Source organism: Podarcis melisellensis (genome assembly GCF_964234715.1).
Source record: "Podarcis melisellensis genome assembly, chromosome: 8".
Taxonomy (NCBI): Eukaryota; Metazoa; Chordata; class Lepidosauria; order Squamata; family Lacertidae; genus Podarcis; species Podarcis melisellensis.
In genome coordinates this window covers 55,584,466-55,725,183 of record NC_138540.1, presented here as the reverse complement: position 1 = coordinate 55,725,183, position 140,718 = coordinate 55,584,466, and the positions used below count along the sequence as shown (strand labels likewise).

At 46.3% G+C, this 140,718-nt stretch overlaps 6 protein-coding genes and 1 pseudogene across 11 annotated transcripts; 5 read left to right on the top strand and 2 right to left on the bottom strand.

Annotated features, from left to right (window-relative positions):
* The first annotated feature begins 8,820 nt into the window (after positions 1–8,820).
* Positions 8,821–45,927, top strand: DOK4 (docking protein 4). 3 transcript variants are annotated; one of them, XM_081922725.1, is made up of 8 exons: positions 8,821–9,213; positions 28,313–28,420; positions 30,548–30,662; positions 30,820–30,939; positions 31,729–31,918; positions 37,434–37,575; positions 38,892–39,015; positions 42,771–45,927. In XM_081922725.1, the coding sequence occupies exons 1-8, from the start codon at positions 9,148–9,150 to the stop codon at positions 42,842–42,844; spliced, it is 939 nt and encodes a 312-aa protein (XP_081778851.1). In that variant the 5' UTR covers positions 8,821–9,147; the 3' UTR covers positions 42,845–45,927. The 3 variants fall into 3 exon arrangements, with proteins under 3 accessions (XP_081778851.1, XP_081778850.1, XP_081778849.1); XM_081922724.1 differs by having other exon boundaries at positions 8,823–9,213; positions 37,437–37,575; positions 42,797–45,927; XM_081922723.1 differs by having other exon boundaries at positions 8,823–9,213; positions 42,797–45,927.
* Positions 45,928–48,203: 2,276 nt separating this feature from the next.
* COQ9 (coenzyme Q9) lies at positions 48,204–61,686 on the bottom strand. Its single transcript, XM_081922726.1, has 9 exons — positions 61,535–61,686; positions 59,823–59,994; positions 59,214–59,349; positions 58,372–58,514; positions 58,070–58,154; positions 56,320–56,424; positions 53,297–53,452; positions 50,053–50,106; positions 48,204–48,862 (listed from the first exon to the last, which is right to left on the bottom strand). The coding sequence occupies exons 1-9, from the start codon at positions 61,593–61,595 to the stop codon at positions 48,827–48,829; spliced, it is 948 nt and encodes a 315-aa protein (XP_081778852.1). The 5' UTR covers positions 61,596–61,686; the 3' UTR covers positions 48,204–48,826.
* A 535-nt stretch (positions 61,687–62,221) lies between these two features.
* CIAPIN1 (cytokine induced apoptosis inhibitor 1) lies at positions 62,222–71,298 on the top strand. The gene is made up of 9 exons (XM_081922715.1): positions 62,222–62,380; positions 64,290–64,465; positions 65,061–65,213; positions 66,175–66,251; positions 66,645–66,807; positions 67,557–67,630; positions 67,863–67,978; positions 69,016–69,085; positions 70,628–71,298. Exons 2-9 carry the CDS (start codon positions 64,309–64,311, stop codon positions 70,736–70,738), a joined length of 921 nt encoding a protein of 306 aa, XP_081778841.1. The 5' UTR covers positions 62,222–62,380; positions 64,290–64,308; the 3' UTR covers positions 70,739–71,298.
* A 144-nt stretch (positions 71,299–71,442) lies between these two features.
* Positions 71,443–74,082, top strand: LOC309376414 (protein S100-A6 pseudogene; annotated as a pseudogene). Its single transcript has one exon. The product of its transcript is annotated as a protein S100-A6 pseudogene (transcript).
* A 3,253-nt stretch (positions 74,083–77,335) lies between these two features.
* Positions 77,336–85,786, top strand: LOC309375893 (C-signal-like). Of its 2 annotated transcripts, XM_081921825.1 has the most exons (6): positions 77,353–77,647; positions 79,930–79,981; positions 82,852–83,039; positions 83,353–83,511; positions 84,042–84,152; positions 85,540–85,786. In XM_081921825.1, the coding sequence occupies exons 1-6, from the start codon at positions 77,501–77,503 to the stop codon at positions 85,651–85,653; spliced, it is 771 nt and encodes a 256-aa protein (XP_081777951.1). In that variant the 5' UTR covers positions 77,353–77,500; the 3' UTR covers positions 85,654–85,786. The 2 variants fall into 2 exon arrangements, with proteins under 2 accessions (XP_081777952.1, XP_081777951.1); XM_081921826.1 differs by lacking the exons at positions 84,042–84,152; positions 85,540–85,786 and adding an exon at positions 83,640–83,712 and having other exon boundaries at positions 77,336–77,647; positions 83,353–83,606.
* A 1,554-nt stretch (positions 85,787–87,340) lies between these two features.
* Positions 87,341–92,426, bottom strand: TMEM170A (transmembrane protein 170A). 2 transcript variants are annotated; one of them, XM_081921828.1, is made up of 3 exons: positions 92,203–92,426; positions 91,321–91,428; positions 87,341–90,115 (listed from the first exon to the last, which is right to left on the bottom strand). In XM_081921828.1, the coding sequence occupies exons 1-3, from the start codon at positions 92,348–92,350 to the stop codon at positions 89,985–89,987; spliced, it is 387 nt and encodes a 128-aa protein (XP_081777954.1). In that variant the 5' UTR covers positions 92,351–92,426; the 3' UTR covers positions 87,341–89,984. The 2 variants fall into 2 exon arrangements, with proteins under 2 accessions (XP_081777954.1, XP_081777953.1); XM_081921827.1 differs by having other exon boundaries at positions 91,321–91,491; positions 92,203–92,415.
* A 593-nt stretch (positions 92,427–93,019) lies between these two features.
* On the top strand, positions 93,020–109,565 carry CFDP1 (craniofacial development protein 1). Its single transcript, XM_081921824.1, has 7 exons — positions 93,020–93,177; positions 94,622–94,733; positions 95,202–95,433; positions 96,920–97,026; positions 100,712–100,813; positions 107,406–107,564; positions 108,839–109,565. The coding sequence occupies exons 1-7, from the start codon at positions 93,123–93,125 to the stop codon at positions 108,927–108,929; spliced, it is 858 nt and encodes a 285-aa protein (XP_081777950.1). The 5' UTR covers positions 93,020–93,122; the 3' UTR covers positions 108,930–109,565.
* Positions 109,566–140,718: the final 31,153 nt, after the last annotated feature.

The window sequence follows — 140,718 nt, the reverse complement described above, 5'->3', positions numbered from 1 at the left end:
TCTGAAATTGTCTAATCCTTCTTTACAGCTGTCAAAGTTGGCCGTAGCAGATTCCATTGTGTGTGTGTGTTTGTGTATGTGCGCGTGACAAAGGCCTTCCTTTTCTCTGTCCTGAATCCTCCAGCTAGGGATGTTCTGACTGAATAAGGCTCCTCACGCCACCCCACACAGCCCCTCCAACGCCTGGACGACTTTTTGTTTCTGGGCCTGGTGATTTGGCTCTCTGCAGGCATTCCATCTGGCAAGGCAAATCCCTTTTTTTTTCTTTAGAGGGCGAGTTTCCAACCACAAGTGTCCTTAGTTTCCCGAACGCTGTGTGGGGCCCTGGCTGCTCACTACTAGACACTGCTGTTTTGGACGGCTGCCGGTGGCTCTTGCAAGAGATGCCTTTCCAGCATTCCTCCTCTCCGGAGCCGAACAATGAAATCAGGAGCTCTGACCTCATTGCTTTCCTGCTCACTTTTGGATCAGTGCAAGTTGGTTTGGGGGAGGTCAGTGTCAGAAAATGCCCCCTTTTGAGGCATTGCCCTGTGATAATTTGTAGGATGTTGTGCTATGAATATTTTATTTTATCAAATGATTGCATTTATATCCCAAAGGGCTTAAGGTGGCATACATGGTTCCCCCCCCCCCTCCTCATTTAATCCCCACAACAACCCTGTGAGGTAGGTTAGGCTGTGAGACCGTAACTGGTCCCAAGATTACACCCACTTAGTGGCCAAGTGGGGATTTGAACCCATATCTCTCCCACGTCCCAGTCTGACACTTTAACCACTACACCACACTGGCTCTCTCATGAGTAAAGTTTCCCCACATATGATCCAAGTGATCTTACAGGTATACTGTACAGTACAGTGACAGGCAGTCTTTCAGGTAACTTGGTGACCATTATGGTGGATCAATGAATGGGTGAAGGGCTGATTCTGACAAGCGCTTGCACTCCACTTTCTCTGCATATGGTTCTGCTAAGCGTGATTTAATGAGTCTAGGATTCAGCTCACAAGACCACACAGACAAACGCTGGAAGGAGAAAACACATTATGACATTAACATTGCTGTGTGCATACTTGCAGAAACCAGGCAGGAAAAGTCATTGCACAAATATGAACCATTACTCGGGAGCCTGAGGGATTCCAGTCAGGGGGGATTGACTGGAAAGAGAGCTGGAGTAGCCTTTGCACTGGCAGGGCTGATGGGAGTTGTAGTCTGTAAAATCTGGAATGGCACTGTTTGGGGGAAAACTGGATGAGAGTGATGGAAGAGCACTCCTTTCCGCTTGACAAGAGCCCCCCATTTTATCTATCTCCCTGGGTCCCACCCCATAGCTATCCAAATTGATTGCCACTTTTAAAAGAGAACAACCTGGATGCTGGGAAAAATTAAGTTCTAGGCACCAGCAACAACTAGCATAGGAGTCATCTTGGAGTCAGATTTCTTTAGAGTTCAGCCCAGACAGAGCTGAGGAAATCTTTCACTGTTAGGTTCCAGCATAAGATCTTAAGAAGGTCTGCCACAGAGTCTGAAAAGTCCACTGTGGTTTTCATCTGATTTCTCAAAAAGAGCTTTTGGTTATGGCTAAAGCTGTGGTTTGCTGGCATGCAGGGCTCAGGATGCTTTCAGAGAAGTGAGCATTGGGACCTTCTTGTTCCTCTCTGCCATCTCTTCCCTTTTCGCCTTGCCTGTACCTCCACGATCACACTGTCCCTGCTCCGCATTTCTCACATCCTGCCATCTCTGTGCTGCTACTGTACCTTAGGTGTAGACACCCAGCTGCTTCTGTGTAGTACCTGCTGGGTTCCAGCTCCTATGTACATGGTTGGAATTAAGGAGCAGGGTGTTGCTCTGCACCACAGAGCCCCACCCACAATTAGGGTTTGCGGTGTTATTGCAGGAACTGATGGAAGTGGTCTCTTGACCTATGATTTGGGTCCAAACATATTTTGGGCTGGCAAACTATCTATCTATCTGTCATCTATCTATCGCATTTATAGCCCACCTTTCTCGCCAAGGAGCTCAAGGTGGTGTCCATGGTTCTCCCCCTCCTATTCAATCCCCACAACAACCTTGTGAGGTAGGTGAGGTTGAGAGGCAGCGACTGGCCCAGGGTCACCCAGGGAGCTCCATGGCCAAGTGGGGATTTAATCCCTGGTCTCCCAGATCCTAATCTGTCACTCTAACCACTACACCACACTGATTCTCATTATAAGTCAGGCTGTATTTGCACCTTTTGAGTTTTGAACGAGGGGCAGCAAATAAGGAGCTAGGAGCCTGCATCAACCTTGTCTGCTTGCAGGGGTATAACGAAATTCTTCCCTTCCATTTCTCCACCCCTCCTCCATTGGCAGAGAATTTTGCTAACAAATCAGAGCCAGGAGTAAACTCCCCTCCTCCCCTCCGCTAATGTTCTTGCTGCTCTTGTCAAATAGGTGTGCAATCTTGCTGTGTGACTGTCAGAGACACCTGTGGTGCTTGCAACTTCACTCTTGACACCAGTCAAACTCCCCCTAATGCTGTTTCTCCTCCTCTTCTTTTGTTAAATTAATCTGTCCTGTTTGTTTTCTTTCTATAAAGAGTTATCGCCCATTTATAAGGAGCCCCTCATTTAGTGGCCAGTGGCTAGTGAGAATCACCTTCAGGGAAGTGTGGAAATGTTTTAATTTCCTTTTCTTCTTTTAAAAAGTGGTTTAACAACCAATCCCTCTTAAAAAGAACTTTGGGAATTGTAGCCCTGGGAGGGGGAGGGGAGTCTCCTCACAATTCTCAGCATCCTTAATAAATCACCTCTCCCAAAATTCTTTGGGGGAAGCCATGCCTGTTGGAAGTGGTATTGTAGCGCTCTAAATGTCTGGTGTGGTTGTGGTCTAAGACAGGGAAGACCTGAGTTCAGTTCCTCACTCTGGGATGAAACGGACCTGGAGCCAGTTACTCTCTCCTAACCTCAAGGCTGTACCAACCATTACGCAGAGTGAGGCAGACACCTCAGGGGCCTGTATGGTGCAGTGATTAGAATGTCTTGTGGACAAGGGAGACCCGGGTTCAAATCCCTTTGAGCTCCTTGGAGAAAAAGAGAGCATATAAATGCAATGAATAAATAATAATAAATAAATGGTGGGAGGCAAAGCAGCAGCGACTTTTCCCATACATATGGATCACGGCCATGCCCTCAGTTGGAGGTCAAAGCTGTGCCTACCTCACCTCACACCCCCTAAGCTAGCTGGCTACTCTTGGATCATGTCCTGTCACCACAAGTTTGAAGTAAGTTTTAAGATTTTGTCTTCGAAATGCATCTGGGTACCATTTTATCTTTTGCCTCAGGCATCAAAATATCCTGGTTGGACCAGCCCAGTCTAGAGTACCTTGTAAGGTTGTTCTGGGGGATAAAATGGGGTAGATGGGGGTGGGGGAGAACTGTGTATGCCAGCCTTGGAGGAGGTGGTGGCATATAAGTGTGATAAATAAGGCCGCCACCATCCACACTGCCGTTTCTGCTCTAGACTGGTTTGGGTTTCCACACTTAACTTCCTGTGCAGACTAGGCTTTCTCTAGGAGAGATTTGAATGACTCCTTTCATGGAGAAGCTTGACCACTAATCACTCTCCATTTTTAGCAGGGATTTCAGGATGTGTGGGTCTCTGGGCATTTCCTATCTCTGTGGCTTTGTGTGGCTATCAGTTTTTATCACAACACGGCTGTGCTAGCTGGACCCCCTCTTTGTAAACTGGCCTTCCGCAGCCTAGTGCCTTTCCCTACGTTTTGAACTACAGCTCCCACCAGGTTGTGGGGAGGCTTTTTTAAATAAGAGGAGGGTGTTTGTTTGTTGTATGTGCAAGAGAACATACTGCTGTGTTCATTTTTTAAGCTAAGAGAGGGAGTCAGGCAGGTTTTTCCACCGAACAATTTTCTTCCCATCCTGTGTATGGAGTGAGGAGTGGATAAGTCAATTCATGGAATCATCGAGTTGGAAGGGACCCCCAAAGGTAATCCAGTCCAACTCACTGTTATGCAGGAATCACTGACAGGTGGTCATCCAACCTCTGTTTAAAAACCTCTAAGGAAGGAGAGTCCACCACTTTCCAAGGTCATTTGTTCCATTGTTGACAGCTCTTCCCATCAGAAACTCCATCCAAAGGTTTAAATTTACTCCCCAAGAGGGATCCTTTTAGCAAGTGCATATTTTACTCCTCTTCAGCTTTTAAGCAGACAGTGGAAGGGGGTAGAGGCAGGGGGACGAAGCTACCAGGGAGCAGGACTGGACTATTTTATTTATTTTTACTTGTTGCTGAGTTGGCCCTCGTCTACAGTGGTAAAGGTAAAGGTACCCCTGCCCATACGGGCCAGTCGTGACCGACTCTGGGGCCGGGAGCCAGCGCTGTCCGGAGACACTTCCGGGTCACATGGCCAGCGTGACGAAGCTGCTCTGGCGAGCCAGCACCAGCGCAGCACACGGAAACACCGTTTACCTTCCCGCTATAAGCGGTACCTATTTATCTACTTGCACTTAAAGGTGCTTTCGAACTGCTAGATGGGCAGGAGCTGGGACCGAAAGACGGGAGCTCACCCCGCCGTGGGAATTCGAACCGCCAACCATGCGATCGGCAAGTCCTAGGCGCTGAGGTTTTACCCACAGCGCCACCCGCATCCCCTTCATCTACAGTGGTACCTCTGGTTAAGTACTTAATTCGTTCCGGAGGTCCGTTCTTAACCTGAAACTGTTCTTAACTTGAGGTACCAATTTAGCTAATGGGGCCTGCCACTGCCGCCACACCGCCAAGGCACAATTTCTGTTCTCATTCTTCAGCAAAGTTATTAACCTGAGGTACTATTTCTGGGTTAGTGGAGTCTGTAACCTGAAGCGTATGTAACCCGAGGTACCACTGTATTCCACATTAGGGACCTGGGTCCTCTGAGATGGAAAAGAATGCTGTCAACAAGGGTGGAGAGGGAATAGGGTGGCACTGGCATGGAAACCACCATCCCTGCCCTCGCAACAGGAACCCCCATGTGGCTGGAAGAAGGCCCTGACACTACTGTGTTCCCTCTTAATGGCCTGAGATGGCTAAGAATATTTGGGTGCTTCCAGATTGGGCTTGGATTTGCAAAGGAGACTGAGATGTTGCAAGCGGGCAAATTTGCAACAGGTGTTTGTTTGTTCCCCCCCAGAAAGGATTTGTCTGGATTAAGCAGGTGGGGAATACAGGCTGGCATTTTGATGCCAACAATGATGTCTGGACATTGCAAAACACTTCCATGCATTTAGAGCTCCCTTCCCACAAGAAGCATGCTTTATGGTTATGACTGCCCAGAACTGGAAGAGCAGAGTGGTGTTCTTGTCCCTTTTGTTCCATCCTCCCTCTTAAGCCTAAACCCTTTGAAACAGACCCTGCCTGGTAAGCTACAGGGGGGTGAGGGTGAGGTTGAGGGTTAGGGTTAGGCAGTAAGTTCTTCCCATATGGAAGGAGTGGTACTGCCTTGTTGTTATTATTTGGTTGGTTTTGTTAATTATAAAAATATATTTTCAAAAATGGAGAGTAAATATAAGGAAAGGAAATGATATATGGAACAACATAGCAAAGCAAAACAAGCAAAATACAAAAAAACCCTCTATAGTACAATGAATAAATTAAAGAGAAAATATTGCCATTTACATTGTTATTACAGAAATGTAAAAATAAGACCTACCTCCCAGTAAGTTTGTTTTCCTCATTGCTAAGTGTTGCATTGCTCTCATTTGTAAGTTTTATCATTAAGACAATTAAATGTATTTTAACAGTGTGCCTGAACATAGCCAGGTGAATTTTGCCTGTTTTCTTGTTTGTTTGCAGGGGAGGGGGGTATTGCTTTCTCAGGAGGTGGCATGCTGCCTGTTTGTTTTGGGGGGGAGGGTTGTCTAAACTGTTTTGCCTTTTTGTGAATAGTTTGTGGATAGTTTTACTCAATTCCATGAGCAAGCTTTTGTCTTTGTGACTTGGGAGGCCCCCACAGTCTCCATTTTGTGCTGGTGCCCAGGGTGGTTTCTGCTTTTGCCAAATGTGCACCCCAGAAACAATGGCGAACCCATGGTATATTCTGCTACATGCCCTTGTCATGCTAAAGGCTGAGAGTTCCTGCCGTTTGCTTAAAGTGATGCTAGAGGAATTGCCAGATGATTTTGCAAACATCCTCTCTGTTTCTTTCCCCTTCCATCTTGGTATATTTTTATCAGGCTGTTGCAGTGGAAGGGTGCAGAGCCAATAGTCCATTGATGCAGTTGAAACACCTGCAGGTTTTGTTTCCTCTTCTCTTTGAACTGTTTCCATCCCGCTAAATGAACTTGTAACTCAGAACTGGTGCCTGAGCTTGCACATTTCCTCCTCCCTCCTAGTCCATTTTCCTTCTGTGATGTGTCTCTTTGGAATATAAGCCTGAGTACAGGAACCTTCTTGTTTTACTGAGCTGTAAGCCACTGTAGGAGTGGCTAAAGAGTGGGGTAAAAGTTCTTTAAATAAATAGTAGGATAAGGTGGCCTGCTTTTCCCTTCCGTTTGCAATAAGGAGGTGTGATTTCAAAGTTTCCCGGAGGGTGGAATGAAGCATTTGTGCAAACTGGGTGGGGATTCTGTGCAGCCACTGCAGAGATGGTTGTTATCCGTAGAATAAACCTTGTTGTTTCGCATTTATGCTGTCTTCTGCTCGCAAATGGCAATATTTCAGGAGTGGTTTGCCTAAAGCCACACAGTGACTGTTTCATGGCTGAGATGAGATTGGCAAGAAGGCCCTTGCAGATCCTTGAAAAGGTCAGCAGGCCTAGGGAGGAAGCGGAGGCATCTCAGCTCCTTCTGGTGGAGCCCTAAGGTCCTTGCTGCCTCCTGGTGTAAATTTGCATTCTTAAAAAACAAACCCAAATCAGCCAGGGAGCCACCCTGCATGTTGCTGAATTACAGTTCTTAGTCGCTGGCCCTGCTGTCCAGGGCTGATGGGAGTTCAGAGTCCAACAGCATCTAGAAGGCTCCAGGTTAGCCACCGCTGCCTTGTAGGTTCACTGTTAGGACAAACAAGAAACAGCAGTGCTGCTTGCTTTGAGCTGGGGGTGGGTGGGCTCAGGCCAGGAAATAAATCCAACATCAAGCACAATCCGCACAGATCTGCCCACACATCCTTGGCGTCCAGGACTGTGTCTGTACTGGAGCCAGCAATAAAATTCCAGCACCCAGCGCGACATCCTGGGGCTTAGCGATTCAGGGTGGTCATTGTGGTCTCTCTGTGTGTTTGTGTGTGACCTCAGAGCCCCACCTTTCTGAGTGGCCAGCAATGTTTCCGTTGCTTATCAGACGGGAATCCTAACGTGTCTGTGCGATGTGCCTGTCCATGAAATGGGAAGGCTGACTCAGCAAGCCGGCGAGTCCTGTGCATTTCCTGCCTAAGGCTTAGCTGCCGACTCAGCTGTAGGTTGAGCGGTTCGGAAACAAAGAGCAGCAACAAAGTGCAAAGCTTTTGCTGGAGTTTGCTGGTCAGAAGAGAAGGTGTGCAACAAAACTGGAGACGTAAAAAAGCCCTGCAGGATCAGATGAAAGGCCCATTTAGTCCAGCATTCTTTCTCACAGTGCCTGACCAGATGCCCATTAGGGGAAACCTGCAAGTAGGATTTGAGCACATGAGCATCCTGGGATTTACCGTATTTTTTGCACCATAACACTCACTTTTTTCCTCCTAGAAAGTAAGGGGAAATGTCTGTGCGTGTTATGGAGCGAATGCCTGCGGGTGGCGGGGGGGATCTGCTGCGGTCGTGAGCAGAGGATCCATGGTTCCCCTTCCTTCCCTCCTCCGTGGTTACAAAGCATGGATCCACATGGATCCTCAGGATTTTTGCATTGGGCTACTCCAAACTCACTGTCAGATCACATGTCTGTGGCCACAGCATGAACCACAAAAAGCATATATCCACTATTTCGTTTAGAATATTTTTTTATGGTCTGGTGCGTGTTATAGAGCGAAAAATACGGTAGTTGATGGGCCTGGTAAAAGTAGTGGGAGTTTCAACTTTCAATTGTAAAGCCTTCTAATGTCCTGCTTATAATCTGCTTCAAATTGGGTCTAGCCCATACCAGGGATGGGGAACCTGTGGCCCCCCAGGTGTTGCTCGACTCTAACACCCACCATTAGCTGGACCAGCAAGACCAATCATAAGGAAGGATAGGAGTTGTAGTCTAACAGCATCTGGAATTGTGGAATTTTTTTAATGGTATAATTTGGGGCAGGGGAGGGGGGGCACTTGGGAGGACTTCACCCCAACTGACAGCTCAGGCACGTGACAACTGAGCAGTGTCTGTGCTTCAGATTGCTGTTGGCAACCTGGCCATGGGAGACCTGGCTCCCAGGAGAGTAGAAAGCAGCAGTGTAGCAAGCAAAATAGGTTTGCCCCTAAGAAGCAGCTGTCTTGTGTGAATGTGGCTACAGAAGACAGCAGCATTCTGCTGGAACCTGCTTCCCAATTCACATTCAAAGGCTCGTCTGGTCAGGCAGAATTAAAAACTCAAAACAAGTAGAAGAATCCCTTTTAATTGCACCTTTTGAAATTATAGACTTCTCCCTCCCTCCCTCTCTCTCTCTCTCTCTCTCTCTCTCTCTCTCTCTCTCTCTCTCTCTCTCTCTCTTTTTCTGAAAATGCATTCTTGCCTGATTCCCAAGCTCAGTGCAAGCATCTCCTTTGTGAATTTAGGATCAAAGTATCTCGTGGGTTAAAAGCTGGACCGTTCCAATTTTTTTCTCTCAATTGACTGCACAAGCCACCTTGGATTCTCCTGAATGGTTTAGCCGAGGTGGAGGGGGGGGAGGAGGGGAGAGGACAGGAAAGAGGGAGGGGGAAAGCGGAGCAAGAGAAAGATGTCACAATCTCTCATCTATCTGTCATTTTTATTTTTCAGCAGCCGGAGAGGAGCTCCCGACTAGAACAATGCTGGAGAGGAAGGGAGGGGAGAGGGCCGGAGTGGCAGCCAAAGTCTGAAAACAGGTGAACAGCAGTGGCGGCAGCAGCAGCGAAGGAAGAGTGGAGGGGAAGGAAGAGATTTGTCACCGCTGCTGCGGGGGAGGCGAGCCAGCCCCACCGGGAAGAGCCTCCTCCTCCTCCTCTCGGCTGCGCGGAGGTGGATCCTGGCTGGGCAGCAGCTGAGCCATGGCTACGAATTTCAACGACATTGTCAAACAGGGATACGTGAAAATGAAGAGCAGGAAATTGGGGGTAAGTGCCGGCAGATGCCGTCTTGTTGTTTCCGAGTGGGCTCTGGCTGGCTGGCGTCCTTTGTAGGCATGCGGGCAGGTGCAAATTGCGCAAAAAAAACCCGGTGCTTTTGTGTGGAAGAATTCTGGCTAGAGCAGCATAGCTCTCTCGCTCTCTCTCTGCCTCTCCTCTAGGCATCCCTCCTGCATGGACCTTCCTCCCTACAGGCTCTGCCTGAGTCCTGGCAACAGAGGTGCCAGTTGCTGGTCATTTCTGGCATTGCCTTGGTGGATGTGGCATCCCCAGAGTTGATGGATTGGGTGGGTTTTGTGAGGGCTTGGGTGGGTGGTGGTCTGCATTTTGTGCCATGGGGATTTCCTTTCCAGCTTGACAGCTGGTTGCAGATCTTGAAGCCGATAAAAGAAACAGCAACTCTTTGCCTTTGTGTGCGTGTGGATATAGTATGAATTGACTCTGCCTGGTTCCAGTGGACAGGTTGTGTTCTCCTGTTTCAGATGCTTCTGTGGCACTCCCTTCCCCAGAGACTCCTCTGAGCCTGTGGCTGAGCAGCTTATGCAAGTGCAGTTAGAATTCTTTTTCTCTCAGCTGGGTTTTGGTCGCTGGGCAAAATCAGCACAATCAGCAGCAGGGCTTCATTATTTATTTTTTGCTTTGATTGTTTTTGGTGTTTGGTTTGTTTTTTTTTTTAAGCTGTGTGATTTTAGCTTACATTTTTAACCATTTTGCTCCTGCCTTTGGAAAGAGGAGGGCTAGGATTCAGCAGGGGTGGGGAGAGGGAAATTGTTGGAAAGAGGCACTGAGGTTTTCCTCATTCCATCTGGACTGCTTAGCTGCAGAGTCATGTTGTGGATACTTTCTCCATGGTCACCTCTGGCCCATATGAGGAGGACCAACTCGGACACTGGGTCTGGCTCTTCCTTTGAGCACAGCCACCCCCAGCAAGATTTCTCTCCCCTTCTCTCAAGGGTTCTTGCTGCAGACCTAGACTTGCTCCAGGCACGGTTGCATCTATGGATCTTGGCTTCTAGGGTGTGTCTTTCCTGGGCCTCTGAGATATCCCTGCTTGCAACAGGGGCATCTTGAACACACAACAAGCATTGATCGCCCCTTTCTCTTTTCCAGCCATATTCTATTGGCAGGGTGACTAAACTCCACACTAGAGATTTCTGGATTGCACATAAAAGAAATCCACATTTCCTCCTCGGAATAAATATTTTCTGAAGGGGCATTGAACTGATCCTCTGTATGCAGCATGAAGGATTTCTTTACTTGGATTTTGAAATATGGTTACGAGAAGGATTCTTTTGAAGCACCTTTCTCCAGCCTTGGGTCCCCAGATGTTGTGCGCATCCTCTCATCCCTGACCGCTGGCATGATGGGAGTTGGTACCCAACAACATCTGTAGAGATCAAGGCTGGGGAGAAGACTGCAAGGATGAAGAAAGCCTGGGAGTGGATTTCCAAAGGACAGAAGTTGTCGGACAGGAGGCACCTGGGTTTGGTGGCCTTGGGCAAGCCTCTCTGTTTCAAGTTTTCCATCTCTCATTTTGGCAGCCTACAACTGAAGGTTATTGTGAGGGTTAATAGTAGTTGTTGCCTGCTGTGAGCCTTGGAGGATAATGATCCACTTATGGGTGTGTTTCTGTTTAATGACAGGATTGCTGTGTAGGCCTCCACTGGGTGTCCTGGCCAGTCCCAGCTATTGCATCACAATCTCTCCCAGGGAGCATCTTGGGGCTGAACCTGTGAAACTTTGATGTGCAGTTATGCATGCATGTACATTTGTGTGTAAATGTTTTGCTTCCACGAAGCTTTTAAAACAAGCGGGGTAGGCATGTAGCTTCAAATGTTGTAGAACTTGCATCATCGCTGACCGTTGTCCATGCTCACCATGAGAGCCAGTGTGGCATAGTGGTGCTGGACTATGACCTAGGAGACCAGGGTTCAAATTCTCACTCAGCCATGAATCGTAGCTGTGATCGTAGGCCGGTCATGATCTCTTAGCCTAACCTACCTCACAGGACTGTTGTGAAGATACCACGGTGGCGGTGGAGAACTGTGTATGCCACCTTGAGCTCCTTAGAGGAACGTTGGGGTAGAAATGTACAAATAAATAAAACATGGCTGATGGGAATTGAGAGTCCCTCAGACCTGCTTCTCCATCCTTGCTTTAAAACATGCTGTTGTCATCTCATTGATACCCTCCTCCTCTTCTTCGTTTGCCTTTATTCTGCATGCTGTTGTGGTAAAAGAACCAGGATGGGTGTGTATCCTGAGTCTTATGACTCTGTTCCATTGGAGTACTGATTCTTGGAATGGACTGGGTCCCTTAAAATAAAGAGGCACCTTTCAGTAAAGGCAGAAAGAACAGATTTGAGACTGAGCTGCTGCTCCATATAGAAGACTCTGCCTAAGGCTAATCGTTGCAGAAGCAACATGAGAGCCCTGTTCTTTTGTAGCACCCGTGGAGAGCCTTGCCTTGAATAAGGTCAGCACTTGCATCATAAGGACACAAGACAAGCCTGCTGGATCAGGCCCATCTCTTCCAGCATCCTCTTCTCACAGTGGCCAACCAGATGCCTGTGGGAAGCCTGCAGGCCGGACATGAGTACAACGGCACTCTGCCCTCCTGCGATTCCCAGCAACTGGTATTCACAGGCACAGTGCCTCCAACAGTGGAGGTTAAACATAGCCATCGTGGCTCATAGCCATCGATAGCCTTCTCCTACATGTATCTGCCCAATCCTCTTTTAAAGCCATCTAAGTTTGTGGCCATCACTGACTCTCATGGGGGTGAATTCCATGGTTTAGCTCTGCGCTGTGTGAAGGACTTTCCTTTATGTGCCCTGAATCTTCCAGCATTCAGCTTCATTGGATATCTATCAACGCTAACCTCCCCTGTATTGAGTGAGGAAGGTCTGTTTGAGACTTTCCTTGAGTTTGCTTGAATGCAAGTAGAACCCTCTATCAGATGGGAGATCTATGATAAAACTGGGCTGCCTGTCCCATGGCGGAGTCCGCTTGCATTCAGCCACAGTGAGTAAAAAGTCCTCTGCAGACCTTCCTTTTTTTAAAAAAAAAATTTTTTTTTATTAATTTTCAATACAAAGATACATATAATACCACATCACAGTTTATCACAAATTTTCTCTTTTGGAATTCCTTCAGCTTCTCTGCCAATCATCCGTATTTAATATTTAGTTACGCATTTCCTAAATTTAATATTGCCTTTTAATATACCCTCCCAGACTTATTATCTTTTTTATAATACTCCTCAAATGACCTTCCATGTGCAACACATGGAAAAATCTATGACTGATGGGGGGCTGAGGGTGTGAGGGCTGTGCATGTGTCCCTGCCCCTCTCCACACTTGGAAGATTTTCATGCATTGCAGGAGAGCTGTGTTTAGAAATTATTTGTTGCCATGTAGGTGCAAGGAGAGCGGGGAAGGTGTCGTGCAAACTGGGCACCAGACTCAAGGGAGGCCAACAAAGCCTTCATGTACATACCCATCTCGGCTTAAGCCCGGCGAGTACCATGTGTGATTCCACACTCAACCCCTTACCAAATTTAAGATATATTCCTAGAATTGTAGAGTTGGAAGGGATCACGAGTGTCATCTAGCCCAACCTCCTCTGGGCAACCTCTTTTTGTCCAACGTGGGGCTCAAACCCACAACCCTGTTGTGAGAGCCTCAAGCTCTACCGACTGAGCCATTCTATATTGCTGCCTCCTGTGTTCTTACTGGCTTTAAAGGGGGTTAGAAAAATTTGTGACTACTGGCCATGGTGGCTGTGTTTGTAGCTTTGCTGTCAGGGGCAGGATGCTGGGAATAGCAAGTGGGTCCTCAGGCTCTGCTTGTGAGCTTCCCATAAGCATCCGGTTGGCCACTGTGATTATGCTGGACCAGATAAACCTTTGGCCGAATCCACCAGGGCTCTTCTTGTGTTCTCAGATGGCCCTATAATAGTGGTGGTGAAACTACGGCACGCGTGCCAGAGGGGGCACTCAGAGCCCTCTCTGTGGGCATGTGCACCATTGCCTCAGCACAGAGCCGGCAGAAAGCAAGGGTGGCGTGTCGAGTTCTCAGCTCACCTTGGGCAGCCAGAGAGCCATGTGAGTGGTAGGTCAGCACAGGAAACTGCACAGACGGAGCGGGATGCGAGGTTGGGGCTTTACATTGGCCAGGGCCAATGGAAGGTGCCAGGAAGGGGAGGATGGCACTGCTGGTTCCAGCGCCAGATAGCCAAGCAGAGCTGCCTCCGCCCCATCCTCATCGCCCCTCACCCTGCACCAGGGCTCTGGACCCCACCAGCCCTGCTGCGCCATGGTCATCTCCCACTTGCTGAAGTATTTCTTCACCAAACTCAGCCACAACCAAGTGCAATGGGACACCCTGTGCTAGCACGTGGGGCAGCCCCAAGGCCTTTTCAGGGAACGACAGCACAATGGAAGGGGGGCACCTCTCTGCACGTGCTCAGAGGACCATATCGAGAATGTTTGCTTCCCCGGGCTGGAGTTTAAAAGCAGGGAATTCCTGTCAATGCGGTGATCTTGTGAAAATCAAAATGAAATCCTTAAAGTGTGGAATTCCTTACCAAATAATTTTAAATCAGTGAAAGTGCTTGGGATTGTTTCATTGTATCATTGAAAGCTCTGTTATTTTGTTTTTCTTTTAAGACAAAAGATGTATGAGTTGTTTTTTCTAAACTAAAACCTCAGTATTCAGGTTAAATTGCTGTGTTGGCTCTTTGCAATAAAGAAGCGGGTTTTGGGTTGCAGTTTGGGCACTCGGTCTCTAAAAGGTTCGCCATCACTGCCCTATAAAGGCCTTCTCAGTGGCTGCTCCTAGATTATGGAGCACCTTGCCTCATGAAGTCTAATTCTCCTCCCCTCCCTGCCAAGTTTTTTGTTGTCCACAAAACAACAAAATATCTTTGTAGCATGTGGCACATCAAGTTTTTATGTTCAGGTCCTGATACTGCCTCCTTGGCTGCTTTGTTTTATATTGGTGGTGGTGGTGTGTTTGTATGTTTTAATGAAACTGCAACTCAAATGTTGTAAGCTGCACTGAGTGGTGGCTTTGCCATGAGGAGAGCAGGACAGAAATATTTTAAGAAAGGAATTTAGTAAAATAGCCAGCTTAGTGTAGGGAGGAAGATCTGCTGATGGTTGTATTCAACCTCCAGGTTCAGAAGCCTCTTAGTACCAGCTGCCGTGAACCAGCAAAAGGAGAAGGATGTTGCCTTCAGACCTTGTTTGGGGCTTCCTGGAGGTGTCTGGTTGGCCAATCTAGGGGAGACTGGCCCATTAGAACACCCCACCAACTACACCTAGCTCCCACCTGCTTGCTGTCTCAGTTACAACCAGTTTGAGAGTGCCTGCCAACTTCTTCTCCTCCGTCTCTGTGTTAAACCTTGTAAAACTCAGCAGGAAGGTGACAAAACTAGAATCAGTTGCCTCCGGCACCACCTACTTTTGGCCTCCCTGCCTTCTGCCCTACCAGTCCCACCATTGGACTTAGATGGACCATTGGGTCTGGTTCCACACGGCTCCTCTTGCCTCCATCTGTTTTCCTAGTTTGGCAAGGCTTTCTGGAGAGCACCTGCTCTGGAAGAGCGTCTGCGGACCAGTGTACTTGTGCTTGGACATCCCTCCTCTCCCCACCCTTGCTTGAAGGATGCCAAGTTGGCCAGGACTCTGTTTGCCTGCCAGCTGGAAGTGGCTACGCTAGGCTCACTTGGCATCAGAGCGCAGCGTTTTCCATCACAGCCCAGCTCCGGTTTGCGCAGCTCCTCTCCGGGGAGCCCGTTGAGAACGGTGGCATGGCCCAGGGCCCTGTTGCCAAAGCAGCACCCTCCCTCCTCCCTGACTCTTGCATGACTTCTCCGAAAGCCCCGCTCTGCTCCAGCAGCCTCCGTGCCCCCGAGGGCTCTGCTCCAATTTGAGGACATTTAAATTGGAGCTCTGGCTTCAGGCAGGGGACGTGGAAGTTTGTTGACTGCACAGAGAGGGGAGGAGGTATCTCTGCCTCTACCTTTCGTGGCTGTAGCGGCTTCTTTTTCCTTATTAAATAGGGAGGTGGGGGCTGTAGGAGAGTTCACAGTCTAGAACTAATGAGTGGGTCAGTGGGGGAATTTCGGATAATGATTGGGTATTGCTGTAGGGTCTAGAGTAGCTATCTTTGTCTTGAAGGTGACTGGGAGTAGCTGCAGAGACCACATAACACTGGTTCTGAAAGACCTACATTGGCTCCCGGTACGTTTCCGACCACAATTCCAAGTATTGGTGCTGACCTTGAAAGCCCTAAACAGCTTTGGCCTACTGCACCTGAAGGAACATCTCCACCCCCATCGTTCAGCCCGGACACTGAGGTACAGAACCGAGGGGCTTCTGACAATTCCCTCACCGTGAGAAGTGCGGTTACAAGGAACCATACAGAGGGCCTTATTGATAGTGGTGCCCTCCCTGCGGAACGCCCTCCCATCAGATGTCAGGGAAATAAACAACTATCTGACTTTTAGAAGACATCTGACAGCAGCCCTGTTTAGGGAAGCTTTTAGTGACTAATGTTTTATCGCTTTATTGTTATTATTATCATTTATTCTGTTGTGAGCTGCCCAGAGTGGCTGGGGAAACCCAGCCAGATGGGTGGGGTAAAGGTAAAGGGACCCCTGACCAATAGGTCCAGTTGTGACTGACTCTGGAGTACAGCTTCCGGGTCATGTGGCCAGCATGACTAAGCCGCTTCTGGCGAACCAGAGCAGCGCACGGAAATGCCGTTTACCTGGAGCGGTACCTATTTATCTACTTGCACTTTGACGTGCTTTTGAACTACTAGGTTGGCAGGGACCGAGCAACGGGAGCTCACCCCGTCGCAGGGATTCGAACTGCCAACCTTCTGATCATCAAGTCCTAGCCTCTGTGGTTTAAACCACAGCGCCACCCACATCTATTATTATTATTATTATTATTATTAAAGGCCCTCTGTGTTCATCCCTCTGAGAGCTGCATGCTGCCAGTCTCTCTCTCTCTCTCTCTCTCTCTCTCTCTCTCTCTCTCTCTCTCTCTCTCTCTCTCTCTCTCATATGTACAGCACCCACTTTCCACACATGTAGACAACACTCATGTATGCAGGCACGCATCAAACAGGCTCTCTCTCCTCCTCAATCTCGCCCCACCATCATCATTTGTATGCCGCTTTCCAACGAATTAATCATATAATCATTAATCATTAATCCAAGAGCTTTAAATCATATATATAATCAATCTATACAACAGCTGCGGCAAAACATGTCTCTCCCGCATCGGTCTCTACAAGCCACAGCAGGCCATGCACAGCCCTCTAACCGCTTGCCCTCACCCCCAAAGGCGCACTCCTCTGTCGTCTCCCGAGACAAGACAGATGCCAACCAACCAACCTAGCAACATTGTGTAAAGCTGTACAAAAAAGCTAACCTAATTTATAAGCTTAAAATTAAATAGGAGAGAGAATAATGTCCAACAAAGAAATAAAATGATATTAAAATCACTGTTCAGAAATAATCCACATAATCTCACAGCAGTTAGCTTGTACACATTGCATGGTAGCCACGCACCTTACTGGTGGCAGCCTTCCCGACACACTTGGCACACACAGAATCATTGAATCGTGGAGTTGGAAGGATCCCAAGGAGTCATCTAGTCCAGTCCTCTGCAGTGCAGGAGTCACAACTAAAGATTCCCTGACAGGAAACCTTCCAACCTCTTTTTTTTTTTTTAACCTCCAGTCCATCACCTTCCGAGAGAGCCTGTTCCACTGTCAGTTTATTCTGTCAGAAAGTTATTCTATATAACATACACACCGGCTACCCATGCAAGCCATGTACACAGGCACACAGCACACACTCACTCATAAATAACACACCCCACACACAGGCATGCGCCACCTCTCCTCTCAGTGCTGTGAAGTGGTGCTTAGCTGTGTGGAGAGGTTTAAATCTTTGCTTTCAGGCCATCACCATGATGAGGAGACTCTAGTGTAATGGATAGCCTTGCTGGAGCTTCACACACATCCCACAGTATCTGTTGTTGTTGTCTGAGAGTGGAACCTCTGAAACACACAGGAAAATATATATTAAAACTAAAATAAGCATTTAATAAATTCCTTATATATTCACCTGTGATGTTACAAGTGCTGACTAGGAGGCCTGACTTTCAACATTGCATCTCTCAGTAACAGTAAAGAGGCTGGGGGGAAGATTTTCTTAGGAAAAACATTTATATTGACTGCCAGAACTAAATAAGAATGATGCATTTACTGCATGATAAAAAGATTGTCTGATCACTGAAAAGTTCTTCAGAAACGATGCATGAAAATGTCAAGGCCTGATACTCACAGCCATATTACTTCAGGGCTTTTCTTCTTCGTCTCTGCAGACCTATGAATTGGCCTGACTTGCCCAAGGCAACCTTCATGCATGAGCAAGTATTTGACCCTGGTGTGCCTGGGGCTGATGGGAATTGTAGTTTCAAATAGCTAGTGGACACCAGGTTGGTGAAGGCTGCACTAGCCCTTAAGATCCACTGCAATATCTACTTTATTTCTTATTACAGTGGTAACTCAGGTTAAGAACTTAATTCGTTCTGGAGGTCTGTTCTTAACCTAAAACTGTTCTTAACCTGAAGCACCACTTTAGCTAATGAGACCTCCTGCTGCTGCTGCACTGCTGCCACACAATTTCTGTTCTCATCCTGAAGCAAAGTACTACAAAGTACCCAAGGTACTATTTCTGGGTTAGCGGAGTCTGTAACCTGAAGCGTCTGTAACCCGAGGTACCACTGTACATGATGATGTGCTCTTCAATGAGCACAATTCAGCCCTCTTGTTTCTGGCAGCCCCCAACGACAAAGCCTTTTGGTTTACCTGCCAGAGCCCTGGTGGGTGGAATCCTTGTTCAGGAACAAATCCAGACGGGAAATGGTGGCTTATGACTTGGAGCCAAATACTTAAGCGCACCTCTTGAACGCTACCTTCATATACAAGTACGCATCCATATCTGAGTCACTGCAGATCAGGGTTTCTAACATAGGGAGCTAAAACTGGCCAGCGAATACGGGGGGAGGTCCCGCCAGGCACACAAGGCTTGGGGCGTCAGCCTGAAGCCCGGGGCGCGCTGTGGAGCACGCCCCGTGCTTCGGGCAGATGTCCGCAAGCCTTGCGCGCCCAGCAGGAGGTCCCGCCGGACTCGCAAGGCTTGCAGGCAGCAGCCTGTTCTGGGGACTGGGGTCGGGGGAAGCTTGGGCTTCCCCCGCGCCAGCCCCGCGCCAGCCCCGCGCCTGGGGGGGAAATAATTTTTTTTCTTTATTTCCCCACCAAAAAATCTAGGTGCGTCCTATGGGGCGGTGCGTCCTATGGGGCGAAAAATATGGTAGTTCATAAGTTCACTGGTAACAATTAATGGATACCAGCTGGAAATACGGTAACAGGCAAACGTTGCAGTCTCAAAGCTTTTAGCTGTGTTTACTAAATACAAGTAAAGCAAAGCAAGCTAAATTTGATTGTTCTTAAGGGCTTCAGAAAGTTTTCCAGTGTTGATTGAAAATTTTCCTATGCATATTGTCATATACAAATTTCTCAGACTTGCATAGGGAAATTCAATTCCCCCGCTAAAAAAATCTGCATTCCTGCCTTTGAGGGAATGAATGGAGACTGTTGTCCAAATATCTACATAATGTCTTTTGTTGGGGGTTTGAAATCTGCGTTCCCTCCGCCCCCAATTCCTCCATGCAACTTTTTGTCAGTGAATATGGCTGTGGAAAGAAGGCTGGGATTCATTAAAAGAAAATGTGTGCATGTACATCTGGATTTGGGGGGGGGGGGGACAGAACAGGCATGCATGGACACCAAGATAGGAACGGAGGCCCTTGCCATGCCTGCTCTTCATTCTGGTTATTGCAATCCATATCTGTGTAGGCCATAGCTGGCCCCGGGCATTTTTCTGCCTGAGACAAAGGGCATGATGCCTCCCTGCCCCACTTTCCATATACAGAAGCCCACTGGACAGGCTGTTAAATCTTATTTATTTCAATTAATTTTTATTAGTTTTCAGAAAGTTCAGTTGCAGCATATTATCAAACAAACAAGCAAACGGTAATAATAAATAATAACCAGATCAGATACCCTGTATCGTGCCAAGGGAAATTTATCACAGCATTCAGGTTACATTCCATCTCTAAATGTTATTAGCCACATTCGTTCATAAACAGGAGGAGATTCTTGACCGTATTGCTCCTTACCTGAGAAAGAGATATTAAAAGTCGGACCAAAATCATCCTTCTTACTTAGGCCCTCCTGGTGATTCACATCTCTGGTGGGGAATGTGCTGAAGCACAATTCTGGCCTGTAGATTTCAGGGAACTACTGTAAAACAAAATCTTAATGTTGTTCCAACCTCCCAATTGGCACTTTTTTGATGGAGGCTAACCTAAACTTGATTATACAATTATTATTGATGGCAGCTAGAATGACTTGTGCACTTTAAAATTAATTGGATGGTCATACTTAACAAACATAATTGCGCCTATATGCCTCACTTGTGCATTGGCCAAAAAAGAGGAAATAATTCTCTGCAAAAAAGGGGCATAATGGGAATCAGATTTACATAACATTTGCATATGTTGACTTGCATGCACAGATTAATAGCAGGTGGCATGGAGGGGCAGCTTGACCTTTGGGTGGCTGTGTCGCTGCTGCTTCCTGGGAGGTAGAAGGGGGAGGCAAGCACTTCCCTTCCTCTACCTCCTCTTAAGCAGCCACGGCATGGCCGCCCAGAGGTCAGGTGACATAGATACACATTTAGGAATAATGTCTATAATTTAAATAGTAATGCAGTACATCTCACTGTAATGTAGAAGACACTGACCCAGTGTCCAATATGTCTGATGTCCAGGGAATGATTGTATAGTAGGACACATGGCCACCTTCAAAGGGACGGACTCCTCCACTGTACAGGGGGCAGCAGATACAGTGGTACCTCTGGTTAAGAACTTAATTTGTTCTGGAGGTCCATTCTTAACCTGAAACTGTTCTTAACCTGAGGTACCACTTTAGCTAATGGGGCCTCCTGCTGCCGCCTCACCGCCGCTGCACAATTTCTGTTCTCACCCTGAAGCAAAGTTCCTAACCCGAGGTACTATTTCTGGAGTCTGTAACCTGAAGTGTATGTAACCTGAAGCATCTGTAACCCGAGGTACCACTGTATAGCTTAGGAGCTACAGTAGGGCAGGCTACGTTGCGCACACAGCTGCACCCTCCAGGAGAGGAGACCAACAAGGGGGCTCAGGAGGAATGGCCAGTAAATGGTCGCTCTTCCCCCTGACCTCCTAGCATTGGCTGTCTTAAGTTACCACAGCCAGTGTGGTGTAGTGGTTAAGAGCAGTAGACTCGTAATCTGGTGAACCGCGTTCGCGTCTCCGCTCCTCCACATGCAGCTGCTGGGTGACCTTGGGCCAGTCACACTTCTTGAAGTCTGTCAGCCCCACTCATTTCACAGAATGTTTGTTGTAGGGGAGAAAGGGAAAGGAGAATGTTAGCCACTTTGAGACTCCTTCGGGTAGTGATAAAGCGGGATATCAAATCCAAACTCCTCTTCTTCTTCTTCTTCTTCTTCTTCTTCTTCTTCTTCTTCTTCTTCTTCTTCTTACCAACGGTAAGGCTGGCCCTGATCACAAATGAATGCATCAGTGTTTTCTTTTTGCAAGGCATCATTTGGCAGAGATAGCTATTTGCATCCATCTCTTTTTTTTAGGGGAAGGAAACCTAACATGGGGCTCCAGCCCCACATCATCCTCTTCTGCCCACCTAGCAGACAAGAAAATAGCCCTTGGTGTTCCAAACTTTATCTCTTGCTGCAACCCTCAAAAACTGTATTTCTTTATGAATAGCAGTCCAATCAAGTATTTTTTTTTAATTTAATCTCATTGGTTTCAACAAGACAGAGAGCTAAGCATGTGCTGTTTTACAGGAGGGATTCAGCTGCATAATGGGAATTTAGGTTTGCACAATTAAAGGGGATTAAAGCTTCCTGATGGAACAAATCCACTTAAGAAGAAGAAGAAAATGGGCAGGGGAAAACACTAAAAAAAAGCTGCAGGGGGAGATAATTATGGACATGGGAAGTCATCTGATGTCCCTGCAAACAAATTGGAACTAATGCTCCAGAAAGAGTGGGCATCATATTGTTGCTGCTGCTGCTGTTGTTGTTAATAATAATAATAATAATAATAATAATAATAATAATAATAATAATAATTTATTGCATTTATATACCGCCCTATACCCTCAGGGCAGTTCACAGGATAAGGATGGTTCTATGATGGTAGGGAAGAGAGAGAGCAGAGTCTGATTTTGGACCACCCTCCACATTAGCTTTATTTAGATAACAGGTGAAAAGGAACCACTAGCACCATGAACACCTCCCTCGTTCTCTTAGAATGGCAAATGGTGCCCAACTGAGAGGTGACAGAACTGAGTTTCCAGTGAGTTCTGGCTAAAAATAAGCCCTGCTTGCAACATTGTGGTGGGGATTAAGTGAGGAGCAGGGAGAACCATGTATGGCACCTCAAGTTCCTTGCAGAAAACGGTGGGTCGGGAATGCGATAAATACCGTATTTTTCACCCTATAGGATGCACTTTTTCCCCTCCAAAAATGAAGGGGAAATGTGTGTGTGTCCTATGGGGTGAATGCAGGCTTTCGCTGAAGCCTGGAGAGCGAGAGGGGTCGGTGCGCACAGACCCCTCTCGCTCTCCAGGCTTTGCGGACCTCTCCGCAAGCAGCGGGAGCCCGTCGCTGGGCTCCTGCCACTTGAGGAGAGTTGCCTGCATGCTGAAGCCTGTGCGCACTGAGCTCAGTGCGTCCAGGCTTCGCGCACCTCTCCGCAAGCAGCAGGAGCCCGTCGCTGGGCTTCCGCTGCTTGCGGAGAGTTGCCTGCATGCTGAAGCCTCCGCGCGCTGAGCTCAGCGCGTCCAGGCTTCGCACACCTCTCCGCAAGCAGCAGGAGCCGGCGCTGGGCTCCCACGGCTTGCAGAGAGCTGCCTGTTTGGGGGCTGGGGTTGGGGGAAGCTCGGGCTTCCCCCGCTCCAGCCCCACGCCTGGGGGAAAAATATTTTTCCCCCTTTATTTCCCCCCCCTAAAAACTAGTTGCGCCTTATGGGACGGTGCGTCCTATAGGGCGAAAAATACTGTAAATACTAAATAAATAAATATTAAACTGCGAACCTGCCCGGGAGGCTGAGTGTGAGAGTCTTGCATTCTGAGGCAAGAAAGACCAGGAAATAGCCAGAGCTGCTCAGCTTCCTGCATGGCCCTGTCCACATCATGCTCCTTTGTGGTGATGATCTGTGGGGGGGGGGGGGACTTTGCCTGTAGCCCCTCCAAGCCTCACAGGCAGCGAGTGCTATAGGCTTTGAAGCCCCTGTCTGGGCCTGCCTCCCTTAGGCCGCTCCGTGGTGGAGACGCTTCCTTTGAAGAGCAGGCCCTCCTTTGAAAGCGTCAGGGATGTTCTGGAGGTGGGCCGCATGAAACGTGCATTCAGGAAGCCATGCTACGTGCCGAGCAGGCGCTGGGCTCCCAGGGGGCTCGTTAGGTATCTGCCAGAACAGCAGAGGAGCATTGCTCTCCCCTCTTCAAGGCAGCCCATTGAAGGCAGCCATTTTGCACAGGGCTTCCTCCCCGCGGAAGACGCCGTTGGCTCACATCCGCCATGGTCCCCCTGCTCCGGAATGTTTTGGTCAGCCAAAATGTCTACAGCTCCACTGCGGAGAGTAGTTGGGGCGGAGGCATTTTCCTTGTCAAGAATCCAGGCCAGCCAATGTGAGGTGGTGCATAATTAATGTATGGAATTAATTGCCTCAAGTAGTAAGTAGCCTCTGCCTGAGGGCCAGTCCAAGCATTGTGAGGCTCCCTCATCTGCACCGCAAAAAGGTAGTACAGTCGTACCTCGGGTTGAAGTTGTTTCAGGTTGAGCGCTTTCAGGTTGTGCTCCATGGTGACCTGGAAGTAACGGAACACGTTACTTCTGGGTTTCGCCGCTCGCACATGCACAGATGGTCAAAATGACGTCACGCGCATGCGCAGATGCAACGAATCGCGACCCGTGCACACACAGACGTGGGGTGCGTTCGCTTCTGGATGCGAATGGGGCTCCGGAACAGATCCGCTTCATATCCAGAGGTACCACTGTCATATTACTTTTCTGGGAGAAAATGCTTCTTCACGAGGCGCATCATTAAACTACGGAACTCCCTCCCACTGGAGGCAGTGATTGCCACCAGCCTAGATGGCTTTGAGGATCAGAAGAATTCATGAAGGAGAGGGCTATCGATAACTGCTAGCCACAATGGCTGTGCTCTGCCTCCACAGTCAGAGACGGCAGTGCTCTGAATGCCAGTTGCTGAGAGGGCTCTTGTGCTCAGATCCTTCTCGCAGGTTTCCCACAGGCATCTGTTTGGCCACCGTGAGAGCAAGATAGTGGACTTTGTGGGCCATTGGTCTGATTCAGCAGGCTCTTCTTATGTTGCCTAATGCATTTGCTTGGTTTAAAGCAGGGTATGAGCGTCATTCCTGTTCCTCCCCCTCCACCCCCTTTTGCCTGGCGCTGCCGTTGCTGGAGGAGACAGATCCCCATTAGCCTGCCTCTTAAACTGCAGGAGAGCTGGGACTGTGCACTGTATAAATTCATGCTAATAACACAAGAGAAGGAAGGTGGGAGGTGGGAGAAAAGAGGCCAGCACTGAGCAAGGAGGCGGGCAAGGCCAGACTGCCTTTCCCACCCTGCAAATCGTGTGGTGAGTTGAGTCTGGGCAGGATCAGGTGTGCAGCAAAGGGCCCAGGAACCACCCAGGGCAGGTGACCCGCTAGATGGAAATGGGAAAGGGGGTGGGTGAGGCCCTCTGAGGTGCCCACACCACTGCTGCAGGCCGTCACTGCTCCTTCTGCTGGTAATTAAGTGGCGGCGCTGTAATTAACACTGGTGTTGTGACAGGTAGGGGAGTCCCAAGGGAGGCAGGAGGGCAGGAAGGGAGCTGTTAGGCAGGAGCTGTTTTTCCTTCTCTGCCCCCCCCCCAGCTGCTGGGAAGGACTTGCTCATTTGGAGGCAGCCCCTTCCTTCCTCTCTCTCTCTCCCAGAAGAGCAGCAGCATTGCTGTGCTGGTGCAGAGAGAAAATGGGATTCGTCGTCGGCACAGCAGCGATTTCCCCAGCGTTCGGATACGCCGCTGCAGAGATGGAAAGGGCTTCTTGCTCTGGTTGCATCGCTGGCTCCCATTAGCTGTTGGGGATGATGGTACAGGAGGCCAATTTGGGGGACTTCACCTGCTTGTAGGACCTCTCAAATATGCTGGATCGTTGGCCGGCCACTCTCCTTCCCTGGCTGCATGCTCTGGGCCACATCACTGCTCTGTGGAATGAGATCTGAGGTGTAAAATGCAGCAGAGCCCACAAATGCTCTGCCCAGGAATACTCAGAGTCATAACAGTAATTAAAATAGCAGGCAACACACCTTTGAGAGCCTTTCTCTTAACCTTGAGCGACTGCAACCAACCCCACAGCCCCAGGGCTCTGGTTGTTGGTTCACTGGGCAGATGGGCCCCTGGCATCCCTTGTTAGAAATTGATCACTGATCATACTGCTCTCTCCATGGTGTGGACTGGCAAGCAGGCAAAGGCCCTGTCCAGGACAGAGTTGCTAGTACAGGCTGTCATCCTTTCCCTGGAGGGCCGCCATTTACTCAAAGATGGCATTGTTTGCTGTTCAGCATGACTGTGCCCATGCAGGTTAACTTGCCTGACTTTGTGGTGTCGGTTAAAGAAAAAGTCATGTGTGAGTAGAGGCCAAACAGAGATTCTTGAGCTGCTCCAGAGTCTCTGCCCAGGCCTGTAGGTTTGCCTTAGCTTGGCAAAATTGCACATAATAAATGCAGAATGGGATGGTGGCCACTGAATTCCACTATCCAATAATTTCAAGCCACCTCCCACCATTGGAAGCTATTTTGGCATACATACATACATACATGCATGCATACGTACGTACGTACTACTACTACTACTACTACTACTACTACTTAGTGATGTCATGGCATGCTTTTCCCAACCTCAATGCTTCCAGATGTTGTTCTAATACAGGTCCCATCAGCCGCAGCCAGCATGACCGTGGGAGTTGATGGGAGTTGTGGTCCAAAACATCTGGAGGCCACCAGGCTGGGGGAGGCTGAATTAGATGGTCCAAGGAAGACATTGAGGGAGGAAAGACAGCACTGGGAGGTCTGAACATCTGGCGATGTCTACATCCACACTTAACCAGGAGTCTGATCTTAGAGGGGCATTTTTAGTGAATGCTGGTGTCCCAAGCCATGCACCTTACACGGGAGCTGCCTTTGAAGAAAGTGGAAACATATTTGGGGGCAAAGTGTGGCTGCCAGAGGTGCTGGCTACAGCAAGTTGATCAAATCACATTATAATTCCAGTCTTAGTCCTGGTCAGCTACATTAAATTGAGCCTGGGAAACAAATTAATAACCAATGTGTTCTTGTTGTTTTGAAAATGCTTTCCCATTTAAAACAAAAACACCCCAGGTTGCTTACATCCTATAGTCTTGGCCTTTATTGTATGTCTCCCTCCATGCAAAGTCCACTTCAGGGGTCCCTTTCTAAGTCCCCATCAGATGTGAACAGTGATGGTGTTCATAATTTGAACAGCTTTCATAGGGCTGCTTGCCTGACTCTGTTGTGGCTTTTTGCATTTTGACAGCAAGAAAATCTGATTTCAGCTTCTGCTGGGCACTGCTTCTGCTTTGTTTTCATAATTTTAGTAATGTTTAATTTTACAATTTTACTGAATATTCATTTATTGCATGTTTCAAAGGTGACCCTGACTCTGTATTTAAAAGAAGTATAAATGCTATGACTAAATTCACAAAGTCTGCAGCAGCCACCTCAGTATATCTTTGCGAGGAATCTTTGCAGACGCACACAGTTTTGGTAGGACAGCTCTCCAGAGCTGTGCCTCTCAGTCTTCTCTCTGCTGAGTCCAGCTCCTTGCTGTTGTCTCGTGTGTGGGATGACTGTTCCCTTTATTCCTTCCTCCGGCTCCTAGGCCCCAGTCTAATTAGTCTGCATCTGCCATCTGCTGACTTGGAGACTTGAACCACTGGCGATCTGTATCCAGCCATCGTTCACCGGGGTTGTCCTTTGTTGTGAGCTCTGCCTCAGGGTCTGCTGTCCCCCAGGACAAACCTTCAGAGCCCCTTCCTGTTGGGAATGAGGCTTCTCCTGGGTTCACGACTTCCTCCAGAGCCTTTGTTGTCTTCCCTCTTCTTCCACACTGGCTGACCTTCGTCCTTATCTCCACACTCGCCCAGCCTGAGCATCACCTCTTCCTCCCTCACCCACCTTGCCTCTGAAACATCTCTTCTTCCCCTTTCTCCAGATGGACAGTAATGCTTTCAATGCAGGCCTCAGAGGCTTAGGCTGCATGTGCACCAATTAGGTAAAGCACTATGATACCACTTTAAACCATCATGGCTCCCCCCCAAAGAATTCTGGGAAGCGTAGTTTGTTAAGCGGCTGAGAGTTCTTAGGAGATCCTTATTCCTTTTCTAGAGCAACAATTCCTAGAGTTTCCTGGGAAGAAGACGTATTGATTATTAAACCATGCTGAGTACAGTGGTACCTCGGGTTAAGTACTTAATTTGTTCCGGAGGTCCGTTCTTAACCTGAAACTGTTCTTAACCTGAAGCACCACTTTAGCTAATGGGGCCTCCCGCTGCTGCTGCTGCCGCGCCGCTGCCGCACAATTTCTGTTCTCATCCTGAAGCAAAGTGCTTAACCTGAGGTACTATTTCTGGGTTAGAGGAGTCTGTAACCTGAAGCATATGTAACCTGAAGCATATGTAACCTGAGGTACCACTGTACTGTAACACTGTGGAAAGGAATAGGGGTCTCCTAAGGATTCTGGGAGCTGTCATTTGTTAAGGGTGCTGAAAAATGTTGGGAAACCTTTCTTTCCCTCCCAAAGTTACAATTCCCAAAGTTTCCTAGGAAAACTGTTAAACCACTCTGAACATTATTTTCAGGAGAGGTTAAATTCCAGAGTCCACTAGAGGATGGTGCAGTGCACTGTGTTATTTTGCTTTTTTGGCAGGGTGTGTGGAAGATTTGGTGGTATTCATTCTCCGTGCATTGTTACTTCATCTATTTGACAGCTTTTGGAAATATTTGACTGATCAGTGAACTAGTTTTAATCTAGCAAATGCCAGCACTGATTTTGGGTGCCCTCAGGCTGTTACAATGCCTTCAACAATAAACCAGCTCTGTTTGTTACAGGAACAATCTGCAGCGGAGAGGTGGTCGGTCATAAAATGTATTGTCTGTATCTTCTGCAGTCTGCGACTAGTTTCTCATTATGGAGTTAACTAGTACTAGATGCAATTGCAACAATATTCACTTTATTGGGTATCAATGGGTTGCATGAGACCCCCAAAGGCATCTTTTTATTGCACGTTCATGATGATTTGTGATCACGATGCTATCAGGGCAGTCACACGTGACCCCACTTTCAATACTCTTTGCTCCAGCAAATGTTTTGGGGCAAAGATCCTGCTTCATTTCCAATCGGAGCATATGCTGTATTTTCCTGTTGAAATCCCATAATCGTCTGGACCAGAGAGGTTCTTGGTTTGCGGGTGGGGGTTGTCCTGCTTTTGTTCAGCTGTAGCCCCTCAGGGTGGCAATAATGCAGATGTACTGGGAAAGTATTGCAGAACGTCTACATAAGAGAATAAATGCGCCACATGCCCTATTGTGTTGATAATATGTTGCTGAACACAACCACAATAAAACTCTAATGATACTTTAGAGGTAAAATGGAGGAGAGGCTGATGCCTCTTCCTCCCTGTGAGGTAGGTTAGCTGAGGGCTGAGAGACTGTCATTGGTCCAAGATCACCCAGCACAGGGAGGGTTGGGCTGATTCACTTGTGTTCTTTGTAGGTGGGTGTTTAATTCTTTGGGTGAGCAGGCCCCCTTCCCCTGTGTTTACTTTCCTTCCTTCCTTCTCCCTCCCAGATTTACCGGCGTTGTTGGCTTGTCTTCCGCAAATCTTCCAGCAAAGGCCCTCAGCGGCTGGAGAAATATCCGGACGAGAAGTCGGTGTGTTTGCGAGGATGTCCAAAGGTTAGCCCCAGTTCCTGATGTGATGGTGCTGTTGCTTCTTCATGGGGGGGACAGGGGCTGGATAGAGCCTTGTGGGGGGAGGGATAGCTAATACCGCAGAAGATAGAATCAGGATTCAGGATGGCCTTAATGGATTGAAGAATTGGCCCAAACTAACACTACGAATTTCAATAGGGCAAATGTGAGGTTCTATGCTTAGGCAGAAATAATCAGATGCACAAATACAAGATGAGGGACACCTGCTTGCCAGTAGTACATGTGAAAAGGAGCTAGGGGTCTTAGTAGAGCACAAGCTTAACATCAGTCAACAGTATGATGCAGCAGCAAAAAAAAGCTAGTCTAGACTGCATCTAGTAAGAGTACTGTTCTATTTCGCCCTGGTTAGACCCCACCTGAAGTTCTGTGTCCAGTTTTGGGCACCACAATTTAAGAAGGATATTGGCAAACTAGAACATGTGTGGAAGAAGGCGACCAGGAAGCTCAAGGGTCTGGAAATCAAGCCTTAGGAGGAGCCATTAAAGGAGATGGGGATGTTTAGCCTGTAGAAGTGGAGACTGAGAGGTGATAGGATGCCCATCACCAAACATCTAAAGGTCTGTCGCATGGAAGATGGAGCAAGCTTGCTTTCTGCTGCTCCAGAGGGTAGAACCCAAACCAATGGATTCAAATGACAAGAAAATGAGGTTCTGACTATGCTTTAGGAAGAACGTTTTGACGGTAAGAGCTGTTTGACAGTGGGATTGACTGCTTTGGAAGGTAGTAGACTCTCTTTCATTGGAAGTTTGTAAGCAGGGTTTAGGTGACAGGGATTCTTGAGCTGTGCTTTCTGCACTGCAGGGAGTTGGACTGGATGACCTTTGGGCTCCCCTCCAACTCTACAGTTCTGTGATTCTCAGTCAGCATCTCGTACTTTCCTCTATTGGGGAGGCTGAGGGGTGGGCAACCTCCTACGCAGAGCCAGCTTGCAGTTTGCCTGCTCTAGTGATGAAGATTGGCCACCGTTTCCTAGTTCAGCGACATTCTCATTATCCTTAAATGCTTCCCCAGGGCACTCTTGTGGTCGGTGTGACATTGCGTGCTGGAAAAAACCGTCCCTGCCCAAGGGAGTCATTGTGGCAAAAATAAACCTGTTTATGTTCTAGAAGCAGAACACAGTCCTCCTGCTTGGGTTCTCTCGCTGGCCATCCTTTCCACTCTTTCACCCAACCTCCTGGGCCTTCCTCTCCTCACCACCTTAGTCACCCAATGCAAGACCCAATTCCACCACTCATATGCCCCACTGCCCATCTCAGTGCTCTCAGGCTCCTGGAAAATGGAGATGAACAGCCAGGGCACCTGCCCCGCCCTCTGGACCAACAAATGCCCCTCCCCTCAACAATGACAGCCTTCTCTCTTTACGGAGGTCGAGGCTGCTTGAGACACTTCTGAGTTGGCGTATCCCACCTCTTTAAGGGGGATTGCTGTCTCAGAGTCCTCTGTCCAGAGAGTCTCTTTCCCAACCACCAGCATAAATGAGTAACTTCTGGAATTGCTGGTGAACGAAGCCACCCTCCCCATTGGCTTCTCCCTACAAAACAGCTTTTGCTCTCCCATCTAAGCTGCTCCACAACTCCCTGTGCAGGAGTTGGGAAGTATTCTTTTGAACATTGGGGTGGGCAACATTTTTCAGGCCGAAGGCAAGTTTTTGGGGTCCCCAAGTCAGTGGTGGGGCCAGAGACAAAAAAAGAGGATGGAGCAAAACTTGCAGTTTGGAAAGTGCTGGGGAATTGCATTGAAAAGTGCACCACACATTCCAGCATTGTGTACGTCAGAGGTCTATATGTGCTTGCACGTACACACACACACCCTCCAGCTAGCTAGCTAAGCAAGAGGCATTATCACAGTTCAAGAACAAATTCCCAGCCAGGCAAAATCACTCTAGGAGGGTGTGAAGCAGGAGCAGGGGGCTAGGGAGACTCCTGAAGGCTTTATATTGAGTGGCCACATTGAGACCTGGGCCCAAGCTACCCAAGCATGGAGCTGCCCCAATGTTCTTGGGTCGAGAGCCAGGGATCCCTTTCCTCTTCTCTGCAGACGAAGGTGGGCTGTAGGGAGGTGCTCCCCTTAAGGCGTGTGGCTCTCCTGCAGGTCACTGAGATAAGCAACGTGAAATGCATCACGAGGCTACCAAAGGAGACTAAGCGGCAGGCCGTGGCCATCATCTTCACCGACGACTCGGCTCGGACATTCACCTGTGAATCTGGTAGGAGCCCCGCTGTGGGATTTATGAGGGTGTTTGTGAGCTGCAGCATGCGGGCGCATTCTACGAGGCTGCAATCCACTGGCAAGTGTATGTGTGTTGTGTTGAACTGAATGGCAACGGGACTGAATGCTGGACACTAACGCTTCCCATCTTGCAGAGCTGGAGGCTGAGGAGTGGTACAAAACTCTGTCCATCGAGTGCCTGGGGGCACGGCTCAACGACATCAGCCTGGGAGAGCCAGATCTGCTGGCACCTGGAGTGCAGTGTGAGCAGACAGGTAAGGGGGCAGGCTGTCCTGAATTTGCTATGGTGGTAGAGTGGCCAGGGAATGAGGGTGGTGGAAGGACTGACTGGAGAAACAAATGGCCTGTTATTATTTATTGATCTTATTAGCCGTTCTTTTTTTCTCTCTTTTTTTTTTTTACCAAAAGTAACTTGAAGCAATAAAGACATAACTCATACTTTGAAACCAGCCTAAAATGAAACAGAGGAAGATCTAAAACTCATCCACATTTTTTTAAAGGCAGGACTGAAAAATCTCACCTGCCGTAGGAGGCCCCAGATAGCCAAAAGTCTGGGGGGAAAGAAATGTATTTACCTGGTGCCTAAAGCTATGCAATGGTGCCACCAGGTGAGTCCCTCTTGGGAGAGCATTCCACAAGCAGGGAGCCAGGCGTGGCAGTGCAGAGGGCAGCTCCTTGAGATGGACATCGCAGGCACTGCTGCCCAGGGCAAGAGCAGCAATACCTGGAGGAAGCCCTGGACACTGAGCCAGGGCATGGGGACGCAGCGAACAGCAGCTCTGTCGAAGTGTGAGACAGAGGCGGTGTTGGGGTTTAAGCTGCAGACTGTGGCCAGGGAGTACATGGCGAGGCTACAGCTAGGCTTAGGAGGCAGCTAATTGGAGCCACAAACATCCAGCCCAAGAGGTGGCAGACTGGTGAGTTTTGCTGTTGCTCAAGCAAAATCTTGGGAAGGAGACAGATTGGAGGGTGCCAAAGGGGTGGTGTGAAGGAGAGAAAGTGCCAGCAAGCCTGGCTCAGCAGCGCCCCTTTCTCCCCTGCAGATCGCTTCAACGTCTTCCTCCTGCCCTGCCCCAACCTGGACATCTACGGCGAGTGCAAGTTGCAGATCACACACGAGAACATTTACCTCTGGGACATGCACAACCCCCGCGTCAAGCTCGTCTCCTGGCCCCTGTGCTCGCTGCGACGCTACGGGCGAGATGCCACGCGGTTCACCTTTGAGGCTGGCCGGTATGCATGCAGGGACGTGTGACCCAGAGGGCTTGCAGTGCTGTGCTGGTTGTGGGAGTGTGTGTGTTCTGAAACTTGGGAATAATTTAAAGTATCAGTCAAGCTCTGCACAGTGGCCATAACCACTGAGAATTGGCGCTGTGAAGCACATCACATTAGATGACCTAGGGTCATCCACAATATTTCAGCTTAACCTACCTGTAAGGAAAAATGTCGAGATTTTTGTGAAAGAGGCGGGATTTATTATTTATTTGTTTCTTTTCAAGGTTTGTACCCCATGCCTTAGCAAAAAGAGGCTCTCAGAATTGCTTGCAGATCAACAAAATGCAAGGCTTTTGCAATCTGAAAGGCAGGATACAAAAGTAAAGAGTGCTGGGGAGGGAGAAGGGGGGAAAAAATCCAGGCACCACTCCTTACAAAGTTCTTATAATGACCTGCTGAGACTGAAACCGGTCAGAAATGGATATAAGGTGGTAGCAGTTATAAAAATGAGGCAGACAGCGGATTGTTACCACATGTAGTTCTCTGGAGCTGCTAAGGGCATGCTTATTTCAGTTAGTGTTGTTGCTGGGCTTTGCAACTGGGTGGGACTGATGAGACACATGAGAGATGCAATCCAAAACATCTGGATTGGGGAAGGCTGCTTTGGGGCCTAAAAGAAACCCAAAGAGCAGTCCTCTCTCTCCCTTCAACTTGCCTCCACCCACTAGGCCACTGCCGCTGGAAAGGGAAGGGAATTGGCCACAGGGAAGGCTGGAGGGCGCTGAGGGGCTGGTTGGGCAGCATTCGGAGTGGGTTAGGTCTTCCCATGATTTCAGCTTTCCCCAAGGATTTTCTGAGAGGGAAATCCCCCAAACACTGAATCTATTCCAAATGCATTTTCCAAGCTGATGTTTTCCACATGGATATTTTGCGGGCACATAATCAAGATCTCCATAAAGCCTCGGGAGAGGCTGGCAGGACTTACTGTACTAAAAGGAAAGCAGGGGGAAAAGGAAGAAGTCAAGTCTATGTGGATTTCCACCCACCCACCCAAGTGCATAGTGAAGGCTGGTCCATTTGGATGAATGGGGCATTGCCTCAGCAACCTCCATCTCCCGTCAGCCAGTCCCCACCTGCCTGCCTCCTTACCTGCACAGAGCTACAATTTCCAGAGTTCCTTGCGAAGAGGGGTTGACCATTAATCCATTCCGAGAACTGTAGCTCTGTGAGGGGAATAGAGGTTCCCTAAAAGATGGACAGATGGACGGCATGCGGACCAGCCCTGTGTCCCTGTGTGTGCTGGGCATACCCACTGCAACCATCCACCCTGGACTTCCCACGATGAACAGGAAGGTCGGAAGAGAAGTTCTCTGTGGTCTTGGATGAACACACTGAAGTCTCGCCACAACCTGGAAGCCCACCTTGAAAAGCCTTCTAAGCACATACATCCAAACACACATAGCCCCTTCAGAACTTCCTGATGCTTCAGGGTTAGGGTTAGGGGTGCTTCAGGTCAGGGGTGCAGTGGGCACACTCCACTCCCCAAGTTGTGCCTCACATGTGCTTTCTGAATGCATGTAGAGAAGACTTGCTCTTCCACATCCCCTCCACTCCCTTGGCCATGCCAATTGACTGGATGGTGTGGCAGAAGATCCAGGTTTAAGCCCTGGCTTCTCTAATTGGGATGGGAAAGATCTGAAACACAAGAAAGCTGTTGCCAGTAAGTGCCAGCAATACTGATCTAGACGGGGCCAATGTGTAAAGCAGATTCCTATGTCCCCCAAGCCCCGTATGGACTTTGCTTCCCAGAGGTGCTCTGTGCAGCCAGACAGGAATCCATATGGATGGATTTTCACATGCAGTGATTGTGGGTTGGGGCAGGGGGAACAGCCCTGCAGTCCCCACTACAGCCATGCAATGAAGCCCAGTTGTTTGCTCATCTCGCTCCATGGCAGGATTTTAAACCCCAAAAAGCCTTTTCCCAGAAACACTCGGACTTTTCCCTACCTTGTGAACTTTGCAAATTGATTTAGACCATCCCAGTCTGCACCTCTTAGCGACTCCAGCTAATTACCATCTACAAAGGAAAGAAATTTGATCTTTCCCTTTTATCCCAGACCTTCACTGACTCATTATGCCTGGCTTTTATAGAGAGATTAGAGGAACTCTTCCAACAAGCCCCGTCCCACCCTGCTCTGAGGCTGTGGAACAGCCTGTTCTGACAATAAAGCTGTTTGTTTCTTTGGCAGGGTAGTGGGGGAGAAGGGGAATAACCCACCCACTATACCATAAGGATGAAAAACTCCCAAGCCAGGCAGAGGTCCCATTCACCTCTTTCTTTCCCGCTGTGGGAGGATCTCAGATCTTTGCCATAGAGGGATAATTCACAACCCATTCAAAAGATTTCTCCAGGTGCAATACTGTTGCATCAGAGTGCCTCCAGACTGTTGGGACTTTGCAGCAGAGGCATAGTGTGGGTGGGGGCTGCGGCCCCGGGCACAATTTTGTGAGGGGGCGCAAGCAGGCTCCCCCACAGCAGGCTCCTTCATTAGAGCCTGGTTCAGAGTGAGAAGGAACTGTGCCTTAGCTGCAGCACTTATTCCTGGCCATAGCTCAGTGGGGAGGAGAGCAGGAGACTAGACGGCAATGCTGCCATCCACCCTCCTCGGCCATGGTGCGCCTTGTGCCCAGAGCAGTACGGGCACATGCTCCATGACTGCTTTGCAGGAAGGAATCGAGTACATACCAGAACTATAGGTTTGCATGTTTAAAATGCATTAAAGTGTTCCGCCACCCTAGCACAACAAATCCACTTAAAAAGGGGGGGGGCATAAGAAAATCAAAGCAGCCTGGAGGATCAGGCCAATGGCCCATCTAGTCCAGCATCCTGTTCCCACAGTGGCCAACCAGATGCCTGTGAGAAACCCACAAGCAGGATTTGTGCACAAGAGCCCTCTTCCCTCCTAAGTTTCCAGCAGCTGGTATCAGACATGCAGCCGTTAACAGTGGAGGAAGTCCACCATTGTGGCTAGTAGCCACTGATAGCCTTTTCTGCCGTGAATTTGTCCAATTCCCTTTTAAAGCCACCAAAATTGGTGGCCATTACTGCCTCCTGCAGGAGTGAGTTCCATAGTTTAACACTGTGAAGACGTAGTTTGTTTTATCTGCTGCGGATCTGGATGTCCATGAATTCTAGTGTTATGAGACAGGAAGGAAAACTTTTCTCTACTCACTTTCTCCATGCCATGCATAATTTTATAAACGTCTGTCTGGTCAAAAACAGTCTTAGCACTGTTTGGAAAGTGATGGGGAAGTGCATTGAATAGTGTGGGGAGAATGGATGACTACTGGAAAGGCGTGTAAAAACCCCACAAGCAAGTCAGAATGAATATTCATTTTCATATAACCTCGCCGCAAACAAATCAGAAGGAAAGCTCAAAAAAGGTTCGATATAATCTAATCTCTAAATAAGCTTTGTGCAAGCAAATTGGGATGAGTGCTCAATAAAGAGGTTGTCTGGAGAGGCCTTCAGACTCCCTGGGCACCTTTGGGCAAATGCTAGGCTGCAGTTCTTTGCACATACAGCTCAGTGGAGCTGTTTGCCTCAGAGCAAGCCATACTCTGTGCCGATGTCAATGCTAATCATGCTTAGCCCAAGCCACACAATTTGCAAATCTGCTTCTAATCATATTTGCAAACGGTTGTTTGATGCTGATTATGGTTAGGGAAGATGCTGGGGCAGATGTAGTGCTAACTATAGTTAGCTCCGAAACAGAAGAGGAGCAATGCTTTCACAAGAGGGGGCAGGGTCAAAGGAGCAACTGAGTGAGCCTTCAAGATTCTCCCAGTCTCCCAGCCTTGGTGGAAACTGCACCAGGCTCAAAAAAGGGTGGACTCTACTATCACCAGTCTATATAAACAACCCCAAATCAACTTCATAAAATAATTTCAGCTGTCCTTGGGTCTTCAAATAGCCTGTGGCCCATTTTGCATGAAACATTCAGCCAAGCCATGGTTTAGTATGGATGAGCAAAGGTGTGGACTTCTACAAAGGAGATTGCAGCCAGATTGTTGGTTCCTCCCCGGCCATTTTTGCTGCTGCTGCATTGCACCAAACCATTGTTGGATTAGCCTGTCTGAGTTCAAGGTTGTGTTGTCTGAACACACACTTGTGGTTTAGCTCTCTCTGGCCAAACTATGAGCTGTAACCAAAGTTTGCCGTGTGGTTTACAGCTCGTTTGTCGGGGAGAACTGGAACTGAGCCAAGATTCGGACAATATGCTAAGCAAAACCATGGTTTAGCTTAGTTTAGCTTGGCAGCAGAATGACCAAGGAGGAGCTGAGTAGGTGCAATTTCCTATCTGAGAGCCTGCCCGTTTGCGCAATCTATCGTCTGGCTTCTAAGTCCGAGTTCTAAGAAGTAACAACAAATGAATTGTTTTAGTTACAGTTTCAGAAAGCACTGAGCAGTGTTTGCTATGGGACTGTGTTTGGATTACAGTGGATGTAGGGTGGCCTTGTGTCCTAATTTAAAGGACAGTCCTCTGTTTAGAAACATCCTCTACTTGCATGACTACCTGGTCCAAGCCCAGTTTTATGATGAGAGAACCCGAGAGACCAGTAAGCCCCTGGTCTGCAGACTAAGCAGATCACCAGGTCACTGTCTTCTACAGTAGGGTGAGATGAAATATATTTCTGCTTAATTCTACCTTTGCATGTAAAAGTTAGTATGTGCCATTCCTGTGGCCTCTTTTCTGGGGGTGCATTAGTGGGCACCTTCGTTGCAGCCTGTGTGTGTTACACAGGGTCACAACTCCATGCTCCACACACTTGTCATATGGGTAAGGAATGGATTGTAGCCCTGTCAGAGTTGATGAGCTGGTGGAAGCAGGCAGGCGTGGACCAGTTGCTTGGGCTCAGAAGGCACTTTGTAGGAAGGACCTTTTGGTTGCAGGCACCGAACTTCAGCAGAGCACAGGAGAGCTCTGGCAAACTACCACAGTCTCACAAGCCCTTAAAGCGCATCCCTTTGGCTCCTTCCATACTTGAAATCTTTCTATTCTGCCTGGTCATTACAAGAACTCTGTAACTAAGAAATAGCTCCTAAGTGTTTTTCCTCCTCCCTCCCAATCCTCCTTCCTTTTGTGCCATGTCTTTTTGATTGCAAGCCTGAAAACAGAGCCTCTCTTAGCACTGGCATTTGTAAGCAGCTCCGCAATCCTTTTCCATCTGAAGAGTGGGATTAAAAAAAACTGTAAGCAAACACAAAAACAAAACAAAAAAACAAAATGTATTTGTGAAGCTCTTGTACTGGATTTTTAAGTGGGGCAGAGAGAAAGGGATGTAAGCATACATGTTTGTGAAGTCCATGCAGGAGTGAGGTGTAAACGGTGCAAGTGTGAGTTCGGGAGACAGGACAACTACAGTATGAACAGCACCAATGGGGTGGAAGCAGCCGGTATGAGGTTTGTGCACCCCTTCACTGGGGTCCCGCTTTTGACCTCTTGCTCTCTGTCGCCGCCCTTTTGCTTAGCAGGATGTGTGACGCCGGCGAAGGCCTGTATACCTTTCAGACCCAGGAGGGTGAGCAGATCTACCAGAGGGTGCACAGCGCCACCTTAGCCATTGCTGAACAGCACAAGCGCGTCCTTCTGGAGATGGAGAAGAATGTGAGGGTGAGCTCATGGCTGGAGGGGAGGTGGATGTGGGATGTAGGGGGCTTTCATTGCCTCTAGCCATCCCTTGGCACGGGGGATATGGAAGTGGGTGTCTCCAAAACAGCTGGTGCTTTGCAAGAACAGACCTGTACACATTCAGCATGCTGCAGCACAGAGGCAAGTGTGAAAGGGAGGTTGGTTGGTTGGGTTGTTTTATTTTGGAGCATTTGTGCTTGCCCCTTGGCCACACAGGCTCCCAGAGCAGTTTCTGTGCATTCCCTACCCATGTGCTTAACAAGCTAAAAGAATGAAGGGAAAGGAAGAGGAAGAGGAAATTCCAAATCAGAAATTCAGGCACCAATTTCTAAACAGTTCCAGGAACTGGATGAAAGCTGATGGAACAAGCCACCTTCTTCCCATCTCTCCCCACTGAGGCAGCTTGGTGGAATGGCTGCCCCCTGGTGACCGTTGAAGGGAGAGGAGGCCTGGTGGGGCTAGTGGCTGGCCTGAGCTCTGCTTCCCAGCTCTCCGCTGCAGGAATGGTTGCCCCCAGGCGGCAGTTGAGGGGATACCTGGAGAGATTCCTTGACTCTTGTGACACCTTTAAAACATCAGCCCAAATACTTAAGTTCAGTTAGTCCACATTCACCGCATGCATTAAAGCAGTATCCTGCCTCTCTAAACAGCTGCAGTTTGTTGAGGGTGCTGAGAATTGTTAGGAGACCCTTATTCCCCTCTCAGAGCTACAATTCCCAGACAGTTCCTTTGAACAGGGATCGATTGTTAAACTACTCTGAGAATTATAGCTCTGGGAGGGGATCACGGATGTCCTAGCAACTCTCTTCCCTTTTTACAAACTACAGCTCTCAGACTTCTTGTGGGAGGAGCCATGGCAGTTTAAAGCTGTCCCGTAGTGCCTTAAATGACTTTGCCAGCCTGGTGCCCTCCAGATGTAAAAGGTAAAGGGACCCCTGGACTACAAATCCCATGAGCTGGTCAAATTGCAGTCCAAAACAACTGGAGGGGCCAGCTTGGCAAGACTGTGCCCCCACCCCTGGGGTCTCGTGAGGTTTTGAGAGGGGCGGCACCTTTCCATTTTGCCTCAGGCAGCGAAACGGGATGGGCTGTCCCTGCACAAAACATATGAAAGATAATTGGGTTCTGGACCACCTTCCAGACCCCAGTAATTTGTTCCAGCTTCCACCCCCTGCCAATGTTGGCCGTATTATTATCTCAACTCTTCCCAGACTGCAGCATTCCTTACCTGCCATTCTATCTCTCCCCTGTGCACAACTCTGATTCCTAAAATCTATACTCCCCCTCCTCTTTTCCAGCTGTTGAACAAGGGCACAGAGCATTACTCTTACCCCTGCACACCAACCACCATGTTGCCACGCAGCGCCTACTGGCACCACATCACCGGCTCGCAGAACATTGCCGAATCCTCAAACTACAGTGGTGAGTTTCTGCTCTATAGTGGGGGGGCGAATCTAGGCTTCCCACAGAATTCAGTTGTCCTGTTGTCTCCCACCCCCACCCCCAAAATCTGTAGGCACTTGTGTGTTTCTGGAAAGTGTAGGCTTTGGGGTGGGGGTGCAGGGAGTCAGCTGTTTCTCCTTATCTCTTCCCCACCCATCCCCAAAAGAAAATCTCCCAAAATCCAGCTCCTGCATTGGCTCCAACAAGGAGCCAGTGTGGTGCAGTGGTTAAGAGCGGTAGTCTTGTAATCTGGGGATCCGGGTTCGCGTCTCCGCTCCTCCACATGCAGCTGCTGGGTGACCTTGGGCCAGTCACACTTCTTTGAAGTTTCTCAGCCCCACTCACCTCACAGAGTGTTTGTCGTGGGGGAGGAAGGGAAAGGAGAATGTTAGCCGCTTTGAGACTCCTTAAAGGGAGTGAAAGGTGGGATATCAAATCCAAACTCTTCTTCTTCTTCACCTTGTTACATTATGTCTCTGTTCTGTGACCCTAAAGATTCGCAGGGTGTGCTAACAGAGCTGCAGCTGGTGTTCAGGGTTTGCGATTCAAATTTGGTACAGTGGCTTCCGGGTGTGTGTGTGTTTGTGTGTGTGTGTAGATTAAAATGGATTTGCAGGCCAGATCCAGCCTTTCGGCTGCCAACTGGTGATCCCTGGATTAAAGCTGCCCCTTTTTAAAAAGTTAAGATCTCGCTTTCTCGAGATCTTACAAAATCGCTGGTGGTTGGAGTTTCACTTTTTTGAAAAGGGCTCTACATGTGTCATGTTGAATCAGAGCCTGCTTCCCTTGCTTTCAAGGAACTTACCGTATTTTTTGCTCCATAACACTCACTTTTTTCCTCCTAGAAAGTAAGGAGAAATGTCTGTGCGTGTTATGGAGCGAATGCCTACGGATGGTGGGGGGATCTGCTGCAGTCGTGAGCAGAGGATCCATGGTTCCCCTTCCTTCCCTCCTCCGTGGCTCGCTTTGAAACAGCAAAGCGGGAGAAGAGCCGCTGAGTGGGGAGGAGAGAGGGACAGAGAGCCTGCTTGCTTTAAAGGAGCAAAGAGGAGAGGAGCCTTCTCCCCTTATACCCCTCTTCTGCATTATTAGCAGCATCCTTCTCCACACACCCCACGTGTGCTCCTTGTCCCTTGAGTGCTTTTCCTTCCCTCCCCACTTAAAACGTGGTTACAAAGCACGGATCCACATGGATCCTCAGAAGTTTTGCATTGGGATACCCCAAACTCACCGTCAGATCACATGTCTGTGGCCACAGCATGAACCACAAAAATCATACATCCACTGTTTCGTTTAGAATAATTTTTTTCTTGTTTTCCACCTCTAAAAACTATGTGCGTGTTATGGTCAGGTGCGTGTTATAGAGCAAAAAATACGGTAACTTCTTTCCTCCAGGGCTCTTCATCATGCAAAACAGCACAATAATTTTGCTTCTGGTGGTGATCTGGAGTAGATCCTGAAATCTGTAATGCTGAGCTTGGACCTTTTTGTAAATAGGTTTTCACTGAAAGGCAGCTTTGCTCTAATCATCCTGCACCTTTTAAAACTTTAATGGTATTAACTGGTGCCATTTTTAAAATTAGCTCTGATTAACATTTTTAATGTTATTTGGGTTCTTTTATGTTAATCACTCTGGCTCCCTTTCGGTGGAAGGGCAGGATATGAAGCTAAGAAAGCAGAGAGGTAAAATAAGGCTGCAATCTTGGTTGACCTGTGGCCTTCCAGATGTTCCTAGCATACAATGCACATCATCCCTAACTATTGTCTAGGGTGGCTTTGGGGGCTGATGGGAGTTCAGCAACCCCAAAAAAGACACAGGCTGCCTACCCTGGCCACACAGGTGTACCTGGGAATAAGTCCTGCCAGACTGTGAATGGCTCACCTCAGTGGAGACATATAGGATTGTACACTAAGCCATGTTTCTTATTTAAGTCATTTGTAGCCTGCTTAGTATCAATAGATATGAAAGCAGTTCCAAGTATAAGTATGCAACGGACACAATTTCAACAATTTAAGAAAAAAAGATAATTGAAGAGCATAGATAAACAATACAGCATAGTATCCATTCATTGATTCATTTCATTTGTCGTTCTGAGTTGCTCAAGGTTGGCATACATGGTTCTCTGCCTCCTCATTTAATCTCCCAACAAGAACCCTGTGAGGTAGGTCAGGCTGAGGGAAGACGGTGGCTGGCTCAAGGTCACCCAGTGACTTTCATGGCCAAATGAGATTTTTCTGGATTTAGGATGCCTCTACATATCAGAAAGCTGACAGGGCAACCCTCATTTAATGTCATGTTTTGATGCTGCTCTGCCGTCAGTTACGTTAGATATTGTATTGGCATCTTAAAACACCATGGCCACAATCCAAAGAAAGTTAAGCACTTTTAAGCCCTATTGATTTGCACAGGGGGCCTTGAGCTCATCTCTCAATCTCTCTCTCTCTCTCTCTCTTGAAATCAATGGGACTGAAAAAAAGTGCTTAAACTTTGGCAAGATTGTGCCCAGTGGATTTGTGTCTTTATTTGGGATGTTTCTGTGCCGTCCTTCAGCCAAAACGGTGCTCTATCTTGTGGGTCGATTCATCTATGACATACTGTAGTGCTTCTCTAGCCCACAATTCCCTGGACAGTTTTGCAAGTGTACACCATAATTCTTTTAGAATATTAGAATACACCAACAAAAAGGAATCAAAGATGGCCTGTGTTTAAAACTCCCATCAGCCCCATCTAGCATGGCTGAAACAGTCGGAGGGCACCAGGTTGACTAAGGCTGGTTAAAATGACAATATAATGAGTAATCATAAAAATTGAAAGTTATGCAGCACATGCAGAAGCATTCTGAATGCCTCAGATCCACTGAAATGAATGAACCTAAGTTAAGTCACCCCTGCTAATTTGACTGGGTCTCCTCTGAATAGGACTAACATTATCTGCATCTCAGATACTTTTGCAATGAGCCTGTAAGATAAGCCAATATTCATGGCAGAGCTGAGATTCAAGCCAGGGGCTTCCGGGGTCACAGCTTACGCTATGCCAAATAGCCTGACCTGTCAGTCAAATTGAAACCCCTGTGTCAGAACATACATGGGTTTGTTGATCAGATTCACTTCCATCATCATTTGCTGTACAAATCTAGGGCACAACTTGCACCTGGAATGCTTTGTGCGGTTCTGGTAGCCTCATCTGAAAGAGGATGTTGCAGAGTTTTAGAAAATGAACAGACAGAGAAGGGCAACTAACATGATGAAGGGAATGGAGCAACTCATCTATGAGGAAAGTTTACAATATTTGGGGCTTTCTTTTAGTAAAGGCAAAAGATGAGTAGCGAAGGGAGCAAGTGTGAAAAAGTGGACAAAGGGAAACTGAATGTTAAAAGAACTTCTTCACATAGCTCATAGTTAACCTCTGGAACTCACTCCCACAGGAGGCAGTGATGGCCACCAACTTAGATGGCTTTAAAGGAGCACTGGGCACATTCGTGGAGGAGAAGGCTATTGATGCTACTAGTTGCGATAGCTATGCTCTGCCTCCAGTCAGAGGCAGCGATGCTTCTGCATCCCAGTTGCTGCAAGCCACAGGAGAGGAAAGTGCTCCTGTCTTTGAATCCTGCTTGCTGGCTTCACACAGATCAGCCGCTGTGAGGACAGGATGCTGGACTAGACGGGCTGTGGGCCTGATCCAGCAGGCTCTTCTCATGTCCTTCTTCTTAACACCAATGCATTTCTCCAAACAGAGACGAGGTCTGCTCTCTGCCCACAGGTGACTCGTACTCGGGGCCCCAGGCCAGCTCAGAGACTGACCTCTTGAACCGTTTCATCTTGTTGAAGCCAAATGCTCCCAAAAGCGGGAAGAACGACAGCAAGGACTCCAGCTCGGCTTCACAGTGATGCAGCCCTGGGTGGAGGGAGAGACCCGGGCAGAGGGCCAGCTCAGCCCACAAGTGCTGTTGCTCAGCACCGAAGATTTTGTGGTCCAGTGCCTGCTCCCGCCTTTCCGGAAAGGGTTTGGGGACAGCTTTTCAGCTACGGGGGGAGAGTCCGACATTTGCACAGAGGCTGCCCCCATGGAGGATGTTCATAGCAGAGGATCTGAGCCCTGTCAGCCTGGAAGAAACTTCAGCCAAGCAGGCAAACTCCTACCAGGCACTGGATGGAAGGAAGAGCCTGGATGTGAGGGGGAGGACTAGCTATATATTGTTAAAACTATTTTAAATATATAATATTGCTTGTGCATATTCTATATATCAAGAGATTCCCCCACCCCCCACAGGAATGCACACTTCTTCGCCATCCTGGTGAGTTTTTTAAACGGACGGCCAGGTGGGTTGCCCTTTCCCTCTCTTCCGTTGGGACCGTGGCTACGAGTCCAAAGGGGAGAACTTTCAGGCGGACAGAAAAGAAGTCTTCCCGAATGGTAGCCAAAGCACCAGGTTGTGCAGCAGAGGAAAAAAGCCACATGGGTTTCCTTGCGGGGGCAGGTGGGGCTTGTTGCTGCTGACCCAGGACTTTCTGCAGAACAGCCTGGCAAAACCTTCTCTCGCTGGACTTCGGGAGGCCAGAAAACAACCCTTCCGTGCCACAGTCCTTTTGCTGGCGACAGAAGTGTTTGTCCCTGAAAAAAATAATGATTTCATAGAATTGTGGAGTTTGAAGGGGACCACCCCCGAGGATCATCTAGTCCAACCCCCTATGATCTTTGGGAAGATTTGCAGAGCTTAGTTTCCACTTCTTTGAAAGGCTGACCACACACAGTTGACCTTTGTGGCAATGTCTCATGAGAAGGAGCTGCCACTTTCCTTTCCAGGTTGTGACTTCTGCACAAGCGTCCTTCCGAGGGAGGCACAGGTGTGCTCTCTCTCTCTCTATCTCTCTATCTCAGTGTGGGCTGCTTGCTTGGAGCAGGCAAGGCCCGGAAGGTCTGCACTGGGCAGGCAGTGATGGTGTTTCACTCAGACTGTGCGCAGGTCGGCTGTTCCTTGTGGATATTTATTGACAGCTCATTGCCTGCAAGGGGTGGGCTCACCATCCTTTTCTAACGTGGGTGCTAGATTATAGAACTATACGCACAAGCCTCCCCCAGACAAGGGCAGTTCCCAATGGATGTTTGCGGGTGGTGGGGCTGAAATGATTTGGGGCTGCCTTGTTTACCATTGGCTTGTCTTTGCTACATTCCACTAGGAAAGCTTCTCTGGCCCTTAGTTCCACCCCCAGTGATCTGCCCCAGTCGTCACCAACCCAGTGCCCTCCAGATTATTTGGACTACCAACCTCCATCAGGCTGTGCTAACTGGGCCTGATGGAAGTTGTAGTGAAGGCTGGCCTGCCCACAAAGCAAAGTTAAGCTTTCTGGTAGGTTTTACATCCTAAGGGGCCCCACCCTCCACACAACCTGCCCCCCACCAAGTGTTCTCTACAAAATGGAAATCAGTTCAAATCTTCACTTGACTGGCTGCAGACAATCAAATGGTCGTCAAGGCCTTTGCTTTCCCAAGGCTCCCCTCACCCACCCACTGGGGGAAGCAGCTCCTTTCTCTGTCCTGGAAACAGCAGCAGTAGCATTGAAGGTGGGCAGCCATGGGGTTGCCAACTTTTCGACTAGCCCTTGCTGTTCTGCCCTGGATAGCAACTTGATCTGCAGGCCTTAGCTCGTGATGGTGCTTCCGTCAAGGTTTTAAAGTGCTTCACCTGCTGACATCTCTGGAGCAGGCTGCTGACAGGAGCGCACGAGGTCAGTTGGCAACCCGATTTCCCGTCCTGCAATCCTGCCGTTCAAAAGGCCCAATGCCAACCTCTGGAACAGAGTTTATTCTTTACCTCCCCAACTCTTTTGTCCCTAGTATTTCCCAACTACCCCCAACCCCTCAAAAAAACCACCTACCTGCCCTGGCCCAGTTAGAAATTCTAAGCGGAATTAGTGAAACACTTTCACAGAGTGGCTGGTTTTATTCCTATGCTGAATTTTTTTAAAGAAGCAATTGATTTTCTAGTTTTACTATTTATTGAATAACTTTGAGAAGGGCTATCTTCTTTTTATTGTAGTACAAACCTTGGTATTGTGTTGTTTTGTGTTGTTGTTGGGTTCCCCTCCCCCCACCTGCCACCCTGTTTAAATAGCACTGGAGTTAACATCTTACAATCTTGTGCTCTGCGTGTGTAAATAACTGTATTTTTGGATCTTGTCTGTACCTGAAAGTGGGAGAGATCTCCCAGGACACCTGTGAATTGGACCAGCAAATGTCCAAGCAGCCATGCTTCAACATTACTCCCAATTCAAAGTAGGCCAAAGTACCAGTAGGGCGTGGAAGTTGGATGAGAGACCCACAAAACTTGGGATCACTGGAGATATTCGCCTGTAGTAGCGATATGTCCTGGAAGCCTTCTAACCCAGAGCTCAGTTTTGTTGGTAAAAGCTATTCCCAGTGACTGGCCCATTACATAGGAAACTGCCTTTTACTGAGTCCATCTAACTCAGAATTGTCAACACTGGCTGGCAGCAGCACTCTTAAGCTTTCAGGTGGGAGACATTCCAAGCCTATCAGGTACTTCTGGACTAAAACTCCTTAGTCAAGCTGGCTGAGGCTGATGGGAGAAAGATTAACAGCAGGAGGCTCCCTGGCTGTAGCTTTTTCTAAGCATAGTTCTCCTTGAGATTTGCTGGATTCCTAACCTCAGTACAGTTTGGGGTCCTTTCTCTTGTGAGAATGCATTTTCATTTGATTCCAGTGGTTTGGGTCCTCCTCTCTGGAGCAGCAGAAAACAAGCTTGTTCTGTCTTCCATGGGACAGCCCTTTAGATATTCTGAACCCCAATCCAGAGCCCCTCACTCACCTCCCTCCTTTTATCTGTCTCCTGCTCTCTTTTATGTCTGCTCACTTCTTCCAAAATAGCATCCCTCTCTTCATGCTGGGAAAGTGCTTTGCAAAAAACCATTGCCAGCATAGAGAATGTGTTCCATATGTGCAGAGGAGCTACTGAGTTCAGAGGTGGGGAAACTTTTTTTCTCTTTTTTTACCCCAAGGGCCACATTCCGTTCTGGGCAACCATCCCGAGGGCCACATGCCAGCATTGGGCAGGACCAGAGGCAAAATAGAGCAACGAATGAAAAAGTTTACCTTAATAAAGAACACTAGTTCCTACACAGTCTGTCTTCCATTCGGGTAACCAAAAGACACCATCAATGTTCAAGGGGACATTCCAGCTAGGCAAAAACACTCAGGGTGAGATGCAGAGTCAATGAGGGAAGTGGACTGGGGAGAGTCCAGAAGGCCAGGTAGAGAGATGTGATGATCATGGAGCTATACAGAACCCAGATCCTAATTATTAGCAAATTACACACATCACATGTCTTGCAAGTTGAGGAGATGCATGGATGCATGTTTATGAATGGGGGAGAGAAAATGTCTGCCCCCAACCAGCCCACTTTTGCCTTTTGTCCTGCCCACTCTCAGTGTGTGTGTCTCCCAATTATTCCCCACAGAAATGAGCCCTTAACCCCCAAAATGTTCCCCACCCATGGTTTAAACTAGCCTTTCCCAAACCTGGAACTCTCCAGACGTTTTGGACTACAACTCCCATCAGCTCCAGCTTTATATGACCACACTGGCTGATGGGAATTGCAGTCTAAAGCATACAGGGGGCAGCAGCTTGGCGAAGGCAGGCCTGTTTCATTGCCAAGCCGTTCGTATCACAGAGGCACCTTGCAGATACTTAGGAAACAGCCCTGTCCTCCTGCCACAGGCCACATTGGCCCTCTACTGGGCAACTCCTCTCCCATAGAATTTGGGCATGTAAATCTGAAGACCCAACTCTGCTGGCCCTTTTCCTCTTGGAAAAGCCTTGGGAGGGGCAGCCAAAACAGCCCGACCTTTCCAGCATGAGGAGTCTGGAGTAGCAGGGAGCCAAGGGGGAAGAATGGCAGAGCCAGGCAGCTCTGTTAATGGACTGTCAGTAGGGGGGCGGGGTGCAGTTATCCCATAAATGAGTTAGTATCCTATGGAGGAGGATGTGGCATGAAGGCTGGGACATGCAAATGCTTGGACAGGCTGTGAATGGAGAAGAGGTTGGCTCAGGATTATTAGATGCACAGATTGTGGGGAGGGGGCGTGCGGACGTGGGGGTTGCCAAACATGTTTTGGTTGTTTTGTTTTTTAAAATGGAACTGCTTGGTCAATAAACAAACATTACTCCCTATTCCAGTCTCAGATTATTATTATCATCATCATACAATTATACCATATTTACTCAAATGTAATGCACACCTTTTTTGGCCAGATTACGTCGTGAAAATTAGGGTGTTCATTAGATTCGATGGCGCATTGTATTATACAATAGACGATAACAGTTTAGAGAGAATGATACAATGGGGTGTGAATGAGAGGGTGTTGACCCTTTGAAACCATACAGTTGCTTCAGTTTCTCAAGGACAAAAGGATGCCGAGACCCTAGCACCTCAGCCCCTCTTAAATGTCTGGCTAAGACGGATTGACTTGTGTCTCTGTTATGAGTTGGCTATGAAATCACTGTGATGGTTTTGCTTGATGAGCTCCAGGATTGTATTGTTAATTGTCTAGAATTTCCAGCCTTAAAAATGTGACACTCATTAGAGCTGGGAAGGGACACAGAACCAGAAACAGCTTTGGTTTGAATCAGAATGCAGGGAGATAGAAGTTTTTTTAACCAGGCTTGAAGAGGCCTGTGAGCTCTTGGGATTTTATTTTATTGATTAGATGTATATCCCATCCTTCCTCCAAGGAGCTCAAAGTGGCATTGTTCCCCTCACATCCCCAACAATTCCCCCACAACAACCCTGTGAGGTAGGCTAGGCCAAGAAACAGTGACTGGCCGAAGGCCACCCAATGAGCTTCATGACGGAGTAGAAAAAGAAAAGCACTGACTCAAGTAATATTAAGCCTTGAGTCCAACACAACTAGATTAACATAACCGGCAGCTGAATTGCCTCCCTTGATGTTCAAAGTGACTTGAGGCAACATTCTGTGACAGCTCGTTCACTCACGCAGGGCATGAAAATGTGTGTGCATGTATCAGTCCTTCCCAAAATAGCAAAACTTGCATTTGTTGTACCATTACTGTGGATCTCAGATGATACTATTTATGCCAAAAGACTGAATGAATCTCAGGATGAAGAAGCTGCAAACTGTTACACAGAAGGCTGTTTGAATTTTTATTATTATTAATTTACAGACATGTCAGTGTCCAGGAACAGAGAAAATTATGCATTTGCAATAGAACTCTGATGGCTATTCGATAGCTGGGCTTTCAAGCTACAGTTGCCATCAGCTTTCATGCAAATAGTCCTGGAAGAGAACTGAAAGCAGTGACAAAACATCAACAGAAGCCTACAGTGATGATGTGATCCTTCCTGAGCAGAAATGTATTGAGAGTTGGAGCAGAACCACTAAATTTGGCACCGTGCTGGCCATGTCTCCCAATGATGCAGCAACCTCTGAGTCAGACACATAGATAGCAAATGTGGGGGTGAATGAAAGCAAGACACTTTTGGTTACCAACTTTCATTCACATAATCTTCTAAAAATGGACCCTCCCTAATTATTAGTTTTTGCTGACTGGGTCAAGCATCAGGAGTGGCATCATCACCAGAAAACCAGGTTGTGACATTTACACAGCCCAGGAAAAAAGGTTATCATGCTAGGCTGACAACCTTTAATGTATGTTTAATAGTACTAGAAAAATTGTGGAAACAGTTTAAACTTCTTGCGATGGGATTCCTCCTCTTTTTGGATCTTGGAACTCCCTCTCCCAACTCTTCCATCTTATCGACGTTGGTTCAGTCCTGTGAGATTCCGTATCTGTTTGGTTCACAAATAATATGTCATTAAATATAAGGCCAATGAGAAAATTACTTGCTGCAAACAGGCAGCATAGGAATATGCCACTGCTCCTTATGACTGGGAAAATTAACTCTAGCAAGCTGTGGTTTTCAAATGGTGTTACAGGGAAGGAATCCCTCAGTGAGAATAAGATCAATAAGGTGAGCAAACTTTTCTGAAAAAAAAGCTTGCCCCCACCCCTTCACAATATTTCTCTGAAACATGCACCATGTGTTTCAGGGCATGTTCCCATTCACTTAGGATGGTAATAGGCCTGGTCAGTATTCTGGAGGACATGAACATGTTGCCCCAAAACATACACCAGAACCCTGCATAACACACACAGGTTGCTTGGCAGGAAAGTGGACTGGGAAGATAAAAATGTGAAGGCAACAGCTTTCAAGGAAGGGCATCGGGCAGCAACAGATTATAGAGAGAATTCCTACACTTCTTGTGGTTGCTCACTAACTAAGCAATTTAACATTTTATTCTGGATTCGTTTAACAAAATGTATATGCTGCTGGATTTGTAAAAAACCTCTAAGTGGTTTAACAATATATAAAACAAAACACTGAAATTATCCGTAAAAACAGTTATTTAAAATATAATTAAAATCAACTATAGCAAAAAATAAAAAATATATGTCGATATTCTACATGGCTGAACAGGCTTACCTAAACAAACATGTTTTATGCAGGCACTGAAGAGTATAGGGAAGGTGCCTGCCTAATACAAATAGGCAGGGAATTCCAAAGTTTAGGTGCTGCCACACTAAAAAACCAATTTCTTACAAATGCAGCTCAAGTATTATGTGGCCTCTGTAACAGTTCCAGTTCTGCAGATTGAAGCAGCTGAGTAAGCATATATGAGTAAGGCAATCCTGCAAGTAATTTGATCCCAAGCTGGCTTTATATACCTCTGCTGTTTGAAGGATTCTTGAGTAATGAAAAACATTGTGCACCAACGCATCCATACAGATTAATCTGGGAAATTCTGCAAGTAAGACTACCTCGCAGATCCTCTCTTTTTAATAATAATAAAAAAAAACCATGCAAGCAACCATTTCCTTTTGCATTCCTCCACATCCATTATTGCATCAATAATTTCCCAGGGGGGGAGCTGTTTGGTATGCAACAACCTGAGGAAATCCTGTGTCTGGCATTACTTACAGTGACAGCAGCACCCATCAGTCCCTGGACAAGGGCTTCTCCTGTTGCCTGCACCTAGGAAACAAAACGCAAGCACTGAAATATTGTGCTTTGTGCTGGTTTTGCATTGGTGGACCAGCCCAATATGGAAAGGCTGTAGCTCAGTGGCAGAGCATATCTGCTTTGCATGTAGAGTGAGCCATGTTCAGTTTCTGACAGGGCTGAGAAATAGTCCTGTCTGACTCAGCATAAGGCTGCTTCCTAAGAGTTATTCTACAGTGATAAAGCTGACAGCAAGTACATGCTATTTGGCCGGCAGTATCTGTAGAAACCTGAAACGGCACTACAGTGACATGCAATCTTAGGATCTCAGCGGGATCCAAAGACCTGCACGTATACAGCAAACACCAGGCACAATTGGAACAAACGCAATTGATTAACATCACAGCAGCAGCTCCAACACTAACAAAAGACTTGCTTAGAAATCTCCAGGAAGATTTTCTAAGCAAATTAGTCCGATTTAATTCAGAGACCAATAAAGTGCATCGCATTGAGTGCCACTTCTTCTCCTTAATGTGAATAATTAACTTACATTCTCCACCAGGGCCTGTATGAGAGCGAAGCATTGCAAAGTTATGAGAAGCTGCACAGATGGATTGACTGCAACTATGTGGGTGATAATATAATGGTTCTTTGCAATGCTATCACCACAGCACGTAGGCAGGGCCTAGTATGTGCCACCAGAGCCCTTTTCATATGTTGCACAGATGGGGGTAGTGCTAGACTTTGCCCGGCAATCTGTGTACCTGTCTGAAAAAAGGTTCCGACTTTGTCAGCAAAATGCTGCATGTTTTTAATGCAGGGGTTAGAATCTTTGGCCATTTCCCCCCAAACTACACCCACATGCCCCCTCACATCTGATATCCTATGCAATGTCAGGTGCAGGTAGGTAGAGACCTGGCTGCCAATGCACATTAAGGAGTCTTAAAATGCACTCCTAATTGGAAGGCAAAGCAGGTTTCAGCTCAGCCAAAGGGGGACCTACGACCTGGCGGCTGCTTAATTACATGTGACCCTCCAAACACTGCAGGTTTACTCTTGTTCTCTTTGCCATCCCTCTGGGTAACACTTCCCCATATATGTCAGGTGTATGTGTGTGGGAGAGAGACAGAGAGAAAGAGACAGTGTGTGCCCGGGGAAAATACCATAAATGGGACACAGCCAAAATAGAAAGAGCAATGAAAAGGGTGAGGGAGAAAAAGACTGTGACAAACAATTAGTTCCAACCTGTGTTAATGGAGGGGGTGGGAAACAGAAGAAAGCTGAAACAGAGATGGAGGAGAGAGGGGGAGACCTATTAAATCCTGTAATGCTGCAAATTCCACCCACTTTGGCTCTGGCCCCCAACAAACTAGCCCTGAGGAAATGCACCCTCAGCAAACAGGATAATTGTTCCCTAACCCTGGACTATGGGATGGGGAACTGGTGGACTGGGCTTGGTCTGCCAGAGCTTCTTCATCTGTGCATCCCAGACTCCAGGGTCTCTCTTCTCACTTTAAGTCTCTCACATTCCCCTTGCTGCAATGTAGTCACAGCCACAAGGTGAACCAGATAGACAGGACAAGAGCCCTGCAGGCAGGCAGACAGGCAGGCAGGCAGGCAGGCAGGCAGGCAGGCAGGCAGGCACACCAACAAAATGAGACACCTGAGAATAATGACTAGACTGGAACAGCTTTCCAAAAGGCACTCTAGCTATAGCACTCTGTTGCCATGCCTCTGACCTCACATGCATGTCTACCACTCTCTCTCTCTCCTCCATCTCTCTTGCTCTCACCATGATCAAACTGCAGCCACGAGAAAAAATGAGGGAGATGGAAAGAGAAGGCAGAGAGAGCTGGAGGCAGGGAGATAGGTACACAGGGAATTCTCATAAGATAACAGCATGTGGAGATTGAAGCAGTGCCATCTGAGGAGAAGTGCCTGCCTGCCTCCAGCACTCTCATCTTTCTGATGGATTGCGGAGAGGAGAATGAGAGAGAAACTTCAGGTAGGCTTTGGCCCATCCACTTTAGCTGCCACCATGAGTTTATATACAAGAATGGTTGTATCCACCTATGTTTTACTTAGAGCTGAAATTAATAGACTCTAGTTAGTCACTTCCATTAATTTCAATGAGTCTACCCAAACCTGTCATAGGACCTCAGGACTGTGCACATGTTCTTGTGGTACACCCAGGAAAGATTGAGGATTCTGGAGGCTAGATTGGTGCACTGGGCAGAGGAGTGTGAGCCAACAGCCAACAAAATGGTTGGTTTGGGGCTATCAAAGGCACAGTTCTCTTCCCCACACCCATCTCCCCAAATCTGAATCAATGAAAACTTGCTTCTAGAATTCCCAGTAGCTCTACACAGAACACTGTGTGACAGCAGCTAAGCATTAAATCTCCTAAATTAGACTAAGAATACAATTTAGCATTCATAAGATGTAACAATCAATTAAAAAGATATTCTGAACCCAAATCCTAATTATTTGCAAAATATGTGCATCCTAAATATTTAGAGGTATGTGAATGGATGGATGTGTGAATAGTTGTATGTTTGCAAATGGGGGAGATGCATGAACGGATGTTTACGAATGGGGCAGAGGCAAAAAAAGGCGCCTTCTGTTAGCCCACTTCTGACTCTTGTCCTCCCCACTTTCCCCTCAAGCGAATGACTCCTTAACCCCATAAAAGTTCCCCACCTATGGCTTAAACTGGCCTTTTCCCAACCTGGTGCCCTACAGAAGCTATGGATTACAACTCCCATCAGCTCCAGCATTATATGACCAAGCTGGCTGGGGTTTATGAGCATTGTCCAGTGGTACCTTGGGTTAAGGACTTAATTTGTTCCTGAGGTCCGTTCTTAACCTGAAACTTAACCTGAAACTGTTCTTAACCTGAAGCACCACTTTAGCTAATGGGACCTCATGCTGCTGCCACGCCCCCGGAGCAAGATTTCTGTTCTCATCCTGAAGCAAAGTTCTTAACCTGATGTACTATTTCTGGGTTAGCGAAGTCTGTAACCTGAAGCATATGCAACCTGAAGCGTATGTAACCCGAGGTACCACTGTAGTCCAAAAAAATGGAGGAAAGCAGGTTGGGGAAGGCTGGCTTTAACAGTCAGGTGAAGTTACTTCTTGGGTTTAAACACACACATATGAAAGTATGACCAAAGCTACAGTTCACATGTGCCACAGAAGACTGTGCTGTTTATAAATGGATTACCTGCTTAGCTGTGTGTCCCATGTTCATGGCATCAGCTATTCTGTTTTGTAAGAAGGACCAAGTCTCCTCAAAGTCAGGAGAGGAGTCCTGAATCATCACTAGCTCTGTAGTGTTGTAAATGCCAGCAAGCACTGCTCGACGAGTGTACCAGTTTATCTGTAAGGGTAGAAACCAAGAGACAAAGTTACATGAGTTCCTGTAAGAAATTAAGACTTCACAGGCTATACCAATTTGAAATTATCCCATCCATGACCAGTAGTAGCACTTGAACCTTGCATTATTATTTTTAAACCTAGATTTCTGTGACAAGTGAACCCAAATTATTCACCAAGAATTGCTGGATTCTGCAATGAGCTCTTTTGGAAGATGCCCAGAGTGGCTACTACTACTACTACTACTACTACTACTACACAGCAAATGTAGAGCTGTGTGATTATTTTGCACTGAAGCATCACTCCTTCCTAGGACTGACAGATGAAAGATTCTAGTATGTAAATGGAACCCAGCAGATTTTCATGGGTCTCTATTGCACAGCCCATTTATTTCTACAGACTACTGGATCACAGCCCAGTGCAAAATCTCTCTATTCACCATCCTAGATTTAAAAACACCACCAACCACCACTGCTGAGCTGAAAAACAAACCGGCCTTGCTCCACGTTAGCCTAGTAACTAGTCCCAAAGCACGAAGTTCAGTCAAACTAGCTGGTAAACCAGCCGCATGAAACCCCATGGACAATAAATGTTGAAGGTGTCACAATATTCTGTCTTTTTATTGCAACATACAAGGACTACAATACTATGTCCATTTATATGGAAACATATTGCATTGAACTTGGTGGTACTTACTTTTGTATACATGTGTTCAGGATTTCACTTAAACAATTAAACAACCCTCTGAAAATAATTCGGCACATACCTTCTAGTAGAACAGAAATTTTGCCCAAGAAATCACCCCAGTACCTGTCTATCAAGCATGTAAACCAGGGATTAACATAAAAAACACAAAAAGGACAGTCGGGATCCTCCAGATCAGCAAAGTAGAGATTATTATTGAACCAGCATCTGTTTGGGGCATTAATCAGTTCACAGGTTACATAAAACTATGTTAGGCACACCACAGCTGAGAACCAATTACTATATCATTCAGCCTGTCGAAACTTCAAAAAACATGTCACTCAAAATCCATTATAACAAACGACATTCTCCTATTTATTTTTATCATTTCTCGAACTGTCGTTAACCAAAGTGGAAAATTGGATTCTTTTGCAACTACCTAATGAACATATCTGGTGCCATCCACAATAGTTGCAATGAAGTCCTGCCAGCAACGCAAAGGCACTTTTCCAGTTTCCAAGAAAGCTCGGGGGGAGGGGGGAGGGAGAGAGAAGAAAATTAAGCACTATTTGTAAGGCTGAATATTTTAACAAGTTCATCCACAATTTGCATACTCCAAAAAGAACCTTAGTTTCCTGGTGTGAGCACTGTCTTTTATTTGGCTTTCTGGTTTATTCCTTTAATTTGTCTGTGTGCTACTTATTTGTCACTGCAGTGGCTGCTATTTTATCCTCACACAAGTTTATTAAAGTCATTCATTAACAAGACCCACTAAGCTTTTCCTACCCCTTACTTATGTAAATGCAATAGGTCAAGTAATTCATTAATTACTTTAATTAAGATATAATTTACTTTGCTATTATTTCCTGCCAGAAAGTTGATGGCTCTCATAAGCCCTGGGTATTTTTAGGGAGCTGCTTACGAGTTTTCAAAGAACATCCATCACTTTCTGTTGTCCCGGCTGGAGGTGGGATACTGAGCAGCAGAACTGTGGCAAATGGCCAGTTCAACTCTCTGTGTGTGTCACTTAAATAAATACATTCCACTTTGTTTCTTTCTATAAAAGGAAAACAATATTATAATTAAAAAACCTTACACAGTACTGTCAGCTAATATTCTGACAGTTTCAAATATATCCAGTTCTAGAAGTGCTGTCTGCTTTGATTTGGTCGTTTTAGTTTGCATTATTATGTTTCTTTTAATAGTTTTTATAAGGCTTTAATTTCTCACCTTAGGTATCTTCAAGAAAAGTGATATATAAACATTGTAACTTAAGTCTGGTTTTTGTTTTAATTTGCTGACAGCATAACTGGGCACCCCACTAAGCAGAGGGCCAGTGAGAGCCCAGTCACCCATTTTTATCCTTACCTGCCCAGACACACTTGGATGAGCTGCATATTTAATTTTAGCTTATGCAAACTGACGATATGTACAAGGTGCTTGCAACTCTATGCCCAACTGCATGGCCTCTTGAGCCCTGCCCTTGTTGCTTTATTAAAACTAGCAGAGGGGATCTGATTAGCTGGGTGTGATTAATGAGCAGCAGCAGTGCAGCCACTTCTAAAGAAGCCAGCTCTCGACCTGCTGGTTTAGTCTGAGCTAACTACCAACCAATAACAAATACCCACTTTAAAGGAAGGTAGTGGAGAGTTGTGGCAGTGCAGGTGCAGGCACCCTTGGCTTATATGGATTATCTAGTCCTGTTTCAATCTGGGTTCAGGTCTGGTCATGGGACTGAACTGGCCTTAGTCACCCTGATGGATGATCTTTATCGAGAACAGAACAAAGGGAGTGCAACTTTGCTCCTTCTCAATCTTGCTGCAGCTTTTGATACCATCGACCATGGTATCATCCTAGATCAGCTCCATGGTATGAGGGGGCCCTGTGTTACAACAGTTCTGATCCTACCTACAGGGCTTTTTGGACCCTTGGGGCTTAAGAGTTGTATCCTCCTTGTGTCCTCCTTTTTCAGCAAGTGACTGTTGCTAATGCAATAAAGAGGGACCATCATACCCCCAAGCTCTTTGGAAACCAAAATCCTGAAAGCCTTTTAGCACCGCAAGTGTTTGAACTGCATAATTTTCCCAAGCACAGCCCAGAATGTATTTATCATGCAAGGCAGAACATTTCAAGCTTTCCTGTTGCTCCCCAAAGTCCTATCAACATCTGTGTCTTGCTCAGACTTACATTGGTGGACTGGTCTCCTGCGTAGTGCCACATGTCATCCACCATGCTCGTCAGGAGGTTTAGGCTGGCTGGGATATTGTGCGGCAGCAGCAACACACTAATAGCCTAGGGAGGAGGAACAGCCAGATAAATTAATGAGGCAAGGAGAAACACTCTTCACCCACACTTTCCTCCCCCCTTTTCTATACACCTTGTTTTCATCTGCAGCAGGAGTAATCCAACATCATGTTTTTGGAAGTCTAATCAACCTTAGATAGCATAGCCAATGGTCAGGGGTGAGGGGAGCAACATCTGGAGGGCACCATGTTGGCTATCCCTGCTATACAAGTCTTCCCAGTACTGATTCATTGCCATTTCTGCATACATCATAGCTTCAACTCCACTGCCTGTGCCCATCTTATGGGACAGAAAACATTGGTAATGCTTTTTATTACCGTAAAAACCTAGCAATGGCAGCCACCAGAGCCCTAAAGCAATTCACAGAGAAATCCAGTTCAAACTTTGATACCAGGAGCAATCTAACTCAAGCTTGAGTTTCGTATCATACTTGAATAGGAAAAATAAATTCTGGATATGTTTGCTATTTTGTGATTCCAAGAAGATGACTGCTACTAAAGACCCTTAGGATCTGAAAAAGTGAAAGGAATTGCTTCCCCACCCCGCACTCCGGTCAGGTTACCATCTCTTACCCTAATCAACAGGACAGCACTGTTGACTGGATAAACAGAGAGAGGTATAAGCAGCTGGGGAAAGAGATGAGGACAGAGAGTGAAGAAAGAGCCATTGAGAATGGAGGGGGCCCTCTTTCCATCCTCTGGACCCCCTGGAAAGCTCAATAAACCTGCTGTACCTGGAACTGAGTGTGGAGAGTGGAACTGAATGGGACACAGCTATGGGCAGCCTGAGAAAGTATCATCCACCTTGGACCCACGCAGAAATCTGATCCGCTGGTCGATTTAATCCGGCCCCCGTGGCAGTATATGTCCTGGGGTAAAATCCTTAAAAAAGCTCAACTTTGGTCGGCCCTCACACATGTTCATTTCATCAAATCTGGCCCTCTTTGAAAAAAGTTTGGGCACCCCTGGTGATGTCTGCTGTTTTCAGGAACTCTTCTCATAGTAAGACTTTGGTGGGTAAGCTGAGTTTGTTTGGTCCTTGGATGAGAACTCGGAGGCTGAGAGAGGAGAGTGTGTCAGAAGGGAAATGAATTGATACTGATTTTTATATATTAGAATCTTAATTAATGTAACATTTTTATATGTAACTGTATTTTTTTGAAATATTTTGTTTATGATGTCGCTTCAGTTTTCTGTACACCACTTAGAAATATTTTAAATATTTCTAAGTGGTAAATGAATTAAATAATCAATCACTCTTCCTTTAAGGAATTTGGGGTGACAATGACAACAGCAAGGGTGATCTGCAACTCAATGTTGTAGCATATCCCTGCCCTCCATAACAAGTGCTTCTGTTCAAGGTTCCATCCATCCTAGAATAGCAGCCTAGTAGTGCTACTCATGCCTCAAGGGGGAGAGGCACAGCTGTTCAGGAAGGGAGAAGGGGGGAAGACACATTCTTTCCCCTCCACTCTTCCAATACCTCCCTAATATGTGGAAATTCCTACTTTAATGTCAACCACCTGGCTTCCCAGGGAATTATAAGAAATATACCAATTCTGCTATACAAAGCAATGAACATAGGTGACACTAAGGGATATCCCATGTTTTCAAAAATAATGTTAGGTTTGTACCTGGGGCCATTTTTCAATATATGGAATCAACATTCGCAGCCTGGCCTCCAAAGCATCCTTCAGAAACTGGTCTGTCTTCTTCTTCCTTTAAAAGGAAAAGAGCATTTATTGTGATTTTATTCTTCAATCAAAAATTGGTAGCAAGATGCATTAGGGAAACTACCTCACAAGTGCCCTCCTTGTGACCAGATTCCACGGTTAGGCTTTCTGTGGCAACATACAATTGTCACCTGTTGTGTTTCTGCCTGAAATGGTGGCACAATAACTAACCTCCCACAGCAGCTGCGGTGACCAGTACTCACTCTGCTTGACCGAGCTGCACCAGTTTGTGTTGCTCCTCTAAAAGTTCAGTCAGCTTGGAGTTACACTGTGCAACAAAGTGCAGGATCAGTTCGCTGCCATCATTGTGAAAGAGCCCTGCTGCAGCAACAGAGAGACCCAGTGACTAAAAGGAAGAAGGGAAACAGGTTGAACAGGTAAATTACCCAGGAGCCAGAAAGCAGGCAATACTGTTCTACAGCCTGTTTGGTACAAGCATTCCAAGCAAAGCAACAATACTGTGGCCAACCCTGTCGTTCTACATTATGGCCCTATCTCATGTGCAGAGTAGCTTTCATGCTGCTGTTAAAACTCAGGCAGTTCTGCTCTACACTGTGTTTTTAAGGATCCTACAGCTAATCCCTCTGCATTGCAATGATATCATCCAAAAACATCCTCCAAATTACTGTTTTCCATCTGCAGAAAGTAGAAACAGATTCCTAGAATGTAGGAGCCCTCAAGGCAAGATTTACGTCATGTCTTGCATGTGCTTTGTGGGTAAAGACCCATTGTGGTCAACAAACTTTTTATATGGGTTAATTGCAATGGCTCCCCACCAGGCAACTCTCAGAGTTATAGCTCTGCAAAATTTTAAGTTCTTCGTCGCAAACCTCTCAGCACCCACATAAAATAAGAATTGTTCTGGGACCACCACAACAGTTAAAAGCTTACTAAGGCTGTAATTCTAACTCCTCTTACTTGAGTTTAAGCCCTACTGAATCCACCAGAATTTACTTCTGAGTAGACATGGTTAGCATTGCTGTGTTTAGCACCTCATGCAGATGCTCCCTGCACCTCTTAGCACATCAGTCCTCTTGATATCTACCTTGGCTCCCTCTGCAATAGCATCTGCTGTCCAGCCATGAGTGGGGACAAACTCCAGAGCTGCTGTCAGGATTTGATGCTGCAGCTGTTCCTCACTTTCATAGCCCTCTGATTCTTCACCTCCCTGATCCGTGTAACTAGGAGAATAAAAATACAAAGTCACGCCCTCAAATACCAAAGAGTCTCCCATTTTGGTCTTCCATATCGCTTTTCCATTGCCTTCATAATTCCTGCCAACTTAAAAGCTGCCCCCAGTTTCCTTTGCTCAAACTTTTGCTTGTTCAGTGTACACAATGCTAGTCTGTTAACATTTACAAGGGCATTGATGCCTCCTCTGATAAATCCAGGGATCTGCTCATCACAAGATCAGTATGGATTTTGTGGGGGCAGTAAAAGAAGACACACTGCAATGCTGCTCACGTCATCCTGGGATTACAGGCATGGGAAGGAGATGCCAGCTTCAAAAGAACACATAGGAACATGCCTCCCCAGGGATGCAGTAATATCACGTTCTGCTTGCAATACAAAGCATTACACCAGAACTGGTTCTGAGTTTGTGGGAAATGAGATCTCTCAGAGCTTTAAGTGGTGGTGGGAGAATGCAGGTTACCTGGGGTGTAAGTGTGGATGCTCTTGATCATGCTGCTCCCCCACTGGCTCTGACTCCAAATGCTGCTGGGTGGAAGACTGTGGGGGCTGTTGTTTCTGCTCATCTGATGCTCTCCGCAGCACAGCTGCAGACTGAATGGCACGTTGCACTGGGTATAGCTGGCGCCTGAAGACTGAAACAGAAACCAGTTCAGTAAGACAAACTATTGTCTTTATTAACCACATCAACTTCATTTTTGAAGTACAGTTATAAAAATTTAGAATCAAAGCAACCCAATGAGACTAGCCAATGAGATAGGAATGCCTGGTACCAAGAGAGAATGGCTTATTCAAGGCTACCTTCTAAATTTGCAAGGATGAGCAAGGATTTGGACCTAGACTAAGCCTGTATATGCTCTAGTCCTCTCAAAAGGGCTGGGTTCTGCTTGTACAATACATCACTGATACTTCAAATAAGTATTACCTTTGAAAGCCTCTGTCCTAACATGCCAAAAGAAGTTAGCCAATGCAAGTGGCATGTTAGCCAATAATTGCCCCATACCCAGATTACACTGGCAATTATCTATATGTTTGTCAGTCCAGGCAAATATGCTTTTTCTTTTATTGTTGCAGAAGGACAAATTTCTGTTCAGTGAAATTGAACAAGTGAATGTGCTGAGCTGCTTTATGCCACTGCAAAAGTCTGGGTTAAACAAATAATCATTTGATTGTAAGTATGCAAGAAACTTGGTTGGTTAGCTTTGTTGGCACGTCCATCAGGCTCCTTCAGTGTAAGTTCCTGCTCCTTGGTGAACAGATCAGTAGACATTTGGATAATGCATATATGTAGACACAGATATTCATCTGAAGCCATACTCCAAGTAATCAAATTAAAGCTGGTATTTGCATCATAGACCCTTTAGAATGTCAGGATTAAACTTGCCCAGGAAGTCAAAACCTTACCCTTCCTCCAAATTCAAGAGGAGTGTGAGGAATGGCTGCAGTAAACTTGGGGAATTGCATCCTGCACACCTTGATGAAGTGGTGTGTTAGACTAGAGCTGTGTTCAAATCCCCACTCAGCTATGAAGCCCACTGGGTGATCTTGGGGGCCAGTCACTACTTCACAGGGTTGTTGTGGGGATTTGAATGAGGAGGGGAAGAAAACCATGCATGCCACCTTAAGCTCCTTTGGGGGGAGGGGAAGTGGGATATAATTGCAACAAATAAATATGAATAAATGAAACAAATAATAGCGGTAACAATAATAATATTTTAAATGGCCCAAGTTTAGCTATGGCTTAGCGTTCAAACCAGGTGTAAAGAGGTTGAAAGCAACTAAATGATTTATCATTTTGATTGTACATGATTAATAATAATAAATACATGAGCAACAAACACCAGCCTGACAAGGGTTGAGTTTCGGAGGGTTCAGAAATCCCGGTGGCTCTTTCCCTTCCCTGAGCGTTATTTAACACAACAGCGTATAATGATTGCATGAACTGCGCAAATGAGCCACAATTAATCGCCTCCCCGGCCCCTCAAGGCGAGTTCAGGGGCGTCCTTGCCCCTTGGGTGCCACTTGCCCTTCGCCTCACCTTTCCCCGCCCCGCCCCACAAACCCCGCTCAGGCCCCGGCCGCAGGCTCCGTTTCCCGGGCGCAGAGGGGGTGGGGGGGTCGGCAGGTGGCCCCCTCCCTTTCTCGCCCTCACGCGCCGCCCGAGCTGCTCCTCACCCGCCTGGCAGCGTAGCAGCCCCCAACTCGCTCGCCTCAGACTCGCCGCGGCCGCCGCCATCTTTACAGTGGGCCAGAGAGCAATGAGAAGCGCCTTGGAGTGGGAAGCTCGAAGGGCCAGTCGCCATCTTTGGGGAGGGCAAACAGGCAGTGGGAGGAACCGCCCCCGCTGGCAGGCTTCAAAGAGAGAGAAGCAGGAGCTGTAGTATAGAGTTGTCTTTATAAGCCACACTTCCGGGCTTTATTGGCTTTCCGCAGCAACTCACATTGCAGATTATAGCTGCGTTGCATCACAGACAGATCATCTCTTTGAGAGACTTTTTATTTTTACAATCAAGAGGCGTATAAATTTATGAAGTAAATAAATATGCCTAGGAATAGCGTGGCACCACAATGCTCCCTTAGAACGCAAGAAGCTACCTGTTACCCCCCCCCCCGATAATTGTGGAATTCCAGCTCCCAGATCACCCAGCCCAAGCAATGACCAGGGGCGATTAAAAAAACACCCCACACTCATGACTCAGAGAATCACGGACAATGGCGACTTTTGGAAAAGTCAGACTTGTGTTCCTCTTCTATCCCCCGCCCCAACTCTTCTATCTCTATGTTTCACAAATGTCCGCCCCTTGCCCGCCATCTTTGGAACGGGCAAAGGGGCGTCAGGAGCCGCTCTTTAATTGCTCACCGCCATCTTTGCAAAGGGCAGCTGAAGTGGGGGGCGGGTTTAGCTGAGGGCCGATCGAGAGCTCGTGACGAGTCGGGAAAGGTCCGTCCCGAGCGGCTGGAAAGGGGAGGCGGCCCGCTGCTGCCGAGCTCGCGGCTCCGGGAAGGAAAGCGGGAAAGGCGGTACGTGACGAGAGGCGGGCGGGGAGGGGCAGCCTGGGCATGTTCCCTTCCCCTCCTGCGCTTGAAATGAGCGAGGGTCTTCCTCGCTGCCCTTGGGTCGCCTTTAGACCTTTGCCTAACGGAAGGCGGGGGTCGTCGTCGCCCGTCATCCCGGCCCAGAGAGACGCACGCGCGAATTGCCCCGAGGCCGCCCATCTCCCCGGCGCCTGGGCGGCTTGTGACGTCACGTTGGCCCTTTCCTGTTTGGTGGAGGAGGAAAGAGAAGCCGGGGGGCCTTGAAGGAGCTCGAGGTGCCATGTACACGGCTCTCTCCCCCCCCCCCATTTAAATCCCCACAACAACCCTGTGAAGTAGGCCTGGCTGAGAGACTGGCCGTGCCAAGGTCAGGTCAGTCTGTGGCAGGGTCAGGATATGAACTTGGGTCATTCAGCTTCTAGTCCAGCATTTGCTAAGCTGGCCCCCTTCCAGGTGTTTGGGACTCCTGCTGAGGCTGATGGGTGTTATAGTCCCACATGCCTGGATGGGGCCAGGTTGGCGGACTGCTCCAATACTTTTATCAGCTGTGCTGCTCTTCAGTTGCTGCCACCTCCTCACTAAGTAACTTCATATATCCCCATCCTCTTTGGTTCACCAGAGAGCGTCCTTCAGTTTCTTCTTGGGATTATATCTTTTCCCTCCTGCCTACCTAGTCATTGAATTTAATTGCAGCCTTACTCACCATAATAATTGTTGCTTAGCCCAAAGCATACTCAAGTTCAGGCGCCAGGCTACAAAGTTCTTGCGATGGCCAGCTGGAATGCAGCCATTTGAGGAAAAGGAACCCAAAGTTGCTGGTCTTTTCAACAGAGGCAATAGAGAAACCTCACAAAGGTGGTCTTTCTGCAGCAGCAATGGAGAGGCCCTACAGTCGCAGCCCTCCCTTCATAGAACTGCAGAGGGTAGGTGATAGCTGAGAGAGGAACCTCATAGACAGGCCCTGCAGGTCTTTTTGAAAAAAGGCATCACCTTCCCAGTTTGTATAAAAGTCTCTTGCTTTTCGAGTTGAGTAGCTTAGTTTCCGTGTGGTAAGGATGCTTTGTTTGAAGCTGGCCACAGCTGAAGGTGCAGAAAGTGAGCAAAAAGCTTTGAGATGGATCTTTAAAGAGATGTGTTTGATTGAACTCTTTACCAGGCCCAATTACTTTCAGCAAAAAGGGGAGAACCTTGGTAGAAATGGAAGACCCTGATCAGTTGATGTGCAGACATGGTCTCACTACTTGCTAGAAACTGATTCTAGACTTCTTATTACTCCATTTTCATTGGTTGCTTAAGATCTGCTTATCTGTAGTCGAGACAAAATTTTAAAATTCCTTCTGATAGCACCTTAGAGACCAACCAAGTTTGTTATTGGTATGAGCTTTCGTGTACACGCACATGTTTTAAAACTCTTATCTGTACTGTTTGGGGGAGAGTAGTGCCTTCTACAGATCTGTGGTTCAAATGTGTGCAGATGAGATAAGAATAAAGAAATGGCCTCGGTCCAGTATATCTGAAGGAGCGTCTCCACCCCCACCATTCTACCCAGACACTGAGGTCCAGCACCGAGGGCCTTCTGGCAATTCCCTCACTGTGAGAAGCCAAGTTACATTGAACCAGGCAGAGGGCCTTCCCGGTAGTGGCACCCACCCAGTGGAATGCCCTCCCACCAGATGTCAAAGAGAACAACAACTACCAGACTTGATGCTACCCCTGTATTCTCTAGATCTTGGTAACAGTGCTGTTTGGGGAAACTGGCTGACACGTTCTCTTTAGAGAATGCTGTCAATATTAACAACCAGGAAATCTCCAGAAATTCCTGTTAATTTAAGTCTCTGTTCCTTGGCGCTTAATATATTGCACTTTGTCAACAGTTGTTTTTTGTTTCTTTCAGGTTCTGCATTGTTTCAGACATGGCGGCTCATGGGATCTCCATGGGCCAGCAAGTGGCAGTGATTTGGGATATGCACTCTCCTGCTGAAGCTCTGCAAAGTTTTGTGCAGAACATCCAGGCTGCTGTTGGAGTTGAGGGTCATGTATCCATAGAAAATATCAACCAGCTGCTCCAATGTAAGTGTTGAAAAAGTATTTGTTGCTGTGTTTGGTTTTAAGGTCTCATCGTAGCACTGAACCAATACATGTTGGACATCATAGAGTGTTGTGTGTAGAGAAGGAAACAGCACTGAGCTGCTTGTTAAGTCACTAACAGCCTGAGAAAAGCCCTTACTACTCATGTGCCATGGCGAAGTTGCTAAACAAGGATGGGGCAGTGACTGCTGTCTCTTTGCCTGTCTGTCAGGCTGCTTGTGACACACAGCAATGACATCCTGTACAACATGGGAAGATTTTGTGGCCATGCAAAGGATGTTATACTTTTTTTAGTGTACCTGGGTTTTTGCCATACAATATGTGAATTGCCTAAGTGGCCTGATTCTGATTGCAGCATGCAGAGGCAAGGAGACAGCCAGAATAACACATTGCAGCCTTGTGTGTAGCAATCTCAAGAAATCTAGAAGTTCTGTTCAGTGACTGACTCAATAAGAGTTTTCCAAGATTACCACTTAAAATGGCTTTGAAAAAATACTGCTTTAGGTCATGGTGTAAAACCCCATCAGTTATGACGGTATGTAGAGAGATAATGTGTGCTCTTCCTTTAACTCTTCAGCATCCCATAAGGAATCCAGTTTTGATGTGGTTCTGTCAGGCCTGTTACCTGGCAGCTTGACTGTGCATAGTGCAGAAGTATTGGCTGAAATAGCTCGGATAGTCAAGCCAGGGGGCCGTGTCCTTCTGAAGGAAGTAGTGACGACAGAAACAGGTAAGGGGGTACCTTTTCTCTTACCTCTGGACCGTGGGTGTCAAACATTAATTTGACTGATGGGGCTCTGTTGAGTTTATTTTTATTTTTATTCATTTTTTTCTTTTAACTTTTTATTTGGAAATGCTTTTTATTGGTTTTTGTGAATACATATTAATAACAAAATTCTTTATATAATCAATCCATGAGATTCTCTGAAACTCGTGACTTCCCCCCATCCCTAACATGGGTCCTAATAACATTTTTTTTTACCAATCTACATAATATATTCTCCATATTTTTCATTACTATAAGTTATGCATAAACCTCATTGCTTTACAAGTGATTCTTAATGTCCAGCTTACAATGTTCTCTTAGGTAAATTATTAATTTTTCCCATTCTTTTTTAAAGTCCTTATCCTCTTGATTCCTGAGTCTCCTGGTTAGTTTTGCCCGCGGCTTCGTTGAATTTAAGCTGCAATAGCTTAGAACTTGTCTACACCTGAGCATGTCAGATGGTCACGGCAGAGTTGATTTAACCAGATGTTGATACAGCATCTGTAACTGAATATTACTGGGTATCAGTGGAAGCACTGCTGGAAGTTGTGCGTTCTTGAGTTAAGTTATACCACATTCAAGCCGGGGCCAATATTCCTGCTTGTGGTGCAAGAGAACAAGATATTTAAACAAGTTAATTCAGTGATTGACCTAATAATCACTTCCTTATGCTAATTAAGATCAGCTAGAGGGCTTTAGGGATTCAGTTACTGGGAGATTGCTAGAAATAGCCCATTTATATTAGTGAGGGCCAGAGCCCACTATATTTCCTAATTAATTGAATTGATGTCTGGCAGTTCCTAAAGTGATTCAGGAAATGCAAAGAATGAGGCCTGTGGGACACTCTTCTGTGGGACAGTCATACTTTGAGCACTGCACATAGTTGATTATGGATGCTGTTTCCTCCTTGTCCTACACCTCCCAGGTAACAACAATGGGCTCAAGACAATCCCCAAGCTACCTGCAGCTTTGACACTCTCAGGGCTGGTGGAAATAAAGGAGGTACGTATGTGGATATTGAGACTTCTATAGATCATATATTCCAGAAAACCTAACTGTGCACAATATATTTGGAGACAACAAAGCTTTGGGTTTCCCTAGGGAGCAAGCAAAAGTAGCCTTGAAAATGTTTGCTTTGGGTGGCATTCACTGCTAGTCCTACTCAGAGTATACATAGTAAAATCAATGGGCATGGCTAACTAAGGGTCATTGATTTCAGTGGGTCTATACTTAAGAAGGACTTAGTTGAATACTACCATTAGGTTTCTTTGGATGAGGTTTCTACAAAGGGGAAACATATTGTGTGGGTATCATGGTGCTAATGTGCCATTCCTTCTGGGTACTCTGGGATGGATTTGACACCAGGCTAATACTTTGCTTTGTCTTGTTTTTTAGTTACAGAAAGAGCCCTTAACCTCTGAACAAATCCAATCTCTTCAGGAACATCTGGGGTTCCAGTGCAATGAAATTTATTCTGTTCAGATGGAAGGCAAGAAACCCAACTTTGAAGTGGGATCTTCAAGTCAACTCAAAATTTCTTTTGTCAAGAAAGAGAGAGGTGAATAGGGATCTCTCCTCTTCACAGCGTAATCTTAGGAAATACATTCACTTGTCCATAGAATGTGAATTCACTCCGTTCTTTAGAAGTCAATATAATAATCAAGGTGGTTACTGACACATGGTCTTTGAAAGCAATGCTCTTTACCCTCTAGCTTATAAGCGTAGTGTCTGTTGGTAGCCTTCATTTCAGCCTCCAAAGCAAATTGCTAAACTAATGATGAACACGTTCACATTGCTTTATATTAGGGTGTGGAATCTACATTCCATTGGCCAGAGTGGTTTGTGGCTTAATTTCAGCCAGCCTTCTAGGTCTCTTGCCCATCATTTGTTCAGTGGGGAGCAATTAAGGGAAAAACAAGCCTTTATGTTGAGCACCCCTTTCTCTGTAAGAGGATCTGCAAGAAAATCAAAGCAGAAAGTACAATATCTCAGCTGTGGCAGCCGTATTTTATCATGACAGCGTCTCACAGAACTTCACAGAGTGATGTGCTTCAGAGCACAGTATAATGTGTTTTCATTGTCATGCCACCAGGTTAGAGGGCCACGTAAATATTTTATATCTGTATTGGGAGCAGACCTTATATTGGATGCATTATAAGAGATTTTCCATAGTTAGATCTGAAAATACGCTGAGGTGCTCTCTAACAAAGTTTGAGCTAAAAGGTCCCAAGAATGGATGAGACAAAACATGTGCTAGGACCCCACTGTTGTTCTGTTCTCTATAATTCCTTATTCTATTCTCCTTAGAAAAGCCGGCTGTGGATCCCATGGCTGCAAAGCTCTGGACTCTTTCTGCCAATGATATGGACGATGATGATGCAGTGAGTATGAAAATCACCAAATGCAAGCAAAGGAATGCCCTTATTTTATACATTTCTCTGTGTTCTGACGGCTATGCCAGTGCCACATTATTTCTGCTGTTTTGTTCTGAGATATCTCTAGGACTGTGCAGAAGCACACCTGGAACAAACCTTCCAAAATGGGGACTGTCTTAATGGAGAGGGAAACATCTTAGTTTCATATGGATCATGGTCTTCTTCTTCTTCTTTCCAGGATCTTCTGGATTCAGACGAGCTTTTGGACCCTGAGGATTTGAAAAAGCCAGATCCAGCTTCCCTTAAAGCCCCTTCCTGTAAGGACTCTGGAAAGAAGAAAGCGTGTAAGAACTGGTGAGTACTGAAATACAGTGGTAGCTCAGTTTTCGAACATAATTGGTTCTGGAAGACAGTTCGAGTTCCGAAACATTCGAAAACCGAAACCTCAATAGCCCACAGCTATGCCTCTGGATCTTTCACGCAGCGGAAGCCGCATAGCATTTTCGACTTCCGAGGCTTGTTCGAAAACCAAAGCATTTACTTCTGAGTTTTTGGCATTCGAAAACTGAAGCCTTTCACTTCTGAGACCTTCGAAAACAGAGGTACATGGACATTCTGGCCCTAAGATGAATTTGATTCCATGGTCATAGGCCCAGCAGCTGGTTACTTTCAAGAGAAATGACTTTTTTGTGACATGAACAAATGTTTGTGATGCTGCAAACAAGCTGCCCGAATTGCATGTGGGTTTTTTCAGGTTTAGATGTTGTTCTTTTTGTTTTGTTTTTATAAGATTTGCTTTGTATTAACTAGTAGGGATGTTTGATTTATTTATTATGTTTACAAACTTTCTGAACTTTATTGCTTGAGATCAGTTATGCAACTCGTGCATCTGAAATAAGATAGTGGGGCATGGGGGAGAATCAGCAAAATATAGTCTTGGGGAAAATCCAGGTAAGGAATGAAGAGAGTGAACTGCAAGCTTATGTACATCAACTTGGAAATGAGTCCACATGGAAATAATGGTACATAAGGTCAGTTTGTTGGAAATGTAGTTTCTCCTAAGTTTGAAATCTAGGCCAGGAGCTGGAATTCTTCAACTAAATTTATTTTATTGAATTTATATACAGCCCTATGCCTGGAGGTCCCTAAATAATAGGGAAGATCTTGGAATTTGCATTTCTCAGTGTTCTGTACTGTTTGTAGCAGTTAAGATACTCTTTGCTACACAGCACCACTATGATCAGATTGGAGAGAAATAAGAACTAGCATGTCTGGAGACACTCTAAGGAAGAATAAGCCACCCACTGCCTGCTTGCAAACTGTTATATAATGATTTCTTCATTAAATAAATAGATTTATGTGTAGATTTACAAAGCCTCTCCCTTCTGCAGTACCTGTGGTCTTGCTGAAGAGCTAGAGCAGAAGAAGAACAACATACAGCCCAAATCCGCATGTGGCAATGTAAGGATGTACATTTACTTGCTAATCAAAACACTGGATTTATATCTAGGTCGGAGGTGGGCAACCTTTTCACTCTGCTGTCCCTTTGGTCCCCCATCATGGCAGCCCCTTTTCATCCTGGCAGGCTGCCCTCCTCCCAGTCACTTGACAGTCAGCATGGTCAGCTTGGATTGGCTAGATTCCCTGACTGCCAGCTCCAGACTGTAGCTGATCCTAGCGGGGCTTGAAGCCACTGCAAGTCAGCTGGTTGCTGCTGTATTCGAGACCCGCATTCAGCAGAGATCAGCTACACTCCAGAGCACCCACATGTGCTTTCCGCCATTTGCAAATGCAGAGCAAAGCACGGTGATTTCTGATAGCTTGTGTACATGGCAAATTAGTTACCGTATTTTTCGTCCCATAAGACGCTCCGTCCCATAGGACGCACCTAATTTTGGGGGGGAGAAATAAAGGAATTCCCCCCCTTTTATTTCCCCCCCAAAAGCAGGTCGGGGAAACTGAACCGGGTCGAGGAACAGCGGGATGGCGGCGCTGCGCCTCCCTGCTGTCCCCTGAGCTCGTGGGGCTGGCCGATGTCTGCTCGGCGAGAGGGGCGCTCTGCTTCAGGGCGCCCCGGGCGGCAGGCTGCTATCCGCAGCGTGGGGAGCCCTGCGGGGAACTCCTGCAGGGCTCCCCACGCTGCGGATATCTGCCCGGCGCGAGGGGCGCCCTGCTTCAGGGTGTGCTGCGCGCCGGGCGGCAGGCTGCTATCCGCAGCGTGGGGAGCCCTGCGGGGACCTCCCGCGGGGCTGCTTAGGCTGCGGATGTGTTCCCAAAGCGCCAGACGCCCTGAAAGCAGAGCGCCCGACGCTCCGGGAAGTAGGCTGCTATCCGCAGCCTAAACAGCCCTGCGGGAACTCCCACAGGGCTGCCTAGGCTGCAGATGTCTTCCTGAAGCCTGGAGAGCGAGAGGGGTCGGTGCGCACCGACCCCTCTCGCTCTCCAAGCTTCAGCGAAAGCCTGCATTCGCCCCATAGGACACACCCAGATTTCCCCTTCATTTTTGGAGGGGAAAAAGTGTGTCCTATTGGGCGAAAAATACGGTAAGTATGTTCACCATAGGTCTACATGAAGGGTATATACAGTTTCTAACACAGAAGAGAAAGCTATAGAATAATTTGTCATGTGAAGAAGCGTTGTGAAAGATTAGTGTAAAAATGTAACTCCTATTTTGCCTGTTCCCCAAGTCATGTGGACTGTTCCCTAAATAGCCTTTGGTTCAAATTTGTTCAACTGCTATGTTTGAGGTGGAATGAGAATTATCCTGGAGGATTATATGCAGCCACTAAAATATTTTTTCCACTTGGGGGTGGGGGAAATGTGGTGCATTGAGCCTCAATACTGACTGACTTTGTCTCGTTAAGGTCAATTCTTCCCCTCACCCCTTGAGACAAACTTTTAAGTCATATTTAATGCAAGCCCCTTTCCACTTGAAAAATGAACAGGAACTGTGAAACGTTCCCCTTTGGCAGGGCACTGACTTGGCCTCTCTTCTCCCTGCAGTGTTACCTGGGGGATGCATTCCGCTGTTCCAGCTGCCCTTACCGTGGCTTGCCAGCCTTCAAACCTGGCGAGAAGATCCTCCTGAATGAGAATAACCTCCATGATGCCTAAGAGAAGGACCAAATCGGGCCCCCTTGTGGGGCACGTACACAGCTGTTCTTTGCCTTTTAGGCTGTGCATTGTTTTGCTGCCATAACTCTCACTCTGGGAAGGTCTCTAATAAAGGGAAAGGGACTTTATTGGGGTCAAGGAAGACAAGCTGATGGGCTGCTGTAAGCTAAAGGGAAAGGCCTGCATTCTAGGCTCATCTCTGACTAGCTGACCTATTACTTGTTCCTTGGTGTCCTGTTCATGAACATAGATTAGTGGACATCGGGGTTTTAAAAAAATGAGTATGGTTTAACATCAAGGCACTGGCCATCCTAACATGCTCTATAGACAAAATGGCTATACTGGCAATTGTCTTCACATTATCCTGGGAATTCTGAAGCAGCTTGTCTTACCAAGAATCCTTTTACGTATATTTTTTGTGGCCAAACGCAGCACCACAAATTACATTTTGGGGATGGGAGGAGAAGGATTGATTGTGAAATCCCAGTTGCACAGTTATGTGTTCCAGGGTTTTGTGCAACTGAAATGTATGAGGTTCTGAAATTAAACCTGTGAAACTAGCTAACTCATTTCTTCGGTTCTTCTGGTATATCACTGCCAAGAAAACTTCTCTATTGTGGGTGTTGGAGGACTCAGTTAAGGAGAAGGAGATGCTACCTGAGCAGGGGCCGGGTTTTACTTTGAGCTGGTGACAGTCTTATTGAACAGAGGCTTTTAGGAAGCATTCCTGCTTTCCGTCCCCTCTTCATAATGTTTCCTTCTTTTAGAATGGGAAAGCAGGAGGAGAGTCAGTTATATGGGCTGGTTCACTGCATGCTTGATGGAGAACTATTTGTTTTGGGGTGTTCTGCTGGACTTCCACAGGAGACAGTGATATCCTCTAATAAGGTCTGTGCAGGCAGCAAATTGAGAATTCCCAGCAATACTCTACCGTTCCTCTGATGATTAAGGTGCTATGTCATGTAAGTGAAAGGCAGGCTGAACAGAGATGGATTTAGTGCTTTTCAAGGTAACAGTGGATGCTTCTTGGAAGAGAAATAAGCTTTGACTAAACCAAGAAATGTTTTGTTCTAGACATGCAGATCCATATGATGGCCCGATTGACACGCAACACTGAACCAAACCTTATTTTCAGAGAGAAGACTGTGGTTGCTGCACTCCTCCCCCGTGCTGCTGTGCTCCCTAGCACTAAGCCATGCTCTGGCTTAGCATTGCAGGTGAACCTAGGCATGTGCTTTGTCTCACTTCAGACAAACCATTAGTTGTTGCCAAGGTTTGTTCTTGGTTTGCCACTTGTCGCTTGTCTGGAGCAAGACTAACTACAAGGCCATGTTCAACCAGGCCAGGTAGCTTGCTCATTTACACTTAAGCCAAGCAAACTGGGCCATTTTGATCTGTCGAGATGAGTGCAGGACAGCAGAGGCTAAATTAATCTGTTTTGTTCCCTGCCTTGGTTTGACGTAACAGGGGGATCATCGAGACAATTGGCAAGCAGTTCACAAGTGGTATAGGCCCATTGTGTCTGTATAAGTAGGAATCGGCCAGCCTTCACATTTTGCTTACTTTTCAACCATCGTCTCACTTTGCTATTGGGTGCTCAGCAGTGTCCAAAGCCTCTTGAACCTTCTTCCCCAAGAACAAAAGAATATGGAAAACTGGTCCCCTTGGAGACCTATTCATTTTTAGGAGCCAGATGGTATTTAACTTGTAGAAGTAGCAATAACTTTAAATGCCTTATGTTTTCAAAGACCTGGGAACTACCTGCTTTTTCACCTGCTGATATGCTGAATTTTCAAACCCATCCTGTATCAACTTCAGTCACTGGTATTGGGAAAGGCTTTAGAGCAGCAGATCATTCCCTCCTGCAGAGGTTGCTACCGCGGCACCTGTGAGTGCTCATGTATCCACAGAGACCTTCACTAGTTCTCCTACTGGAATTGGAACTTGAGAGGTATTTTATGGTAGCCAGTGGAATAGGTGGCTGTGTGGGCTGTGTGCAGTGCCCACAACAATTTTTCTGGTTTGCAGTTGTGCCAAAAAGATTGGTGACCCTTGCCTAACTCATTCCTGCAGGTTTCAGTTCCTATGCTTTGAAACTTTAGTGCACAAACTGGTGTCATATAATAGAGGTTAAAATAGGATGCATTTGACCACTTCCTGCCACTCAGCACTAGACCATCTTACTTCAGATCTCTCACCATGGCAGCACCTCTTGACCCAAGCTGTTGGTTTGCTGGTTGCCACCTTCCACAAATATGCTTGCAAGGATGGTGATAAGAGCAGCCTATGTAAGGAGGAGTTGAAGGAGTTGATCCAGAATGAGCTGACCATTGGGCCGAAACTGCAGGGCGGAGAGATACAGGCATTAATGAAAGATCTGGACCACAATGGGGACCAAGTGGTGAACTTCCAGGAATATGTCACTTTCCTGGGTGCCTCGGCAGTGATTTGCAATGAAGCTTTGACTTCGTAAATGTACGCCCCGGTGGGGCAAGGTGTTGTGGTTCAGGATTATACCTCTGTAGACGGTTTCATGTCCAATAAAATTTTAAGTGTTGTAAAAAAAAAAAAAAATTAGGGTGCATTTCTTCAGCTTTTCTTCCTTACTAATTGTGTGATGATTCTTAAAACAGTTTTAAAATGAGGTCGAGTAAAGAAATTTTGTAACACTGAATGAGTTTTTAAAAAACCACTCTAAAGAACACTATTGCTTGTTCGGGGGGGGCCTGCAAAGAGATTGGTAAAGTTGGGTCCTGGAATTGGGACATGACTCTCTAGGTTCCTATGGAAAACTAGTGCAGGCAACCCCGGTGGAAAGCTGGTCTTGAAGTCGGCACTGCTCAGTGGAGATTGACTGCACTGCAGAGTTCCTGTTGCAGAATTCTGTAATGCAGACAACCTGCTGAAATGAGGGCTTGAAGCCAGAGCCAGCCAGCTGATCAGTTGAATTTCAACCCCTGCTTCAGTTCACTGGGAAGTTCCTCTGCAGCACAGTTTGACCTCAATGGGAAAAAAGGTTGCCTGACATGGTGACATCAGATGACTGTGAGTGGCGCCACCTACTAGTCAAATTGACTCACTGCAGTCCAGGATCCAGCCTGAATTCCCAACACCTGTTCTAAGGTAATGTAGGGATTTCAAGGTAGGCCTGGTCCTTGGTGGTGTTATTTTGATTTAACTGCAGCATATTCTTAGAACTTGGTTCTCTACCCAATCCAAATTGGTGTCTTTATTAATTTAGCTGGTCCCTTGGCGTGGAACCTAGTTACTTTGTGTATTTATAGAAAACATAACTCTTCTTTTCTGCATAGAATGCATTATTAATAAATAAACTTATGTGTTAATGCACTGTTTCCAAACAGAAAGTTTTAATAGCAGCCAATTAACCGGCTAAGTAGCAGGAAAACAATGTTGGTCTTTAATCATGAAATGCTTGCTTGTTCCTATTCCCCCACCCTTTACCTCTTAAATTCTTTAAATATTTTATTCTGTTGGCATCACTTCCAAATAGCTGATGAGATTAAAACATTAATCTGGTTTTAAGAGCCACATGTTGAAAAGGGAAAAGGAATCCCCAGGTATTTGGGGTGTTTGCTACTTTTTCTTCCCATCATTCACCAAATAAGCAGTCTGTAGCTACCCTTCCTGCTTCTCTCCCAAAGTCTAGTTAGGGCTTGCCCAGCTTTGGGAAGGAGGGCTCTAAGACCCTGCCAGAGTCTCGTGCCTCCTTCCTAAAGCCTGTGCCTCCCTTAGCTGGTTTGGGAAGGAAGGTAGCTTTGAGCTGTGTGTGTGTGTGTGTGTGTGTGTGTGTGAGAGAACTTCTGGCCTCGCATGCCCAGGGTGCTATATTACCAAGGTCCGCCCCTCCTGCAACTGGGTATGGCTTTCGTGTTGTTGTTTTTTCTTTTATTCCATTTCAGTTCTTTCATCTTAGATCTGCAGAAACCAACATGCCCTCTGGGTCCATTAAGGGTGGGTAGCTGAACATTCATTTATTAAGTGCCTCCTGTCACAATGTGTTCGTTGCGCCCCAGGGGAAAGACTTATTCAGGGAGGCCACCTATAGAAATGGGGCAAGGCCATCTGTACTCACAAGTACTCAAGGTACAAGGTCCTCCACTTCTTTTGGACTACGGCTCCCATCTGCACTCTACATTTAAAGAACTACTTTAGCCATGGATTTCCCCCAAGGAATCCTGGGAACCGTAGTTTGTTAAGGGTGTTGGGAGTTGTTAGGCAAGACCCCTCGTCTCCTCACAGAGCTACAGTTCCCAGAGTGGTTTAACAATCCATCCATCCTTTAGAGGACTCTGGGAACTGTAGCACTGTAACAAACTACTTTTCCCAGGATACTTTGGGGGAAGCCATGCTTGTTTAAAGTGGTGCAAAGGGGGCCTTTGGCAGGTTTTTAAATAAATAAAGGTAGGATTATTTGCCAGGCCCAAGCATGTATCTTAAAGAGGATTATAAACTTTGTGCCAGTTAACTACCACTCCCAGATTAACTGAGTGGCTTCCATACAAAAGGCTGTAGCTGTTCTGGCAGGCCTGCATTACAATGCTCAGGGTGGTGGCTGTTTTTTTAAAGCACAGTTTAGTTGGCAGCTGAATCTCCACCACTCATTTTCCTGAGAGTTGTATTAGGTTTGCTTTCATTAGCTGAACGTTGAAAGATCCAGGGCACACAACAGAAAGTGCTTTTTCACACAGTGAATAAACTTTGGAACTTGTTCCCATAGGAGGCAAAAATGACCACCAAAAATGATTAGACATAGAGGACACAGCTATTGGTGGCTACTAGTTACGATGGCTAACATCTCTGCATGCCAGATACCGGAATCACAAATGTAGGGTGTGCTGCGTTTTATAAAAAATAACAGTATTCTCCTCCTGTGAGTTGTAACATTATTACAAGGCAACATTATTAGTAACGGTTCTCTACAGGCCAGATATTTCCATAGACAGATGACACAGAGTGCCTCAGTATTTGTATAAGAAATAAAACTATGCCATTTATGAAAAAAAATAGTCATTTGAGCTCTGCCCTTCCCAGGTTCTATATCCCCAGCTCAACATGACCTGCATTTGATATCCTTATGCTAGGCATTACTTGAGTCTGACCAGTGGCTCATCCAAGTGCCATCTCTTCCACACACACACACACACACACACACACCAAATGAATTGATGCTGCGGTGGCCTCAAACGTGAGAATGCAAAGATCTATTTTCCAAAGATGGACCAGTAAACACCTGCAATCTCCACCATCCCCAGATCTCTGGAGGAAGCATTTCTGAATCTGCAGATAACAGGTCAAGACTCTGCACGAGATGGGGCTTGAGGAGTAACCATGGGCTGGCAAGAGTAGTAGGACTGGACCCTGGATGAGAGGCAAATTGTCCAGGCACTTGTAGGGTTAGAAAAAAAGATCTGAGATGGAAAGAAGACAAAGTCCCTACCGGAGAGGAATGGCAAACCAAGCCTTTGGGAGTACACCGAAATGGCAAAAGTGACCGGAAAGCTCAGGAACCAAGAGGACAAAGACTTCAATAAAGAAAAAAATATAATTAATTTAGGAGACCTCTGTAAGCAGATGAAAACATTAGCAGGATTTTAATAACATTTGTAGCAATTATCATGGACAATATGGGGAGATATAAAACATGGATTATGCAGTTGAAAAAGTTGACAAAAGGACCCGGGGAGGGGAGGGTGGGAAGTCTGGAGATCCAGATAAATCTCTAAATATGGATATGTATTTTGTATTGCTATAATTCTACACTTGTAAAATCAAATAAAAATTATTTCAAAAAGCAAAGCAAAAAGAAAGATCCAAGCCCCCACAGCAGAGAGCTGTCTGCAGGACAATTAGTATCCCTATATACATCTAAAATTCCATGGCAGGCTTGCTTTGTGCTGGATCCAAAGCTGGGACTAATGGAGAAACAAAATCTGTTGGGCGTTAATGCAGTGAGCCCTACTATCTTATCCGCAGGTTGTTGGTATGTGTAAATAAAACCATATTTCCTAAAGGCACTCTAGTCTCTGTTGACTAAACTCTGGATAAGCACCTGGAAACCCTGGAATCTCTCACCGCTCAGAGATTGGGGTGGCAAATGCAATTTTTCAGCTTTAACTCTCTAACGCTGGCAGAAGTAGATTTATGCAGGAATTTCAGATTTTAATCCATTGGTCTTCTCTCTCTCTTTTTATTATCTCCCAGTCATTTTCCCACATGTTTTAAACCTCCTGCCAGTCCTGTGCCCTACTTTTTAGAAACAGTACCTTTTATTGTGCTTTCTGTTTCAAGGATCGTTACTTCAAGCTACGGTCTTACGAAAATGTGTGCTTGGGCCGCAGGGCATCCACCCAAAATTTTTCACTTTTGGCTGAGTTTGCCACAAATTGGGGTTGTTTTCCATTCCAGAAACCCTTTAGTCTTATAAGGATTTCTGCTGTATTTATGAACTAGGCTGCATAGTTTGCCATGCCTAATACATTCAGTACGCTGTGATTTCCTGCAGAGTCTCCTTTCAGCCCAAAACTTCCAGTGTGTGTTTGTTTACCCAGAGATTTCTGCCATGAGTCATAATTACAAAACATAGCATCAACTCCCTTAACAAATCCCCGAACAAAAGCTGGTCTCCGTAGCAGTAAAGTATAAATAGGCGGGAACCAGCAAGGGCAAACAGTGCCAGCTCAAATTTGAGTGCAGAGGAAATAGACGGATAGCAAGAGTAGAGGGTCTGCATCCAAGTCGGTGATGTCTGGGGCCCATTTCCACAGCGTCCTGGTCACAGGAGCCAATCGGGGTATCGGGCTGGAAATGGTGAAGCAGCTCCTGCAACTACGAGAACCACCAAAATGGGTCTTCGCCACATGCAGGGATCCACATGGAGGAAAAAGCCAGGTGAGACCGTAGGGATGGGAAAGAGGTTAGTTTCAGTTAAATGCAAACGTACCTGCTTTGCACTTTCCAGAGGTATCCGTGAGCCACCGTTTTGGAATTCCCACTTAATGAGCATCCCCAGCCACGTACTATGGCAAAGCGTGCATATAATTGCATAGAGCAGCGAGAACATACCAAAACACATTCTATTAGGGGAAATTGCTTTGCAGAAATTGTGCATGTTAGAATAAATCCACACTGAAATTATGATGAATTCTCATGAGGACTTTTAAAACAGAAAAATAGCAAACTGGAAATATGGGGCTCTGCTTACAAATAAAAGGTTTGTAAATGTGTGGTAAAGTGAAATATACAATTGTGGTGAGCTATAGCAAATTCAATGTCTTTATCAAAACAATTTTTTAAAAAGCATGTTCATGACATTTTTAACGTGTGTAGATTCCACCATGGGGAACTAAAGATTGGGGAAATGAGCAACTGAAATGGACAGATTCACTCATCCCCAACTTCAGAGCTGACCATCCTTTTAGGAAGTGACAGTTTTTCACATCCGATTCCAGGCTGAGAGAGAGAAAGGGAGCTGTGCAAGAAAGTTACCGGTAGTTCCACTCCATTCAGAAGTTCCATGGGGCGGTGGCTAAGGGAGAGCGGGTGTTCTTTGTAGCAGCCCCTGAGCTGTGGTATCCCCTTTCCACAAAAATGCATCCAGCACCTTCAGCTCTCATCGTGTCGTGCACCTCTTGACCCTGGCTGTTGACCCCTGAGATGTGTGTTTTTAGGACCCACCCTATTCTCTTTATTGTAAATTGTTTTTACCTCATTTTAAAATTATTATTATTATCTTTAAGATTTATAAGCTGCCCTTGCTCCTAAAGAAGCCCAGGGCAACAAGCAGCAAGCTATAATACGATAACCCCCCCCCCATTTAACACATCTTAAAAACCATTCAAATACAGGTGCAGGCTGGGAAAGATCTCAGTTTAAAAGGCTTGTTTGACAGATTGTGTTTTTACAAAATAAGATTGTGTTTTTCCATTACTGCAACCTACCTTGGAACCTTATGGAGACAGGTGGGTAAGAAATGATGATGATAATAATTAGCAAGCGTTTACCATCTTTTCGGCTAAAACTGCTCAGCATAAGCTACAAAGGGAAAGCTCTCCCTTACAGCCTGCATGAGAGGCAGGAAAGGGAAGATCTTCCAGGGAGGCAGCCTGGGAGAAGAGAAGCTCCCAGGTGAGAGCTGGGAGAGTCCACCACCTTTTGTGTGGTACAAGGGTTAAGATGCACCTCTGATAGAGGCCTTTGTGTCTCCACCCTTCCTTTTGTGTGTTTGTCTTGTTTTGTTTTCTGTTTTCATTTAGATTACTTTGGCTTTTACTGTATTGTATCATACGTTGAAAAGCTTTGGGGTTTTTTTGTTTTTAAGAGAAAGCTCTCTATTATTTTATCCTTTATGTTCCGAGAATCCACATTTTCTGGTTTCCATCACTGGTCACCCTGTTCCTCTTTCTTTTGTTCCTATATTTGCCTTGTGGGGGTTGGGAGGGGTAGGGGACGGAATGCCTTCTTAACATTTTGTTTCCTGAGAGTTTCCATAGTTCTCATTTAGGGTACAATTCCTTCCCCAGGGGGAGGGGGGGAGAGAGGGAGAGGGAGAGGGAGAGGGAGAGAGAGAGAGAAGAGAATGTACTCTACTATGCTGCCTGTGTGATATTGTGGTTAGAGTCCTGGACTAGGACCTGGGAGGGTGCCCTTGAACCAGCCACTGCCTCTCCGCCTAACTGACTTCACACAGTTGTTGTGGGAATTAAATAAGGGGGAGAACAATGTACGTCACCTCAAGATCCTTAAAGGAAAAAGGTGGGCTATAAATGCAATTAATAATAACAGCACAGGTTACACCAGAAGTCCCTGAGGTCCTTGGGGGCCTGGCACTTATTCAGTATCTGCAGAGTTGTATGTCTGCTGTGATTCTGCAGCAGCAGAAAAAACTAGCTTCTTGAGATTCTCACCTTTCTGACTCCTGTGGCTTCGAAAAAACTGCAAAGCCAGTCAATGTCTGCTAAAATCTCAGAAGCCAGAGGCTGAGTAACACTGAGCAGTCTAGAGTGCCCCATATAACTCGAACGAAAGCAAAACAATTTGTGCAAAGTAAGTGAAATGATGCAAACATGCTTGGGCCTCAGACTTTTCTGGGTCTAGCATTTGACATTTTTACAGCAGCACTGAGGAAGCCTTGAGGGTTTCTTTCGCACATGACCCCCTTTTTCTCCTTTTAGGAACTGAGATCGCTGGCTTCTAAACATCCCGGCCTCGTGATTCTGCAGCTGGGTATGACTTTCGTCTTATTTATTTTCTTCTATTCCATTTCAGTTCTTTAATCTTAGAACTGCAGAAACCAACATGCCCTGTGGCTCCATTTAGGGTGGATAGCTGAACATTCATTTATTAAGTGCCTCCTGTCACAATGTGTTAGTTATGCTCCAGGCAGAATCCTCACATCTCTTTGCTCTGTTCATTTTGAAGGGGAAAGGCTTATTCAGGGTGGCCTCCTGCAGAGGTGAGGCAAGGTCATTTCTACTCACTCAGCTACTCAAGGTAGATCAGTCTCCCTCAACCTGGGATCCTCCACTTGTTTTGGACTACAACTCCCATCTGCACTGTACATTTAAAGCACTACTTTAGCCATGGCTTCCCCCCAAGGAATCCTGGGAACCGTAGTTTGTTAAGGGTATTGGGAGTTGTTAGGCAAGACCCCTCGTCTCCTCACAGAGCTACCGTTCCCAGAGTGGTTTAACAATACATCCTTCCTCTAGAGGACGCTGGGAACTGTAGCACTGTAACAAACTACTGTTCCCAGGATACTTTGGGGGAAGCCATGCTTGTTTAAAGTGGTGCAAAGGGGGCCTTTGGCAGGTTTTTAAATAAATGAAGGTAGGATTATTTGCCGGGCCCAGGCATGTATCTTGAAGAGGATTATAAAGTTTGTGCCAGTTAACTATCACTGCCAGATTAACTGAGTGGCTTCCATACAAAAGGCTGTAGCTGTTCTGGCAAGCCTGCATTACAATACATCTTCCTGAGAGTTGTATTAGGTTTGTTTGCATTAGCTGACTGTTGAAAGATTCAGGGCACACAACAGAAAGTGCTTTTTCACACAATGCATAAACAGGAGGCAAAGATGGCTACCAAGAGGATTAGACAAATTCATGGAGGAATCGGGTATCAATGGAATCGGGTATCAATACTAGTCACAATGGGTAATGTCTCTGCATGCTAGTTGCTGGAATCACAGGTGGGGGGAGGGAGTGGTGCTGTGTTTTATAAAACTAACAGTATTCTCCTCCTGTGAGTTCCAACATTTTTGAGAATACAAGCCTCAGGCTTCACTGCAGAGATGAGAAACAGGTTGTTTTCTTTTCAAAAACTTCTTTATAAAAGCTTTTTTAAAGTGGAGTTCTTTAACCTGGTCAGTATCCGTGCTGGATTTGAAATAGCTTTTCCACATGGAATTGTTTTTAGTTGTTTATATATATGGAATTCCTTACATATGGAAATGGTTTTATTTATATTGTCATTGCTTTTATTGTTCATGTTTTTACTATGAAATCACTTTGAGGTTTGTGGCTGTGGTTCCCAGACACTCCCCATAACAAAAGACTACAGTATTTGAAAATCACTGAAGGTGACTGAAAATCACAGACCACTTAACGATATTTCTGCCTCTTGTCCCAATCTTAATGTGCTGGGCTGGATGCACGGCTTTTAACTGAATTTTAATTACTTCTTTTATTTCTTGTATATTGTGTTGTTGTTTTTATTGTGCTACAATCTGGAACAAGATAGAGGTGGAACAAGATGATAGAAGAAATAGTGGAGATAGACTGGTGTAGATAAATGGCAAGAGGGGCACCTGCCTGATATGCAATGGCACATATAATAGCAACACAAAGAGCCTGCCTGCTAGATGAAGCCAGTGGCCCATCTAGTCCAGCATCCTGTTCTCACAGTGGTCAACCAAATGCCTGAGGGAAACCACAAACAGGACTCAAGCACAAGATCCCTCTCTCCCAGTGGTGGAGGAAAGGGGGTGTGGGGGTGCGGCCGGCCGGGCCCGGGTGTCATCACGGGTGTGTGTGTGTGTGACTAAATGAGTTAAAAATTTAAAAATTAAAATTGGGCTCATGAAACGTTTTAGGAGTGACGTTTAGGTGGCTTAGGTGCCTGCAGGTTCCGTGCTGCCTGAAATGGCAGCATGGGACTTGCGTCTGCCTACTGCCTCTCCCTCAGTCGCCCTACAGCTGAGGGGGAGACGATGGCTCTCTCCTCCTACGGTTTCCAGCAACTGGTAGAGGCAGAGCATAACCATCATGCCTCGTAGCCACTGATAGCTTTTTCTTCCATGTTCACCTTTGACTTTCCCTCTCTCCAAGGGCCCCCTAATGCCTTTCTTTCCTGTGTTGCTGTTTCCCAGGTTCTATATCCCTGGATTAACATGACTTGTATTTGATACCATCATGCTGGGCATTACTTGAATCTGATCATGGGCTCATCCAACCCAGTATCATCTATTATTATTATTATTATTATTATTATTATTATTATTATTATTACCCTGCCTATCAAGATGCGTGGCCCCAGCGCAGCTTCCAACACATATAAAAACTTAATAAAACGTCAAACATTTAAAACTTCCCAATACAGGGCTGCCTTCAGATGTCTTCTAAAAAGTCATATAGTTACTTATCTCCTTGACATCCGATGGGAGGGTGTTCCACAGGGAGGGTGCCTCTACTGAGAAGGCCCTCTGCCTGGTTCCCTGTAGCTTCACTTCTCATGGGGGGGAACTGCTAGAAGGCCCTTGGAGCTGGATCTCAGTGTCCAGGCTGAACAACAGGAGAGGAGATATTCCAGGTATACAAGGGATTGTCTGCGGTTGACGGGCAGAGGCTTTTGCCTTGAGCAGAGAACCCTTTCTCAGTCTTGATGGGGACAAGGCTGAGGAGGATGAGGGAAAGAACAAATGTGACCAAACCCATGGAGAACAGCTGTAGCTCTTTGCCACGCAGATGGTCCCAGGTTCAGTTCCCCAGGCCCAGCTTTTCCAGGTTGTCCTGGGAAAGTCTTCTCTCTGAAGCCCTGGAAAGCTATAAAGGAGAGGAAGGTGTTTCCACGACAAATCCTGTGCCCTCTTTCCACAGAATCTACGGATGAGGCTAGCATCAAGGCTGCTGCGAAGGAAGTTGAGGTCCACCTGGCCGGAAGTGGACTAAATCTGCTGATCAACAACGCGGGCGTCATGCCCCCAAGCACCCTGGAGTCGGTGGACAAAGAAGATATGCTGAGTGTCTACCGTATCAATCTCATTGGCCCAATGCTGGTGACACAGGTAGAGCTTATCCTCATACTTTTCTAGAGGTGGCATCCATTCTTCTGGGCAAAGAAGGGAGCAGCAGGTGAAATGTTAAAAGGCTCCCTCAACTTTAACGGAAAGCTCTCCCTGCTTATTTCCTTACATTGAATTTCCTAAGACAGGGGCTTGTCTTCCTAATACCCTGCCACACTCATAACGTATTGACCAAGAAAGAGAGAGAGGGGGACAAAATATGCAGGAGGGGTCCAGCCAAGGAGATGTTGGGAACCAAGGATGGAGGGCCTGGGAAGGGGACAGAGGGACTGCCCATGCCTGTCTTCCTTTGCAGGCATTTCTGCCCATGCTGAAGACGGCTGCTAAGAGGAGCAACAGAAAGGGGCTGAGCTGCAGCAGGGCTGCCATCATCAACGTCTCCACCATCGGCAGCTCAATCGGGAGGCCCCCTTCTATGGCCACGTTCCCCGTCATTTCTTACCGCTGCAGCAAGGTAACGTGGGCAGCACAGCCTCTCCCGCCTGCCTGCATCTTGGCCAATCTGTGCAAGTGGAGCAGGGTCAGCAACAGGGAGTGGGGCCAGGGACAGTTGCCCCTGACATCACTGTGGCCTCCTGGGAGGGGTGAATTTATAGTGCATAATCCAGCACTGACCGCAGCCCTTGTTGCACATAGTTAGGAATTGGCTCCCACAAGGTGCAGTGTGATGGTCACCAAGCAGGAAGGCTTCAAAAGGGATTGGACGAATGGGTGGAGGAGGGCGGAGCTACCCGCAGCTTCTAGCCACATTGGCTATGTATTGTCTCCAGTGATGAAGGCAGCATGCCTCTCTTAGCAGCTGACAATCCCAAGGGAGAGAACTGTTGCCCACAGCCCAGCTTCTGGGTTCCATGTTGGAGCACCTGGTTGGCCACTGTGGCAAAGAGGATGCTGGACCAGATGGGCCGCGGGCCTGATCCAGCTGCGTGACTCGCTAGTTTACCCTGTAACCTCCACGGTGCTGCTGCTTCTGTCTTTCTTCAGACGGCACTGAACATGCTCACGCGGTGCCAGGCTCTGGAGTACAAGGATGACGGGATCCTTTGCGTTGCACTTCATCCAGGATGGGTGAAGACGGAAATGGGAACAGAGAAGGTACGTAGTGGCAAAATCGCAGTTGGTCATTAGATCAGGATGTGGTAAAAGAGCGGAGGAGGAGCAAGAAGCACAGCTTGCAAACCTCTTGACTAACTAGAGCAGTGGTTCCCAATCAATTTCGGGCCACCGTCCTGTTTGTTCCATAAACGCATCCCCAGGGGCCCCTACTCTACCAAAAGCCAAAATAGTGGTTTGCATGACCCACCAAAGAAGATAGTAACACAATAAAACTCATAGCAGTAATAATTAATTGCACATTTAGTCAAAATCCAATTAAAACTATTTAGTTTAATTAATTCCACAAAATGGATGAACTTGATTCAGTCATACCGGCTTTCCAGAGTCTGAAAATTCACACTCCCAGTACTCCCCCTGCCTCCCCTAGGTCAGTGGTTCTCAACCAGTGTGCCGTGGCACCCTGGGGTGCCATGGTCAGGGGTGCTGTGGGCAATATTGGCCTCTCTCCCTCTTTCCTTTCTGCCAAGCAGGCCTGGCAGCACCTGCTGCCACCCCCAAAGTAAGGTGCTAGCCCCTTGTTCACCTCTGACCAGTCTTGGTTGGGCCACTAAGGCTAGGAGCATCCTCTTCCCAGGCCCGTGGGGCAGTGTGAGGAGGCACCTCTCTTTGGGGCAGTGGGGGGACTTCAGAGACCAGGGGTGGCAGCAGTGGCTGCCCAGAGGACTCTCAAGGGGAGGAGGCTGAGGAAACACTCCACAAAGGAGGGTGTCTGAAAAGGGTAAGAGGCTGTCAGCTCTGCAGGCAAGGGGTGGCATAACTGGACTCCTAAGCCCTACAGGGGTGTCACAGAAAGAATGTAATTGGTCAAGGGAGCTGTGGACCAAAAAGGTTGTAAACCTCTGCCCTAGGTAATCCTGCCATCCCCCAGAGGGCAATACTGCCCACTTAGGGAACCACTGAACTAGAGGGAATTAGAATCAGGGGTTGGGCAGCATAGCTTGAACCAATACCCAGAATCTGGCCTTTTTCATCCAAGTTGCCAGGAAGGAGGTGGCTGGGGTCTTTTCCCTGCAGAAAAGTCTCCATTCTTGGGACTTTCTCGCATTTCCTCCACTTGGCCCTGCTCAGAAGTGAAACTTATCCAGCCCTGTGGAAGGTTGTTTCCTGGCAATCTGAAGAAGACATGGCCCCCACCCAGGTCTTCTTGTGATTTTTTTAAAATTAATAAACTGTTTCCCCATAACTATGCTCAAAGCGGCAAAGAAACTGCAAGCAGGGCAGCCATAAAATAGAAGCTTCTGCAGCTCAAGGTGTCTGGAAACACCTGGTGCCCCCATCTTTCCATTCCCAAGTGGTCCAAGTCTGGTGTCCTCGTGGCGGGTTTTGGTTTGGATTTTCAATGCAAAAACATGTTTGCACAATGCAGGCGGAACTGACGGTGCAAGAGAGTGTGAAGGGGATCATCCAAGTGCTTTCCAGCATCAACGAAGAGAAAAATAGCCGACTGGTGGACTGGGAGGGGAGGATTGTGCCCTGGTGAAGCCAGCAGCCAAAGAGGGATCTCTCCTGATGGATGTGTCCATGTGTCCCAACCCGGGTCAGCTACAAGTAATGTGGTTGCATCTAGCTGCCATGGCAGCACTTACAAGAAATAAATCGCATGGCTTTCATAACCTGTCCTGGTCTTCCATCATTTCTTGCTAGCCATAAAAATGCACCAGAGAAGCAACAGAGATTGAAACACACTGAATGGCTGTCAGGGCTGGAGTCAGGCAAAGGTTAGCAATAAAACAACAAAGTGAACTCTTTATTGAAGGAAACAAACCACATCTCAGGCCTAGTGGTCTCAGAATCTGAAGAAGTGTACATGCACACGAAAGCTCATACCAAGAACAAACTTACTGGACAATTTTTTTCTATATTTCTATTGCGTCAGGGGGACGCAGGTGGCGCTGTGGGTTAAAGCCTCAGCGCCTAGGACTTGCCGATCGAAAGGTTGGCGGTTCGAATCCCTGCGGCGGGGTGCGCTCCCGCTGCTCGGTCCCAGCGCCTGCCAACCTAGCAGTTCGAAAGCACCTCCGGGTGCAAGTAGATAAATAGGGACCGCTTACCAGCGGGAAGGTAAACGGCGTTTCCGTGTGCGGCTCTGGCTCGCCAGAGCAGCGATGTCACGCTGGCCACGTGACCCGGAAGTGTCTCCGGACAGCGCTGGCCCCTGGCCTCTTAAGTGAGATGGGCGCACAACCCCAGAGTCTGTCAAGACTGGCCCGTACGGGCAGGGGTACCTTTACCTTTATTGCGTCAGACCAACATGGCTACCTACCTGAATCAAGTGGTCTCAGCAACTCTTTCCAGGTCTTGCTCCAAGGAAGCAGTTGTGAGGACTGATGGTCCCCGTCTTCACCCCGCTCCCTAAGGCTCTTCCCCTGGTTCCTTCCCCCGTAGCTTAAGGCTTCCTTGCCTTCTTGTTTCTCATTTGTGTGTGTGTCCTGGGAGATCAGGGAGAAGGGGCGCTGGACACAGCAGGAGGGGAAGACTCTGTGTCTTCTTCCACAGTCTGCCCACACTCAGGCTTGGAGTCTGCACTGCTCTCTGCCACAGCCTCTTCCTGCTCACTAAACCCTGTTGCCTTGTATGCTCCCAACACCACCTCCTCCCAGTCTGCTCCTTCCCCCATTGACCCCACTCATCATTCTCCCACCACCAGTCCCTGGGCTCTGAGCCTTCTTCCCCTGGGGACTCCCTGCCTGGTGCCTCCCACCACTCCTCTGCATCCAGCCAGTCCATGACAATAGGCAAGAGAGTAGGGATAGGAAAAAGGAGTGGCTGTGGGTTGTAGCTCAAAAGTCCCAGGTTCAGTCCCTCCCATCTGAAATCATGGAGAGCCACTGTCATTGAGTGTGATACTGAGCTAGGTGGCTTAATGGCCAGGAACACTATAGATACAGTTTCTTAAGTTCCTATGAATCCAGTCCCTTGCAATTAGAATACTTGCAATTGCTTGCTATGCCCAGAAACTAGTGGGAGTCTTCTTTCAATGGGAACCACTACATAATATTGAGGCACAGACAGCACAAATCTTCATAGGAACTGCACGCTTCATCCTTGGAAGTACTAGCCAAGAGATGCAGAACCCTGTAAAAGAAGTATTAGCCTCTGCTGAATCAGCAACTTCCCAGATGTCCACTGAGAACGACCATAAACAAGTTTGCCAGTCACAAAAGACACAAGGATCAATTGGGATTTTATTAGCTAAAATACCAAACGTGAAAATCAGAAGTGTTGGTAGAAAAATAAAAACTGATATTCACAGTCCTGTTCTCCCTGCCTTATAAAGCTTTGTTCACGTTTGCCGCAGCAGTTAGTGGAACAGTTCGGAGGGAAAGAGCTTTGACAGGGCCTCTCCATCTCCCGCACAAAGTTGTGCTCACGGTTGCAGGCCTTGGGAAGAGCTTGCTGAAGAAAAGGGGGTTCCGTCGGCCACAGTCCCAACACACGGTGGGGTTCATGAGAACAGTAAACAGCATTGATGCATTCACAAGAGATCCTCTTTTAGGCTCCACTGGAATCAACAGGTTTCACATTTGCTAAGCGTTTGGTAGATCCTTCCCCTACCCCAAAAAAACTTAACAGGAAGTTAACATATTAAACTGAAGAGAAGAAAGTTAAGAGGAAAAAAGATCAGAATATGATACCAACGTTTTTCAGATCAGGGGAAAGTTAAAGTGACAAATTATATATCTAAAGTGCTCAACCAGCCTTAAGGCATGGGGAAGCCCCAACTAAGTGGTTGGAAATTCTACAATGTGGTCAGAGAATCTGACTGGCTAATCCTGATTTGTTACCTACAAGAAAGACAGCCATTCCCTACCTACCTGCCACAACCCCACTCCCCCGGTCAGCCTCTGCAATTGAAGAAGTGAAGGTCTGTCATTGCTTGGCAAAGCCAATCACATGACCCGAGTTCTACAATGGGAGGGTGACATGGGGAATGGAAGAGGTACTGGACAAAAAGATGCATTTCACCAAGAACTTGGATTATATATTTTTAAAAGCCTAACTGATCAGAGCCAATTTAAACATTCAGGGAAACATCATCTCCTAAAGGATGTAGGGGAAGTTAGTTTCAAGGCATCCCACAACCGTCTCCCTGTAAGAAAGGAGCTGTCTAGATATTGACAAGGGAGGCATTTTTGAACAAGCAATTCCCTGCTTGTATTTTGACACTGTACAGTCTCAGGAGAGGGCTGTACATCTCCTCCCCACCCCAAATACGAATTGATGCTGCAATGGCCTCAAGAGTGAGAATGCAAAGATCTATCTTCCAAAGACGGACCAGTAAACACGTATAATCTCCGCCACCCCCAAATCTCTGGAGGAAGCATTTCTGAATTTGCAGATAACAGGTCACGACTCTGCAGAGGATGGCACTTGAGGAGTAACAATGGGATGGCAACAGTAGTAAGACTGGACCCTGGAGGAGAGGCAAATTGCCCAGGCACTTGTAGGGTTCCAAAAAGAAAGATCCAAGTCCCCACAGCAGGGAGCTGTCTGCAGGACAATTACTGTTCCTATATACATACTTCTAAAAATCCAGGCCTATATAACAAGATTTAAGACAACAGATTATCACAATACTCCTCACGTAATACAAGTGTTAAGAAATGTTTCACATGGAATCTGCACAACCTAATCAGCGAGGACATTATTAACAAGGGAACAACCCAGCGTTCAGGAACTGATTATCGTAGCATTTACTGGATTTCATCCAACTACCATTTGTTTCGCAACAAGGGACACAGCGAGAACCTTCACGGTTCGGTAAAACTGCACTTCATATCCATGCCACATATTTTGAGGTAGCAACAAAGCATTCTCCCCACCACCACTTTTGTCTCAGCCTTCGCTGCAGTCTAAACTCAGCAATGACCACAATCCAAGAAGATTTTTTGCAGAAGAAGCCCCTCACCCTCTCTCTTACAGCTTCAAATTCACATTCTTCCATAAGAAAAGGTTTAAGTCCATTAAAGTGCATTCTCCCTGTCAGGAATGAGATTTAGTAGTGAAGTTTCTCCAGCCGTACTATCCTAGGATGGATACCTTCGGTTATAGTAAGACAGCTTCACCATCACACATTTGTTTGCTGAATAAAAAAAATTACCCCAAAACAGAAAAGCTTGGCACTTAAGGTTACAAAAATGTTTACAAAATATAAACAAAGAATTGGCTGAAAGCTTGTTCAATGGCGGATGCAAACATTTCCAGGCTACATGGCAGTGCTCCAGAAATATTCAGACCGAGGGTAGGGAACCTGAACTCCAACAATATCTGGAGGGGACAGCTCTCACCGTTCCTGGCTGTTGGCCATGCTGGCTGGGGCTGATGGGAGTTGCAGTCTAACAACATCTGGAGGGCCACAGAGTTTTAAACCTTCTATCCATCCCCCACTCACTCACACATTCCTTGTATTGTTTGACAAAAAGAGACTTGATCAAAATATTCTGCACCAATGTCTCATTTTCAGTTAGAAAGCAGCCAGGGTTGTGCCAGAATGTCATCTGGAGACTATAAGATGTGTTTGTAGACGGATGGTTTCCTCCAGGATCTTCAGCCAGCTGGCCAAGGATGAGATGGGGCTGCTCCAGACTGCCAGAGATAATTACTGGAGAAAAATTGCACGGATCCACTGAAGTTCTCCCCAGTGAAATGGATGGGGCCTGTGTCAGAACATGGCAAAGCTCTTCTGTGGCCTCCATCCATTTCAGTGGGGCTTGCATAGAAGAACTTCCCCATGGACATGCCCTTTGACCTCTTCACCCCCGGAATCCTGCATGGTGCTGCTCTGTTTGCAATGGCATCTGATGCGGGATGCTAAAGGGTGGCTAAAATCCGTAAGAAAGAAATCATCACCACACCGAAGGTCTGCCCCACTCCAAAAGTCATGGCCACAAAGGGGATCATGTCCTTTCCAGCAGCTTTGTAAACACCGGCAATCGCAGCACCTGTTCAAGAAGGGGAGAAAGGAGAATCATAGGTTAGTTGCCCATGTCCCATCATCCCTTTCTTCTCACTTGATAACACACAGCAAAAGAAATGAAGGAACTGTCATTCACTTTCCTTCTTCTTCAACCTGGTGATCTCCATATGTGTTGTATTGCAACTCTCTTCAACCCCAGCCAGCATGATCTGGGACTCATGGGAGTTGTTGTGCAATAGCATCTGGACAGAACCTGGTTTTAGGAATGCTACTAAGCCAATAGTTAAAAAACACAAGATCAGCCTGCTGGGTGAGCAGTTGTTTTCACATTTTAAACTCTGCTCCTCCTCCAGGGAGCTCAGAACAACATATACGATTTCCTCACGCTCCCCTTTTGTCCTCCATGGAGCTTCAGCCCTGAGTGGGGGATCCATACCTAAGGCTTCCTAGCCTTAGTAGAAACCACAACACCACTAGTATGAATACCAAAGGGTCATTCGAAAGCAGGGCACAATAGGGATAGCTTCTGCTGATGTTAACATCAAGCATCTTGGAGTCACATACATACACCCTCACTGACAGCCATACTTATGGCTGTCACAGGCTGGAAAGATGGGTAGCAAAGAGAAGAATGGCAATCCCCAAATGGCCTCTCAACTTTCAAAAGGTGTCAAACCGTCTCCATGACAGATGTGATTGACAGGTGGCAGTGTCCAGCCAGTCAGGTCCCACCTGGGTCAGAAACACTTTTAAACAGCCCAGGCTCGCTCAACACTGCTCATCTGACCACCTACACATGTGAGGACACGAGAAACCCACTTGTAAGTAGATTTGATAGGATAGATAGGCTTGAATGAAAGGGCTCTTTTTGTTCTTTGGCTATAGCAACATTCTGCCTCTTCCATTTATCCTCCTTTCTTTTTTATTTTTAACAAACCTCACAAAATGTGGCTGTTGAGGTCTTGGGTGTGTTTCTGCGAAAACTCCCAGGATTATTCCAAACTCTCCCGTGCCTAATTTGTCGTGTTATGTGGGGGGATGGGGGAGAAAGACAGAGAGAGAGAGTGCTATAATGTAAACTCTCCCTCCCCTAGCCAGATTTTATGAGTCTGAGATTGGGAATCCCAGATTTTTCCCCAATATGTCCTGTCATTGGACACAGAAACAAGGAGATTGCTAGGCTGCTGGGATGCAGCTGGGGCAAAGGAATGTTTCAAACAGCCAACCTACTTGATAAAATCCCAGCTGCTAATGGCCCCACGAAGCCCATCAGCAGGATGCTCACCGACATGAACCTGCCGTATTTGTGCCGCCGGAGAGTGAAGAGGGCCAGGAGTGCTGCGGGGATGTGGAAAAAGAGAGACGACACCATTGCCCACAGGAAGACGCCATACCACATCTCTGCCATGAGATAGGAGAGAAGAGGGTAGTAAGAGCAGAAGAGCAGCCACCTGGATCAGGCCAAAGGACCCATCTTGTCCAGCATCCTGTTCTCACAGTGGTCAACCAGGTGCATTGTGGGAAGCCCAGAAGCAGGACCCCAATGCAACAGCTCAAAGTAATGATTGTGCGCTGTTCTTTTTTGATACTGCCTTTAGTTGAGCTTCAGCAGTTGGACCATTGTTGCTTTTTAATTAAAAGCTGTTTTAAGCAACTCTAAGGAAGGAAAAAGTAGGGTATAAGTCTTTTTAAGTAAGAAAGATAGATTAGCTGCTTTGTCTCATGCATTAAAGTATCTTGGGGCAGCTCTGGAGTCAGAAACCCTTGATTAACCTATCTGTGGACCCCAATCTACCTGTTGCCTACCCTTGGTCAGCCTCCCTCTTTGGTTTTGGGCTATGAATTCCTGGCTGGGGCTGCTGGGGGAATTTCCAGGGTGGTCTCCACACACTTTGAGTGGTGAGAGCAGCAGCAGCCTTCCCAGGTGTTGCCCACCCCCACCTGGAGACTCCAGGGACAGGCGCCTCCCTGTCCTTCAGTGGCACCCACAGTGACCTTGTCCTACCCCTCCAAGTGGGACGGGGGAAGGAGGCGACGCGGGTACGTGCAGAGGGCGCCCAACCCCAGCGCGGGGCCTTGGAAGGCAGGCGTGGCGTGAGTCCCGGAACCTACCTGTGAACTCGCAGAGGGATTCGGCGCACGCAGCTCGGGTGACGTTTCCCGAGCGAGGCACCAGGTGGAGGCTCAGGATCTGGTGCAGGAGGCCCCCCGGGGCGGGAGGGACCGAGTCGTCGCCGCCGCCGCCGCCTCCTCCCTCCATGCCTCCTTCGACATCAACATCCGCTCCGCCAGTGCCACAGAGAGGCAGTCCCAGAGCGGCCCCAGGCAAGAACTTCCGGAGAACGAAACGGAAGCCGCGTTTCTATTGATGTACTGTAAACCGCTTTGAATGTATTTTTTTACGACACAGCGGCATACAACTATTTTAATAAATTAAAAATGAATATAGGGTCCAGGTTTTAATAATAATAAATGAATAAATTTATTGAATTGTCGACGCCTGAGCTCGACTCCACATTCAGGCAGCCTAGGCCGCTTCGTCCCGGGCCTAGCATATCTCGTTAGGGTAAAGAGAAGGAGGGGCAGTGGGGCGAATATAAGTCATAAATGAAAAAAGGAAATAGAAGTAGAAGCTGCCTCAGTGGGAGAAGCCCGTTGTACCCTCAGATTGCAAGTCCCGTCGTGGATTACTGAGTATTAAAAATAAGTATAGAGCCATGGCCACTCGCTGCGTCCTTTTCTTCTCCTCCATGGGATTTAATAGCGCAGCAAGGCCGAGGGAAGGGCCCTGTCATCGTCACCCACTGGCAACAGTACGATCGCACTACCCTCACAGCCTTTTATGGCGCCTCATCTTTTTCATAAACCGCGATTAAAAAAAATAAAATCTAAGCGTTGTGTCACTCTAGACTTCTTTATCTCTAGGGTTCATATAGTGAGGCACTCTTGCTCAGGAAACCGGATGTGCTCTATGGTAGCAGAAGTACTTCCTGCCCTTTACTGAGGGAGCGCTTGAGCTTCGCCGAAGAGCCATGTCGGACTCGGAGGAATATTCGTCGGAGGAGGATGAAGATTACCTACCCTCAGGTGGGTGGCCTGGTCCCCGCGCTCAGGAGAGGACCGGGCCCGGGTGCTCGGTCCCTCCCCCCAAAAAGAGAATGCCTGGGAGGGTTTCGGAGTGGGGTTCCTACGCGCAGAACGCCTCTTACATCCGGGCTACACGTTGTATTCATCACGTGACAACAGCCGCGGCTCAGCAAGTTGAGCTGTTGAATGAGGTGGACGGAGTTTGAAGGGGGTGGAATGGGCTGAACCACTTCAGGCTACAAATGGAGGAGAGAAATCAACGTCTCAGTGCTCTCTTATTGTTGTCATTTTTATTTTATTTTTATTTGTTGTTATTATTTTATTGCCTTTATATCCCACCTTTTTCTCCAAGGAGCTCAGGGTGGTGATATTCTCTCCCTCCTCATTTAATCCCCACAACAACCCTGCGAAGTAGTTTAGCCTGAGAGGCAGTGACTGACACAAGGTCGCCACTTGTGAGCCTCATGGTTAAGCGAGGATTTGAATCCTGATCTATCAGGTCCTAAAAGGTAAAGGGACCCCTGACCATTAGGTCCAGTCGTGACCGACTCTGGGGTTGCGGCGCTCATCTCGCTTTACTGGCCAAGGGAGCCGGTGTACAGCTTCCGGGTCATGTGGCCAGCATGACTAAGCCGCTTCTGGCGAACCAGAGCAGCTCACGGAAACGCCGTTTATCTTCCCGCTGGAGCGATACCTATTTATCTACTTGCATTCTGATGTGCTTTCACTAGTCCAACACTAACCACCACACTGGTTTTCCAGTGAGAAAAACCCTTTGCAAGTAGAAAGCTAGGACCACAGAAGTGTTTCTTGCTGATGTGCTGTTTTTCTCCTTGCAGGGAGCTTTCACCATATAAAAAAATGTTACCTTTATTTTAGTAACAGTATTAAAGTGACATCGCACTATAAGGCTAATAACAAAAATGTTTTTGAAGTTCATTTTTGTTAGGTTGCTTTGAGTTTAGTTTTTCTGAAAATACAGCTAATAAATATAAATAATAATATCATAATCATTTTGGTCATGTTTGATTCGAAGGCTTAGAAGTCCTACTCTGGACTTGATTTATTCCAATCAAACACACTCAACAATAACGCAGGCAGTAGCTTTTCTAAGGGTGAGACATAAACCTTTTGATGTGTAAGAGTGCGGTGTACCTCCAATTTTAATTTAGAAAAAGAATATCTAGGATTTTACATTAAGATAATAAGGAATGGTTTCTTTTTGAAGTTGACATAAAGGAATGAAAGACCATGGGCAGGAGTGGAATATTGAATGATAAGAGTTGGGTGGCCCAGAAAGACCACTGTAGTGCAGAATACTGCCCAACTGCAATCCCATAGGACCCTTTCCCCATATAACATGCAATCCCAGCCTAACTATTGCTGCAGGCACAAAATCTGTTGAAATGATTAGTTTTGATAACTAAAGCTGTGTTGATAACAGGTGAAGAATACAGTGAAGATGATGTGAATGAATTGGTTAAGGAAGATGAGGAGGAGGAGAAGCCATCACACAGGGAAAAATGCAAGAAGAATTCCAAGGAGATCACATGTCGGTAGGCACCAGTTTCATTTGATGTCAATGGAAGTGAGTGAGCCGATTAAGAACCATGTGGCTGTACATAGGAATGTACATATTTGGTTCTGCTTATGAAGAAATAGCCAGCTCAGCAACAGTTCTCAGCCGGTTCAGCAAGGAGCTGGCTGAGAATTCCCCCAGTTTTCTCTTTCATATCTGCCTAGGTTTTCTTCTTTATCTGAGATAGTAGCCATTAAAATGGCTAATTATACCTTGACTGAGTTTTTCACATTCGTGTCTCCATTCTTGTTTTCTTTCATTGTAGGGGTTGCAGTGGTGCATGGGATACTGACATACTGTCATTTATCAAGCTTTCAGTCTTAACTCATGATTCCACATTGCAACTACTGGGCTTTTGAACGATCACTACAGCAAAAGTATAATGTAGGCAGTGGATGTAAATCATTTGCTAACGTGAGTATGGTTTGGTGACATTCATTCCTAGGAAAAGGAACAAAAGATGTGGCCTCTTAATAGAACCAGGTGGAGGAGAGGCATCAAAGGATGATGAAAGCGACAGTGAGGATGGCGAGTCAGCAGAAAGCAATCCACACATGAAAGAAAGTGATAAAAGACAAAAAGAGGATGCTTTGTGGGCCAGTTTCCTCAGTGATGTGGGCCAGAAACCAAAAGCACCTCCTGCAGTTCAGGCATCTGGCTGCACACAGAAAGACAAGGTGAGAGGGCATGTGTCATTCAGGCATTGCTGTTTGGAGAGGGCACAATAGGGGTAGTATATTGTCTTTGATAATTAATGTCTGCAAGATATTTGAGTTTCCAACCAATCACTAATCAAAGACATTCAGAGCAAGGGAGATTCCACACAAATGTCCAATCAGGGGTGTTTGTTGTTGATTCTTTCTGACTATCCTGGTTTGCCGTTCCAAGAACGTAGATCAGATTGATGATGTTGCAGTGGCATCTCGTTTATGAACTTAATCCATTCCGGATGTCCATTCTTAAACCAAAACCGTTCTTAAACTGAGGCGCGCTGTCCCTAATGAGGCAGGTGCCCTTCCACCATTCAGATTCCGTTCTTAGGCCGAGGTAAAGTTCGCAAACTGGGACACTACTTCTGGTTTTGTGGAGTTCGTAAACCGAATAGTTCGTAAACAGGCTGTTCTTAAACCAAGGTACCACTGTATAGAGATTACTGTAAGAAATAGGAGGAGAGAGAGAGATGGAGGAAGATAGTTAAGGTAGATCAATACCAGTTTTGCCTGGAAAGAAATTTACAAATGGAGCCATGAATGCCATTATTTGCAACTTAGAAAAGTCTTCAGAGTACCCTTGCATAAATGGCATTATATTAATCAGGTATTTAAAAGTTTCAAATGATAGTTCATTTGAGGTTTGAGATCTTGGGATGAAGAGGCCTGTTGTTCTTTTTCATGACTTTAAGCAGGAAGTAGTTGAACCCATAACATCTAGGCCTGAAGACGAGGACTGAGGAATGCATTCTATGGCAGACCAGCTTCTCTTCGATGAAGAGGGGGAAGAATCCCCCGCCCCCGCTCATCCACAGCATGTTCCTAAGCAGAGAGAGAGAGACCGCTGAACAGTTTAGGGAGGAGTTACCCAGTCACGAGATAATGACAACAGAACCAGAAGGGAGGGGGAAGCTAGTTGAGAGTGTGTGAGGGGGACCCCCTCACCACAGACTTGGAGGTCTGAATGTATCAGAGAGCAAAGGAGTCAGAGGGAAGGAGGAACTTTCCATTGGCACCTAAAATGCTGCAGAAGTCAGGAGGAGGATTAGACTAGCCAACTGCCCTCCATGCGGAGAGCTGTGTATTTGTGCTTACAACATGATGCTATAATTAAAGGACTATAAATCTATCAACTGCTTGTTAATTCTTATCTGTGAAGCTACTGAAGGGAGAGGAGGACTCTCCACACCTGACAGTTGTGCTGCAAAACTTGGGGTTCCAGATCACACTTGTTTTCATGCTTGAATTACCAGGGAAGTGAATTGTCATTCGAAAATCCAGATTAGGTAGGAGTGAAGTTTGAATGGAAGTGGAAGCTGATGGCAGAGAAGCTACTGCTGGTATTGGGCATGGCATTGCAAATCTAGAACATCTGAAATTTAATGAACATGAAAGAGAATTTGGGCTGGCTCTGATGTTTGACAAATGTGGTTTCTCATAATGTTTTGGTTAGCCAGCTGAAGAGAAGAATTCATGCAAACCTCAGGAGGTGGTAGAGGGATCTGAGAAGAGCAAAGTTGCCATCACCAAAGTCTTTGACTTTGCAGGTGAAGAGGTGAGGTGAGTTTGGCCTCTTGCCTTTCTAGCCACAATGAGCCATATCCCTGGTCCTTTTTGAGCAATTGCATTTAACTGTTTGCCTCAACTGTGTCTGAAAATATCAACAGTATTTTATTAAAATAGGCATATCCTTACTTTCTGTCCCATTATAGGGTCCCCAAAGCATCTTAGCATCATTCACATGAAGATTTAGGTTTCAGTAGAACAGAAAAACTAAAAAATTTTTAAATGGCATCAAAACAGCAACATAATCGGTGGATAAGATGGGACCACTAGACGTCCTCCAAACACAAGGCTGAACAGTGCTGTCCCCAATGGGTTATGAAAGGCTGAGGGGGCAGAGAATTTCACAGTAGGGACACCGCTGGCAAAAAGCTCTTGACCCCTGTATGCAGATATTGTGTGTTAGAAGGGACCCTGGGTTGTATTTCTAAACCATCTAACGACTAGAGCAGGGGTCAGCAAACTTTTTCAGCACTGTCCCTCAGACCTTGTGGGGGGGGGGCTGACTATATTTTGAAAATAAAAAAATGAACAAATTCCTATGCCCCACAACTAACCCAGAAATGCATTTTAAATAAGAGCACACATTCTACTCATGTAAAAACACCAGGCAGGCCCCACAAATAACCCAGAGATGCATTTTAAATAAAAGGACACATTCTGCTCACGTAAAAACACACTGATTCCCGGACCATCCGCCAGCTGGATTTCGAAGGCGATTGGGCCGGATCCAGCCCCCGGGCCTTAGTTTGCCTGCCCATGGACTAGAGTATGTTGGCAGGTTCATATATGAGGAGACAAGTCTTCATATATTCAGGCCCACAACAATTACCTAGTGATATAACATTGACCCAGGGCCAGGAACTGGATAAAAATTAACTCTGCCTTGTCAACAGGAGCTGCTGCACAACAACAGAACCTTGCTTCTGTTTCATGCTTCAAAATTCCCATTGCTTGTCTGGACTTTTTCCTGCATTGATATAAAAGTGGTCTAGACACCCCCCCTCCCCACATTAACCACTGAAATATCCAAAGAGAAAACACTTCTCAGCAAAAGTGAACAATAATTTCTCATCCTGACACAGATAGCACTAAATGTGTTATAAGCCCCTGCACTGATGTAAATTGAAAGAGTGTGCAGTAATTGAACCAGTTCTTTCGCTTAGGAATTAATCTATCAGATCCTCGACTGTAATTAATGACCAGAAAGAAAATCTGAAAGCAATGAGACAGTCTCATCAACAGCCAATATTCTAGATGTCTGCTCTGACATGAGAAATTATGGAGGTTCCAAAGTACCTCACCCTTTGCTTAAGCCTGCCTGGAAAATGCCAGAGACTTTCGTATCTCATTAGAGAAAGGAGGTGAGCAGAAGAGTTTTCCGGATCAAACCAAGGGCTCATCCAGTCCAGCATTCTGCTTCCCACAGTTGCCAGCCAAATGCCTTGTAGAAGGGAAAAAGCAGGTTTTAAAGGCAGTAGGTCTCCTCTGATGTTTCTTCTGAGCATGTGATATTCAGAGGCATTGCACCATACAGACATAAAATAACCATATGACAGGGTACACACAGGTCCCGCTTTCTGAACACAATAGATTCATAGGAAATCGTTCCTTAAGCGAGCATTTCATAAGAAACTGATTTCCATTACTTCCTATGGAAACATTTCTAATGTGTGATTTTTCTGTTCTCTCTTGCCCTTCCTCCCCCCATAGTTTGTACCTGAAGCGGCTTCCAATCTGCAAAAGCCAAACAAAGGAAAAACTGATTAGTCTGATCTCTCCCTCTCTGTGTTTTCTGCCCAAAATGGCTGCCCCTGACCAGCAAAACACAAACAAGTATGCAACTGAGCAAACTCCCACTGTCTGGATATCCGAACCAGCCATTAGGGTATAATTCTTTGTGATTGGTTAACTGAGATTTTGAATAACATATGTCCCGATAGCAGGACCTGCATGTACTGGTAATCGTTCATTTTCCCTAGTCTTTATCTAGTTTATATGTTCTGTCCTGATTCCACGGGAAAAAATCTTTCCAGGTTGGACTCCTATCAGGGATGCTGCCAAGTTGCAGTTTATAAATAAGAGTGTTCCTCCTGTTGCAAACCAGAACTGTGCAAATATACCCTATAGTTACTATATATTCCATTTATGAACAATCAAAAACCTAATGCAACCTGTAATTCTTAGTGTACGAGTTCCAATTGGATTTTTATCCAAACCTTGGCCATTATCCAAGACTTCTATCGTCAGTCCCAAAAAGAATAAACACAGCTCCCAACTGATCTTAATTTATATTTGCTGTAACAATTACTCCCTTAGACACAGTAAATGTTAATAAATTGGAACTGGAAACAGATGCCATTTAATTGTCAGTGACCTTATAAATGAACAGTCAGGACTTGGTATTGCTTGTAGTGTTTTATTGCGATCCTTATTGCACATTGGTTACCTGTGGAGGGGTTGGCTAGATGGGGAGTACTTGGGGGAGGCTTTAGTAAATAGCCAGTTCAGTATGAACCAGTAGCCTGATGGTATGGTTTAAAGGGCAAGTGGCATCTTAGTTTTCTTAAGACACATTTTTCCAGGGCTTGGCAAGTAATATTGTTACTGATGAGACTTGCATTATGCATAGATTACCTGAGCCTGTAATTCAAGAAAGATATTGACAGACTGAAGAATATTCCGAAGAAGATAAGATACCTTGAAAGCACATTTCAAATGGCTCTACATGAAGGAACTGTTCATGTTTACCCTAATGAAGAGGCCACAGGGAGGGAGTATGTTGACACTTCATGTGTTTAGGAAGGAAGGGAATCATTGTTCGCCCAGGTCCACTGAGGATACTCCAGGAAGTAACAGGTTTAAATAACAGGAAGGTAGATTTCGGTTAAATGTTGAACAGAACTTCCTAAGTAGATGATCACTTCAGCAACGCCACAAAAACCATCGTTCTAGGGATATTGTAGATTCTCCTCCAAACTTTTTGAAGATGGTGTCTGTTGAGGATGCAAAAGCAATAGATTTTGAACTGAAGAAACTATACTGTCATGGATAAAGGAAAAAATGACTGCATAAAAATGGGTTAGATAGCATATCTGAGGATGGATTATTTGGCTTGTATTTATTTCCTGGACATTTTCTTGGTAGGAATTAAATTTATGAACGACTTTTGGAATTAATATGAAAAAGCTGTATATGAATTAGTCTGTTAGCTGTGACAGCTAAGGTTGGTATGTTCACTGGCCAGTAACCAGATGTTGTGGATGAACTGGGTGGATACCACAATCGTGCTCTGCTTGTGGGAAAGATGAGCTTCTCAAGGCATCTGACTTGCCACTATTGAAAAGAAAGTGCTAGGCCTTTTGTCTCATTCAGCAGGATAATTCTTTCATTCCTAGGGTCTTTTCCACTATGCCTCTAGAAGTTTGATGCTTGCTGGTGGTCTGTTGCTTAGCTGAGAAGAAATGTTTTAAGAGGGCTGTGCAAAGCAGAGCTGCTGAGAAGAATCACCCAGTGAACTTCATGGCATACCAAGAACTTGAACCCAGGTCTCTGTAGTCATTGCAACACCACACCGCCTCTCACAACTTTATGGCCACCAGCTGCCTCTATAGTTTCTGCTCTGCACACGTGTTCCAGCTTTAACACATGGCTTTGATATTCTTCCCTCTCCTTGTGGCAGGGTCACAAAGGAAGTCGATGCTACGTCTGAAGAAGCCCGGTTCTTTCTGAAGCAGCAAGAGCAGAAGACTGTCGTCCCAGCATCCTCGCCTACTGTTTCTGGGTAAGCCCTAGCCGCCTGGTCCTACAGTTCCAAAGCTTTTGTGGACATTATAATTCTGCTGGGAGAGTGTAACGCTTGCATCTTTGGTGTCGGCAGGATCTTGGGACCTCTGTACTCATCAATGAGTTGCTTGGATTCTACTTGTGAGACTTTCCCTTGCTCCAGTCACCCTCAGGGGAAGTAAATGAATGAATGATCTAGGCAGGGTTTCCCAAAGTTGGGTCCGTAGCTGTTTTGGGACTACAGTTCTCATCATCCCTGACTACTGGTCCTGCTAGCTAGGGGTGATGAGAGTCTAAAAACAGCTGGAGACCCAAGTTTGGGAAGCCCTGAACTAGAGCATTCTTGCCAGGGAGGAAGGAGGTTTCACACACAAATCACAATGAGCTTTCATTCATAAAGGAACTTGAGGTCTGCTGCCATTCTCCTTGAGAGGACAAGTGGCCCCTGAAGAGGTTCTATGGCTGCACACAATATTCTGGCTACTTCCCTCTTGAGCTGAAGTGCATTGTTTCTGCCCTTCTCTCTTGTATCCTGTCTTTCAAGCTGAAGTTGCAAGCTTGACAATTTGAGGCCGTTGCAGAAAGTGCTTCCTGGTCTTAATAAACAGTAACCATACAAATGGAGTGAGAGTACTTGGAAAGAAGTTGTGATGGTAGAACCAGACATTCAAAAAGCATAAATAGCCATGTTATTCCATTGTGGTGGTGGGGAGTATAAAATCCACAGTAGGACAATTTTATTAGGACCAACCCAAATCACTCAAAATGTCTTCAAGTTCTCTATTGTTTTAATTATTTTGAAATATACTCTCATTGTTCTGGGTTTGTGTATATTACTGTATTTTGTTTTGGTATGATTAGCTGGTCATGCTCTCTGTATATCAACCATGATAGCTGCAGGGATGAAGGGTGATATAAAAATATTTTAAATGGTAGAATGTTGAGCAAACTTTTGAATTCTGCAGAACTCTCCTTCAAGCTGGATGATAGGCAAGATGGGATGCTCAACCCCCCCCCCAATAAAGTAAAGCAATGTCATTTGCAGGTTGAAGCAGAAATGTAATAATTTATTTAATAACACAATATGCCATTCAGTATAAACATTCTCAACCATAAAACAGTTGCAAAATAAGTGTTACAAAGTTATGCATTGGCCCCAAGACTGAAGACAGTGTTTGACACCTAAGGTTATAAATTTTACTCTGAGCAGACCCTTTGGGATCACTGGACTTCGGCTGTATTCCAAGCACAACTCTACTTCTGAGTAGAGAAGCTTAAGCTTGTGCTGTAATAAGGCCAGTTGACTTCAAACAATCAACTTAACTTAGAACAACCTGTAAAGAGCAGATTTGAGAATTGCATGCCACTGGACTCCCTTATCAATGAGCATTTACCCCATTTGTAAACCACCCTTCCATCACTTAAGATCCCAGGGTGGTTTTTGCAACGCAAATATTAACAATGCATATATAACAACTGAAAGCCATGTAATGTTTGGTTTATGGATGCAGCCATCTGGGCGCCGAATTCTTGCCCTGCTAAAGCCTCCAGGCAGGGGTCTTGATGGAGCTGATAGCTCTTCAGTTCCATTTCTAGTCCAGAAGCAGAGGCACAGGATGGAGGTCTTGCACCTACCGGTATTCCTTTGCTTTTACTATGTAATAGTTGAATCACACCTGCATTGGGGACCTGTTGCTACACAGTGTGAAAGATTCCTTGCTAATAGTTAAATGAAATGTTCTCAGATGTTGGGTTTTAAGATGAAGGAGTGTGGTTGTGGGTTGGGAAAGTTCCACCTGCCCCCCTCTCTCCGCCATGCTGTAATCCTGGCAGGTCTGATTGTTCCCACCATTCAAGCTGCATTAGCCAGTGCACAGTGACTCCACTTTGGGAACAAAGGTTCCATTTTCAGTCTAGATTTCCCTGCTTTTGTAACCCAGATTCAGTGTGCTAATCACAGCAGAGGCTATGAGAAAATAGCTCCGGTAGCAATATTGTTAGAGCCTGGCCTTTCTGTTTGGGCTTATTATAGAGTTGCTTGCTGTTAATAGCAGCCTTGGTCTCTCACTCTCATCTTGGTGTTTTCCAAAATAACAGCCCTGAGTTTGTGACCTCTGTGGCCTCTTGTCACCTCCCAGGTTGCTGTGAATTATCAGCAGGTGAAATTCAACTTTAAAGCAAGTTGGGCAGCTCCCTTTTCCTTAAGCATGGACTGGATTGAAGGGTCAGTCTTACATAAGTTGAATCAGTGCATCAGATCAGTGGCGTGTTACAAGATGCATTCCTTTCTAGCATTTGAGAGGCAAAGACATGCATCTTTGCTTCCAGGAGCTCCCTCGAAGCTTTGGTTTATGTATCTCTTTTGGTCTTCACCCTGCTTTGTGCTGAGAATTCAGGAACCACTCCAAGAGTTATATTGGATCAACTAAAGAGGTCATGGGGTAATGGTAGCCTTCTGCTGTAGCTGGAGGAGCCTCTTGTTTTCTCCTGTATATATGCTGATGCTGCCGTCTGTCTCAGAGCAGAAAGCTCTCCAGGAAACAGCCTGGGCTGGGATTGTATCCTTCAGGGGCTGGGCTGCGTCTGGCTCCATGAAAAGATGGCCACATTTCCTGCTGTCAACATCCACTTTCAATGCCTGTGTTAATTCTGCTGCTCTCTTTCCTGGTGGCAGGGGGGCAGTAGAAAAGAGGTGCAGAATCTGTGGCCCAGCAATGTTACTGGGATGCAGCTTCCATCATCCTTGGGGGTGACTGCCCCAAAACCTTCTGTCACAGGCATATCTTCATGTTTGTAGACTTAATTTTAGAGCCATTTGAAATATAATTTTTTGGCACTAAGGCATGTGGTGAGATCAAAGTGTGAATCCTGTTTATTTGCAAGAGAGTCCTCTTCAGCACCCATAGAACAGGAAGCTTCAGGTTTTTGGTGTGGATAGATTTTTAAAAAATGGATCACAGCCACCAGGGGGCGCAGAACCACTCTGAGCCATGAAATCAGTTACTGTCCAGGTGATGTCATTTCGTCTACAGATTTAATAGCAATTAGAGAACTCTTTGTCAGGCTAGAAGGGGCCTCATTCCTCTACATGTCCCTCCAAGAGCTCTAACAGCTTTTCAGAGGCCAGCTGCTTCAAAAGTCCCACAGCCAGTTTGAGTAGGCTGCTTTCCAGACAAATCACCTTCTTCTTTGCTCACTGTGTGCTGTGTTGTAGTTCCTATTAGCCTGCTGCATCACCCTGAGAGCCCACGTCAAGAGGAGGCCTCTTGCTGAGAAGACTGCAACCCTTTCAAAACACTGTCTGCTAGCAGCTAGAAATGCCATTAAATGGAGTGGAGACCTGGAGTCTCAACCAAAAGCCTGAATGCTAGACCTCTGGGCCAGCACTTTGCTCCGGTGTGCGTGGCGCTGCTTGGTCCCATTTGCTGCCCTTCTTTGGAAGGGATATGACTGGAAGCACACCCCTGTTCCTGAGCAAATCTTATTTTGGCTGCGCAGGCCAGCGGCCAGCTGTGGAAGCCATTTCCTGTGGTTTGAGACATGGATACTTCTTTCTGCTGTTTTTGGTGGAAGCCGTGCTCTTTCTCTGGATTAGCACTCCCCCACTCTCCCTGCAATCCCAGGGATTTAGACCCTTCTGCTGTGATGCTGCGTGTCGATTCCACGCCAGTCCCGGGCAAGGCGTAGCCGTTAGGAGGGAGCTGATTGGGCCAGGCCTGGAGGGGGAGGGGCCAGGCAGGGAGCATCTGTCCTTCATTTAGCTGCTCTGTGCTTTGTGGAGGCTGGGAGGGAGCACAGCTGCAGAGCACCAATTCTGCAGGCACCAGCCAAAAGGGGAGCTTGGAGCGGCTCTGAAAAATGTGCCTTGGAACAAAATATGGCTCCTGCAACGGCAGGCGTTTTGCCCTGAAGCACAGCGGTGCACTTTGAAAAGAGCAACGCTGGCTTGGTTGAGAACTTTTTTTGGGGATGTGCAGGGAGACAACAAGAGACTTGGATTCGGGAACCAGCCAGTCTCAGTAAAAGCTGGAGCCCTGTGCTGTATGCTAGACCAGAAAAGTGTCCTCTTTCAGCAACCAGGCCCTTCAGATGTTGAGTTCTAAACTTATTATCTCAGCTGTGAAAGTCCAATGACTAGCCATGGTCTTAAACGGCAGCTGTTTGGCAGAGGATGAGAGTGAGATCCTGATGATAGTCGCTGGGCTGCTCATGAGAAAGGGCTTCTCGTGTTACCTTGGGCAGGTCACTCATTGGGCTTGTTTTCCAGGCAGGGCACGTTTCCCATCTCGCAAGTGCCAGAGACCTCTTTCTGGGAGACTGGCTGTCCTCGGGCTTCTCATACCTTTTCTCAGCACACCTAATCACACAGGATTGTGCGGAGGATAATAAAGAAAACGGGGAGAGCTGATCTGAGGAGCTGGGAGAAGTGGTGAAATTCAAAACGTTACAAACTAGGGGTGGCTAACCTATGGCCTTTCATATATTTCTGGACTCCTTCTCCCATCAGCATCCCTGCCATCTGACTAGGGCTGACTCTGCCCACACCTGAAAGGCCACAGGTTAGCCACCCTTGTTACAAACAAGCATTTAGCCTGGCTGTTGAACTGAACAGAGACATGAGCCTGGATTGTGTTTCAAATTTTGCACTAGCTTCACAGGCAGCAAGGAGTGCAGAGAGAGTGAGAGTGTGTTGTTGTACACCTTGAGGTCCTGAATTTGGACAGAATCTTGAAAACAAAAGGGCTGGAAAATGTTTTCCTCTGACTCATTGTTTTCCAGTAAAATATCCTGAATGCTGGCCTTACCCGTCCATGGTTCATTCCCCTCGGCCTTAGAATGCAAGTCGTTTCCGCTCTGACTTCTCAGAATGGCCCCTGATTGGCAGAAAGGAAGTTATCCCAGGAATGCAAATAAACTGCAAGCTAGAGACTCTGCTGACGGGGTTCATGGGAGTTTGCAATGCCATTTCCACGTCTGCAGTGACGGATCTGCAGAGGCCCCATTAAGGCCGCGTGGCGTTTCCTGCACACCCTGGGAGTTGGAGGGCCATGCTGTTTTGTTACTTAAGGGCTAGAATTTCCCACTGGGCAGATGGCTGTGATTTAGACTCTTTTCCAGGACTGGGCCTCATTCATTAGGAGACTTCTGCTGTCCAAAGAACTGGCTTCAGAAACTCCAGTGACATTTGAGAAGCAGTGGAGGATTCTGCTTTGTTGGTGCTCGGAGCAAAGGAAAGGGAGGCCCAATAATCAGTGTTCAGACGTTCTGCATTTTTTGTAAAGCCTTCCCACGGCACTCCAAAGTTGTGTGTTGGCAAGGCAAGCTGACTGTGCACCTGTGGGCACTTAATAACCTCGTGACTCACTTCCTTGTAGAAAGTTGGAGAGGAAAAAGTAAAAAGTTTTGTTAGCTGCAGGCAGACTTTTGACATTGTTATCATAAGTGCATATATGTGGCAATAGTTTTATCAGAATGGACCATGGGAGGCACTTTGGTTCAAGAGCCAGATGGACTTTTGGATAGTGAAGCCTCTTTGTGCTATGGATTATTCTTCTCTCTGTGCTCCATTTGTAAAATGAGGCAAATGGGAGCCTTGTTTATGGGGTGGTTGTTTATGTACTGTTTTTTGGCCCAAAGGTCCCCAAAGCTATGAGTAGCATATTGAAAATAACAGACTATACAGTAGAGTACAGTAAAATGTTGTAAAGAAACCCACAAACAATCAATAAAACACCAGAGTAGCAACCTAGGAGGGCCCGGGGAAGGCCTTCCCAAGCTCGTGGATTAAAGGGTGCTCTCATCTATCATACATCCCCATACACTTGGGGCCTAGAAACCTGAATAGACAAGACCCTGGGGAGCTGCGGTTGGGTAGAGCTGTAGGTAGCACTGGGCTAGAGACTCCAGTGACCTAACATGTACTCTGACATACACTGGGGTTTCCTAATGCTGTAACTGAGAGGAGGACTTCAGGCTCCTTGACCTGAACAAGTCCAGTGTATAATTGTCTGGATGCATTCATCAAGTGTTAAGTTCTCAAGAGATGCTGTGCTGATGCCTTCAGCCATCTTCCTCTTCTCCATGGGACTTAGAAGTAGTGACCGTAATACTTACGACTTTATAGTGTACTTTAGCAGCATACTTTAGCATGTTCAGATGGTTTTGCATATATTCTCTCATAATCCTCAACAACAGCCCTTTAAGTAGACTGGTATTATATCTCCATATTGGAAAGTCACCAGCCTGATTCACTCTTCATATCTTAGGCCATGACTTCCATCAGCCCCTGCCAGCAGCTCTGATGGGAGGTGTGGTTCAAAATATCAGGAGGACACCAGGTTGTGAAGACTGGTAGTGTGTGCATTGGTGGCAGAAAAGAGAGTTGAACCACAGCTCATTCCCTAAACTGCTGAGCTGCTGCAGACAATGACAGCTTGGGCCCACCTGTAGGAATTTTCACCTGCAAAGGGAAGAGCTGCCAGGTTGCTGGACTCTGGAGGAGCTCTGCATCCCCCACCTGGGCTCATCCTCCTTGTTTTGCTGGGATTTCCTTGAACCTCCCTTGTAACCTGCCTTCTTGTCTCTATCAGAGTGAAGCGGCCGAGTGGCATGAACAGCCTCCTGGGGAAGATAGGCACCAAAAAGCAGAAGCTCAGCACCCTGGAGAAATCCAAGCTAGACTGGGAGACCTTCAAAGAAGAGGAGGGCATCGGGGAGGAGCTGGCCATCCACAACCGAGGGAAAGATGGGTAAGAGGCCAGCATCCTCCAGCAGGCATAGCAGCAGCAGTATATCTTTTCCAGGGTTTTGACATTTGTGGTTCTTTCCACGAACCTTGAGGCCTCAGATAAACACTTCCAAGCAGGGAGCAGATTCCCAGCTGTCCCTTTGGTCTGGCACTGCCTGCCCCTGGGACATCAGGGATGGGCAGTTTTTAAGCTTGTATCTACTGTGTGTTTTTGCTAGAAGTCCAAGGTCCACCAGGCAGAGCCTGGAAACTGGCCAGTGGAACAGCGCAAAGACCAGGACAGCATCAACAAATAGCTATATTTCATAGGACTGGAACAGAGAGACTGATAGGCAGTTAAATTGGGAATTAGAAACCCTTTCTGAGCTAATGCAGATCGCCCAGGAATGTACCAATAATAGATCCCAATAAAACTTGGGGCACCCCGGTGTACTCCACACACATCTCACCCCCATTCACCACCAGTGTATCTGCAGTGAGCTCCAAGTTTGTGAAACCAGAACACTCTTGTTCTGGCCTGGCCTGGTTTTGCAAGAGATGAGGAGGATCCACACAGACACACACACACACACACACACAGAGAGAGAGAGAGAGAGAGAGAGAGAGAGAGAGAGAGAGAGAGAGAGAGTTCTTCAGCTGCTTCTCATTATGGTGTTATGTAGGGCAATCCCCACAGGAAATGCCCTTTTGGTTTTGATCTGTGTGCCTGGCAGTATGTAGGACAGGCCATGTGAGAGCCCTGGGGTGTTTGCGGGAGGAGAGATAGGTGGCCTTGTGCTGCCCCACTGAGTTATGGCAAGGGGTTGATGAGGGACAACTGAAGGTTCCACAAAAATGCACTTGATTTCATTCGTGCTTGTCTCCAGTGTCATTATTGGAAATTATTTATAGCTTGCAATTAGTTGGACAATTTGGGTTATTTTGTTGGGGAAGGAAAGTCACGTGAAGGACTTTAGCTCTGCCTGATTCTTAATCTTTCCCACTCTCTTAAATCCATATGCAAAGTTGTTGCCCAAGACATGTTGCACATGGAACGGGCCGCAAGAACTTACTGGCGACATGGGAGCACCAGTGCCCACCATCTGCCAGGGGAGCCTTGTGCAACAATGACTCATTGGGGCTGAAAAAGCGAGGTGGCACTTGAGGCAGTGAAGCCCCTGCAAGGGCAGCAGCAACAGGGTCTTTCCATAGTTTATTTCCTGGTGTCAAACTGGAGGCCAGACTGGCTTGTGTTTTGGTGTCTCTGGAGCTAACCCTCTGACTCCTTCCATGCAGGTACTTGGAGAGGAAAGCGTTTCTGGAGAGGGTTGACCACCGGCAGTTTGAGCATGAGCGGGACATACGCCTGAGCAACATGAAACCTTGAGACTGCTGCAGAGCCCAGTCCGAATCATGCCTCTGATCTGGCTAGCCTCAGAAGGCAGCAACTCATAGAGTTATGACCTATATGGATTTTCTTTTTCACCACACTAGTGAATAGGTGAATGGAGGTCGCTGTGGCAGGTGATTTGCCTGCCAAAGGGCTGCTGTGTGCAGGAAACACCAGAGTGGTTCTGCTGGGCGCTTGTCAGCGGCTGCGGTGGAGGTTTTCCACATCTCCCTGCTCCTGGTGGTTAGGAGGGGCAAAGCAAACTTTATGCTGTGGCAGTAGCCTGCTCATGCCTGCTGCCTGGGCACCACTTCCCTGGGGCATCAGCTCCATGGGTCTCCCAAGGGCTGCGAACTCACAGAGCGCCTCCGTGCAGCTGGAGGGCTTTCTTCCCAAGGACACAATGCACTCATGCATTGTGTCTGCATTAGGCCCATTGACCCACTTTCTGAAGACACTTCCTCTTCTCCCTGTGGGATCTCCGCTCTCGTTTTTTCATAAACCCTTTCACCAGGATTTTTTTTAAAAAGCAAGTCCTCTGTCATGCTCTGCACGAACATTGGAGGAACAGCAGCATGCATGTGAGGAAAGTCGGCATCCCTTTGTTCCTTTGAATAAAGTGCTAAAACTTTATTGTCGGGTGTGTCGTTCTTCATCCATTGGCAGGGAACCTTAAAGTGACTCCTTTTATCAAAGCAAAGACTGGCTGCTTGGACAGAGTCCAAACCCGTTCTCACAGCCTTGATCCTACGTGCTAGCAAAATGCATGTGGAAAGCTGTAACCTGTCTTCAACATGAGGAGCAGGACCTGGTGCATCATTTGGTGCTTTTTCTCCCCACAATCCCCTATGGGGATTCACTTTGAGACCACCTGGAACTCAGGTGGACGTTTGATCAGCATTGGGAACTGGCTTCTGTCTGTGCGTGTGTGTGTGTCTGTCTAAAGTCCACGTTCTTGTAGAGAACATAACCAATAAATAGAGGAAACAGTTGGGGAAGAGATAAGGAGGCAGCACCGCAAACTCTGGATGCATTGTACAATCCTGCAGGTGCAAGCCTGCCTTGCATTTGACCCATCAACCCCTTTCATGTGGGTGGGGCAGTGGACTGGTCCTAGTCAGACCAACAGAGAGAAATGTAATAGTCTCACAACTTTGGGGAACTTATTTTCTTTACAAGTGAAACTGGAGGCAAAACTTTTTATCTGTAATCTGGTAGCACCATTGAAGGAAATAAAAAGGCTTCCAGGGCCACAACTGGCACAGAATTCTGCAGCCCTGCTGGCATTGGATGTCGGGCTGTGCTGCTCCGGTACCCCTTTGTCGATCTCTGCTTCAGGTTGTTCAAAAGTATTTTTTTATTTCTACCTTTTAAAGCCTTAAAAGGCAGCCCTGTTCAGGGAAGTTTTTAATCTGTGATATTTTAGTGTATTTTTGGTTTCTATGGAAGCCACCCAGAGTGGCTGGGGAAACCCAGCCAGATGGGCGGGGTACAAATAAATAATAATAATAATAATAATAATAATAATAATAATAATAATAATAATAATTAAAATGATCAGGGACCAGCACAGTTGCTGGACTGCCTCCTTTTTGAACTTTCACACAATCCATGAACATCTGCTGGGTTTGTGCTTTGGGGCAGTATCCTGCTTTTTTTATTTATACCCTGTCTTTCTTTGAAGGAACTCCAAAGTGATATTAGTTTCCCCCTCTCTTCCCTCCCCCCAGCTCCATTTTATCCTCACAGAACCCCTGTGAGGTAGGTTAGGCTTACAGATAGTGACTGGCCCGAGATCAGAGAGTGAGCTTTGTGGTTGAATGGAGATTTTCTCAATAGCATCAGTAGTGTTAGAGAGGACTCAATAGGCCTCAGTTCTACTTGATTTTAGGCAACAGGTAAATTTTTCATTTTTTCTCCCAGGCTTTTAAAAGGTGAATGTTAAAAATCCCCCCTCCCCCTGGGCCAAGCTCTTTCTGGATGTTTATCCAAATTGATGCCTTTTTAGTTAGTGTTTTGTTTAACAATTGTCTTAATTGAGGGGTTTTTCTTTACGTCCCGAACTGTTGCATCAGGAGTGCATTTGTGGAAAAGTGTCTGAGGACACAGACAGCTATTTAAAATCCTCCAGGTCTCTGCCTGGGAGAAAGCAGAGCAGACTCCTTTCACCCCCTTGGCTTGCAGGACCTCCTTTCCAGCCAACCCTGGATGCTTTTGCGCTCTCCAGCAGCTGCTGCCACGCTGGCCCTGGCTTGGGGGCGCCTCTGCTTTTCCAGCAGCTTGTCACAAATCCTCACACACACCCCTTCAAGAAGGAGGGCTCTTGTCCTTCTCTGGTACAGGGGGAAGGAGTGGCATGAGGAGGCCGTTGGTGGTTGAGGAATGGAACGGTTTCTGTAGATCTTCTCAGCCAATGCAGCCCCAGGGAGCCGTCAAAAAGCAAGCCAGAGAATGACGTTCATGTTAATTCTCATCGAAAATGTTGTGGGGCTCCCCACCACCACCACATGGTTATTTTTGTCTCGGTGGTTTTATTGCATGGTTACCTATTCTGAGACACAGACACAATATGCGCCATGCCATGCACCAGGGAAGGGGGAGAGAGAAATGAGCCAGGCTCCACAATCCAGTGATTTAATTTTTTGGGGGGCGGGGGAGGAAAGTTGGTATATTTTATAATGCCCCCCTCATCTCCAGTGAAACAAACCTTCCTGTGTGTAATAAAATTAGCACAAGGTAGTACTTGGCAAACTAGGTACACCAAACCTCCCTGAAGTTCCTTCACGATATGCAAGGAACTTTTCAAGAAGGGAGTCTCAGTTGGGGCAGTTGACCATTATTACACTTCCTCCTGCTTAGCAAACTTTTTCAGCAGGGAGCCAGTCCACTGTCCCTCAGACCTTGTGGGGGCTGGACTATATTTTGAAGGGGAAAAATGAACAAATTCCTATGCCCCACAAATAACCCAGCGTTGCATTTTAAATAAAAATGACACATTCTACTCATGTAAAAACACGCTGATTCCTGGACCATCCGCAGGCTGGATTTAGAAGGTGATAGGGCCAGATCCGGCCCCCAGGCCTTAGTTTGTCTACCCATGGGTTAGAAATATGGACCAAATTCATATGCTGGGGACAGAGGCAAGAGAGGTTTTTTATGGAGTTTGTTCCATACTATGAGATTCATAAACATTGTGTGTGTGTGTGTGAGAGAGAGAGAGAGAGAGAGAGATACACTCCATTGATTTCAAGAGCATCGTCAGCTTTAACAGCTGCCCTTGGTTCTTACTGCCATAAGCAGTTTCACCTTGAAAGATGAGCTATTTCCTCGTGCTGAATAAAGTGGGAAGGATATCCCTTCTTTAAAGGTTCTTTTTCAACCCGTTTGGTGGAGGAAAAAGGAGAAGAGAGAGCCAGAACAATGATGGGCCCCCTTCGTAATCCTGACTCCTGCGAGGCTCTGCTTGTTGTCGCTGCTCTCTGTTAATCAGGGGAAATATTTTAATCTTGAGATTCAAGCTGCAGTTGATTAACCCAAGCAGTTAATCAGTTCAAGCCTTGCCAGCCCCGTTTTCTTCCATTTTTCTCTCTTGGTTTTTCTAAGCTCGCTCCAGAAATGTGGGGAATCTTGGAAACCGTTTGACAGTCCTGGCAATGCAAATCACAGGACTTGGCTACTTTTGCTCTGGGCTACCTTCCCAGGAGGCAAATTGCTTCCAGCATCCCAAATAGCGATGCTGCATATAGAATGAGGCCTGTCAGCACACTCTGGCTGAAAAGCTGAGAAAGGCCACAGGTGACACGAGCCATGCCAAGATACCATTTCCAACTAATATTAATCTGGTCGGATTCAGTCCAGCTTTGGAAAGAAACTACCTTACCTCTAGGATTTGGTTGATTGCTAGGGCAAGATGACAGCAGTGGAGCCTTAAACTACTAAGCCAGGCATAGGCAAACTCAGCCCGCCAGATGTTTTTTGGGACTACAATTCCCATCATGCCTGACCACTGGTCCTGTTAGCTAGGGATCATGGGAGTTGTAGGCCAAAAAACATATGGAGGGCCGAGTTTGCCTATGCCTGCACTAAGCGATGCAAGGGAACAGGTTGCACAACAAAGTACCCCAGAGGATTTTTAAAAAAAAGAAATAGCCTTTTTCCATTTTAAAATTTAAGCTTTTCTACACCACTCTTAATCTATCCATGCAGGGAGGATTACAGTAAAAATTTAAGCCAAACAATAGTAACATACAATGGCACAAACAAATAATAATAATCACATCATTCAAATAGCTAAACAATTCAGTGCAATGGGTGGGGGGTTTTTTAGTGTTTTTTTATTCAAGTAAAACAGCAGTTTACAAAGTGGTGTTGGAATAGAAAAGAAAAAACAGGCCTATACCTCACCTCCGGGTCCAAATCTGCAAAAGTAAAAAGCAAGGGGTGTCATGGTCTTGAGTGGCAGGGATGACCAGATGGAGCTGGCAAGGAGGTGGAGTTGTGTAAGAATGACCACGCGGAGGGTCCCAGTGGGATGGGGCATACCCTGCCAATCTTGGCCTTTTGTGGAGGGTGGGGGTGGAGGGTCTCAGCCTGTCACGTCTCCCTGCCACTCACCCAGGAGTGACACCTGAGCCTCCTCTGGAGTAACCACAGTCCGTCTCTGACTTGGATACTCTGCTTGTCGTGCCAGCTCTGCCCCCAGAGTTGCCGGGCTCAGCCCCGCAGGAGGAGTCTGCTGCCCTGTCTACCTGGTTGGCTCCAGAGGAGTCATCAGATTTTGCAGTGCAGGCAAAATCAGAGAGGTCAGGCCCAACCTTTCTGGAGGAGTGCCCGTTTGCTGGCTCTGCAAACAGTCCCGTTTGCCACATGTGAGTTGTGCCAGCCCCATTCCCATAATGGGGGAATGTGTGGCTTGTTGGATCAATGTCTTCCCTTGTCTAGCCAAGCATAGCACCTGCTGTGCCTTTTGAATCCTCCCTGGCTTCTGCATCACACTGATTTGAGCATTAAAGGTTTTAGTACAGGCATAAGCCAACTTGGCCCTCCAGACTACTGTTCCCATCATCCCTGACCACTGGTCCTGTTACCTAGGGATGATGGGAGTTGTAGTCCCAAAAACATCTGGAGAGCCAAGTTTGCCTATCCCTGTTTTAGTAGAAAATGTGCTCTATGTTTGCAAATGTGCACTGCTTTGGGGAGGTGGGCTTGATCCCATCTGCAAAGGTATCCCCTGGTTCCAGGCAACAAGGCTGCACCCTCCTGTTCAGGCTCCTGTTCAGTCGTTGTTGCATCTGGCTCCGTCTCCCCAGCCTGCACTGAGGCTGTGCAGGGAAGTTGGGTGGGTGGGGGAGATGGAAGATGGAGTCCAACAACATATGAAGGGCAACGGGCTCCCCATTTGCTGCATTGAGCTGTTTCCCTGGGACTGATAGAATCCCTGGGTGAATTCCTGAACCAAGAGCCACTCCAATCAAGATCTTGTGAATTATGAGCCTGGACCCTGGAGATGGAAGACAAGCACCTGGAGCACCTTTCTTAAAAAAAAAATAGGAAAGGAAAGGTCCCGTTAACCTGACTTCTTTATCTGGGAAGATATTAGAATGAATAGGAAAACAATTAATTGCTAAGTGCCTAGAGGGAAATTAAGTGATTAAAGGCTGCCAACGTGCTTTTATTAGGAACTAATCGTGCCAGACCAGCCTAGTTTCATTCTTTGATAAAATAATTGGCTCAGCAGACAAGGGAAAAGCAGCTGCTATAAAGAGCAAGACTTCAACAAAGCTGCTCCCAAGGAATGTCACAAGGAATGCCAGCCAGAAGTGGCGCTGACTGATCAATGAGTACAGCATTGACTGAGAAGCAGCTTTTAAAGGTGAAAAAGGAAAAGGATGGATCCATCTTCACTAAGGCAAGGGGTGTCCTAAAACTTCCCCCTGCGATCAGAGTGTCAGATCAAATGCTGATCAGCACCTTTGCTGTATGCTCTGGTAAGGAAAATAATGTGGTGCCCTTAGGGGCCCTTTCTGTTATTTCATGTGCGATGGCAGTTTTGAAATGTTTCCATTATTACTCATCAAGGATGGTTCCCGTCCTGCCCTTGCAGCTGAGCACAGATCTGAGTCCAGATCTCTCCAATCAAACACTCAGACTTACTACTAGTGATCTGCAACCCTGGGCCCCCACAATGTTGTTGGTTGAATCATCAGCTAAGCTGACTGTGGATGGTAGGAACTGGCTGCACTAGAATACAGCAGCTCCAATAGGCATGCCAGCAGCCCCCTGTGGCAATGGGGCAAGTGACAGCCAAGAGCTGGCGTTTGCCCGTCTTGCGATTTGTGATGCTCTGCTTTGTGGCTCTGCTGTGGTGGCTGCAGTCATGGGCTCATTACAAGTAAACTGGTACGATGCTCCCAGCTTCATCAACTGGGCTCAATCAAAATGCCCCAATTAAGCTGCCTTGCTTCTTGAGGGTATATCCAGACTTGAGGCAGCACAGCCATGCTATTTGATGAAGTCCACCAGACAGCCTTGATGTTAAAAGGTAACTCAGTGTGGCAGGATGAAGCCAAGGGCACGGAAACAGTGGCGTGGCATGCAAGGAAAGGTTGCCAGAGACACATCCGCCTGGCTTAATTGAGACGTGATGCCCACTGCACATGTCAGCCAGACTGTAGATGAGAGAGCTGGGTGAAAACGTTTCCTCTGGCCTTTGAGACATCAAGTTGTAGGGAGAAGAAGATTATATCCCCTGGCATCCCAACAAGGTCACTCATTATACTGAGGGTGGTCTGCTACTTCAGAGGCTATCACACGGCCAGTTAGCCTACTGTTGCAACGATTTAAGATTCAGAATTTAAAAAGAGTTAAAACAAATTACGGCAACCGGAATAGGCTGAAAACTTCTCAAGTGTTAAAGGTCGAGGTAAAAAAGGTGCATCTGCAGCATTCACCAAAAGCTGTGATGGTACCAGATGCACATTATAGTAGCTGACTGCACTGGAAACAGCATGTACTCCTACAGTGCTGGGCATGAAAACATTCGTGTTATCATTGATTTATATTCTGCTTTTTGGTCCAAAGCAGTGAACAACACAGCGATGCAAAGAAGTTACAATAGATCAATCACAACACAAAAGAAAAATCACACAACACTGAGAAATTGTTCTGTTCATAAGGGAAATACATGCTCTCACCGAAGACCCTGCTCCCCAGTATTCCACCTCTCACTTGAAAGCAAAGTTAACTAGTATTCCTCTCTCCAGCTGCTCCAATCTCTCACTTAGGAGCAAACCCATCCACAACCAATCACCCATGTAGAGTGCCCTTGTCCTCATCACATGACCTCCCTTTTGTGCCTCCCCACTGGAGGCAATATGCTCAGTGGAGCCCCATACGGAAATATTCCAGAGAAAGCTGCTGTGGTTTGTTGTAGCAAGAAGAGCAATGCAATATTTCTGTGGTCATCACAAACTAGAGCCTCCTTTGGTCTGCCTTCAGACTAAGCACCCACATAGGAATGACATGTGACCATTTTAAATACCCATGTGGTCCTCCAGAGCCACAAGCGAGTGGCAGGTGAGCTGTAGCCCTGTAGCCATGGCACCAGCAACGCAGCAACGGCTACAGGAAATCCAGGGATTCTTATGAGAAGTTGTGCAAGGTTGTGCTGGTTGCAACATTGGGCTTGTCCACACTTCTGTTTGTCCCGCCACTCCCCCCCCCCCAGGGAAAACCTGCCCTTTACCTCTGTATCAGAGTGAACATCAGTTGTGTTTTCCACGGACTGCTACTTGCTCTGATTCAACAATAAAGGGTAGGTTTTCCCATGGAAAGCAGTGGGGCAAATGGAAAGCTGCTCAGCCTAGTAAGCATGGGACAAGCAAAAAAACCTCCTGGACCTATGTTTTCTGAGCCCTGTATGCATGGCAGATATGGGTGAGAGGCAGTGACAGCTTCCAGGAATGGGTGATTTAGCAGCACCCACTACTGCCATTCTGATTTAAGCTGCATGTGGAATAGCAACTTTGCTTCCAGATTTCTGGAATCCAAATGACATCCTGTAACCAAGTGGGCAATTCACCCTTCCTTAATTGCAGCTCTTGGGGCAGAAATTTGGTTCAGTTTTCATCTCAGTGCAAAACCACCTAATTCACACATCCCAAAGCAATACACAAACTGAAGCACACCTACTATTTTCAAGTCATGCTTCTCCAAATCTCGCAGCACAGTTCTCCAACCAAAATATGTGCATATTGGGAGGAAATTGTACATAACAACATTCTACTAATGCATTACATTAGGGAAAACTGCTAGCACATATAATTTAATATTTATTTAATGACTTATATTTATCTGTTGTTGCTGTTTTTCAGAAAAACAAGCGTGGTCCCTAAGCAAACGTTCTTCAGAGCTAGAGCCAGTCACCCAAGATCTGTGAACTTGGATATAATGGACATAAAAGCACCTGTACAAGAGTTGCTGGGAATAATGGAACATCACAGTGAAGCTACTGGGGGGATCTTTAACACAATAATAGAGAAATGCAAGAAACTGGTCAATGAAGTGGATATAGAACTTAAAGCACCTAGGCAAGCAATGCAACAGGAAAAAAAATTCAACACCTCCCAACCAATCAACAGAAGACATCTACTGTGGGCCCACCTACATTCCCTATCTGAATCCATTTAATACTTCACTGAGGACTTCATCAGTGAAAACCATTCTGCTTGCAGTTTGCTGAAACTACACCCATCTCAGATGTACCATGCTAAAGAAAAAGACTTTTAGCTCATCTCCACAAGTTTCTTAGCACCAGTCAGTAGTGATCTCAAGCATTTGAAATGTTCACCTGATTTGCTGTGTTAAAGTCAAAGCACTGACAGAAATGGGTGCTGGCGTGACACACTTTTCTCCAGCATTTATTAGGAAGACAGTGACATTTCTACACAGGGTGAGACAGTCACTCAGCAGCAGCCTGGGGTACGGGAACAACCTTGTTCTGCAGAAAGTAATAATTTTAATTTATAAAGTGAGGAGGGCTCAAAAGATGGTTTACAAATTGAAAACAGGCAGTTCAAATAAATAAAACGGTAAAACCCAGGGGACATTAAAACAGCTTAATATAGATTTACAGGTGGTACATGACCCCAGTCAAGCTAGCAAAAATCTATCATTTGCCCAATAATAAATGTTGGAAATGTAAAGAAACGGAAGGAACATTCTTTCACCTTTGGTGGGCCTGCCCAAGGATTAAGGCTTTCTGGGGAAAAAATGATCTATAATGAACTGAAAAAAGTATTTAAGTATACTTTCCTAAAGAAACCAGAGACCTTTCTCCTGGGCATGGTCGGCCAATTGGTGCTAAAGAAGGATAGAACCTTTTTTATGTATGCCACAGCAGCAGCAAGAATACTCATCGCAAAGCACTGGAAGACACAAGATCTACCCACCCTGGAAGAATGGCAGATGCAAGTAATAGACTATATGGAACTGGCAGAAATGACCGGCAGAATCCGAGATCAAGGAGAAGAGCAGGTGGAAGAGGACTGGAAGAAGTTTAAAGTTTACCTACAAAAATATTGTAAAATTTATGAATGCTAAGGGCATTGTAAATGAAATGAAGGGGTTCTAGTGATTAAGATAAATAAGAGTATAAAGGGAAGGATAAAGGATGAATTTGAATAATAAATGATCTTGCTGAATTAATTTTTAAAGTGGAATACAAGAAAGGAAGGCGGGTGGAAGTAAGGAAAATAAGATTTGGAAGGGTATTAACTTGAAAGAGAGCTTTTTTTATGCTAAATTTTCTTTTTTATGTTTTTCTTTTTTTCTGTTTTTCTGTTTGTATTTTTGATGTGTGTTGTTTGTTGTTTTTGTGATTTTAGTTAATTTTTTATTGGTTGTTAACTTTTGTAAAATCTAATAAAAATATGATTAAAAAAAAATAAAACAGCTTAATATAACTGATCCACAAGTAGATAGGAATTAAAATAAATTGAAGGCCTGATGGAACAAATGCATCTTGCGACCCATTTAAGACCCAAGATTGAGTGGGCCAATCTAACCTTACTTGAAAGGGCACTGTAGTGCCACAAACCAGTGTAAGGGAAGCACTGGGAAAATTTGAAGAATTTGGGTGGTTGGTGAGATTCAAGTTGAATAAGGGAAAGGCTAAAATGTTGGCGTAAAACATGGTAAAGGAAAAATAGATGAATTGCAACAGGAGACTGGAATTATGGTGGTCAAGAAAGCAAAATATTTAGGAATTTGGGTAACCCCTAAAAAAATTAATTTGTTTAATGACAATTATGTATTAATATGGAGAGAAATCAAAAGAGATTTAGAAATATGGGGTAGATTAAACATGTCATTGTGGGGCAGAATATCCGATATAAAAATGAATGTCTTACCCAAGACGTTATTCCTTTTTCAAATGATTCCGATAACTAAAGGAACAGGACAATTCAAGGATTGGCAAAAGGCCTTATCGAGATTTATCTGGCAAGGGAAAAAATCAAGGATAAAGTTCAAACTCTTAATAGATAAAAAAGAAAGAGGTGGATTCTCTATGCCAGATCTGAAGCTCTATTATGAGGCGTCCTGTTTGTGCTGGATAAAAGAGTGGATAACATTGGAGAATACAGATCTACTGGATCTGGAAGGTTATGACAATAGATGGCAATAGGGTGGCATTTGTATTTGTGGTATGATAAAGTAAAAGTGCATAAAGGATTTCTGAACCACACGATAAGAAAATCAATTTATGAAGTATGGGATAGATATAAAAATCTAGTAGAATGGAAAACACCTTGGTGGCTATCCCCAATAGAAGCACTGACTGTTAAAAAATTGAATATGGAAGGGAAATGGGCCACCTATGGGGAGATGTTGATGGAAACAGAGAAAGGACTGAAACTCAAACCATATGAACAAATAGGGGAAATGTTTACTGGCTGATTACAATATCATCAAACAAATGACATATTTAGTGCAGATAAAAGGAATTTTGGATTTGAAAGTAAAAAATCCAGATTTCAAACCGAGTTGTTGGAAGGTAAAACTAAATTGTCAAAGGTGTATAATTTGTTGTTAGAATGGTACACTAAGGATGAAGAGGTTAAAGAAGTAATGACGAAATGGGCTATTGACTTTGGGTATAATATCCAGTATGAATCTTGGTCAAAATTATGGAATCATAATTTAAAATTTACAGCATGTATGGTCTTAAAAGAAAATGTAATGAAAATAATGTATAGGTGGTATTTGACTCCAGTGAAACTGGCTAAAATGTATAAGATGAAAAACAAATCATGCTGGAAGTGTAATGAAAAAGATGGGAGATTTTTATTATATGTGGTGGACTTGCAGTAAGGCAAAAGCATTTGGGGGAATTGATCTACAATGAACTAAAAAAGATGTTAACATATACTTTCCCCCCAAAACAGGAAGCATTTTTGCTTAGGTTGATGGGAGAAGAAATTGCAAAAGTAGACCAAAGACTATTTATGTATGCCACAACAACCGCAAGAATTTTGTTAGCCCAAAGGTGAAGTCACAAGAATTACCAGCGATTGAGGAGTGGCGGATGAAGATGATGGACTAAGAGGAGTTAGCCAAGCTGACTGTTAGGATCCGGAACCAAGGCAACCAGAAACTCCAAAGAGATTGGAGTAAATTTACTGAGTACTTGAAAGACTATTGCAAAAATTTGAAGACACTCGCAGGACTGAAATAAATCTTGTAACGTAATGTAAAAATAGTATCTGACCATGGACAAAAAAGGATTTGATATATATTGAAGGACAGAAACTGGCAGCTGAAATGCACATACAATTTATTAGAAACTGGGAAACCAGGAGTGTGGTGGAGTCTCCTTCTTTGGAGGTCTTTAAGCAGAGGCTTGACAACCATATGTCAGGAGTGCTCTGATGGTGTTTCCTGCTTGGCAGGGGGTTGGACTCGATGGCCCTTGTGGTCTCTTCCAACTCTATGATTCTATGATTCAGTTGAAGGCAAGTCACGTGCTTGGTGGAGCAAACTTATTTGATTTGTTTTTGAGAAGTTGTTATACCTTGTAATTAAAAAAAAATAAAAATAAAAAAATTATATCAAGTGTAAAAAATAAAAAAATAAGAATATATGGAAATTATTTTTTATTAAAAAAAGAAGAAAGAAAGAAAGGGCACTCTAGCAAAAAAGGGCCTTTTCTGCATCCCACCCTGCTAACAGGGTGCAAAGCAAGGCTTCTGAAGGTGATGATAATGACGATGTTTTATATTTATTGTTTTTTAAATTGAAATGTCTCAAAGTGGCTTGCAGGATGAAAATGGGAATATCAGGACACTTGGAAACCAAGCATGAAATCAGCAATGAAACAAGACCTAAAGTGCTCACCCAAATAGAGGTATATGGTTGGTGGGCATGGTCCACCAGATATTCTGGGCCACAACCCTGTGCAACCAAACGGCACATTTAGAAATTGAAGCTACTGATGTGGACATCACAAAATACCCATTTCACAAAAGAAAAACTGTCAGTGCTCTGAGCCCCCCTGCAAGAAACAGGCAAAACATACCTACACACGCTGTAAAAAAAAAAAGCAAAAAGAAAGAAAGAAAGAAAGCACGACAAACACCAACAAAAAAGTAGGTCTCACATCTCCCCCAAATAGCCAAAACCCATTGAAAAGAAAAAGAAAATGAAATGCAAAGGTGTAATGGGCAGGGGCCTAGGAGTGCAAGGGTACCATGGTGCCTTCAGGTGCCGTGTTGGAGACCCTGGGTCTGGGGCTTAATAGAAAATAATCAGCATCTTCAACTGGGCTCGGAAAGAAGTTAGCCAGTGCACATTAAACAAAACTGATGTGGTGTGGAAAGCCAACACTAGAAATTACTCTGGCCACTGCATTTTGCACCAGCTGTAGCTCCTGGATGCTTTTCAAAGGAAGCTCCGCATAAAAGTGTGTTACAGTGCTGCAGCTTGTACTTCCCCCACAAGAAGACTTTGGAAGCTACCCAGGAAGAAAGCCTGCCTTTTCCATTGAGATATCGCAAGTTCTGTATATTTTGGACGAAGTCCTCCACACCTAGAACATCAAGCTTTCACACTTTCCGACAGACAGACGCAATGATTTTCTGGAGGACACCGCCAGTGGGCTCCTTTAAATTGTGAGAGGCGGAGGAGGCCAGTGGGAAGTATAAGCAAAGGGAACAAGCCGGCTTCTAGCCAGATGGTTTGGGCTGACAAGCCAAGCCACATACTGTTTGTATTATAGGAATAAATCCTTTCAACCAGGGCAATAATAACCCTAAGTTGCGGCTAAAAGGAACACAGCAAAGACCAAAATATCCAACATGGACATGCCCCCATGTTGTAAGAGTTGCCACAATAACAGACCCAACCTAGTTTCAAGAAACAGTCTCAGATTTACAGAAGCCGTCTCCGTTTCTGATTTGATCCTGGAATGTCCTGCTTTTCCTTAGGACATCCCTATTTTCATTGGATAAATGTTGGAGGGTATGGAAGCTTTTTGATGTTTAATGTTTTATTATGTTTTTATTTATGCTGGAAGCCGCCCAGAGTGGCTGGGGCAACCCAGTCAGATACGCAGGGTATACATACTAAAATTATAGTTATGGAATAGGACGTCCCTATTTTCATCAGAGAAATGTTGAAGGGTGTGCATCAATTGTGGCGTCAGGCAGAAAACAAACCATATATTTTGATCAACAGTGATGGCAGGTGGTTGAGGGTACAGGGACTAAAAGCAAGTACCTCAGAGATATCCAGGCGTGTGTGCCATGGACTCGGGCTGGCCTTCCTTGAGTCTGACAAACAGAGCCTTTCGGAGCAAATCAGGTCACAAAGGACATACTTACTGAGCCAGAGTTTGCTCAGACAGACATCTCTGTTGGCTGCTCATGGTGACAAAAAGCCTGTCACTGCAAGAAAAGTAGACTCCATGAATGGAGTATTTGCCTAATCTGCTACCTAAGATCCTTTCAACTACAGACACCCAGGTGGTATTGAACCTGGGAACTTCTATGTGAAGCAAGTGTTACATCAGGAGTTGCTAGCCCTTTGGGACCAGTGTGAACACATTTAAAATGTTGAGAAAGCACTATGGTTGCCAGTCATAAAATGGATGCTGGGTGTGGGTGGGTGTGTTGGTGTGGCACGTAATACAAAATGGCTACCACAGCTAAAAGAGCAGAAAAAAGAGGCAAGCACACAAAATACTGTGGATATGCTCCTCGTTATGTATTGAAGTTCTCACCCTGGCCACCAAGAGTATCGTGTATATAGTTTTCACTCAGGTCCACGTCAGTTACTTTAGGCGGGAAACCCTGGGTTGTTGTTGCTACAATGTTGATAGCTGGCTGCCTATAAAAGCAGGCCGGCTGAGCTGTTTGCTGTTCAGTTCTGTTCCAGCTTACAAATAAAGAGCTGCTTTGGAGAAATCACTGCCTCGTCTGCTACATACATACATACATACATACATACATACATACATAGCTTGCACCGTAAGAGGTACTGGAAGGTGCACTGGCACCCATAAGTTGGCAACTCCTGCATTAGATATATTCCCAGTAGCTGGTTAACGGGATCTGCCACAGGGAAAGACAACTGTGTAGTTCTCAGATAGGCTGCCACGACCACTGGACGACTGATTCTCTGTGCGTGCTGCACAATGCCCACACTAAAAAAATCCTGCCCAAAGTGCCACAGGCTTTGTTCTGTGCACACTGTCCCTGGTGTTCCCCCACCCTCTCTCTGCTCTTGCAGTGAAAGACTCTTTGCCCACTGCAAGTGAGCAACAGAGGCAAGCATTGTGGCCCAAATAAGCATGTCTTTGTGACCTGATTTGCTCTGAAAGGGCCAGCTTGCCAGGCTTAATGACGGCCAGGCCGAGTTGGAGGAATGCAGTAGGGTCTCTCTCTCTCTCTCTGAGCTGCTGCCTCGTGGGTCCCACACCCTCCCTACCTGCTTGCCATGGCCACCAGTCAACCCTCTAGCTGCCTCACTGGCTGGCAGGTTGCGGCCTGCCCATTGCCATGGCAACCCTTTTTACCATGGGGGGGCATCTCTCCCTCATGGGATGACTGAGCCCATGCATGAGAGCAATGGAGCAGTTTCACCAGAAGGATGCAGAGCCAGGAGGCAAAAGGGTCACCACATTCATCTGAGTCACCCTTCCAGCCCTGTTGTGGATTTAATTAGCAAGGCAATTTGGGTTAAGCTATTCCTTCTGTCCCTCCTGACTTCTGCAGGAGATACTTAATGGTCCTTGTGCTAACGACACCATAGGCACCTTCAGATCTCACTCAGTGAGGCAAAGGAAAGAAAAAGATTGGAATGACATGAGGATAAGGAGCGAAGAAACGAGAGGAGATTGGAGATGGAGGCAACAGTCTTAACTCCCCTGCAGAGTACTGTATAACCAAAGGTTTATTTTGCAGGTACCAGGCTTAACCAGTCTAACCAATCCATACCTATCAGTGGGTGGCAGTGGGGAGAACCATCTATGTCAGGTCCTCCTTGGTGGAAAGTGGTGGGTGGGTTAAATACGTAAAATTTAATGTCTCATTTCTGGGGCAGGGGCACAGTGCTGTCCAACAGAATCAGGTCCTCAGGAGGTTGAGCAATTCTGTACATTTTTGGTTCTCCCTGTTTCTCATTTATTCAGATTTAAATTAAAGTCCCCCCATTTCTAGGGATGTTTTTAAAAAAATCCTTATGAAAATTCGTAAGAACTTTAGGGTGAGTTTCTCCTCATAACCACAATTTTGTATGCTTGTATTTGGACACCTTTACAAGCAAATTTCCCCAATGTAATGCATTCTTGCATGTTATTTTCACAAATATATGTATTTATATGCACACTTTACCCTTATATATGCACTCTTTACCCTTATATATGGACCTTTGTATACATTGTTTAGTCTCATGACCTGGCAAGGCGACGGAGAGGAGAAAGAGGTGAGGAGTGTAGTTGTGACTGGGACTGGGACTCAACTAGGGATGGGGAAGTCAAAGGTTGGTACAGGAAGTACTCAGGGGCAACGGAGAATGGTGAGGGAATGGAGGTCAGTGCACAGGAACCAGAGCAGCAGAACCCATCACCAGAGCCAGAGGGGTCCCTGTCTCCCGAACACGGCGGGCTCTGAGGCAGCAGGATGTACACTCTTGAGGCTGAGGCAGGCAAGGATCCACAACCCAGCTCACTAGCTGGTCTGGTGGGGCTCGCTAGCTCTGGGAGGAGGTGTGTGATTCCTCAGCCAGAGTAGGCTCAGAACAGGTGAGGGTCACCTGCCTCATCAAGCCCAGATGCTGCAATCAGCATGAAAAATATGAAAGGGCAGCAGAGCTGAGGTGCTGTGTCTGCGCAGCTTCCCACATTAGTTGGGCCATGGTCTGGATGTTCCAGGGAGCTCTTTGGAACTGTGCTTGTGCAGGACTGACTTGCAGGTGTGCTGACCCCCCTGGAACAGCTGCAGAGGTGGGAACCTGGCCTAACTGGACTTTAGACCTGTTGGGCTTCATGCTAGCATCTGCTGTGGGGCTGGAGAACTGCATTGCAAAAATGAGGAAAATGCACATTTGAAGGGTATTTGTGTTTCGATTTGCATGTTGTTTTAAATTTGGTAAGTTCACCTTTAATTGTGAACTTTCTCCATCCCTAGGCAATAAAGTAGGTACCTCCCTGTGAAAGATACAGGAATGCAAGAACAAACTGCCTCACATAACAACACAGCAGGCCCATAGTCAAACTGCCAAAGCTAGTTCACTTCTCAGAAAGCAGCCCAGGGGGGCTGGACTCCATAAATTTGCCCCTGGGGGAGGGGCTAATGATAGAGGTTTGTACAGTTTCCCAGGTTGCAGAAAAAGTGAGCATGGAATTCTGCTCCCTGCCAGTAACAAATAGCAACCTTTGCCAACTTGATGAAATCCAGACATTCTATACTACATTCCCTATCAGCCTTAGTCGGCATAGCAGTGCTGGTGGGGGCTGATGGGAATTGTAGTCCAAAATGTCTGGAGGGCAGCTACTCTGTCCTTCAGCTCTACAGTTGGCAACAACCCAATTGTTCATCTGGAGAAAGCCACTTGTGTTATCGTTTTGGCAGGTGAAAGCACTCAAGGTTTCCTAACAGCAGAAACCAATCAGCAGAACACTCCTGGAGCCCACAAGCACCATTGTGAACACTGCAAAGAGCCCCTCTTGTCAACCCCCCAGGTGACAGAGCAGTCCTCTTTAAGTAAACCAAAGGGGAGCAGGAGGCAAGATTCGGCCATTTTTGCACATGTGAAGCAGAGGTTATCTTGGCAAATACATGTTTCCAAACTCACATAGGCCAAAGTAGTTGTTCTGGAGTTTGGGTTCAAAACCACGATGGATGCTCTGAACATATCTAGTGGGCAGGAGGTCCCCTGAGATCTAAAACCTATCTCTGTCTTTGCTGAACAATTAATATTTAAACCCGAATGTGGAATATCAAAATACTACTCTTAAATGGAACCATCTACAGGTATTTTGGCAAAAAATGGCATTATTTCTATTTGGCCTTGGGGACAGCCCTGCTCATTTATAGTTTTCTTCATTTGTTCTTGGGATATTTTCCCAATATATGGAAACTGAAATAGGAGCAAAGGTTATGTGCCCCTGTCCAGTGAGAGACATCTGTGGATGCTTGCAGTCTTCTGCTCCCATTGCCAACGCAGATGTGAATCAGGACACACACCTCCTTTACAAGATGAGTATCCAAGCCTATTTTGCTGGTTGGACGCATCTTTTAATTGTGATGGAGATGCCCAACCAAATTCAAAGCCACCAGTTGTTACTCATCACTATTTACCTGAACTGAGTCTATGCTTTTATTCATTTTTAATCCACATGATCCTGTGGCTCTGGAAATTTCATTTATGAATGGATGGATGAGCTGTCTTTGCTGGCAATTAGTTTGCATTTCAGAAAAAAAAGTGAAATTGGAAATCTGTTATCAAATCTGGCACTTTGTCCTGGATTTTTTTTCTTCTGGATAACATATGTTTCCTCCTGCAATAGCATTTTCTCTCCAGTTCTATTCTTGATTAGTGTTTTCTGTTTTGGATTTTGAAGGCATCTTTTTGCCATGTTGCAATTGCACAAAATGACCTTCCCTTTGGCTTTTGCAAACTGGCTCTTGCTGCATGGCCTTTGATGACCAATGGCTACAAACTAGAATTCTTCTTTCTTTTGTGATCACTCATAGCCGAGTAAGAATGTCTTCCATAAACAGTTTTAACAGTGAGTCCATAAGTGACTGTAGAGGCCAATTCTGGATCCACACATCCTTCCACACTGGGGACATAGGTTTCTGGGTGGCCGTTGATTATGGTGAGGGTTTGCCAAGGGTTCCTTCCTCTTAGCATGTTTCTCCCTTTCGTCCTGAGTTTGAGTGTCTTCAAAGCCCATGACACCTTTGGAAAAAGCTGTTCTCCAATTGGAGTGGTCTCAGGCCAGTGTTTCCCAATAGTCGGTGTTTATACCGTATTTTTTTTAGATTTGCCTTGAGAGAGTCTTTAAGCTGCTTTTGCTGACCACCAGCATTACACTTTCCATTTTTAAGTTCGGAATAGAGTAGTTGCTTTGGAAGACGATAATAAGGCATCCAAACAACATGACCTGTCCAACGAAGTTGATGCTGAAGAATCATTGCTTCAACACTGGTGATCTTTGCTTCTTCCAGTACACTGGCATTAGTTCACCTGTCTTCCCAAGTGATGTGTAAAAATTTTCAGAGATACTGTTGATGGAATCTTTTGAGGAGTTGGAGATGGCGTTTATAAGTGGTCCATGTTTCACAAGCATAGTAAGGTTGGTAGTACAATAGCTTTGTAAACAAGCATTTTGGTTTCCCTGCGAAAGGATGGGATTTTGAAACTCTGTGCAACCCATACACGTGGGAGCCTGGAAGGATAAATTGCAATTAATATAACCTCTCCCACCCATTAAAAACCATCCTACACTAGGAAAATAAGAAGATGCCTTATACCTTTGGTCCATTTAGCCGAGCATTGTCAACACTGACTGGCAGTGGCTCTTCAGGGTTTCACAGAGGGGACAATTCCCAGCCCTACCTGGAAAAGAAACCGGGGATTGAACTCTGTGTTACAGACCAGCACTTGCCGCAGCAGATGGTGTAAAGGGCGCATGACCAATGCACTTAAGAATTCGTGGCCATGTGCTGGTGAGTTGTGGGCCAACCATGGTTTCCAGAGCAGCACTTAAGGAAGTGTAGCTGGGGTCAAGAAGAGCCTTCTCTTGGCTCAATTTAAATAGAAGCAAGTAGGCATAAAATAAGAACATAACTTAGCACTGCTGGACTGGAGGTGGCATTTCAGACAGACCAATGAAGTGTGAGCAGAGTACACTTGTGACAGTTGAAGGTCATTGGGGGGGGGGGGGGAGCTGGCATGAAAGAATTCCCTCCATAGATGACTCCAGGAGGGGAGGGGGAATGATGCAAAAGATTCCAAAATCAGCATTTTACCCAGACTGGCTGCTGGGAGACTGCCTAATCACAGGCTTCCCTTCCCAGCTTTGGGCGAGGAGAACTCAGGAAGCTGAAGCATGTCAGATAACATCAGAAGGCCAGTCTGTCAGATGGTCCAGTGCGGGGGTGCCTTGTGGTGCCTGTCCTCTGCTGCCTCCTGGGCATCGTACGGCTTGGGGAGGCTTCCGTTAATGCTTTGTCTGGCTGCTCTGCCCCAGCTTTCCTTCCAGGCCAGGCTTGTGTTCTGCTGACTCCAGCAAGTGCGTCAGGAAACACCTTTTGCCATCTGAGCTGCTGCAGAACAGGATGAACCCAGAGAAGCCCATCCTAAGTGCCCATGGCCAGAGAGGAAACTCAGGGGGGGGGAGGAGGACGGCCGGAGGATTTGTTGGGAATTAATTGGAATCTCTTCCTTACCCCGTCACTGTGGGCTCAGAGCCACCACGGCCGCAGAAAACAGTCTGTTACCAGCAAACAAAAATGGGGGGAGGAAGGCAACGCCTCTGCCTAGCAGTGCCTTTAGTGTGCCTGGGGGCAGCCAGGCTTTGGCTTCCAAGCCACCACCTCCTTAGGGGCCCCAATGGAAAGACTAAAATCTCTAAGTGTGGTGCTAAAATCAAGGGGGTGTAATAAGTTTGGGTTCAGTATCAAGGCATACAGGGGCAGGCCCAGCATCAACATGCAACCCTCTCAAATGACCGTCACTATGACTTTGGATATACCATGGTAAAATGGCATACAGACATTCTCAAAGAGGCTCAGAAACACATGCACAATAAAATATAGCAACTTTTGAAGATTACGAATTAACAGTTACAAAACAGAACACAATATAAACAATTAAAAAAACCTCATTAGCATCAGTAAGGCAAACAAATGTCTCATATTAATAAACAATGCCTAGCATCCAAACAAGAGCAAAAACTTTACATACTACCTTATCAACAGAGGTCATTTCATAGTGATAGTAAAAGAACCCCAGCTGGGCCGACCATTGACTCAGCCTCCACTGCACCCTGCCCTGTAAAATGGCCAAGAGCTGCCATTTTAAGTTCCCACAATGCCCATGACATAGCATCACTTCAAGGCATTGTGGGGAATTCAAAAGGGAACCCCCCAGCCAGTACTGGCACTCATTGGGACATTCAGGCCACCACCCACTGCTGCCGTTGGTCATGCCGACACAGGAAACTAACCTGTACAGAGTTAGCTCAAAAGTCCATCTAGCTCAGTATTGCCTCTGCTTTAAAAACTACCTTCTGAGGCAGGGTATTCCACTGTTGGACAGCTCTTACCAGCAGAAAGTCCTTCCTAACGTTTTAGTCAGAATCTCCTTTCTTGTCATTTGAACTTCTTGGTTCTGGAGAAGCAGAAAACAAGTTTGCTTGTTCTTATGTATCCACAGATGAAAGGGACTGAGTTTTACTTTCTTTGAAGGAAACTAAACAAGAAACATAGAAAGCTGACAATTTGGGAAATTGCCAAGGCGGCCAGCCTCCACAGATCATTTTGATCAATAGGAATAGGCAAAATGTTATTCTGGGTAGCTAGGGAGCAGGGCAGCATTACTGATTTTCTCATTAAATCTTGAAAAGTTTTGGGAAAGTGTGTCTTAACCACTGGAATTATACAAAGGCTAAAGTGCATATTTGGGGAAAACTTTACCAAAAGGCCCTAAAAGTGGAAACTTTATAAATATTTCCATTTCTAAAATAATTTCCTTGTTCACTTTTCCAATCCAGTGATGATTACTCTTGTTCATTAAAAAAAATTAAATCTGTCTGTGATTGAAATTCTAATTCTTCTCCATGAAAAAATATATATCCTGCAATCATAATATTTTAGCAAACCAACCAGACAGGTGCAAATGCCTAATCTTGCTAATAATCTCAGCCCACATGATTTACTCTAAACTTCTGGTTTGAATTTTTGTGGAATCTGGAATACTGTAACAGGAGCAGCGAGTTAAGAGATGTATAGGATTATACGGGACAGTTAGTACAGTCTTTGAAGGCAAGGAAACACTGGATGTGATGCAATTTCATCATATAACACACCCTCCTTTAATCAAGCATTATTTCTGGGGAGATGTAGATGGCAATGCCATACATTTCTTGTAATACGTATGAGTCTGGGTATCAAATAGGGACAGGCAAGCTATGCAAGCCATAGAGACACATCCCCATGAATACTGAAGTCTTTGGCAAATGTTGCATCCATGTTTCCAACTGTACACAATGAGAGCTAGAACCTTGTTTTTTCCCCTTAAAAGAAGAGAATTAAGGTCAGCATTTCCAGGAATCTGGAGTTGCTGCCAAGTGCTGGATGCCACATGGGATTTGGTTTGGTTGCCTGGTTTCCAGCTCTGCCTTAGTTCATAACCTTTTTATCCTCTTAACATATGTCCACCTTCCACATCCCTAATCGTTATTCTCACTTTTCTCCTACTAGCAGGGACAACACAAACATGATGGCACCAAAGGCCAACCACAAAATGGTTGGCCTTCTTCCCGCCAGGGAAGAAGGAGTAAATGAAGAGCTCCATCAGGAACAAGGGGGTGGGGGAATAAATATCTACATTAGGATCTGCAGCCCCTGTGGATCAGGTGGATTTTGCCACCTGAGGTGGATGCCTCACCTTGCCTCATGGGTGAGCCGGCCCTGCCTAACAGATACCGCCACACTTCTTTGCTTTCCCCTAGAACAAGATCTTCACCTGCTGCAGGAGATTCCTCCACACTCCTCCTGCTTTCAGGTTTCCAGAAGCTTCACTGGTGCCCCTCCAAGTATTTTTGCCCCCAGCCAAGTGCCTGGGTTTCCTATGCAATGGAGTCAGCCCAGTAAGAAACAAGGTCACATTAGAGTTCTGTATGGGACTCTGCCATTTTGGTCTTCCTTTTTGCTTGTAACTCATCCTGTGCCTTTTATCCTGCACATTTGTACTGCACAAATCTAGGGCAAGACTTGTTGACCTGTTCTTCCTTCCAGTGCCTTTCTGCAAGATTTCTCTTTTGGTTTTTCAGATCATTAAGAGGGCTTCCTCCTGGATTACTGTAGGTATGGCCTGGAGGCTGCTAGAGAGCCGCAGTGCTAAGTCATCAAATACATTTCATTTCTCTTCACTGATGGGGGTCATAGTGAGATAGACTGACAGAGAGAAGCATTTCTGCTCTTCTTCATAATTTCTGCCCTGTCTACCTCATTCTTACCTTCAAATTCAGGGAAAAGAGAGAATGTTTCTCCATCAGAAAAAAAAAAATCTGCATAGAAAACTAAGGGTTCCTCTATTTTTCAGAAAAGCTTCAAGCACATACGGAAATTTAGGTTTGCACAATTTAAAAGAATCAAAGCTTTCTCTTGCTCCAGCACAACAAATCCACTAAACACACACACACACTCGTTTTGTGGTTTGGAAAGTGAGGATGGAATGCATTGAAAAGTGTGGGATGAATAAATGATTAATCGAAAGACCTGTAAAGCAAATCACAATGAAAGTAGCATGAATGCTCATTGGAATATAACTCTGTAAACAAATCAGAACGAGAGTTCAATGAAGACAAACCACCACATAATCTTTGTGCAAGCAAATCGGGATGAATGCTGAATAAACAGGTTGTCTGGAAGAGCCCTAGGTTTCAGAGAAACCTGCAATGTGCCTACTCCTTTAGAAGAAATACAACCCCACCCAGAACAAGCAACTGATGTCTTTAACGGACCTGGGAAGAAATGCTAGATCAGGGGTAGGCAACATAAGGTCCGTGGGCCGGATGTGGCCCAATTGCATTTTCAATCTGGCCTGTGGATGGTTTGGGAATCAGCATGTTTTTACATGAGTAGAATGTGTCCTTTTATTTAAAGTGCATCTCTGGATTATTTGTGGGGCATAGGAATTTGTTCATATTTTTTTCCAAAATATAGTCCGGCCCACCACATGGTCTGATAGACAGTGGGCCGGTCCCCTGCTGAAAAAGGTTGCTGGCCCTTGTGCTAGATCCTATCCACGAGTTGCATAGAAAAGAGAGTTTTGATAGGTGCAACTTCTTCCTGTATATCCTGCTGAAACTATCCTTTCTGCAGAGCCTCTGTTAGATCAGGGCAGCGACCTAATTGCAGAGAGAGTCCCTTAAGGCAGACCCATAAAACATCTCCTTCCAAGAGACAAAGGCTCTCTCGGAGGACAACAGTGGACTCATCATTGTGATTGTCAACTTCACCATGGGATGCCTTCTATGGCAACAGTTGCCAGGGCAACCTATAGGCAGAGCTTCGCTCCCTGAAACAGTCCACCTATATAGATGCTGACAGAGGGCCAAATGGCTGTAGCCTTTCTGCAGTGTAGATGCGGCTTCAAATGAAACAGAGAAAGGACTAGCAGTGACTTTATGAGCTCCTTCCCTGTCCCTTGGGGCTGCTGCTCGCAGACTGCCATGGCAGTTTGTGTGTTTGCAAGATACTTGCAGAGCAAAGGCGATATTCAGGGATGCATTTATTCCTCATGCTTGTGATGGCCTACTAAACAAGCACAAAATAAAGAACTTGGTGCAGAACCTATCTGATAGATTATTAAGGCAAGCTTCTATCTGTGGTGCTAAATATAACCTCAAACATTTCCTGGTGAAACATCAGAAGCCACAGTGGAGTTGGGAGGTCCAATAGCGGTCAGGGTGGGGAGGGTGTTCACTACTCAGAGCTAATGTGGTCTAGTAGTTAAAGTGTTGGACCAGGACTTGGGAGAGCAGAGTTCAATTCCCCACTCTGCCATGGAGCTCCTTCCATGACCTTGGGCCAGTCACTGTCTCTTAGCCTCACCTACCTAGCCTGCATCCTTGAAGAGGGTCTTAAATATATATATATATATATCTCTTCATTTTCAAAAATATTACAAAAGCACAAATACTTGTAATGTAAATCCCCCATACATGCTATGTGTGTACATTTTTAGATTGAGAGTGGAGAAATACATCAGACTTTTACCTTAACATCTCATTTAATAAGGCCCTGCATAATGCAATTTAATAAAAAATGACCTATATGATATGTGTTTCACTAGGCATCACTAAGCCAATTGATTATCCCCCTACGTGGGGGATGTTTTTGATGTCTATTAACTCATGGCTGACACCTTCCCACCAAATTTGATTTTATTTGGTACTGATTACATGAGAATTCTCATTACTATTAGCTTTTTTGCCTTCACAAAATTAATATTTTCATTGTCTTGACTGATCTTGGTTGGCCTGGGTTGACCTTTCTATGATTAACCTTTCTATTCCTGCATTTCAGGGGGCTGGACTAGATGAACCTTGGAGTTCCTTCCAACACAACAATTCTATGATTCTCTGTTTCAAAGTAACGTCTAAGTATGCATCATGAATGGTAAGTTGCCTCTTAGCTCTTTGCTTTGTTGTATTGTATGAGGTTTTGATTACTTAATAAAGTCTTTTTAAAAATGAAAAGAGAAAAGGTAAGTAATAGTGAGATTCATATGTTGGATTTTGGATAGTTATGATGGTTGAGCATTGTTGTCTATTCCTATCTTAACAAGTTGCTCCAGAGAGAACGCCGAGTTGCTGGTGGTTTTGTCACTGTACCGCCCCTTCTCATGTACCGAACAAACATATACCATATTCTGTCAAAAATCATCTTTGTCTCTCATGCTTTTTAGAGCTCGTGTAGGTAAGTAGCAATAGGTGTGCTTGCCTTATATGTCCCTGCGCATGTCATAAGAACTTAAGGAGAGCCTTCTGGATCAGGCCAATGGCCCATCTTGCCAGCATCGTGTTCTCACAGTGGCCGACCCGATGCCAGTGGGCAACCCATCAGCAGGACCCAAGTGCCTGAGCCCTCCCCCTTGTGGCTTCCCGCAACTGGTATTCAGAAGCATAAATCCCTTGATTTATGCTGTGCTCAAGTGGCACAATGGCCAGGCCATCTGGGTCAAACTGTTTCCTTTTATGCAGCGAGTGCATGCCCTCCCTTTCAGCTCTTATAGGGCAAATTTCTCTCCCATTAAGGTTTGCCAACCATGACTGATCTTCTCATTCAGGAACCTCCTAGCCGGCCTCTGACAAATGTTCCGTCACCCTCTGTGCGTGGATGGGCGCATGTGACCATGCTTGCTTGCTCCAGAGTCCAGGGTGTGGGTGCAGCAGGAGGCTGGGAGGATCAGGGCAGGAGCAGACTTGGCCTCGGTTGCCTGCATATGCTGCGACCCAGCAGAAGCCACTTGCCAGTGACAGCAGCTTCTGTGAGCAATGATTGGTGGGCAACAGATGGTCCATGAAACCATCCTCTGATTGTCCACAAATGAGGCTGGTTGCCATGCGGGGAGGGGTGGAGAAAAGGAAAAGCGAACAGATGGCTGAGCCAAGGGAGAGAGGGGGCAGAAGGCCATGTCCGTCATTCCATCAGTGTCGTGGCTTTCAGTGCGCTGCCCCCCATTCCAGGGGAGAGGGCAGGAGAGGGAAGCAGGAATACTTTGCTTGCAGGCAGATGGGCTGCGGTGGTCACGTGTCCTACTTTTTAGAGGACAGTCCTCTACATGAGGAGGAAGGCAGTTCTGCCCGGGCTGCTTGATTCAGCCCATAGATTTAAAGCATCACCAGACCACTTTAAACTGTCATGGCTTCCCCCAAAGAATTCTGGGAGCTGTCATTTGTTAAGGGTGCTACAAGTTGCTAGGAGACCCATATTCCTCTCACAGTCGCAGACCATATCCTAGAATTCTATGATGAACATACTGGCAGAGGAGCAGGGTCAGAGGGGAAGGTGACAACTTTTTTCTGAAGTAATAGCATCCAATGCTGAATGCAGCTTGACCTCATCATTGATTAAGGACCATGTTCACTGAACAGACAGTGGCAAGCCCATCTACTGCATCCTCCAACATTGCTTGTGGCCTTCTAGAAAAGACCAAGCCATAACTCATAGTTTGTTTGGGAGACAATTCCCATCAGCCCCAGCCAGCGCAGCTGTAGCCTGAAACAGCTGGAGGGCACCAGGCTGGGGATGTCTGGTCTACTGTTTCGCAGTTCAACGGGCACGCATGTACACGTACATGCACACACACCCTGCTTCCTGTCCTGGTCTATTGCTCATTTCCTTTCAACATTCTTTACCGCTGGAATGAGGCTGACCAATGCCTAGTAGCGAAATAATGTGATTTCCCAAATCTCGGACACACGTGCTCCTGTTAGGACAACCTAAAATGGCCTTGGCTGTTTGTGCTACGCTGTCATGCTCCAGGCTTATGTTCTGCTTGTTGGCCTCGTTAAGCCTTAAATCCTGTTCAGGAATGCTACTGCCTAGTCATACATTTCCTGCATCATTGTATTGGAGCGCCTGCAACACTATTTACAGTTGCATTTTTGGGGGGTGAATCTAATTTGACGAATGTTATTTTTGTCATTGTTTGTTGCCGATACTGATGCGGTTGGAAACAACCATGATCACAACCACACCATACAATTAAAGCACCCTAATACCACTTAAACCACAGGTGCTATGGCACCTGCAAAGACCTTACTTGGCGCACACAGGCAAAAGCTCCACGTTCTTTCTTCCTTTTTAAAAAGTAAATATCTAGCCCTCCTAGAAAAAAGTTATGAAGCAAATGTGTGGATAACTGGCTGACTGCTCCTGCCTATCATGTGTGTTTAGCCAATGAGTGAAGTCTGAGCTATGATTGATAAGTGAGTTGTTTGGACACCAGGCAATCCCTGGGATCTGCAAGACATGTTTTCCTCTTCCTTTTAGTGCACTTTTCCTGCTTCTGTCGTATTTTCTAGTTTTTTGATCCACCCATTTGCCACTTCATTTTGTTTTGTTTTGCTGCCTGCCTGCTAACTGGGACAGCTGGCAGCCAGCTACTTGAGATTTAAAAAAAATGTGGGCTGGAGTAGTCATGGCTTCCTCCAAAGAAACTTGGGAGTTGTAGTTTGTTAAGGGTGCTGAGATTTGTTTGGGAGACCCCCTATTCCCCTCCCAGAGCTATAATTCCCAGAGTTATCTAACCATCAATCTCTCTTTCCAAGGAACTCTGGGAATTGTAGCTCTGTGGAGAGTAATAGGGATATCCTAAGAAGTCTCAGCACCCTTAACAAACTAAAGCTCCCAGGGTTCTTTGGGGGAAGCCACAACTGTGTAAAGTGGTGTGATACTGCTTTAAATTGATAGTTCAGATGGAGTTTGTGAGTATCTGAGGCAGGGTTCCTGTGGTGGTTCTCCCCTGCTCCAAGATATTCCACCACCCTCTCCACAAGTGGCAAAATGTAGCCAGCCAGCCAGCCCTGCCACTACCACTATCTTCTGGCAAATCCATTGTCTAGATGTGCAGGACAAGTTTCCTGCATGCTTTTCCACAGTGCCTGGTCTGGGCCTGCAAAGTGCATCCTTCGGGCCAGAAACGCTGAGAATATCTAAGGGAGAAAAGTGGCCTTTGCTCTGTGAGGCAGCTCCTGCTAGAAAATGTCAGGGCTGTGCTTGTGAGCCAACAGTTCCAGCTCTGCCCTCGTACACGGGAAAACCAGAGGCCTGCCGATAGCTGTTCTCTATTAGAGCAGCAGAAGAGAAGTCAAAGCAATGGCAAACCTAGCCTGGCCCCAGAGAGGAATCCCCCCTGCCTGATGGTCAAGGGGTGGGGAGGTCAAGAGAGCCTCACCTCCTCAATCCGGCGCAGGTGACAGTTTCTGGACACTCTTCAAATGCAGCTCCACATACAATGTGTCACAGCAGTCTAACCTTCAAGAGCATGGATTGCCGTGGCAAAGCTGTAGCTCTCTGAATGAGCTTTGTGCAAAATGTGTGAGTTGAGGCAGGTCCAGTAAGCTTGATTCTGAACCACTTGTTTCAGTGTGTTAATTCTACACGTGTTTGCAGAGGGCATCTGATTCTCCTGACAGAAAGCCAAGCTGGATGTGGCATTAGAGACATGTCTTTGGATTGCCCCACCTTCTGAGATGAGGTGGGAACACCTCAGCTGTGGGAATCCCTCCCTATGGCCATTCCTTTGGCACCTACTCTGCTAACCTTAGATACCAGGTAAAGCCCCTTCTTCTGTTTTGGACTTTTTGCAGTTTTTAATGTGACCAGCCTGGTCTTATATTTGATAGCCATCTTCAAAAGCTGCCTTGTGAATTGCATTTGAAATGTGGGATATAAATATTTCAAAGTAAACAAACAGCTGGTGTGAGCATATATGCACAGGGGCACCATGTATTTTGGAGGAGAAAAATCCACCAGAGGCTGCTGCAAGGACCATAACACACACACACACACACACACACACACACACACACACACACGTTATATTTCACAGCTGAAGCAGACTTTTCTTCCAGGTTGCTTTCCACCACTCACAAATTCAAGGACTGAAATTTTGAAATTGGATGATGGAAAAATGCAACCCTATTTCATAACTTCAGGACTGGCTGCACAGTGCGCAGGCATGAGTGTGGAGGGCTGTAGAGAGCATCCACTGCTGAGGAGCTGATTTTGGCATTCAGCATTGCAGAGCATTGGACTAGATGACCCTCGGAATCCTTTCCAACTCTACAATTCTATGATTATTGAACTTAATTTAAATAATTAGAATTGTAATCATAATTGCCAGTGCTTTATTTCCAAAATCCTGGCTATATTGTGACTTCATCCAATTCAATGAGACAACAGTTGAGCTGGTATTTGAACTGATTTCTCCCAGGTTCAATATGCTCTCAAAATGATGACTTTTGAGTCATAATCCATTTTGTGCGTGTGCTTGCATGCTCTATCTATCTATTTTTATGAATCCTGTCCAAGCTGGGCCAAATATGCTGACCATACCTCTTGTCAGGCATATTGCTTGCTAATGGCCCAGGATGTTCAAAGAATGTCTCTTCATGGGAACTAATTGTCTGAAGATTCTTTGGAATGTGCAAACTTCCTCCCAGATGAAGGGAGGAGGAGGCGGGGTGGGGAACAAGCTGCGTGTGTAAAAAGCAGCAATGGGGGAAACTGGCAGGAAACAGAAAGAGAAGCAGACACAGAGAGAGAGAGCTGAGGTGGGAACCTTTATGCTAAAACAGACCTCATCAATGTGTTGTCTTGTGGGTGTCTGCAACTCCAGCGTCCATCAGCACAAGCCGGGAGTTGTAGTTCAAGACATCCGGAAGGCACCAGGTTGAAAAAGGCTGCACCAAATGCATCTGAGCTGTGAATGTGCTGCCTTTGGAAGTGTTTAAACTTCTCACCTTGTAAATAAATCCAGCTCCTAATAAGCACCGCCCCTGAAGCTTCAGACTGCTCAAGGAAGTGGGGATTGCACATGGCAACACATATGCTAGCCAAGTTCTTGAACCAGCTTTCCTTGACCTGTTGCCCCCAGAGATCTTGGACCTGCCTTACCCAGTAGGACCCCATGGACAGGGATGAAGGGTGCTGAACGTTCCACATTATGGGACTGACAAAAGAAAAAGCTGTCCCGTCCCATGTCTCTCTTCCAAGTGGTGAGATCCTCAAAGAACTTCTCTTGCAGATCTTTGACAGTTGGAGAATTTACAGCAGGGGTTTGAAATGCTATTCCAGCCCAGCAGTCACATTCCCATCAGGGCAACCTTCTGTGGGCCATACTTCGGCTGGCTGGGGTAGGTGGGATATCGAGAGGCCATCAGGATGGGAAAGGCTGGTTTGTGTACAGTACATGCAGAATACGTACGTGTCTTGCAACATCATCACCCATCCCACATAAGCTGGCAATGTGTACACAACCTAAGTCTCTGGGGAACTAGGCAAACAGCCAACTAGATGAATGCCAATGAGGCCAGCAGCCTTCTCCATGTAGGGGACCCTCCTAATGTTTTGGACTACAAATCCCAGCAGCCCCGGTGCTGGTTGAGGCTGATGGGAACTGTAGTCCAAAGAACATGGAGGGCACCCCACATGGAGAAGCCTGCTGCAGAGAGACTGTTTAGCCTCCAGAGGAAGCCTTTCCTCTCAAGGAGGTAAGAAATGTCACACCAGGGTGGCAGGGACCAGCCTCAGTGGCGAGACTGTGTGGCTCGCTCTGAGCAGGAGTCTTTTGCTGAGGGAGAAAACAATACAGGGTTTGTTGGGGCCCGGGGCGCTGCTGGAATTTTCTTGCTCCTCCCTCACAAGGATGGGGCTCAGGAAACTGTGTGGGCCTGTGTGTGCCATTGGGTTCCACTGAAGAGGCATTGTGCTCTCTGGAGAGGCGACGAGGGGGCAACACTTTAGAGGGACTGAGAGACTTTGCTGACAGTTGATGTGGCAACAGCAGACAAGCTACAGTAGATCAAAGCGGGGTGAGGCGAGAGCAGGACTCCCGGAAGAAGAGCTGGCACAGGTGGCTGGAGCCCGGTCCCTTCCCTGTTTGCTCTCCACACCTGCTCCAGCCTCACCTGGGAAAAGTGCTACAGCTGATTCAAATATATACTCCATCCCAAATCAAGGGCAGACACAGCTGTAATGTTTTAAACGTGATGACAGTAACGCAAAAAGTGCCATCGTAGCCCTAAACGCAAACATGTATTTAAAAAAAAATCTGGAGAAACTGCAGAACATGCCATGGAAATTTACATTATTGTCTGAGCAATACTGGTCTTGTGTTTCTACCTTGCCAGAGGAAATTCAGCTGAAGCCTATTGGCTAGTACCTGTGCTATCATGAACACCCTCTCCCCTTGAAGGCTGGAACATTTTTGCAACAATCTGTAAGTGCTCATTGGTTTTAAAAAAGGCAAAGGATGAATGTATGCTCATCTAAGCCAGGGGTTGGGAACCTCAGGCTTGGGTCCAAATGTAGGCCTCCGGACCAAGCTGGCTGTCCAGGCCATATGTCTCACTGGCCTTGTTTCATACCCTCCCTGAGTGTTTCTGCCTGGCTGGGATATGCCCTTGAACTCTGATTGTGCCTCCTGCTTGTCTGGCTGGAGGATGTATGTATGTGTGTGTAGAAATTATCCCGATGTACAAAGGTGAAACTCACATGCATTGCTCTGCCCACTTTTGCCTCTGGCCCCACCTCCCACTGGCGTGTGGCCCCCAGAACACTGCCCAGAAAGGATTGCGGCCCTTGGGTTTAAAAGGCTTCGTCACCAGCCCTGCTCTAAGACCTATGTTGAAAGGCATTTTGAAAGGTATTTGAAGCAAGATGGACAGCCTGCCTGAAAAAGGAGGGAGATTCAGCTTTGTAGGGAAAAGGGCAAGACTTCCTGGTGAAAAACCTATTGCAGCCACTGTTATGAATATGACATT

Coding starts and splice junctions, on each gene's coding strand:
- DOK4 (XM_081922723.1), top strand. CDS start 9,148: ATGGCTACGAATTTCAACGACATTGTCAAACAGGGATACGTGAAAATG. Junction 28,421..30,547: donor GTTTGCGAGGATGTCCAAAG/GTTAGCCCCAGT, acceptor GCTCTCCTGCAG/GTCACTGAGATAAGCAACGT. Junction 31,919..37,433: donor TTCACCTTTGAGGCTGGCCG/GTATGCATGCAG, acceptor CCTTTTGCTTAG/CAGGATGTGTGACGCCGGCG.
- CFDP1 (XM_081921824.1), top strand. CDS start 93,123: ATGTCGGACTCGGAGGAATATTCGTCGGAGGAGGATGAAGATTACCTA. Junction 95,434..96,919: donor GCTGCACACAGAAAGACAAG/GTGAGAGGGCAT, acceptor TGTTTTGGTTAG/CCAGCTGAAGAGAAGAATTC. Junction 100,814..107,405: donor TCCTCGCCTACTGTTTCTGG/GTAAGCCCTAGC, acceptor TGTCTCTATCAG/AGTGAAGCGGCCGAGTGGCA.
- COQ9 (XM_081922726.1), bottom strand. CDS start 61,595: ATGGCGGCGGCCGCGGCGAGTCTGAGGCGAGCGAGTTGGGGGCTGCTA. Junction 59,350..59,822: donor CATCCACACTTACACCCCAG/GTAACCTGCATT, acceptor TTATTCTCCTAG/TTACACGGATCAGGGAGGTG. Junction 58,155..58,371: donor GTGCAGCTCGGTCAAGCAGA/GTGAGTACTGGT, acceptor TTCCTTTTAAAG/GAAGAAGAAGACAGACCAGT.
- LOC309375893 (XM_081921825.1), top strand. CDS start 77,501: ATGTCTGGGGCCCATTTCCACAGCGTCCTGGTCACAGGAGCCAATCGG. Junction 77,648..79,929: donor CACATGGAGGAAAAAGCCAG/GTGAGACCGTAG, acceptor TTCTCCTTTTAG/GAACTGAGATCGCTGGCTTC. Junction 79,982..82,851: donor CCTCGTGATTCTGCAGCTGG/GTATGACTTTCG, acceptor CTCTTTCCACAG/AATCTACGGATGAGGCTAGC.
- TMEM170A (XM_081921827.1), bottom strand. CDS start 92,350: ATGGAGGGAGGAGGCGGCGGCGGCGGCGACGACTCGGTCCCTCCCGCC. Junction 91,492..92,202: donor ATCCCTCTGCGAGTTCACAG/GTAGGTTCCGGG, acceptor ATCTCATGGCAG/AGATGTGGTATGGCGTCTTC. Junction 90,116..91,320: donor AGCAGCTGGGATTTTATCAA/GTAGGTTGGCTG, acceptor CTTCTTGAACAG/GTGCTGCGATTGCCGGTGTT.
- CIAPIN1 (XM_081922715.1), top strand. CDS start 64,309: ATGGCGGCTCATGGGATCTCCATGGGCCAGCAAGTGGCAGTGATTTGG. Junction 66,252..66,644: donor GGCTGGTGGAAATAAAGGAG/GTACGTATGTGG, acceptor CTTGTTTTTTAG/TTACAGAAAGAGCCCTTAAC. Junction 66,808..67,556: donor TTTTGTCAAGAAAGAGAGAG/GTGAATAGGGAT, acceptor TATTCTCCTTAG/AAAAGCCGGCTGTGGATCCC.